Consider the following 142,446-nt stretch of genomic DNA (forward strand, 5'->3'; position numbering starts at 1 on the left):
GAGGTTTACACGTGTCCAGGCACTTGGCATTGAATGTGAAAGGGATGAAAGATAAATTACTAAAAGTATAGGTAATAAAAAATTACATCTTTTTACATGCAAGTGCAGCTTCACAAGCTCAAGCTCGTCCGATCAAACGGACAACGATAGCGCGTGTGGTGACAAGGTTATACTATCACCACCAACTTAGTTTGAAATCCCCTTTGAAGGTTTAAGTATCTATACCCACTTTCCACTTCAAAGATTAGCAATCTGGAAATATTAACTTAACTTTGCTATTTGGACCAAAATCTACGAGTCATTTCAAACATAAATTTCCAACAAAAATATAAAAAGATAAAAAAAAAACATTTAAATAGCTTCTTGTTTTCTAGAGTTATCAATCTAACAAGTAAATTAACATAACAATACTGAGAAACATGCATAGTTAGTCTTTATAGTTTATAGTCGATAATCACTAGTCTAGCTAGTAAATTCCAACATTGAATCGAAAATTTAAAGGCCGATCCAAACATAACCCAAATTCAATCCAAGTCTAACATCTAAAGTCAATAGTTGACCAAGCCAATCCAATCAATAATTAAGGTTCGTAGGACATGTGCCTTTGATTATTTGAGTTGGATCGACTCAACCCTAGCCCAATGATGAGGTTGGGACACTCTAGCTTCTAAAGTTAGTATCAAGTGGCTAGCTTATTTAGTAGCTAGAGAGAGTATCAAAGGTTGAACCACCATCGATTAATTTGACCATTTAATCATGATATTTGGCAAAATGTTTAAAATACTTTTAATTTCTTTTTATTGGGTCTTTTTTAATGAGCCCCTGAGAGTACATATATTTGTACAAAATTTTTAAAATATAATTTTCTACCTATAATTTATGATCTAAGAAATGCATTAAATTAAATTTAATACATTGATCATGGAAGTAATTTTAATAGATACTAAGCCTATTTTGAGAATGTTTCTCTTCGAATTTTTATAACTCTCTGAACACAAAAATTGAAATTTAATTTTATGATATTATACCAAGTAGGATGAAAAACATTTGATTATGTTGAAAGCTCTTGATTTAATTTCAAATTTGAGAACAAAGTATTTAAATTAAAGTCTCCCACGTAACTTCCTTAAATTTGAAATCAATAAGTTATCCAACTGCTCCATAATATATATATATATATATATATATATATATATATTTATGTTCAACCAATGTTGTTTTCAAAATATTACGTGCGTATATATCTTGATTATTAGCTATATATCTCATATTGCAAGTTTTCATTAATTTAATGATCTCAAGCTGTTAGTTTATAGAATGGTGTGGTTATATTAATATATTCTTGTGGTTGTGGCCAACTAAACAAAAAGTTGGTAATCTCATCTCCAATTATTTAATTATATACACCTGGATTAATATTCAACCTCCTATCACATCAAGAACGAACGAAGAAAATTACATGTCGGTTTATATATTGTTTAGTTTGAACATAAATCATCTTGGATTCCATTGTCTTGAATTTCTAGTGACAAGCGAGAAAAAAAAAAAATTTAACTTTGAAAACCTATTAATAGCTTAGTTTTGGTCATTTAAAAAGTACTTTTTCCTTTGTAAAATGGTTGAATAAACTACCATAATGGTTTGGTCGGTTTTGATCCACTTCTATTGGGTCACACACAGCTTATTACCCTTATATAATTTTCAATACAAGCATTGTTATTGCTTTGGTGTTGGCTATACATTGAAGTGTTTCATGGTAACTTTATTCTTCATCTTGTCTCACATATTATTGTTTAATAATTAGGGTTGGCACTTTCAAAAAAGAAAAAGAAAAAAAGAAGAATAATTGTGAAGCAAGAAGTATTCTAAATCTTGAATAATCATAATAATACTCTTTGATCATCTTGAAGCATTGCCTTATTCACGAGAAATGATTCTTAAGAAAATCTAAGTTTTACAAGTAAAGTGGTTTTTACATAAAACTAGAAAGATCAAGTCTGGAATCTAACATTCATTATGACTACGTTGCAATATGTCAGTCTTTTATTTAGATATAAATACAACCTTGTAATTACTTGATAATTAAAGTATTTGATGGTAATTAACGAGTGGGTTTATTAATTAATTGATAAAAGAAGTTTTTGTTTAGAAAGAATCAATTGAAAGCAGTACAATCTCTTCTTATCTCTCCAGCCTTCCCCGTCTTAACCCCCACTCTCCCAAGCTTCCTCATCGCCCCCACAAACGCCGCATTAAACTCCCCTCCCTTATTCGCAAATCCCACCACCGTCCCCTTCGATGCCGAGTTCGTGAACAGAACCTCATCTGATCTAAACAATCCTTTTCCCTCCACCAGATTTCGGTAATATGCATTGTCGAAACTGTCCGGAGTACTCGGATCCAGCTTCACCACCACCCCTGGATCTACATTCCGAGGGCACGCTTGCTTCAGCTCTTCTGCGTAAGCAGGGTTAAGCGACGGGTCTACACCGGAAGCAGAGAAGAGTCGATCCGAGAAGCGGTTGCAATGGGAGGCACCGATGGTGTGGGCGCCGGAGAGGGCGATCATGTCGGTTTGGGACAGCCCGTGTTTGGCGAACATGGAAGTCAGTGAGTTAAGGTCGAAATTTGGGGATGGTAAATTGCCGTCCACGCGTGAGGCTTTGGAGATTAAGCCGTCGCGACGTCCTAATTCGACGTTGAAATTTGGGCCTCCGGCCTGGGGAGATGGGAATTGATGAAGGATTAGGTTTAATTGAAATTGTGAGGATGAATATGATCGAGAGACTTACGAGGACGACGGCGTCTCTGGCGGCGAGAGCTAAAATGTCGGCGCAAGAGACTCGGCCGGGGCAAGCGGCTTCGACGGCTTGCTTAGCCTTGACGACGGTGTCGAAGCCATCTCCGGCGAGGGAAAGGTTATCTTGAGCGTCCTTCTCGGCGTCTCCGCTTGGCGATGAAATCATGACGGAAGCATCGCATCCCTGCCGCGACGAGGAAACCCAACCAATGCATAATATACATAAATTTAATAAATAACAATGTAATGGAAAATTAAGAACAACAAACGTTTACAACAATATATATATATATATATATATATATATATATAATAGATACATATATATATATACACATACGTGTATATATATACACATACCTATATATATACATACATATATATACATACATATATATATATATATATATTTGTGTGTTTACGTGATGTTTATATTATATATGTTTTTGTTTAAACATATATATATACTTATTTATCAAAAACAAAAGTGGGGAATATTTCTTTGCGGAGAATTCGATCACTACGAAATCTTTGTGGAAAACTCTCGCTTTGTTTTATGTGGAAAGATTCGTAAGGATGGAGAATGGAATAGGAGGGCGGGGATGGAGACGGAGAATGGCATCCTTGCTCCTCCCATTCCGTCTCGTGGATATCTTTAATAAGACTTCGTCAATACGAATAAAAGAGCATAACATATAACATAAAGCATAGTGAAAAAGAAATAAAATGGCAAGTTGGATGAAATTAAATATTAGGTGAAAATCGATTAAAAAAAATTATTTTATCTCAATATACTTCAACTTATTTTAAAGTAAGACCAAAATTAATTATTTCTAAAATATAGTAAAAATCCTTTTCCATTGAAGGAGAAAAATTGATCAAATTCTTTTCTTTTTTTTATACATAAAAATGACATTGATTCGTGATCTTTTTCAAAAAATATGGTATAGGATTATCACCTTCAAAAATTAAAATAGTTAAAATAATATTAATTCTATAAATATAATAAAATACCAAAATAATTATGGTCGAGGTAATTAATAAAATCAAAAAACTCATGAAATCGGTTATTTTTGAAATATTTCAAATTTATCATTTATTTCTGCAATTTTTCTTTTCCTTTTCAATCTTCTTTTTCTCTTCTCCAACAATTTTTCTTTTATATATTTTTTCTAAAATCATAATACTTGTTTTCAATCAATCATAAATCTTGTATTATTTTTTTTTAAAGCGTTACACGATCTTGAAAAAAAAATCGTTAGATATTAGTACATGATTGTTTGGGTGTTGATATACGGTATAAATATTTTATGGGTTTGTTATGTTTTTTAAAACCCACTCTAAATTTTTCATTGAAAATAATATAAGCTATATATAATATAATATAATATAAATAGAGTTTATTTAATATATAATGAAAAATATAAAAATAATTAATTGCATATACTATTATACTAAGAATGAACAAATTGGTTTGTTTTAATTAAAATTTTATCCTTGCCCACATATAACTTGACGCATTTGGATATCTTACACATTCCTCACAACAAATAAAGCAATATAACCTTAGCTTGGATTTCCAACCTAACAACCTCTGCCTAAAAGATCAAAACATTTCTTTTTTAAATTATTTATCATAAAGTTAAATATACCAAAATTGTTTTCTTATCTTTTAAAAACACATCAATTAACTTCTGATTAACCTAAAAAATGTTCAAAATACGTTATCACATTAAAATAAAAATTAAAAAAAAAAAGTGTAAAAAAAGGAAGAATATATGGATCATATATACTAGTAAAACAAAACTGGAATATTGACAGAACCATTTAGTAAACGAGGAAGAATGAGTTATACATAAATAAAACTTAGAGGAGATGGAAGATACTCATCCAACATTTTCTCAGTGTTAGGATGGTTAAACTATATTATATATATATATATACCTCAACAAAACAGTCGTGGAAGAAGAGACGGAGAGTAGCAGGAATGGTAATGATAGTTTGAGAGAACTTGTTTCGAACCGCTTGTCTCACTATTTGCTCCAGCTTTGGACAAGTGGATTTATAAAAGTTTTCCACCAACTGCCCTTCTCCTCTTTCCACAAAAATCCCCATTAAAACGATCGACACCAGAAACCAACGCATTCTTCTTCCTCCCAATTCATCCATATCTTCCCTCTCTATTATATTACTCATCTCTCTATTCTTTTCAGTTTCATACCCATCAATACCATTTTCACTCACTCACCCATTTATTCCAAAGTCCTAGTGGTCTCTTTTCAGCTTACGTGTCCCATTTCTTTCTTTTCTTTTTGTCATTTTAGTCCAATATATTCCACGTCATAATTTTATATAAATTAATAATGCCGCCACCTCTTAACACCTTCCTTTGGCTTACTGTTTTTATTTCAACCCTATCCACCTCTACTTCCCTTTCTTATACATAAAATCCAATCATTAACATCTCTAACAAAAAACAACACTACACAATCATACTCACATTCAATAATCCACCTCATAACCCTATTCACTTTTTTTGGAAAAATGACTCTCTTTCTACTTCAAATTTTGAGAAAAATATACGGGTTCCTTTAGTCCTTAAATTTAAAAAATGCATACTTGTTTATATCACATTTTAAATTAAAAAAAAAATAATTAAAAATTATATCCTTTCTAAAACTATTTTTTTCTAATTTTAAATATGAGTTTTTCTAAAAATAGAAAAAAATATACCACCTATTTACACTCAACAAAACCAATAAAAGATAAATTTATAAATGTAAATATTTTATCAAATTTTATATTTTTTATAATTTTTTTAATATAAAATATTTTTATAAATTACTCGAGGATTAAAATTGTGCATTTTGAAATTCATGCATTAAAAGTAAGTCCATTATTATAAACTAAGGACAAAAAGAAAAAAGATAAATTTCTAAAACTCAAGGAAAAAAAATACATATCTATTAGAATTAATGGACTAATTAAAGAGGTAATTAATTCTTTTTTTGTTGACTTTACGACAACTTCATCTATACATAATTTTATTTGGGACTCCAATTATGAAAGCAAGTAGTCTCTTAAAATATAATAATTGTTTGTTATTATTGAGATGGATATGATACAAACGACATATGTTTCTTTCATTCTCTTATAATTAACTTGTGAGATTGCTTTCTTCCTCCAATATTTTATCAAATACTCTGCTTAGTCTTCCCAATGATAAAAATATATAATTTGGTTAATCTCAATTATCTCTTTCTTACAATGTTTAATAAATTAAAAGCTTCTAAAGTTTTATCCAAAAATCAGAATAGTTTAAGATGAGATTTGAAAGTGGGGTGTTTAGTTAGTAGAACTTTTATATATATAGATATATATGTTTAGATCCATTCGTTGATATGAGTCCATTAAATTCTATCAATAATAAATTTTGTTGTTTAAAAATATTATTATATACTTAATTGTTATACTTAAAAATGCTACTTAATGCAATTAAGGTCATGTTTATTCCGATAGAAATGTAATAGATCAATGGAAATTAAAAAAAAAAAAAGTGAGTTCCATTTTATTATTTTTGGGATTGTTTTTTTGTGTTGTACTGACACAATGGATCCTCTACATCCAAATCTGTAATGAAATAACACAATCAAATTGATGAGTTGATGGTGCTTGACCCAAATACATCTAAGAATTACGTTCTATATATCATTACCATTATCAATATACGACTATCATTGATGTTAATTCTATACTCCTACAGGTGAAATTTTTTCATTTTGATATCTTTAATGGTTACCGTTGCAATACTAATAATACTACTTGACTCTTTAGAGATAGAGTTAACGATAATAACAATAGAAAATTTTATAAAATTAATAATTTTAATTAAGTAACGTTTGCAATTCAAATTCATTAATGTTGATCCATCAATAAAATTTTGTTACGATTAAATCAAGTTTATTATAGTTGGACAAAGGTGGGGTATATATATTTTTCCCCGCAAACGGACACATTCAAACCGCAATAGAATATAACTTTTTTCAAAACTACATTCTTTGTCACATTATTGTTATCATTCTAGCTGCCATGCTTATTTCAGTGAAATTAAAGTCTTCATTGCAAATAGTTTTCAATCGCTTTCATTTAACATTGAACTACAAACTAATTTCATATATCAAAATTTCAGTTTTCTACTTAATAAAGTTATATTTTAAATACCAAACGGAACATTATTTTGATGGACCTACAAATTGTGTCTTTCTACACCATAAGAGGCGTGAGAAATTTGAACTTTTTTGTTCGCGTATTAACTAAAAGAAAACGGTTTAATTACATTGTTAGACGTTATTTGTGAAAATTTAGTTAACACGATTTTTGTTATATGTTACTTGCATTATTAGCTAGGAATTATGGGATGCATGTAATCAATCAAACGTATTGTACATAGAATATTATTTTTAATAATAAATTAATGTCGAAGATATATTATTGTTTTAGGAAAACTTTTCACGAGATGTTTTTACTGTGTATCTTGTTGAAAAAAATGGATTTGATTTTAAAAGTCAACGTTAGAGCAATGTTGGAAGCTCCAAATTTGTTGTCATCGTTAGGGTTAGGGTTGTTTTTGGTTAACAACCTAAATTTTGCTTTTATGTCTTTTTAGATTCATCGAGATCAATAAATATGTAATATATCCCATGTTCACGATTTAGAATTCAGATATACGGTTGACCCCAAAAGTTGTTCTATCACAAACCAATACGGATTTTTTCATCATGTTTTGTTAATTTTCTTTCACATGTATCATAGGAAAGTTTTCCGAACGTCGTCCATCATAGAATTGTTCCATGCTGAGTACACTAAACTTTAGGGTGCGTTTGGGGGAAGGGTTGATTTAGGGAAGGGTTAGTGTTAAGATAAAACTAGTGTTAAGTTAAACCTAGTTTTATCATAACCCTTGTTTGGGGGAAGGGTTTAAAAAGGTAGTTTTATGATAATATGTGTTTGGGGGAAGGGTTAGGTGGGAAGAGTTAATGGGGATTTTATGATAAAATGTGTTTGGGGGAAGGGTTAGGTGGGTAGGTTTATGTGGATTTTGTGATAAATTTTATTTGGGAAAATTGTTAAATGGGTTGGGTTAATTAATTTTTTATGTGGTATAATATTTTTAAATTCAATTGTAAATATCATAAAAAAATTATTGCATATTTTTTTACGAAATCCTCGAATCCGTATTATTCTCCTATTTTATTTGTTGTATGTGTAATGTTATTAAATTAATATATACAGTTGGCCAAATTAAAATAAATTTCTGAACATATTGTGATAAATTTATTACAATTAATTTCTTATAAAGATAAAAAAATTATTCAATATTTCTAATGGGCGATAGCGAAGTCATCCAATTTTAAACCTATATAAATAGCCGTTATAACGCTTTTCGAAAATTGTGACTAGTTTCTTTCATTTAAAATAAACATTACGAATGAAGAAAAGAAGTTCTTGACAATACAAAATGCATAAATAGTGAACATGATACAGAAAAAAACGTAACGAAATAATAAGCAACACAGGTCACTACAAACAGAAACTATCTCTCTATGTCTCGTAGGAGGACTCTACAGAAGCCCTCCCTTTCATCCTCAGGCATGAGTACGAAACCCCGAAGGTCGTCCATACGAGACAAAAGATGCCTTTGCAATAACGCCCTATCCAAACTCGTAAGTTCTGGCATCTCACGCAATATGCGGAAAAATTCCGTGCGCACGTGGTTGTCATTTGCAAGGTTGCGTGCTGGCCACTCCGCAATCTGCCTGAGTTGCTCGTTTGTTTGGTCGAGCGCCAGATGTATCGCTTCAAGCTCGAAGTCTCGCTGACTTCCCCTCTTCCTCTTCGATCCACTTGATCCGGTCCTACCCTCTGAAGCGCGAGAAGGTCGGGATGCACGTACATCGTCCTGCGAGATGTCAACTCCCTGGCTGTACACGGGCGGGAAGTCCTCGTTTCCATCCCCCATATCAAATCTGTCATATCCGCCACTGGCTCGTTAGACCCCACGTCCGCGAATGTCTCAGCGAACCGACCGGTCGCCCTATCGCGACCAAATACATATGTAAGCTCGTCGTAATACGGGAATGGTTTGTTCAGGAGTCCTTTCGCTGCAGGATGCGACTGCGGGCAGAAAAAAAAATATGACGTATGAGTACTAATTGAAAAATTGTTTACTAAATGTAAATTGTGAACGTTGTGTGACGTTTAAATTATATTCCATACCCTAACCCAATTATCGAATAATTCCTTCTCCGCAACGATGCATTTCTCTTCATCGTTCCACCTAAAGCCACTGCACGCTGGGCCCCGCATTTCGGCAATGGCCTGGAACGTTCGCTTCAGTGTCTTGATCCTACAATCAATTACAGTTGTTGCTCGTACCTGCATCCAGGTAGTTTCTCTGCCATCATGCGTACCAACTGCGCAAGGTATCCTGGGCGGAATGTACCGTTATCTGATTTCCAGCCCCCCATTGACACTAGCTCCATTAAACATTCGACAAGAGTCCCCTCCTCCTCCCTCGTCCAAACATGTCTCGGTGCACGATTTGAGGTTGACATACTGAGAATCAGAAATTAGAAAAAATACATGCAGTACATAAGTAATTTCACCATTAAACTCCAAAGTAAAATAGACATGAGACAAATTATGGCACGCGTACAATACATATGCAACAGGCCATATTAGTTTTTACAGTACATGTTAGACACGATAGAATTGCGATGAAGTCATAAAAAACTTGTTATCTAAATTTGTCTTAGTTAAGCGTTACGGAACTGCCAATCGGTGAACATCGATGCGGCTAGGTTGTCGCGCCACTGAGACCACTCGTTTGTTGTCTCAATGTACTGAATGTCTTCTGAAGCGGTGGTCGTTGCGTACGTGGAGTCTCCCTCGTCCTCGTCCTCAACGTCGTCGCAATATGTCATTTCCCTGTTGATCAAATTGTGAAGCAAGGCACATGCTAGAATGGTGCGACACTGGACTTGCAGGGGATAATACGACTTTCCACGAAGAATGGCCCAACGACCCTTTAGAACACCGTACGCGCGCTCAATAACATTCCTTGCGGAGGAGTGCTTCATGTTGAAGTACTCCTTTGCATTTGTTGGCGCATTTGCAGCACCACGCCACTCTTGCAAATGGTACCGCTGGCCTCTGTACGGGGCGAGAAACCCCTCCGCGTTTGGATATCCAGCATCGCACAGATAATAATATCCTGTTATTAAATGGTTTGTTTATGAACTTTAAATAGGTAAGTAGGAAGCGACGGTGTTTTATTATAAACATGATATACCCTTTGGCACTTGTAGTCCATTTTCTCGTGAAATCGCATCACGTAGGATCCGCGAGTCTGCTGCAGATCCTTCCCAACCGGCGAGGACATAAACGAAATCCCCTTTCGTGTCACAGACCCCAAGAACGTTTGTGGCAATTTCCCCCTTACGCGTTCTGAAAGTAGGCCGATCTCCTGCGGGGACGTTCACCTTTATGTACGTCCCGTCTAACGCGCCAAGGTAGTTTTGCAGGTTGAAAGGAACACAATGAATTAACTGCGATGTACCTAAAGGTCAATTATAGTGAACTTCTAGGATGCCCACCTCGAAACACTTCCAACGTTGATCATTGCAGTTACTTGTTACCGGAACAGGTCTCTTTATCAACTCCTCGTACAGTCGAAGAACAGCCAACAATACGATGTTGAAATGTCGAGATACTGTCTCACCGGAGCGTACAAATTCTCGTTGTATGACGCGGTTTTTCACGTCATGAGCGAGGACGTGCAAGAACATTGCTACCATTTCCTCAACATCGACAATTTCAGTTGAAGAAAGACCAGCGACATTTCTAAGTAAATGACATAGAATTGCGAATGTTCGCCTATCCATCCGCGTGCTTTGCCGACACACAAGATCTGACTCGTGTATCATGCGAAAGTAAGCAAGCTCCCTAATTCTATGGCGTGTATCGGGCGGTGTATGTGGGAGACGCTTATTGTTGTTCATTAATAGCTCCAACGTTAGTAAAATCTGACGTTGGGCCAACGTGAATGCAGTTAGAACTCCAATAAGTGTTTGTTCATCCATTACAATGTATGTAAAGTTCCCTAAAAACATGTACTATTTACAATTAGTACAATATCGATATATTGTAAAAAGATATGTAAACTTAGTAATATCCCTATTTAGTAAAACTATAAACATAGAACAAAAAAATTAGATTATTTCAACAATTGAAAACCGAACAATAAAGAAGGTTATTTCAACAATTTTTACAATCTATTTTAGTTCTAAAATAAGTATTTTAAAAATAGAAATGAAATTTGTTGGAAAAATAAATTCAACAAAACATAAATAAGGTAAAAATAAAATAAAAAAGTATGTGGTGAAAACATATTAATAACTTTGTGGTTAAAATACAATTTCATACAAATGTGTGAGAATAAAATAACTTTATAAAAAGTTGAAGTTTCATTAGTTTTAAATTAAATATAAAAATTGGTATTAAATGAGGCTTAAGAACATTAGAATGGAGAATGGGAAAAAAGTTTGAAAATCACCAACATTTTTTTCTTTCTTTAACGTCACAATATGCTATATAACCAATTTTCTTTTTTCTTTTTAGGAAAAAACATATTTTCAATGTATATATTTTTTTTAACCTAATTATTTCACAATATGCTACATAACCTAATTATTTAGAATGTATATGAATTTTTTTATGACTTCTATATTCCTCATAATTACTAATCTCAACATTTGATCTTCAGATATAAATTAACAAAATACCAAATATTTGAAGTGAAATAAATAATATATCATTTATGTTTTTTTATGAAAGAAATAAATACATTTTCGTTGGAGAGTTTTTTTATCTCTATTTTCTCAACCTATGTCCATTTTATAGTTCTTACAACTTGCAAAACTTTTTATAAGGCCACGAACTCTCAATTCTATATACAATAGTTTTTATTACACTTTTTAATTATTTGTTGGTAGAAAAATAAAAGTTAGAATTTATGTTTAAAACGGTTTGGAATAAATTACGAAAAAAAAATGTGATTAAACTTTGGAACGTGTGTACTAAATTTTGAAAGGTTCAAACACATTTGTACAAACTTTATTACTATATAGAAAAAAAATTGTTAAAAAACAGAAAATTAAAAGGATACATTATGTAACAAATTAACCCGAATGTTCTATATACAAAATGTTTATTATAAAATTATACAAAACCGGAAATAAACGAAAAAAAATAAAATACATTATCAAAGCCTACAAACGGCTATTACAAGAGTACCTCTTCAAATAATTTCGAACTCCTTCGTCGCAACGTCCTACATAAGAGAAGAATATGATTATTATTTGTAATTAAAACACAATAAAAAACGTATGAAAAAAAAATTAAATATACATACCTTTTTAGGACGAAAAATTAAACTCCAAATGAAGATTGAATCGGGAAACCGTAAAAATAAGATTGATTTTAATTTAGTAGGCTCAGAGTTTTGATTCCATTCCAAAAAAATGAATGGAATTCCATCATAGTTATAGGAAAATAAATAAAGGACAGAAATGTATAGAAAACATATAGCAAAAACCATAGACTAAAAAGACATGGAAGAGACAACGTACATGGTAACGGTAATGAATACAAAAGATAAGTTACAAGCACATAGAGGGTACAAAAGACACATGGTAACAGTAAAGAAGAAGAGGACTTACAAAATATAACTTCAAACCACAGAGAGGATACAAAGAGGAAGAAGAATACAGTGAATCAAAAGAGGAAAGGTGTCAATATATAGGGGAAAGATGGGGCAACTTGATAGGACTTGGAGGGAGGTCAACAAAAATATAAAGACCAAAATAGCAAAGTACAGCCAACTATCAATAAAATACAGACCCTATCTCTCTGCAACTGACATAAAGCATAGCATAGTCAAAGCCTATATACTGAAACCTATAACAGAAGCATACCCTACAAAAACATGGAAGAGACAACACTGGACAGAAAGGAAGAAGAGACAACACTGGACAGAAAGGAAGAAGAGACAACACTGGGCAGAAAGAATACAGAGAAGAGTAAAATAAATTTTGTAACAGAACAATAAAACAGAACAATAAAACAGAATAGAAGAGTGAAATTAATTTTGTAAGGAACTGTGAAGTCAAATCCATACACTAAAAAGACATGGAAGAGACAACAGTAAAGCAATAAGACATGGCAAAATAATAGAAAGAATACATATACAGAACAATAGAAGAATTGAAAATTAATGTAACAAATTTGAAAATGAAACAATTGTACACAGAGAGGTAATAATAAAACAATTGTAAAAAAAAAACAACAATTGTAAGAGTATTACACAAATTTGAACTCATCATGGCCGGAATTGCATACATTCATTAAAAAATAACACATAGCTAAAAAATTGAGAACACAGAATACATAGGTAAACAATAGAGAACAGACAACACAAAGGTAAACAATAGAGAACAGACAACACAAAGGTAAACAATACAGAACAACACAGAAGACATAGGTAACAATACAGAACACATAACACATTGGTAAACAATAGAGAACAATTCAGCAGAAATTATAACTCATCATCGGCTTTAAAAAAAAGTGGATTGAGAACTCCAAACCTCCCTACCAAGCTCCAATGGCTACGTGAAGAATCTGTCCTATTGCCAATCGAAGGACCCGAGAGCATAAACGAACCACGGCGGCAAGAAGGTTTCAAGGAGCCAAAAGCCACGATTCCAAAAAGGAAATCGTGTTCGGAGTCAACGAATTCGTCGGCTTCAACGAACACAGAAGCCCTTTCGGAGTGAGAGAGACGGATGAGAGAGATTTAGAGAGAGATTCGACGTAACGAAATCCGGTTTCATCGCGAAAACGCAAGGGCAGAATGGATTAAAGGTTGAGGGAGAAGACGAAACCATCGAATGGATTAAAGGATGAAACGGAAAAAACCCTAATCGACCGGACAAAAGATTACGAACACAAACCATACAAAACTTGAGGGAGAAGACGAAACCATCGAATTGATTAAAGGATGAAACGGAAAAAACCCTAATCGACCGGACAAAAGATTACGAACACAAACCATACAAAACTTGAGGGAGAAGACGAAACGAACGAGTGTATTAGAGGATGAAAGGAAAAAAACCAAAATCGACCGGACATTGGATGAACGAACACAAACCCTAGAAAACATGAGGTAGAAGACGAAACGGTTTGTGGTTTCCATGCGGGAGATGACAGAAAGAAAGAAAAAGGAAAAAATATCGAGGAATAAGGGTTGAGAAGAAGATGAAATCGGTTTCAATTTCAAAATCGAAGACGGATTGCGCTGAAGGACGAAATGAAATCGGTTTGAAGGATAAATCGAAGACGGATTGCGCTGAAGGAGGAAACCGGATTCACGAACACGCGTATCGCCGTTCGAAGGAAGAGTGAAATCGTGTTAAGGAAACCCTAAAACTAGGGTTTCCTTAACATTGGGCCCAAACGGGGGTTAGGGTTGGGCTAACCCAACCCCACAGCCCAAACCCTAACCCCAAACACCCTCTTAGAGTTTCTATCATGTTGATATATATATTTAGTGACTTTCAAGTCTTTTAAATCTCTCTTAACCTTATTTTAATATCTTTGGAATATCTCTCATTTAGATGGAATATATATTCATTCACGTTCCCTCGAATTATGCATAAATATAAACTTCACTCAAACCTAAATTACATTTCTAAAGTTGTTTTTCGAGTTTTGTGAATTCAGCCGGTGTTATTTCTAAAACTACATTTTATTATTGTATCCAAAATTTTAATATATTAGATAAAAATAAAAGATACTTAGAAAATGTTATAAACTCAATCCATTTTTTAAAAATTAAAATATGTATTATCTAGTTTGTTATAAATTAATTATATAATATCAGTGTTTATTGTGTCTTAGCTAATATTACTACAAGTCTACAACTTAACGTCAATGAAGTATCAAATCTTATTTAAACAATTTAATATCTAAATTTTGTACATGATATTAAATACACATTCGAAAAAATTACTTCATATTTTCTTTTATTTGTTAAAACTTCCCCTTTCTTCTATGAAGAAAAGAATCAAAAGATAATCACGAAGGAAATTTATTTAATGGGAGAATTAGAGAGTGGCACCTTTAATTTAGCATAATTTTATAACTCGTTATCTTTTCGTAAAGATAACAGTCCACTAAAATATTTATTGAACACTTTTAAAAATAGAAAAAGCCCACATATATAAGAAATACAAAAAATGCTATCGTGATTGGTTGGTCACTCCTGCGTAATATATTTGGTACGATCTTATACCAAAATCGTTTAAATTTGGATACAAAGTCATTTAAATTTGACTACCCAAATCTTGGTAGAGGATCGTTTAGATATGACTATTCTTTGGTAACGATCGTACACAATAGTTTAAATTTCGACTATTATATTTGGTAATGATTGTTTATATTTGATCATTTAAATTTGGGTAGCCATAATCTAAATGATTTTTTTTTCAATATTCTTTGCTAAACAATCGTTTAGATTTGGCTACAAGATCCTTAATTTAGATATTTTTTTTAAAAAAAAAGGAAACAGCTAGATAGGACTTAGGAGAGAACCTAAGACCGCTCTAGACACATAATTTTATTAATGAGGGGCTAGAGAAAAGCCCAAGAGCTAATTACAGAAGTTGCTAAGGTTTAAAGCAATTGTAGCAGCCGAATAATTTTTAAAATAAGAGTCCCTACTGCACCAATTTCCTATAAGAATTTTACAATCCTCCCACATATTGGCAGTTGTTTTATGAGAGCTAGAGATTCCAAAAATTCTAAGATTCCTTTCACACCAAATTTCCCAAAATAATGCTATAATTCCACAAAAAACGACCTTGTGTTTCGGGATGGAGCACTTTAGAGAACGGTAGAAGGAGAACATGTCCTCCAGTTCGTCGGTACTGAGAGCGAAATTGAGAGAATTCTGGAGAAAGGACCATAAGGGTTTCACAACTTCGCATTGAAGAAAAAGGTGGGTTCCTGATTCACTATCTTTCTTACAAAGCACGCACCAGTTGGGTTGAAGGGGAATCTTGGGCATTCTTTGCTGAATAACCTCCATCGTATTTATTCTTCTTTGAATCAGGCACCACATGAAGAACTTGATCTTCATTGGAATGGTGGACTTCCATATAATCTCAAGAAGCTTTGCTCGAGGGTCCCCTGGAGATTGATCTAGTTGCCGAGAGATCAAGACTTTTGCGGATGCAATGGAGAAAGAATTATTGCTGTCAGGATTCCAGGTAGGCTTGCTTGATCCTCTATTAGATCTCGGAGTAGGGAGAATCTCTAAAATTTTTGCCCATTTGCTTCTTTCTCTATCGTTCAGCTCTCTTCTAAAAATTATGTTTCATCGGTTATCGAATGTGTTCCACGCATCTTTAACTGAGATTTCTTTGTCAAGAGTAAGAGCAAAAAGTCTAGGATAGGCAGTTGAGAGACGACCTTCTAGAGACCAATTAGAATACCAAAAGGAGATTTGATCTCCATTATTCAGTTCCCAACTTTGATTACTTTTGAACCAATCAATGTTGTCAATGATAGATCTCCACGGGGCTTTAGAAGTAATAGAGGAGATGTTTGATGGAATGTCTCCTGGATAGTTGCCTTTATATTTGCATTGAATCAGTCTCCTCCAAAGGGCATTAGGTTCCGAGAGATAACGCCAGAGCCACTTAGTTAAGAGGGCTTTATTTGTCACATGAAGCCTTGAGGTACCCAGCCCACCCTCCTCTTTAGATTTAGAGACTTTAGTCCAGTTGATTAGGTGGGATCCTACAGATCCGTTATTACCTTTCCAAAGGAACTTTCTCCAGGATTTTTCAATGTTTTTGCACGTCATGGAAGGAGCTTGGAAAACAGATAGTTGATAAATAGGAAGACTGCTAAGGGTAGACTTGATTAAAGTGAGTCTTCCACCTTTTGATATCTGAGCATATTTCCAATTATTGAGCTTTTTTTGGATCTTATCTTCAACGTTGCGCCAAAAAAGGTTGGATTTTGGATTGCCACCAAGAGGAACTCCCAAGTAGGAGAGGGGGAGAGAGTGGCAAGGAATACCCCAAATCGAAGCACATTCTTTAGCTCTATTCACGGACACATTCATTGGCACCAGAGCTGATTTCAATAAGTTTATTTTGAGACTCGAAGCTCTTTCGAACAGAGATAAAGCCATTCTAAGGTTATTCAGAAAATAATCATTATCTTCTATGAAAAGAAGAATATCATCAGCGAAAAGGATGTGAGAGATGTTGCAATTACTGTTGAGAGATACCCCTTTAATTGCACCAGAACTTTCCAGATGTGATAAGAGACGACTAAGGTAATCCATGGCAATAACAAATAGAAAAGGGGAAAGGGGATCACCTTGTCTAAGACCTCTGTTAGCTTTAATACGACCTTGAGGTCTTCCGTTGACAATAACAGAGTAAGTGACATTGCTTATACATCCTCTTATCCACTTTCTCCAAAGGATTGGAAAATTCTTTTTCTCCAGGACAAAATCGATGAAATCCCAATTTAACTTGTCAAAAGCCTTTTCAATGTCAAGCTTCAAAATAAAGCCCTTTATCTTCTTCACCTTCCAAAAATCCACAGCTTCATTTGCCATTAGGATAGCATCAGTAATTTGGCGATTCTTGACAAAAGCTAGCTGGTTTCCTGAGATGGTGTCAGGAAGGGTGGTTTTTAACCTGTTTGAAAGAGTTTTGGCAATGATCTTATAGATGGACGTTGTTAGGCTGATTGGTCTGAAGTCTTTGGGATGAGAATAATCCTTCTTTTTTGGGATCAAAGCAATGTAGGTGTTATTCATATTCTTGTTGATAACACCTTTGTCATAAAAATCCTTGAATATGTCCAAGATATCCTCTTTTAGAAGATACCAGTAAGTTTTAAAGAAGGAGATAGGGAAGCCGTCTAGACCAGGAGTCTTTTTTCCATCTAAAGAGTTTATAACCCCTTTAATCTCATCTTCCAAAAAAGGGGCACAAAGGTGCGACCACTCAGAATGCTCTATCGGATTCCAATCTAGATTATCTATAAAAAGAGGATCACTTTTTGTAGAGCTTCTATAAATCTTTGAAAAGAATTTTATAAAAGCAGTTGATATACTGATGTTTGTATTCTGAATCAAACCTTCTTCATCCTGGATTTCATGAATGAAACTTCTCTTTTGTCTTGATGAGCAAATTCTATGAAAGAAGGAGGAGTTTTCATCTCCCTCCCTAAGCCAAAGCTTTTTAGCCCTTTGGTACCAGAATTGGGACTCCTTGAGAGATAGCTCGCTGAGATCAGCTTTTAGGGCTAGACGACGATTACTTTCCTCTTGAGTCAAAGGAGTATCCAATTCCTTTTTGTCAATAGAGTCCACTTCCCTTAAAATGCTATCTTTAGCATGGGTGAGAGAGTGTAATTTCTCCTTTTGCCAAGGTTTGATAAAATTTGCTAAAGACTTTAGCCTTTGGATGAAGGAGAAACCTGGATGACCATCTTGGATCGAGTTTTCCCACCATCTTCCCATGTTTCTTTTGAATTCTGGGTCACTGAGAGCTATGGAGTTTAAACGGAATGGGACAGGACCCCAACTAAGCTTGGTGTTGGAGTTTTCACAGACCAGAGGAAAGTGATCTGAAGTAGATCTAGGAAGGGTCCTTGTTGTGTGGGGACTGAAGAGATTTTCCCAAGTTGAGTTGTAAAGGAATCTATCAATTCTGGAAAAAGTAGGAGGATTCCGTAAGTTTGACCAAGTGAATCTATTGTTTATGAGGGGAGGATCTATCAGAAGATTGTTGGTGATGAAATTGTTCAACATTCTGGAGCTGTGAGAAGAGCTAGAAACTGACGTTGATTCCTCTCTCATTCTGATGACATTAAGATCACCTCCTAAGATCCAAGGGAGGGAATTAAGATGTTGAAGATTATGAAGCTCTGTCCAAAAATGAATTCTTTCCCTCCTTTTGACTGGACCATAAAGACCTGTTAGCCACCAGGACAAATTGTTGTTGAACAAAAAATTTGCTGATAGGCTAAAAAGCCCTTCCTCGTGACATAAAAGGGAATGATTCTGGGCATCTCAAAGAATTAAGATCCCTCCAGAACTACCCGAAGCATTTTTAGCAACCCAATTAATGCTGTTAGAGGGCCAAAGGGACTTAATGATTCTCTTGTTTGTGATCTTAAGCCTAGTTTCAGTCAGAATCACAAAGTCAGGGGAGTATGAAATTATTGTATTTTTTATTCGGGCTCTTTTAGAAGGGGAGCCTAAACCTCTTGCATTCCAAATAAGCAATTTCATTTTACAATAGATGTCCCCAAAGCCCCTATCCCCTTTGAAGCTAACCCAGAATTCAATTGATTTATCAAAACATTTGTTGAAGTAGTTGCCCCTGAAGAGTCAGTGACCGTAGAGATTTTCAGACCATTTTCCTTCAACCAGGAAGCAAGTTGTTTTTTGAAGGCCTTTGAGTCCGGATCCTTCTCCTTTTCTTCTTTTTTCCTGTAGTAGTATTTTCTTTTATGAACATGTTTTGGTTTCCTGTAGTTGGCTTCAGAAGAAGAATTTGAATTCTCATTAACTTGCATTTTCATTTCAGGTGTCTCAGGAACCACTTCAGTGTTTGTTATATCAATAACTTCTGCATTATCAGAGCTGTGGTGGTCTTCAAATGATTTATTTGGATCCAAAACTGGCAGATCTCCCAGATCAACAGTGAGAGAGAGACCTTTTTTGGAAGCTTCCCGATCGTGCGCCACAATTTAAATTGGTTGAGTAATTGATACATCTTTCTTCTGATCGGCTTTTGAATTCGGCTGAGTGGAAGGCAATCTCTTCTTGATACTTCTCTCTCTACTTACTTTCTGTTTTTTTTCAGGGGAACTTAATGATGGAGAATGATTGGCTGGAGCAGAATCCGGATTGAAGATGTTGGTTTTATTACAGGGAGAGTTGAAGGAGACTTTCCTTTTGGATTTATCCAAATTTAATGCTGAATTGGGTTGAAGCTGAATGTCAACCTTCTGTTTTCCTTTGTCCAACACGCCATCATTTGATATCCCAGGTAATATCTCTGATTTGGATTTGTTAGCCGTTGCATGCAAATTACTATCATTAACTACCTCTTCATTTAAGAAGCTTGGCGACGTGGCAACTCTGTCAGATTTAATGATAACAGATTTTAATGCAGGTGGCTGATCCGGTGTGTTGCTTTTACGGCCGTCGGAGCTAGTGGAAAGGAAGTCCGGCGATATGGCCTCCATTCCTTCGAAGAAGAATTGCTCTGATTCAGGATTGAATTCATCAAAGGCGGCTGCAGCTTGTCTCTTGAAGGTGCCATGTAATCTGACATTCCTTTCTATTAACCATTTGCCTTCTGGGTGAGTAACTACTTGGATGGAAAATTTGTTTCCCTCATTATCAAAAATCCTTACATTTGCTGGTAAGAAGCCTGAGTAATTGTATCTAACCTTTATCCTTGCTTTTACCAGGTTTTTTGCTGATCTTGTTTCCTCAGCCACTTTAATCAAACCTCCGCAGGCTTTTCCAAGTTGTTGAAAAGTCGTCATATTCCACAAGTGTAGTGGAATTCCTCTGAAAGTTGTCCATCCTCCATAACTAGGAATAAGTTTTGGAGTGGCGTGATACGCAGAGGACCATTTTTCAAATTTTACCGAGTACTTTCCTACCGTGGTCCATCCTTTGTTCTGGCAGAGAAGGTTTGCAGGTATGTTTGAGCTAAAATGAACTAAAGCTTTTTCAGCATGGAAAGCATTATAAGTGAAAGATTCCTCTGTTTGTTTTCTCAGGTTTTGAAGGATTTTGTGCCAGTCATCATGAAAGAATCGTCTAACTATCACCACTGTATTTTCAAGAAGATCAGATGAGGGAGAGTCACAAAAACTATTACCTGATGAATGACTCGAATCGCTTGTATCATAAGAGTCACTTGAGTCACTTGTAGCTCTTCCTTCTGTGACAGCTCTTGCGTATGATCGCTTGTGGTAGTCAATGGGAGGAGAAAGACGACCGTCAGGACTGGACCTTGGCAAAAAAGTTGGTCTTGTTTTTGCTTTCACTTCTACTTTTGGGGTAATCATGGATAGGAAGGAGACCCAGCCACTTTTCTCAGGTCCTTCCGGAACTAGGATACATGATTTTCTGTTTTTTTGATCAACTCTAAAAATTTCTGCAGTACATCCTTTACTATTTCTTGTTTTCCTGATCCAGATGCATTGCTCAGAGTCACGGGTCTCAAGGAAGAATCGGTTTGTATTTGGGGTTGCGATCAAGGATTTCAGAGTACATCTTATCCAGTCCAAGTCTTTTGGGGAAACTTCAATGGAGAAAGCCTTATGAGCTCCAGTTTCTGTTAACCAATAATGAGTGTGCTTTGAATATTTGTCAAGGTGAAGGACAAATTCCTTTCTTTCAACCTTACATGATCTAGGAAGTGATTTGAAGTAGGCCATTGTTTGGGAGATTGTAGGAAAAAACCAAGGAAGGAAGGTGAAAAGCAGTGAAAAGAACTGGAGATGAAAGTGACCTTTTAACAGCAAGTAAAAGGCTGGATTTGTAGTTAATACAGTGGGTGAATTCAGGTGAATTTAGTATAATGAAAGGAGCCGCCATTTTGTGTAGCTGTTGCAAGTGACTCTGTAACTTCCGGCAAGAAGAATAACTGCTTGTTGGGGATATGGAGAGAGGAGAGAGGACAGAGCATTTTGCTCTAGTGGCGAATAAAATTGGCCAAACATTAGATAAAGTTAAAACTAATTTAGATTTGACCACACAATCGTTTAGATTTGGCTACATGATGGTAATTTTTTTTAAAGATTATTTGGTACATGATCGTTTAGATTTGGTTATACTTTGGTACACAATCGTGTGTATCAGTATCCAACGAGTTTTTTTTTCAAGATCTTTTAATATTTGTTAGATTTGATTGTAGTCAAATATAAATATGTACCAATATCCAACTATTTTTGTTCAAGATACCTTGTATAAAAATCTTTTATATTTGGTAAATGACTTTGAACAATCAAATAATAGTTTAAAAAATAAAAGAAAGATTATAAAAGGAGAGAAAAAGACCATGGAAAGGAAAAGAAAAATTGCAAAAAAGGGAAGAAAGAAAATGGAATAGAAGGACAAACCTGAAATATTTAAAAAAAATGGACGGCTTCTTTTTACTTTGTTATGCAAGCCATAAATATTTTGGTGATTTGTTATATTTATGAAAATTTTCCAATTTAATATCTAATTAGAGATGAAAAGGATGCACTAATAATAAATCAGAAGGATGCACTAATAAATCAGATGAAAACAATTGCTCTACATTATAAATATGGGAAGTGAGATAGAACCCAATAATCATGTGGTTGATAGTATAAATTTAGTCCAATTAAGTTAAAGTTCATATTGATAAGATCATTTATTTGATTGGTATTAGGACTAGAGTGAGATTTTGAACGTTTCACTATCTTTATGACTTTAATTACGATAAAATATTTATCTTTTTTTTACTAGAATCGAAAATACTCTCTAGAATGACATTGACCGTTAATCACCGATTTAGTTCTTTTAACTACATGTAATATATAGGTAGTTTGGAAACTTGAAAAGGGATATAATGATTTGTTCTTGTTCATGATAGAAATGTTCTTCATCAAAGCCGACTAAACCGAACAGAATGACAAAATCGAATAAAAAGAAATCAAATTCATCTTATTGAAGTTTTGGTTTTTAGTTCAATTTAAAACTATAGGAAAACTAGATTTTTTTTATAGTTTGAATCAAAAATCAAACCGAACCGCTTTCAACGGTTGTTTCAAAATTAACAAAATTATCAAACGTTAGATTAAACTTCTAGGTGTCAATATTTTCTTTTCTTGAACTAAATATTTATTTTTATTTCAGGACTCGAATACCTATTCCATCTCAAATTTAATTTACAATAACAAAAAAGTAACACATGTATCTTATATGCATTATAATGTCTCGTCTTTTTGCCATATGAGATTTCAACACCAATCTCATCGGCTTATTTCATTAACATTTTTTTTAAAAAAAAATCACTCATGTAATTTAAAATAAGCCTTGATATTATTTGGGGTTTGGATATAGAGAATTACAACCTCCAAGTAAATACACACATAATAGTCCAGAAATAAAAAAGATATGAACCTATGAAGCTTACATTAATTAAAGGTAGTACAATCTTTTCTAATCTCACCCACAACCCCAGTCTTAACCCCTACTCTCCCAAGTCGAACCATAGCTGCTACAAACGCTTTATTGAACCTATTACGATCATTCGCAAACCCACTCACAGTGGCTTGCGACAATGGGTCTGTATAAAGCACTTGATCCGACGTGAAAAGCCCTTTATGGTTCTGAAGATTTTGGTAATACACATTGTCCATTTTCTTTGGGCTTACAGGGTCCATGTCCACAGCGACTCTGGGGTCCACGTTTTGTGGGCATAAATCCATGAGCTTCTTGGCATAGTTTGGATCCAGAGAAGGGTCCACTTTGGAAGTGGCTGAGAAGTTGTAGAGACGGTTTGCGAAACGATTGCAGTGTGAGAACCCAACCGTGTGGGCTCCTGATAATGCGATCATGTCGGTTTGGGTTAAGTTGTTTTTGGCGAACATTGTGTTTAGTTGGCTTAGGTTGAAATTTGGTCCTGGTAAGTTTCCGGCTACCAATGAGGCTTTTGAGATTAGCCCATCTCGTCGTCCTAATTCCACTGCAAAATATGGTCCTCCTGCCTATATGGATCGGTCAAAATTACACGAGAAATTAGTACATATTCAAAAATAATTTGGAAAGGGTTAAAATACACCCTTTCTTTAACCACACTCTCAATTTCACATGCATGGGTAAAGCTTCCCAATCCAAACTAAAGTGGCCTAAAATCATCTTGAGCCCAACTAATGTGGCTATTACACTATTTATATTACTTATAGCAACTTTTACGCTTATTTAATTTGATGTTTACAGTTTTCTTTTAAAATATGGAGGAATTAAACTTCTACCTTCGTAGGTTTAATAATTCACAAAATATTAATTTTTGAAAGTGATTCAAGTATTTTGTGGTGTTTGGCACAAAGATTTGGGAGAGTACGTAGAAGTTGAGGCACTGTTTGAGAGTCTATGTACAGGTTCATAGGTGGAGGGATGTGAAGCAACAGATTTTTGGTCTTCTGGTGCATGCAAGTGTTAGTTGGCAAAAAGACATCACTTTTAAACCTTATTAATTCTTTACTTTGTTGGCCCTTTAAACAAAAAGATAAATCTAAGAGTTCACAATTACATTTTTTTTCACTAAACAATCTCCTTTCACATCACTCAAAACACATGCCATTATAATCAAACTAGTGACCACATTCAATTTTGGTATACTCTTTTGAATAATTTTGTGTAAATAGTTGAGTTTAGGAAAGCTAACCAAAACCACAACATCCCTTGCAGCAATGGTCAAAATATCTGCACACGATACTTTTCCAGGACATTGAGCTTCCACAGCTTGCTTCGCCTTAACCACAGTATCAAATCCATCTCCTGCCAACGACAAGTTGTCCTCCGAATCTTTTTCAGCATCACCACTGGGGGATGCTATCATAACCGAAGCATCACATCCCTACAACTTTACAACAACCCACAATTAGCCACCCAATTGCTATATGAAATTTTAATCTACTATATATTTATTTGATTACTGCCATTTTAGGGTTTAGGAATATATCAGTAGTTAATTAGATCCAGATTATCAGAAAACATATAAATAAATAAAATAAAAAGTTAGATCCAACTATCAAAGTCGGTCAATGAAAATCATATCACTAATAGGAATATATTAACGATAGAAATAGATTTTGTTATATTTAGACACTTCTTTAAAATGGTGCTATATATACACTTAATTATTAGTCATAATAGTGGTACCACGTTGTAATTATCCTAAATTTAATTTGATACACCCAATTCAAAATTCTAAAACAATATTGTACACTAGTATTGTATGTTAGTTAAATCATCAACACGTTCATTTCGTTGAAGGAACGCATACTATAAAAGTTAGATGGGCTAAGTTTATAAACTAACCTCATAATTGTTTGAATATAGAAAACACGTTCATTTCGTTGAAGGAATGCATACTATAAAAGTTAGATGGGCTAAGTTTATAAACTAACCTCATAATTGTTTGAATATAGAAAGCAAATCCTATAAGTTACCTGAACAAAGCAGTCATGGAAGAAAAGCCTAAGAGTTGCTGGAATGGTAACGAATGTTTGGCTGATCTTTAAGCTGACAGCCTGGCGAACAATTTGTTCAACATTTGGGCACGACGAATTGTAGAAGTTGAAGGAGAGCTGCGCCTGGGCGACAGCAATGAGCATGCAAACCAGAGCCAAAGACAACACCACTCGGATTGCCATGGCTCCCATTAATATAAAATGTGAAGCTTCCCCCAGTTTTTGTAGGTTTAAATAATAGGAGACAATGGAAGAGGAGAGCTAGAGACAGATAATTAAGAAACTTAGTGGGTTAGTTCCTCCCATGTTTAAATGATTGTCCCCATTAGTTTTTAAATTTAGTTGACTTCATTAAAGCCAGTGGTTTCAATTTTTTTAAAAAAAAATCATAATTGTGAATTTAATTGGGACAAAGTTTGTGCGTAAACTAAACAAAAAAATTTGCAATGGGAGGTGTGGACCATGAGTTCAGCGTCTCAAGAAATTAATGCACGATAGGGAGGTGATGGAACTAAAAAATACTCTTGAGAACTCGTAATTTCGAATTAAAGAACTTGAAGAAAGGAAAAGAAATATGTTTGAAAAACAAAGTGGAGGAACAAAGAAAAACATTCGAGATTCATGGCTAACAAATGAAAGAAATAAACAAAAAAATGATTGAAGAAATGACACGACTTAAGGTACGTATTTTACTATTGTATGGTAATTATGGTTATTCTGCAGTTATGGTAGCTTTAGTTAAACTAGCTTTTGAATTTTGATTATTGATTCTAGCTATCCTTAACCAATTAAACCTAGTTTTTGCATTCTGATGATTGATTATGTGTAAAGTTTGTATATTGAATTTTTATTGTTGTTACATTTGTAGAAAGAGCGAAAGTTGAGAGGTTGGGTTGTTATGGGGTGTAGTTTGATCATGCAGGGAGTTTTTTTTTTTTTTTTTGGGGGGGGGGGGGGGGGGGGGGGGGGGGGGGGGTTAGACATCACTTTCACTACAAGAAATATCAATTACGACAATATCAAAAAATGCTATCGTTAATTTTCAATAGCGTTTTCGAAATGCTATCGTAGCCGATGTTATTGAAAGTCCATGACTTTTCATAACGTTTTTACATCGATATGCAAAACGTTGTAATATGTCACCACCGATAGCAAAAATATGATGCTATAAATGGTTTTTATAACGTGAAAAAAAAACACTATAGAAACATTTTGATAGCTTTTTTTTATTGCGTTGAAAAATCGCTATAAAAATATTTCAATAGCGTTTTCAATAACATTGGAAAAATGCTATAAAAGACTTTATAGCGTTTTTTATTGTGTTTGAAAAGCATTATCAAAACGTTTCAATAGCTATTTTAATGACCTTGAAAAAATTGTTTCTGAAAATTGGATAGCGTTTTTTATTGCGTTAGAAAAGCGCTATCAAAATGTTTCAATAGCGTTTTTAATAACATTGGGCTTTGTACAATTGTTCTATTAGAATAGATAAATCGTAACAAAATGTTATTTGTTGTGTCTTGATGATGACATTCTTGGACTTCATACAATTGTTCTTTTGTCAACCTACAAAAAAAGAATTAAGAACAAAAACTTAATGAATAATTAAGTTTATACATCGGTAACTACCAATGTTTCTAAAAAAATCATAATAGACATCACTAACACATACCAACAGTTTTTGTTATTCTAACAAAACGACCATGAGTTAAGAGAAAAAGATCGGATCATAAATGGAACTATACAGACATATAGAAATTATAGACTTTTTTTTTCTTCTGATATACAAAACAAACAAAAGCATATACTGATGAACCTAATTTAAAAAAAAAAAAAAACAAATAATCCCCCCTACAAACATATATTATCTTTGAGAAGGAGACTTACCTTAGTTAAAACCACAAGCCAATTGTCACAGTGGGCTCATCAGGATTGACTCTAGCCATTCGCATATTGTCAAGATCTGCTAAAATAAAGATTGCAAGTAAATAATACTACTATCAAACTTGGAGATTGATTACTATTGCAGTCAAAAGTAAAAGCTTCTGCCTCTTAACCAAATTATAACTGCCTCTTAACCAAATTATAATGGGAAGGCTAGAGCGATACCTTCCTCAAGAATATATAAACAATTTTGGCAACTAAGTTCTTAAGTAGAAAGTCTATTGAAAAGAAGCTAGACTTTCAAAAACAAAGTCGAACATCCTCTAAGAATGAAGGGAGAAACCATAAAAGGATTTGACATTACCACACTAGTCTAGAATTAAATTCTCCCTTCCCTTCTCTTTCCTTCCCAGCCATGGAAAGAATTTTTTTGGGGAGAACAGTAGATATATGCAATGGCGATGAAATTTCAGCAACGAAAAGTATATTGAACAAAAAACAATGGCAATGCTAAAAGGAAAACAACTTATTCAAGAAAAAGAATTGCATTTCTCACATGTACAGCGTTTTCCACGTCATGAGATCCTCCACATACATCAAGCAAAATGGACCAACTAATGTGATTGGGCGTAAGTCTTAACACTTTTCATCTCCTCCATCAAAGCTTTAGCATGGTAGTAATCAGTACCACAATACTGCAATGCCTATAATAGAGAGGTGACAAGTATAGTAAATACCATATTGCATGACATGGGAACCATATGCATATTGGTCACTTAGCATCCTTTTTTTTCACCCGAAGAAACCAACAGTTTAAATCACATCAAACGAGCATAAAGGGAGCTTTTTTTATTTCGATAAGCATACAATAAAATGTCCTTTAAACTTGGTACAATTAGTTAAGACAAGACCATTTAATGCATAATTAATATGTTGAGTCATTATCAGAACTTCATGGATCATTCTACAAATTCATTATTACATTCATGATGTGGCGAGTAAACTTAATATGTCTCGATTTTAGCTATACACATGATAAAAATTCCTAATATAGAAATGTTTTGCTCCATGCACATGCACTACTACAAAAGTTGGATTACTTGACGTTGGATGTCTGAACAACCAACCGTCAGAGTTTCTAGAAGTTGGATGTTTGAAAACAAATTTCTAATATAAAATAATTGAATGGAAGAAGCAAAACAAGAGAAGTGTCTCTTTAATATGCATGTAAACTGGCAATACAATATAACAGAAGATTCATTAATTAAGCAGAAAAGGAAACTACCGTGATGTTTAACATCTTGCAAAGCTTTCTTTTAACACAGCAGACAATATCAATGTATATGCCATCAAATCATTTGTATGCTTCTGCTGGTGTTGATGATTAATTTAAATAGATTATTTCAGAAAAAGGCAGAAACAAAAAGTATAGTTGTGAATATAATTAAATTTGGGTAGGACATTTTGTTGTAATTCTAATTTGTTATGGAAATCTAAAGACTCAAAGCTAACTTACATGTATGCCTACTAGTTGCAACTGTAGCAATCCTTGATAAAGCCCCACAAGGATCGAAAAAAACCTCAAGACCTAGAAACATAAAACAAGTGGTATTAGAACTGAAACATTGCATAATACCAATTGAATAAGTATAAATTATGCCCAATGTATCAGTCCTAACTTACATCTTCTTCTTGATATCAACAAAAAAAATAGAGATGTAAGGTAAAGAAAAAGATTGACGTAAAAACTTTTGCTAATTCTATAACAAATTGATTGTACAAGCACACCTTGTTTGAGTTCATAACTTTTACAGTATAACTATAATCTTCAGATCGTTTTTTTCATTTTCTATATATAGCAATAAACAAATAATATGACACACGAACTAGAAGACAACAAAAATACTTATTATCTCTATCTCAAATACATGCATAAACCAATAGATACAGATAACAAGACAGACAATAATATAGAAAATTGTAAGCAATGTAGGAAAAAAATGTGAGAATGTCGATCAATAGGGAATTGTTGTGCCATGACGAACCACTGACCTGAAAGCAATTTCACCGACCGTGGTGCTAATAGTGATGTCGGTTGCTCCCCAAGGTTAACACAGCTTTCCAGTTCAAATGTGCACTCGTCGAAACATGGAATGGAAGCAAAACCATATGAAATGCTCAAAACTTTTAGGGAATATAGAGTGGAGAAAGGAGAAGAGAAAAGAGAGTTGAAATGAATGATTTCTATACGTTGAAACAAAAGGAATTGCCTCGAATTTATAGAGAACTGAGGATGGCAGGATGTGGCTGAGAGCGATCGTTGGAAAAGCAAGGCCGAGAATGATCGTCGAAACAACATGGCTGGGAGTGATCATCGCAACTATAAGATCGAGACAACGCACGTACGTTGAACGATAGAACCAAGTGGTAACGACTATGTAAGAGTGCTACACGTGTCCACACTTGGCATTGAATGAAAGGGATAAAAAGGTAAATTTACCAAAAGTATAGGCAATAAAAATTACATCCTTTTTCGAGCAAGTGCGGTTACCCGAGCCCGCCCGTCCGATCGGACGGATGGCGATGATAGCGCGTGTGGTGACAAGGTTATACTATCACCACCAGGATAGTTTGAAATCCCTTTGATTGCTTAGGTGTATATACCCATTTACCACTTCAAAAATTAGCAAAGTGGGACAATTTATCTTAACTTTGCTAGTTGGGCCAAAGCCCACATGTCATTTCTAACAATCCCCCATAAATGACTGTACCAGTAAAGTTACTAGGTAAGTGAAAGAGAATGAGATTTCACTAAATTTGTTCTAAGCATCGATGGGACATTAAGCTTAGACATCAATATCCAAAAATTTGAATTGATGCGTGGTGAAGTAAGGCAACAACCTTGTTAGAGAGAGTGAATTGTATACTTGAACTTCCTATAACACTGGTTGAGACCCTTACGACACGTTTTATCCCTAGTTAGATTTTGTTTTTGCAATATAGATTTGTGCCTTTAGGTTCATGACATAGAATGAACCTCGGGTCATCGTGAGAGCTCTAGAAAGGGACATTTAAACTCTTTCCACCTTCACTATCACGTTACATGCTCCATCAAGTTTGCCAAACTAAACCACTCTAAAAGAGCTATGGAGACTTCATTATTATCAATACCAACTTTGGACCACTCAAAGGTTTTTGTATCATCCATTAAGTCCATTTAAGGATTTTCCATACAACGGGCTATAGACCATCAAGTCTATCGCAACACCACCCAATAAGGGGCTATGGACCATCAAGTCTATCACAATAGACCACCTAATACCAAGTGTTATAGATCTTCAAAGGGCTTAAGGCCAATGTTCACTAAGGAATTTGGAACCACTTTCCTTGTTAGTCCTTTGGTTAAAGGATCAGCCAGGTTCTTCTTAAATCGAACAAACTCTAAGGAAATAGTTACTTCCTTTTGCAGTTGTTTCATAGCTGCATTCCTAAGACGTATATGTCTTCTTTTGCCATTATAGACATTGTTCTTAATAATATCGATGGCAACCTATGAATCATAGTGTGTAGACATAGGTACAGATTCCCCCCACAATGGTACATCTCCTAGTAGGCTTTTGATCCACTCAGCCTCTTATCCCGCCAACTCTAATGCTATAAACTCAGATTCTATAGTGGATCTAGCTATACAAGTTTGTTTTGCATACTTCCAAGAATTGCTCCACCCCCGAGCAAAAATATATACCCACTAGTAGAGTTAACTTTATCATTGTCTGTAACCTAATTTACATCACAATATCCTTCTAATACGGCAGGAAATTTGTTAAAGTTCAAACAGTAATTTATCATCCCTTTAAGATATCTCAATAGATGGCGTAAAGCATCTCAATGGTTTCAATCAGGATTGTGTGTATACCTACTCAATCTACCGACAGCATATGCAATATCAGGTTTAGTGTAGTTCATTAAATACATAACACTACTTATGATCTTTGCATATTCAGGTTGAGACATACTATCTTCTTTATTCTTCTTAAGATGTTTACTAGCATCATATGGAGTTCTTACTGAAAAAACATCAAAGGAATCAAATTTCTTTAGTATTTTCTCTACGTAGTGCGATTGACACGAGGACAAACCATTTTTATTTTTTCTTATTTTAACACCAAGAATTATGTTTGTTTCTCTTAGGTCTTTCATTTAAAGTGTGATGAAAGGAACAACTTGGTATATTTATCAACTCCATATTTGTTCCAAAGATTAACATGTCATCAACATATAAACATATTAATATGCAATCAGCTCCAAACAACTTTGAATAACACATGTATCTGAGAAATTTACTTTAAATCCATTGTTTATCAAAGTATTATTAATTTTTTTATACCACTGTTTAGGAGCTTACTTAAGACTATAGAGAGAGTTTTTAAGTTTACACACTTTATTTTCTTGGTCAGGAATTTTGAACCCTTCTGGTTGTGTCATATAAATTTCTTCTTCTAAATAACCATTTAAAAAGGCAGTTTTAAGGTCCATCTGTTAAATAAGAAGGCTATGTATGGCAGCTAGTGCAATCAAGGTCCTAATTGTGATTATCTTAATTACAGGGGAATATGTGTCAAAGTAGTCAATACATTGCTTTTGAGTATACCCTACCACCACTAATCTAGCCTTGTATCTTTCTATTGATCCATTTGATTTTGTTTTTCTTTTGAATATCCACTTACACTTAATTGGCTTATCCCATGAAAAGGTCTACTAAGTCCCATGTTTGATTCATGGTCAGTGAATCTAGTTCACTCTTAATAACCTTTTTTCACATACTTGACTCTACAGAGTTTAGGGCCTCTTGATAAGTTGTAGGTTCCCCAATTAAAAACAAATTCGTGAAGTTACAATCAATTTCATCACGTCTTTCTACTATAAAGGTGCTTAAGAAATCTGGACCAAAACTTTTCTCTGTTCTCTTTCCTTTACTTCTCTTAAGTTCTAATTCACATTCTACGTTCGAAGTATTAACAGTTTCAGAAACAGGTGTTTCAATAACAACTTAGGAGTTTTTAGGATCATGCATACTTCTAGATATAATAGCACAGGGGTTTTCAGGTTTACTTTGCAGTTTTTAAGTGTCAAGTATAATTATACTTAACAGGTAAAAAGTGTAAGTATATAAGATTTTTTAACATTTTTTATGCGTCAAGTAATTTGGTGTCAAGAATAACGGGGTTTGTGTACTCTTGACACGCTTTGCATTTTTTTTCAAATGAAAAATTATATATTTTAAAATATCCATATAATTTATCATGCACCTATTTTGAAGTCCAACAACATTAAAATACACATTAATTGAACAATTGAAATCAACTCAAACTTTCCATCAAAGAAATTACATATATCTATCAATGAATCACACATATATAAGTTGTCTTCCACCTATATCTAGTACTATCAACAAAATATAAACAAAACTAGTTCACCTATATCCAATATCAACAAAGCTTGTCTATCTAACCCTAAAGAACTTAGCTATTACCATAATCACATGTGGCCACCCAAAAAATCAGCAAGCTTCGTACACAGTTCATCCAACTCGAGTTGACTGTATGAGGTCCTTGTATTAATCTATTATATGAAACTCAAAATATTGAAGTTAATACAATCATTCCTAGCCAAGGGTGTCATCGAACAACATAACACATAAGAACCCAATAACAAAGTGAAGAACACGAAGGTCTAAAGAGGAAGTGACAATATGGTTGTGATGTTGATGTATTAAGTTTTGTTGAACTAAAATTGTCCAAAGCATGATTTAAACTTTAATGTAGCACCAAAAGTTGAATCACTAAGTTGTCATTAAATAACATAAAGATAGTCTTTTGACAGATGAAATATGGCCCTTCATCATAATTTCATATCAAAAGCTTAATATCAATTTAATTAACCTATGCAATACACTCTAAGAAAAAAAAATCAAACTTCAACATATATTAGAAGCACTTTCTTAGATCAAACAAAGACAATAAAGCAATGTTAAAATGAAAACTAGAACACACCCATTGAATTTTCTTTTTAAGAAATAAGGAAATGTAAAAAATAAGCTATGGAAACAAAGGAAACATAGAACTCACCAGGCGATATAGTCCACAACCTCTGCCAGTTGAAACGGTGTCTTCTCTACAAACAAGGAACTTAACACGAAAAATATGTAAGCTGCAGTGCTCATTGTCTTACCTAGCTTACGTGTCTTCTCTACAAGAACACCGAGATACCGAGTAACTCTATCTAGTTTTGCATTCGATTATTCTTGCAGTTCACTTGCTTCTTGTTTCAACTCCAAGTAATCTTCTTTAGCTAGCTGTTAAATAAATTAAACAACAAAGTTTTAAACGAGTAAATGAGATGGGCTAATACAGAGGCCCATATATCACCTGAAATGGCTCCAAAATCAAAAACAATATACGTAAAAAAACCACAGGAACAGGAAAGCTATGTCTAGAGACCCATATAAGGAATCAATAATAAATTCAAGATCTTGAGAAAGCTTTGAATCTACCACACGCTTATGAAATGGGTCCAACGCATAGAAAATTCAAGTTTTGTACAGACAACTTGAATACGAAGGGTGGAACTCCTCCTTGGCTTTTAGTAAAGAAATCATATAAAAAATATTTAACTCCTATGCTTTTTTTTATTTTTAGTAAAGAAATGATAAACCATATTGTTATGTGCAAGCATATATAACATCCTGGAGGTCAACATCTCATCCCGCTCATAATTTAAAGTGTTACATATATTACAGAAGTTTTTTTTTATGTGAAATCCAGAATTCTCAAGCAATTAAACAAAATCAAAATTGGAAATCATAAATAAATAAATAAAAATAGGTAATAAGTAATATATCATTGGTCACAGCCAAGAATGAAGAGATTAAAGAGAGGGAAAGAAAACGAATGGTTACCCAGAGCTTGAGATATGGTTTCAGTTTGATTAGTTACCCATTCCCCTATTTCATGAAGCTTTTTCATGAATGACCCAAATATTTTCCCGTAAAACTCATAAAAAAACATGTCAAATGCAGCCTTCTTATCTTCTTTCAAATCCCTAAGAATAAAAAATTTGCAATTATACACCATAGGTAATATACCCTCCCTTAAGTTAACATCAACATCTCTCCTAATTTCAGAACAAGAAAATCAAGTACCTTGATGTTGATCCATTGAAAACCTGGTCGGCCATCCAGAAATTGAGAAAGGAGTGCAGAACAAGGTGTAGTAATTGAGTTTTCTATGAATAGGAATCTCGATTGGTGCAGAAGTGTTTTGATGCTCTATGAGCAGGTTATACTATCACCACCAACATAGTTTGAAATCCCCTTTGATTGCTTAGGTGTATATACCCATTTACCACTTCAAGAATTAGCAATGTGGGACAATTTCTCTTAACTGTGCTAGTTGGGCCAAAGCCCACATGTCATTTCTAACAAGCAAAACCAAATACTTTATACCTATGCGTAACGGCAAACAACCTTCATCTGCACAAAAAGCTAATATCATGGATCCTCTTAGCTTGGTCTTTTTCTTCATTGGCAATCTAATTGAAAGCATAACCAATTCACCCCAGTTTCCTTCACTAAAAAATGTTAATATGAGCTACTTGGAAGATTTTATCGAATACCACCCAAAATAAATCACTCTACCATTCCTATTTTCAATACCAAGAGAAGAAATTCCCACATTATTTCACAATAATTTATAAAAACATAACACAATAAATTTCAAAACATCAAGCTACAAGTTTCTAGTAAAATTTACTTTATCAACCCTCAGATTCTATTTCCAACAACAATCTATTTCTAATTGCAATTACTAAAATAGATGGATCTATATGAAAACGAATAAAGCAACTTAGAAAGAAAAAAAATTGAGATAGATTGGGAGGGAAAAATTACAATTTCATAAAGGGATTCAACGGAATGAGATCCGACAAGATCGCTCTTCACGCCTTGAAGTTTAAATCGATGGAAGAATGGTGATGAATGGTGAGATTTTCATATGAAACTTTCGGTTCAAGCTAACGAGCGACGTACGAGTAGTGGACAAAGGCATTGAGAAGGAATTTTCTATTATAGAGAAAAGGAAGACACCCGCAGCTTCATGAAAATCAAAAAAGACATCAGGAAGGAAGAGAAAAAGAAGAAGAGAAAAAAAAGAAGAAAAGAAAGGTAAAGTTAGAAAAATAGAAGCTTAAAGAAGGTTACCCGTTTGGTGTGATGAACCGATGACTAGTTCGGCGAGCAAGGAGTGCAGCGAGTTGGTGGCGACGTTAGATGGTAGCGGCGTTCAGGGAGGTATCTGCGAGAATAAGGAAATTGAAGGAGGGGTCTGTGAGAAGAGGGAAATTGGTGGAAGTCTGAAAAAAATGAAAAAGAGGCATTTGGGGCTAGGAAGGGTAACACGCAAAAGTGAGTTTATGTGTAAGAAGTTTGTATATTGAGTTTTTATTGTTGGTTACATTTGTAAAAAAAGTGAGAGTTGAGAGGTTGGGTAGTTATGGGGTGTAGTTTGATAATGGAGTATAGTTTGAGGGGTGGCTTAAACGCACTTTGAATGTCTCAATGTCATTGTTACCTTGAGTGGGTCACCCCGAAGTTAGTGTTTGTGTAAGGAGTTTGTATTCTCCTGTTGTTACATTTGTACAAAGAGTCAAAGTTGTTACATTGGGTTCTTATGAGATAAGTTGACCTTGGAGTGAGTTTTATGAGTTATTATTTAATGGCAGGTTGATCATGGATAAGTTTGATTATTGTTAGTGAAAAGTTTTGGTTTTTTGCATCCATTTTGGTTTATTTGAATTTTAAACAATGTATTTTGCTTTCATGTGATTGTTGATGTGGACTTGTTTTCGAAGATGATGTCTGGCGATGAGAGATGATGTATTTTTCTCTTTTTTATGTATTTATTTCAAACGAACATTGTAAGACTCTTTTCAATTTTAAATGAAATATGTTCTAATTTTGTAAGTTAAACTTTGGTATTTCAATTTAGTTATTAATTTTGTAAGCATCTTGTTTGAAAATTTATTGAATTTAAATCAAATCGAAACTCAAAAAAGTACCACAAATTACAAAAGAAATTAAGATAATAGTTGAAAAAAAAACATCTCCAAACGCACAAAAAGTGTCGAGAGTTGTTACTCACGTCTGACGCATCTAGTAGGCGTTAGGATAGAATATTCCCAACACTTTTGAAGAGGCGTCCAGAGTTAGGCACTCCCGACGTTGTCCTCAAGCGCGTCGGGAGTTCTTTACTCCTGATGCACTTTATTAGTGCGTCGGAGTACCTAACTCCAGACTCTACTTCATGCTTGTGTCGAAAAATTCGCTCCTAGCACATTTGGTGGCTAACCCGTCTCCCGACAAGTCTTTATGTGTCAGGAGATCCTTTTCCAACATCGTTTAATGTATATCCCGACGATTTGATGCGTCGAGAGAGCCACAATTTTTTGTAGTGTCATCATCTAATTTCATAAACATTTTTCTAGAAAATCACTCATATAATTAAAATAAGCCTTCTTTGACATTATATGAGGGTTGGTTTGGATATAGAGAATTACAACCTCCAAGTAAATAGACATGTAATAATTCAGAAATTAAAAAAAAAAAACAGATATAAACATATGAAACATATATTAATTAAAGGTAGTACAATCTTTTCTAATCTCACCCACAGCCCCAGTCTTAACCCCCACTCTCCCAAGTCGAACCATAGCCTCTGCAAACGCTTTATTGAACCCACTACCATTATTCGCAAACCCACTCACAGTGGCTTGCGACAATGGGTCCATAAAAAGCACTTGATCTGACGTGAAAAGACCCTTATGGTTCACAAGATTTTGGTAATACACATTGTCCATTTTCCTTGGAGTTACTGGGTCCATGTTCACAGCGATTCTAGGGTCTACATTTTGTGGGCATGCATCCATGAGTTGCTTGGCATAGTTTGGATCCAGAGAAGGGTCCACTTTGGAAGTGGCTGAGAAGTTGTAGAGACGGTTCGCGAAACGGCTGCAGTGTGAGAACCCAACCGTGTGGGCTCCTGATAATGCAATCATGTCGGTTTGGGTTAGGTTGTTTTTGGCGAACATTGTGTTTAGTTGACTTAGGTTGAAGTTTGGTCCTGGTAAGTTTCCGACTACCAATGAGGCTTTTGAGATTAGCCCATCTCGTCGTCCTAATTCCACTGCAAAATTTGGCCCTCCCGCCTATAATATAAGTCGAATTACACAAGAAATTAGTACAAAGTGATTTGAAAATGGTCAAAGTAGACCTTTTTTTAATCACTCTCAATTTCACATGACTATAGCTTTCCAATCCAACCGAAGTGGCCCAAAATCATCTCGAGCCCAACTAATGTGGCTATTACGCTATTTTTTTGTGCTTTTAGCAAGTTTTATGCTTATTTATCAATTTCATGTTTACAATTTAAAAAAAAAACGTGAAATAGAGGAATTAAACTTCTAACTTTATAGGGTAAATAATACACCCAATATTAATTTGTTAAAGTGATTTCAAGAATTTTGTGAGAGTAAAAGTTGGGGCATTGTTTGAGAGTGTACGTATAGGTTTGTAGGGTGGAGGGATTTGAAGTAAGGATTTTTTGGTCGGGTGCATGCAAGTGCTAGTTGGCAAAAATACATCACTTTTAACCTTATTAATTCTTTACTTTGTTGGCCCTTTAAACAAAAAAAAATGATCGAAAGTTTACAACTACACTTTTTTGCCCTAAACAATCTCCTATCACAACATTCATAACACATGCCATTATAATCAAATTATCAAATTCTAGTAGACTCTTTTGAGTTTAGAAAAGCTAACCAAAACCACGACATCCCTTGCAGCAATGGCCAAAATATCTGCACACGATACTTTTCCAGGACATTGAGCTTCCACAGCCTGCTTCGCCTTAACCACAGTATCAAATCCATCTCCTGCCAACGACAAGTTGTCCTCTGAATCTTTTTCAGCGTCACCACTTGCGGACGCTATCATAACCGAAGCATCACATCCCTACAACTTTACAACAACCCACAATTAGCCATCCAATATGAGATTTTAATCTACTATATATTTATTTGATCACCTACCAGTTTGGGGTTTAGGAATATATTAGGTAGTTAGATCCAAATTATCAGTAAACACATAAAAAAAAAAAACAAAAAATAGATCCAACTATGGAAGTATAGAAATAGATTTTGTTATATTTATCACACTTCTGAGTGATATACACTCTATTATTAGTTTTATAAATTGGTACACAGTCTAATTAAATCCTAAAATTAAATGTTGATACATCCAATTACACAATATTTTAAAATTTAGAAACAATGCATACATTAAAAGTTATGAACATGTTCATTTCTCCCAAGCAACGCATACTTTAAATGGATTAAGTTTATAAATTAACCTCATAATTGTTTGCATACAGAAAGCAAATCCTATAAATTACCTGAACAAAGCAGTCATGGAAGAAAAGCCTAAGAGTTCCTGGAATGGTAACGAATGTTTGGTTAATCTTTAAGCTGACAGCTTGGCGAACGATTTGTTCGACATTTGGGCACGACGAATTGTAGAAGTTGAAGGAGAGCTGCGCCTGGGCGACACCAATGAGCATGCAAACGAGAGCCAAAGACAACACCACTCGCATTGCCATGGCTCCCATTAATATAAGATGTGAAGCTTCCCCCAGTTTTTGTTGGTTTAAATAGAGACAATGGAAGAGGAGAGCAAGAGAGACAGATAATTAAGAAACTTAGTGGGCTATTTCCTCCCATGTTAAATGATTGTCCCCATTAGTTTTTTTATTTAGTTGACTTCATTAAGCCAGTGATTTTAACTTTTTTTAAAACCATAATTGAGAATTTAATTGGGACAAAGTTTGTGCTTAATTCTTTTTTTTTTTTTTTATCGAAAAAAAGGTTTTGCATGGGTAGTGGACCATTGATGCTATATATATATTAAGAAAATGGCCTTTGATAGTTAAGTATATATGTTTGTATCTGGTCTTTGTTATACGTAATTAACACATGTGATATAAAGATAATATACCCTTTTAGTTTCAAATGTTGTGGGAGATGACCTTAAAAACACTTATAGAACTTGGTTTAGGGTTTTAAGTCATGTAATCAAGTCTATCTAAGCATTCAAGAAGATTGTTCTCCTGCTCAAGAGTCGCGATACATTTAAGTTAGGATATATGACTTGATACTCTTTATGTTTGGGATAATGATCCCCTCTAGATATCTTCATGATTTTGTATGAAAATAGATATATATATATATTATTGTTCTATTTTGAGTATAATTCTCTCTAGGTTTGCTAAATTTTGGCTTTACCTAAAAAGTGCCTAAATATTGTTGGAGATACTCATTAATCGTCCCTCTAATCAATATGAGTCTTTGATTGTATTTCCAACAATGACATACACATTGAAACATATAATAAATAAAGAAACATGCATCGTCTTATTATTGCTAATTAATAACATATAGATAACCTAACATATATACCAAATTCAAACTAATATAATGTAACTTAGATATAATTAATTTAGACATGTTTAAGTGCAAGGAAAACGCTACCCAATGATAATGAAACTAATAGGTACATATGAGAGGATCCAACTCGTTTAAACAATATTAAATAAACTCAATTCTTGACACATTCATGCATCAACATCTCGAATATTTTTGCAAATGAGCTGAGATTTATTTATTTGGGTTCAACATTTCATGCTTCAACATTTATTTATTGTTTTAGTTTCAAATATTTTCATATTACCAAATAGAGTTAATAGAAATCAAGGAAGAAACTATAAAATGATGAGGGTCCAAAATGATAGTTGGGATTAGATTGTTCACTTCTAAAAGTCTAGGCGTGAATTTAAAACAAGTCTTCAACCTCAAATGCTAGGAAGGTAATTTTTTCTACAACTTTAGAATAAAATAAGATAAAGAATCTTTTAAAAATAAGATTGTTTTTTTTCGTTTATTTTCATAATAAAGTCAATTTAAATACTTTTAATTTTTTCTTAATCAATTCAATTGGCAATATAATATAGGACTTAGATGTATCATCTTAATTATGCCAATAAATTAAAACAAAAAAATTAAGAAAGAAATTATCGAAATAAACATTAAAAAAAACTTTTAATTTGTTTGTCCCACTAAAACATAATAGAACTATTATTAATAGAATCTAAAATTTTATTATATTTTTATTTATTACGTTATCTTTGGAAATGTCTCTATTATAAATTATATAATTAATCTATCTTATTCAAAAGTCCTTGCATATGTTCATCAGATGAAAAAAGAGTTGGCCTAAATAATAAAATCATCGATTTCATTAACTGATAAAATTAATTCCATTTGAGATATTGATTGTATTCTTATTTAGATTTCCATAAATTACTTAAATCCAGACACACTCCTACTTTTCTTTACCCATATGATCTATTAATTACCAAATGTTTTAGAAAAAGATATCATGTTAGATTCATGTTTATATGAAAAAACAAGGTGAGATAATCAAATAACCTTCAGTTAATCTACATGTTAATAACTAATGTAATAGCTAGAGGGACAACAAAAGAGAATAACACAAGAAACTTTGGTAACACAATTCGGCCAATGATACTTACGTTTAAGGAGCTACGCACAATCGTGATGAATAAATTTATTAAGATTCACTTTTAGTCAAAATACATATATAGAAACAGCATATGAACTTTGTTCTACTATATAGATATATTTAACATGCTCAATAGCTTTGACTTCATGCTCCCCTTCAATGCGCATGAGTAATCATTCTCGATGGTGTCTGACTTCAGGCTCCCCCTAAGTGCATGAGTGAATCTTTCAGACGATATCTTACTGAAGTTTCTGCTGTGATCACTCAAATCGCTTCTTTGTCCTTTTTATTACTCATCATATAAATCAACTTAGATCAACATCCAAAACCTTTAGTCATAAGATTGCACTACCTTTTCGTACGTGCAGCTTCTACGATTGATTCGTACCTACAGCTTCGGCAATCAGACAATCGTTATTTCGTCGACCTTCAACAATGTATCCTTTTTACGTTTTTTCGTCAGTCACCCTTTTTTTATAACCGTCTTTATATATATATACGACTTATATATTTATTTCCTATTTTGACAAAAATATCTTGCAAGATTCCTAAAATAAAATAGAATCTTTTTATTTTTTGATTATCTTATATTTAGAAAAAAAAATCTCATATTTTCTTTTAAACAAAATCTTCAACATTTTCATAATATAGAATTTTGTGCATATAATCGTAATGAAATTTCATCAGTGTAGTGGGCCTTCCAAATGAGGCAGTTTTTTTTTTATTATTATTATGTTCCTTGGACACTTTGGCGTCAATGTCTTCTTCTTACTACCTAGGTCCATTAGTAGTAGTAATAATAATAAAATTGTGATAGATTCATAATTAAATTGCTATAACAATATCTACGGTGATAACAATATCAACCCACGAATTCCATGTAATTTCAAAATGCAATTGGATTGATCACATTTTGGTGCGCAATCAAACTAGATTTGTTAGAAACATATTCTGTTGTAGGCACACATTCCATCACCATTATAAAACACAAATAAACAAAAAAAAACATAATAAAATCATGAAATTCACCTTTTAGATTTCTATGAATATATTATGTTTTTGTGAGATAAAGACGGTCATAAATTAGAAAACATCCTTACTAAATAGGGGTAATTATAACGGATATCAATTTTAGAGATTACAATTAAATGTATAATAACATTTTTGAAAAATTGTAAATATAACAAAGTCTATTAAAATCTATTAATGACAGACCAATATGTTCTAATAAATTTTATCATTTATATTAATATTTTGAATATAATTATTATATTTGAAAAATTCTCTTAATATAAATTATAAAATATAAATCGAAAAATCGGGTCGGAGCTTCTGGTTGGTGGAATTGAACCGGAAACCACGGAATGGAGCTCCGATTAAGCGATTTCGTCGATTGTTGGCCTTCAAATTTCAAACCAAATTGAAAAAATAACAATAACATTAAATTCTTCCATCTGCAACGGTCCATTGCCCTTCCATGGAAGTTGAATCACAATCAGAGTTCCCGTGCTGGAAGCCCTTCCAACGGAGGTTCGATCCCGATTCTCCCTTTTTTGCCTCTGGAAATGTCGAGCGCGAAATCTTAGCCAAACAGGTTTTCCTCTCTCTTTTGTTTACCCATATTATTGTTGCTCTTCTTCTAAATCCCTCTGTTTATTGCTAAATGGATCCAGTATTCATGAAATCAGTTGTTGTCAAAACAAGATTATCAGTTTGTTTGTTTGATTCTGGAGCTTTCTCGGTTTTCGTTTTTCTGTTTGTTCATTTCTGGAATTTTCATTCTAATCCCTAATGTTGACGCTCATGATATTCCATTTTTATTTATTTTGTCCAATTTTGAAGGTTGCCTTGGATTTAACCGAAGATGAAAAGCTACAGCTGCATAATATGGCAGTTGATGCTAGCAGGTAAAGATTCTTAGCGAAGTTTGAACTAGTTAGTTATGATATTTATTGACTGTTTCTTTCTTTAGTTTCAATAATTTTTCCTTTTCGAAATTGTTATCTGTATAGTGAAATCTTTTGCCCAATTGTTGGTTGCGGTGCACACTTGAAATCTCTGGATGACTTTGAAGATCATTACAATTCAAGGCATGCTGCCTCTTGTTCAGTTTGCCCTAGAGTTTACCCGACATCACGCCTACTTAGTTTACATGTCTCTGAGGCGCACGACTCGTTCTTTCAAGCAAAAGTCGCACGTGGCTATGACATGGTATGTATCTTGAACTTGTTGTCCATATATTTCTGTGCTGCAGTCGTAATAGTTCTTACTCTGCCGATCTATATATACAAAGAATTAGTTATGCTTCACATTGTACTTCTTTCCAAGTCGGGGCTTTGAGGCCTACTTCAAAATTTTGAATAGTTCATATGTTTTTTTTGGATAAGATTCAATAGTTCATATGTTATTATTGCTCTGTATGATTGTGATAGCAGCCATGAGCATGAAGCTTTTAAGTATGGTTAGCGGGGAGGGATCAAAGCTTTAGATTTTTTAGACTAAGCTGCTAGTATGTAACTAGATTTATTTTCCAAATTCTTGGTGGAGAGTAACACTGAACTGGAATAAAAAGCAGCATTGTTTTGATTGGATGACTGAATAAGGAATATGATCCATCTCTTTTGTAGGTAATATTATCACATCACTTGAAATAGGCTACTGGTTAATGTAACTTGAAACATTAGTCTGCTCTTGTTAAATGGATACCAGTTACCACTTTGGTTCATTGTCTTTTTGTCTGATATAAATGTATACCGTGTGGCTCAGTATGAATGCCTGGTGGAAGGTTGTGGTTTGAAGTTCAAAAGCTATAAAAGCAGACACCAGCATCTAGTGGACAAGCATAAATTTTCTGCTTCATTTGAATTCTTTAAGAAAGCCCATCCATCTAAGAAACAAAGACAGAAAATGTATCGTAAACAAGCCATTCAAGGAAGGGAAGAAACCTCCAGAATGGAAGTCGAGAATGAAATTATGGATGGCCTCATTTCAGGAGTATCTAAACTAAGTACTTCGGACTCAACTCCTTCGTCAATCAGCTTTGGCCGGAGGCACACTCGAGGGTTAACATTTGTTCCTCGAGCAGTTCAGCGAGAGAAAGTGTCAGACTCCTCAACAGCTGGAACAAAGAGATGAAAGTAGTGTATCTAAACCAAGTATGTCTGTCATTTCCAACATACCTACTTCCAATTTTTGATGCATAGTTTTTACTGTTGGTTCTTCTCATTTTCATCTAATATTTGATCATTGACCTCATCAGTGATTGATTGATATTCATTTTGTAGTTGGGATGTAATTTCTGATGATATAGGAAATGGTAAGGGAGATATCGAGTTTCAAGACGGCAGAACTGGTTCCTATTTGTCTCAGTGGAAGAATCAATGTCGGTTGAAATGGATTGATGGCACAATGTTGATATTCAAGTTAGCAATGTATTTAGATGGATTAGTTGTTTTGTTACGTACTTCAAATAGACTGAATATTGATGAAAACATTGTTTGAAATGTTGAGTCATAAAGTCTTGGGTAGTTTGTCTTCAACAAATCGCTGGGGATAGTTTGACTCTTAACATTGCTTGTGGAGATTTGATGAGGATTGGGAAGGAATCTATTTAGCTTGTCTATTCAATTTAAGACGTAGAATACCAAGAAATAGAACTTCACTAAGTTGGAAAAGTTTCCATTGAGGGAACCTTGATTAGAAGTTTCAATATTACCTTTTCAAGTCTTTTAACATTTCATCAACATTTTTAAACTATTATTTGATTGGAAAAGTTTTAGAATTTCTTTAGAGATTTGGGATATGCAATGACTCAAAACAAAAATTGTGATAGTCACCTCGTTTTATATTATTTTCATTCAAATTCTCAAAGATTAATTTTTCAACGGTGGTTTTGAAACATTTTATCAAATATCAAAAGTAATGTGACAACCTTTACATAATATGGTGGGTACTTCCCGTAAAAAAAAAATGACAAAGGGTAGGTTTTTACTTTCTAATTCGTATTTTTTTTCCTAAAAAAGCTGTTAGTCCTTTTTTTTCAATTATTCCTTTACGTATCACGATTTAGATGAAAATTTTATAATTAACTTTGTCAATGATGCATCCATAAATAAAAGTATATATTTAGTATTGAGAAGAATATTTTATTAATATTTTTTATTGATATTTTACATGAGAAATGTGAGAAAATAAATACACAAGTTAATGCTAGTAAATAAAGAAAAGAATGTAATTATTCCTAATGGTTGAAATTACTCCTAGTTATTGTATAACATACATTTACGCACTCCCTCAAACTCAATGTGGTAAAGTAGCTCTGATAACTTGAGTTTGGTAAGTAACTGACAAAAACGATAAGATGGTAAGGCTTTGGTGAAGATATTTGTTGGTTGCTTAGTAATGAAAACATAGCGTAAAATGAGAATGTGGCTCAAGAGATGATGACGAACAAAGTGCTACTCATTTTCTATATGCTTCGTACGTTCATGAAAGACATCGTTGTGAGTAATTTGGATGTCACTGTGATTGTAACAATGAAGAAGGGTGGGACCCTATTGAGGGACACCCATATCAACAAGGAGTCAACAGAGCCATAGGAGTTTTGTGATAGCATTAGCAAGAGCTTGATATTCTGATTTAGTACTAAAACGAGAGACAACACTTTCTTTCTTACTCCACCAAGAAATGAGAAAATCTCCTAAGTAGAAACAGTAACCTATTGTAGATCGTTGATCAGTAGGATCCTCAACCCAATCTGCATTAGAGTAGTCAGATAACACGAGAAGTCCATGCCTCAAAGTTTCCTCGATATATCGAAAGTTGCGCAAAACAACAGTAAAATGGATGATTTGAGGAGCAGCCATAAACTGACTAACAATATAAACGACTTATGCAATGTCGGGATGAGTCACAGTTAAATAAATGAGATTGCCAACAAGTTTCCAATACAAACTCACGTCTTCAAGAGGAACACTGTCAAAAGGGGTCAGGTGAGCATTGGGACCTAATGATGTCGAAGCGGTGTTAGAGTCAATGATTCCTAAGCGAACTAAAAGATTAGAGGCATATTTTGCTTGTGACAACAAATACCCTTCTGAGCTACAAGAGACTTTAAGGCCAAGAAAGTAGTTGAGAGATTTAAGGTCTTTCATCTCAAAATGTTGACGTCGGAGGTCAAATATAGCTTTATAAATCATTACCAGTAATAATCATATCATCAACATATAGAAGAAGAAGAACAATACCATGAGGTGTCTAGCGTGTAAAAAGTGTAGTGTCACGATGGTTGGAGGCAAATCCAAATTGAGTAATGGTAGACGTGGTAAACCAAGCTCGTGAGGCTTGTTTCATATCATATAACACTACAAGAAATCAGGATTTTTTCGACGCCGAAAAACGTCGGGAGAAGTGAAAAACACGTCAGGAAAGGATCTCCCAACGCAGTTCTCGGCGTCGGGACAAACGTCGGGGGAAATGAGTCGGGAGAAGCTTTCCCGACTTTTCCGACGTGTGTTGGTCACGCGTCGGGAAAGCTTCTCCTGACGTCGTCTTTCTTGATGCAATCCACGGCATCGAGAAAGCCTCGTCTGCTTTTTCGAAGCTATGTACTGCGTCGGAAAAGCCTCCCCGTGTAACTTTGTTAAGGAACCGTTTTGCCGACACTATACTGAAAGCTCGAGAAAAGGCACTTGAAAAGGTTCGTGAAACTTGAGATTTTTCTTGTTTGTCCAATGTTAGGCTAACCTTGTGATGCACAGACGCACACATATTCATTCAATGAAAGTTGTTTCAAAAAACAAAAATATTCATTTAAGATATATCTGTTTCGAAAGTCATCGACTGACTTAGCTACAGAGTGACAAATGGGATCCTGAAAAAGTGAGAATGGAGAGAGAAGAACTTGAAAGACAGCAAAGAGAAGGTTGGAGTCTTTACATTGATGACAGCACAATCATAGTAGAGAAAGTAGAGCGATCAAAACTATTTCAGGAAGTTACTAATTCCTTTTTCAATACAGAAAAAGCATTGTTGCAAGCAGAGGCAAAAGCTTCAGAGGATGCTCGGAGGAAGGCTGAAGTTGAAGTTGCAGCCGCGACGAGGGACGGCAACGAGGGACGACAACACGATGGAACAGACGACGGCGAGCTACGGACGGCGACGAATGTTTCTCTCTTCTTCGAACCCTTTCCCTTTCGTTTTTAAGTTCTTTGTAAAACAGAAACGAAAAAAATATTCAGGGGATCTCCTGACGCACTACTTACGGCGTCGGAAAAACCTAGGCCTTGGAAATACCCCTTATTTTCCACATGAGGCTTTTCCCAACGCACTACTTACGACGTCGGGAATACCTAGACCTTTCCCGACGTCGACCTAACTTGTCGGAAATACCCTTTATTTCTCGACGGCCTTTTCCGACGCGTTAGGTCGGTGTCGGGAATATCCCTTATTTTCCGACATATTGTACCCGACACGTGAATTGTGCGTGGGGAAAACCTCTTATTCCCGAGTCTTACTTTATGCGTTGAGAATAGCTTTCTCTCTCGATGTCTTACTTTATGCGTCGGGAGAACCTCTTATTCTCGACGTCTTTTATGCCGACAACTTTTTCGGCGTCGGAAAAAGTTTGATTTCTTGTAGTATAATGCTCGACGAAGGAGTTACACCTTGTGAGGAGAAGGAGAAGTACTAGAAGGTGGCTTCATATAGACTTTTTCAAATAGAGTCTGATTGAGGAAAGCATTTTTGGCATCCATCTAAAGGAAAGGACACTGCTTGACAGCATCAACTGCTAACAGACTTCGAACATATGTCATTTGAGCCACTTGAGCAAATGTTTCTTCATAGCCGTACCATGTTCTTGGCAGTACCTTTTCACAACAAGATAAGCCTTATAACATTTAATAGTGCAATCAGAGTGAGTCTTTATTTTGTAAATCCACTTGCATCCAATGGATCTTTTATCGTAAGGTAAATCAACATAGTACCAAGTGTGCATCTTTTCAAGAGACTGCAATTCATCATTCATTGCTTTCTACCATAAAGGGTCAACATTGGCCTCTTGATAAAAGGTAGGTTCAACAAGAAAAACAATAATGGAAAAATAGTGATAATCTTGGAGACGAATGGGAGGTTCCCGAGAGGTTCCCTTACTCAAGTAGAATGATAAAGAGAAGTATTTGGAGTAGTCTCCAGAACATCATTGGAGACAAATGGCTGGTTTGGGTTTGCAAGAGCAGGAGCAGATTAAGCAAGCTCAGTATCAAAAGTGAACTCAGGGAGAGGAAAGAGTTCAACAAATGTATTAATGAAGAAAAGATGAGGACTTGAGAAGGAAGTGTGGAATTAGGACAAACAAGAGAACATAGTATGCTCCCAAAAGGTGACATGATGAGAAATACGAAGTCTGTTGGAAAGAGGACCCAACAACGAACTTTTATGTTTTGTGTCATAACCAAGAAAGCAACAGAGGTGGACATGTGGTTCAAGTTTAGTATGGTCATGAGGTTGAAGAAGAACAAAGCATGCACAATCAAAAACTTTAAGGTTAGAGTAGTTGGGAGAAGTACAATATAGTCTTTCGAATTGAGAGATGTTCTGAAGAATAGAAGAAGGAACACGATTGATAATATAAATAGATGTAAGAGCAGCCTCACCCTAAAATTTTTCAGGGCAGTAGGTAGAAAGAAGTAAGACACGACCTGAGTCAATAATGTGCGATGTTTATGCTTAGCAAGCCTATTTTGTTGAGAGGTGTGGGGACAGGAGCGTTAAATGAGAATGCCCTACTAAGACAGAACATAAAGAAGAATGGAGTCTTTATACTCTAAGGCATTATCAGTGCGAAGGGTTTTAACAAGACAAGAGAATTGAGTATGGATCATATTAGCAAACTCAATATAAGTGCGAGATAATTCAAAGTGATGTTTAAGAAAATAAATCCATGTAAATCGAGAGTAATCATCAATGAACAGATATATAATGGTGATAGCCATGAATAGTAGTAGTAAAGGCAGGACCCCAAATGCAGAATGAATTAAATCAAGGGGTTTATTACATATATAAGTGGAGTGAGAAAAAGACAAAGCGGTTTATTTAGTGAATTTACAATTTAAGCAATTAAAAGGAACCAACTTAGTAACATGATTCAAATTGTTAATGAAAATTAAATGACAAAGTTTTTCAGAAGAAGCATGACCAAGATAAAGATGCCACTGATATGTATCTGAGTCAATGACACAAGTAGAGATAGATAAAGGAGAAGGAAGTTGGAGTGATATTAGCTCAAACAATCTTTCTACTTTGTGACTCGTGCCAACCTGATAACCATTAGGAGAAAAAGGAACAGTTAAGACAAGATCACACAATTGACCAACGATCACAAGATTAAAGATTAAGTTCAAGACACAGTAAGTATGGGGAAGACTCAGATTGGGAGTATCGATGAGACCAATATTAGAAATGTTCATACAATTGCCATCAGCAGCATAAATTGAAGGTAAAGATTTTGTAGGACTAGAAGTGGCCATAAGAGAAAACTCAAATGTCATATGGTTACAATAGACAAAGTCAAAAAGCCATCGATTACTTGGTGAGACGAAAAGAGTAGAGAAAGATGATGAAATTAATGGACTTAATAAGCTCTAAAGATCACTTATCTAAAGATTGGAGGAGGAGGAATCATCTGAGACAGTAGTAGGAACAACAGAGGAGGTACCAAGTTTATTAAAGTTTCTTGCTTTTGTAGGATAACCTGGAGGCCGAGGTGGTCTTGTGCGAAAATTATCCAAAATATATTTTAGGGCAATCAATAAACTTATGACTAGAGAGCTCACAATTTTTATAAAATATGGTTGTCGCTCCATTTGGTGGATAAGTGCTTGCAAGAACATCTAATTGTTTGAAGGAAATGATGCCACAACGTTTTTTCTTAAATAAAATTTCTTGAATAGTTGCATTCAATGAGGTCAAGGGACTATGATGTAGTAAGGCAGCCCTAACAGATTCATATTCTGGACGTAATCCCATAATAACCTTAATAAGGCAAAGATGTTCTTTACTGATTTTGGCTTGATCAAGATGAATCCATATAGGTTGAAGAACTGCCAGATATTCATTAACAAACTGACCAACATCTTGATTGAGATTGACAAGGGTACCATGCAATTAATAATAATGAGATAATCTGATAAATTTAAAGCGTATAAACAAAAAATCTCATAACTTTTTAGCATCCTCAAAGGCATCAAATTGTGCATGAATAACAAGGATAGATGTGTTATCAAGCTAGGCGATACTCTGGTCATTTTTAATATCCCATTCTTCAAGGTGATCGATAAATTTACTATCATCCTCCTTGTCTTGTTTGGTTGGTTAGATACTATCGTCGGTGACAATACGTTATAGTTTTCGTCTAGAAAGATTTTCATTTGATTTTCCCAAGTGAGATAATTGGTCAAGATTGTACTAGTGGGACGAACAATATGGTCTTTCTCCATTAAAGCTAGATTTTGAGGAAACCATGGAGCGACTGAGTAGAAAACTTATTTGCGGAGAGGGAGTCAGAGTGGAGTGGATCTGAGCACGAAGCCACGAGCGGGACTATGTGGAGACGGAGAAGCAACACTAAATCTGAGCAGAGCAACGCAGATGAAACAAGATGGACAGATAGACTGGAGTGGAGCAAGATCTGAGCAAAGTGGCACAGTTGGAACCAAGTGGATCTGAGTTGGAAATGGATAGGCTAAAGCGAAATCAAGCGGTGCAGCAGGGTAGCTCGAATGGAGGAGAAACCAACGCGCACGAGAGAGGTCGACATTGTCTAAATGGAAGGGTGACCCACAAACTCGACTTGTTCGACGACAAGAGGCAGACGGAGAGCTTCAGCTCTCAACTGCTAGAAGAGATGGAAAATGAAACAATTTAGCAAAGACGGAAAGGGTCGATGCACGACGACTTATGCGAGGAAGTGAGGATCGAATTTGTTTAATAAGGATTGATGGTCGACGAGCTTCACGACAAAAGACAACAGAGGAGAAGATAAAGCGGCAACGACAAGAAAAAAAAGAAACTGAGGTAAGGTAACCTAATGGGGCTCTGATACCACGAGAAGAATATTTTATTAATATTTTACATGAGAAGTATGAGAAGATAAATACACAAGCCAATACAAGTAAATAAGGAAAATAATGTAATTACTAGTTGAAAGGAAATTAAATAAAAGGTAAGTTCTCTTTATCTCTTCTCTCCTCTCTCTTTCCCATTTCTACCCGTCGGCCACTCTCTTGAATTTTTCAACTAGACACTAGATTGAGGATGGAAGTTGTTAGCTACAAGATAAATCAGTTGCACTATTGCATTTGAAAAGAAGAAGGTGGTTGTCACATTGAAGATGTGGAAGCCAAAAGAATAATATTTATCTCTGACAACCAACTTTGTTGGACTTTATCTGCTTTTACGGAACTATTAAGATCACCAATGGATAGCTATTTTAACAATTTGACGTCACAAACAGAGGATGTATTCTTAGTTGTGATCATTGGTCGCTCGTTGGGGGTCATTTCAATCTACAGGTTTGCTCATGAGAAAGGAAACAAGGTTGGTTATCATTTTGTAATATGATAGGTAAGTTCATTGAAAGAATGGACTACATCAAATGGTTTGTAGGTAATTCACACAAGAGCCCATTTTCGAGGAAGCTTGAAAAGCAAAGTTATGCAAAAAAGGTTAAGCTCAGCCATTCCAATGATTTAAAGGAAAAGTCGGAGCTTATGAAAGTTAATCAAGTTCAAAGACATTAGGAAAGTTCTCGAGAGACAGAAGTATAGAAGCATTGGGTTATAAAAAATTTGGAGGTAGTTTCTACTAACTTCGAGCAGTTGAGGATAGTGACTAAGCTTTTTGCTTTCGATGACTAGAGAAGCATTCGCAAAATGCTGAAGACAGAACTATAAGTTAAGGTTATGCTGAGTCCTTTGTTTGATGAAAATATTCTAATTAGTCTAGATCAAGGCTCAATCAACGGTTACATAAGGGGAGAAGGGATTTGGCAATCCATGGGCTCTTTCTATTTTAAGTTTGAAAAATGGGATAAAATTAAACACAATAGACCAATTGTCACAAAAGGATTTGGAGGTTGGCTAAAAATTAATAGTCTTCCTTTAGATTATTAGAGTAGAAGAACTTTTGAGGTCATAGGAGATCACTCTAGGGGGCTTGAATCCATTGCCTCAAAGACTACCAACCTCCTAAATTGTAGAGAAGCAAAATTTATAGCCAAAAGATATCTACGTGGCTCCATTCCTTCAACAATAGAAATCAATGACACAAGAAGAGGTAATATTTTTCTTCATTTTGGGGATATTCAACATTTGAATCGCCAAAGTTCATAAAAAAAATATATTAGTGGTTGAGGATTTTAAAAATCTCATTAATCTTTGGAAAATTGTATTAGGTAGCACTATAAGAATATGTTTTAGCAATTATAATACATACATTTTAAATTTTGCAAATATGTCAAATTTTAATCTTTTAAAATGTTTTGGAGATATTTTCTACTTTAAAATTTTATTATTCCCAAATCTCCCTCATACATTCTTCTCTCTTTATTGATCATCTCCTTTTGATGTTACATCTTCCACTTTCTTTTCTTCTTTTTTTAAACCTATATATCATATTTGTATTCATAATAAAAAATTAATTTAATAATAAAATATGTTTGTTTTTCTCAAACACTATTTTTCAATTGGTTTGCTCTAGATTCTCTAAAAAATTAAAAAAAAACAATAAAAAAAACTTTTTCTTTTTTTTTTCACCATTTTTTATACATATTTTTTATCATTATTTTTTTGTTAAATCTAAGTTCTTCCTTCAAACTTCTTTCAAATGGTTGCTTTCAAACACGACGACATTATCACTTTTTAAAATACATTCCATCTAAAATATTTTATTATTCTCAAACTACCATTCAATAACTTATTTTTTTCTCCGGTTTTTAATGTCCTAATCATCTCATATTTCTTCTCCCACTGTTTAATGCCCCAATCATTATTTTTCTCCCACTTTGTATCAGTTTTGTATATTAGTGTTGTGATGTACTTATATTATATGTATTAGTTGGTTGATATACTTACTACATGATTTTCTTTTCTTTTTTTTCAAATTTTATGCAATTCAATGTAGTATTATTAAGTATATGAATGATGTAACTTAGTGTAGCAAACATATAATATGTATCACAATGTACTAGTGAAGTACATTAAGTGTATCATTAGAATTTTAAGTGTATCAGGTGTATTTTAATTAATTGAGCGTATCGGTAAATATAGAAAATATACCAACAGTACATCAAGGGTATCAAAATCTATTGAGTGTATTGGTGAAAGTATAAAATGTTTATCAGTAGTGTATTAAGTGTATCAAACTTATTAAGTGTATTAAACATAATCAAGTGTATCGATAATGTAATGTATCATGCTTAGTGCATGATGTGTCCTTAATTGATTAAGTGTATTTTCAAAGTTTAACAAATGTATCAACAACATATCAAACCAATGATGTGTATCAAGTGTTATTTAATTCATCGAATGTATCAGCAAAGCATAACAAGTATATCAACAACACATCAAGTGTATCAACCACACATCAAGTGTATCAACAACAGATCAAGTGATGCGTGAAAATGTTGATAATTCTAGTGGGTATATTTGTAATTTTTCATTTTTCAAATGTGGTTGGGCTTGAATTTTGCCATTTTTGCAAATTCAAAAGTGGTGTGCTATGGACCTAATTTATCAAACTAATTTTGCTAAATTTGCAAGAGCCCTTTAATCTTTTATGCATTAGAATAGGATTGTTTGATAGAAAGGAGGATCTCAGAGGATTTCCACCAGTCCAAGAGGTTGCAAAATCCACCTTTGAAGCACTATTTTTAGCAAGAAACTCATTTGAAGCCTTGCATATTTTCTCCAAAGTTCAACCAGTTTTAGATAATATTAGGTCTGTCTCTCCTTGTCTCGTTTCTATTTGTTTTAATTACTCAAGCTTCACCGATTCTAACACTAAAGTCACTTTCTTATGAGGTCTCCTTGTCATTATGTTGAGCCAGTGAAGAAGCTATCAAATACTAAAATTATCTCCCCTTATAGTGTCAGCAATGAAGACTCTTCGGGTTTTACTCACATTCAAGAAGAAAATGCAAATGTTGAAATTGAAGCAATAGACCTGATTTCCCTTTTCGAAGTGGAGATTTTAGTAATTTTCCTTGCTCCTACCCAATCAAATCAGCAGAAATTCCAAAGGAATTATAGCCAATTATTAAAGACAGTGAAATGATGTTGGTTTAAGTAAGTCTGTGTTTTTCATATGCTCAAAATTTTCACCCATGAAGATCATCTCTTGGAACATAAGAGGCCTAAAAGTTCCAAATAAGTGTTCTGCTCTTAAGAAGTTTTATAAAAAATCATCACCCGGGTGTAGTACTGGTCCAAGAATCAAAAATGGAAATTCTGGAAGTAAATTTCATTAAAACAAATTGATGCTCTATGAATATAGGTTGGGAATTAGTGAATTCATTTGGAGCATTCGGAGGCATTATTACTTTATGGGATAAAAGCAAAATCACAGTAATGGAAACCATAAGAGGGCGTTATTCCCTCTCAATAAAATGTGTAGCTTTGTGCAAAAAGTGTTGTTACCAATGTTTATGGCTCGTGTGGTTATAGAGAGAGGAAACTTGTTTGGCCAGAATTAATAACTATTATAGAATGCGGAGAAGAGGCTTGGTGTTTGGGAGGAGACTTTAACATCACTAGATGGGTTTATGAGAGGTTTTCAATTGGCAGAAGCTCGAGAGGGATGAGACAGTTTAACACCTTTATAGATTATGCCAATCTAATTGAAATTCAAAATGGCATTTAACGCCTTCATAGACAGTTTAACGCCTTCAAAATGACAAATTTACTTAGTCAAGAGAGGGTGGCACTACTGCAAGATCTTTGTTGGACATATTTTTTATTTACAGTAAATGGGATGATGAATTTGAAAACTCAATAGTAACCCATAAAGCAAGAATCTTCTCCAATCACTTCCCTTTATTATTAAAGGCAAGTGCAGTTTTATGGGTGAAAGGATGAAAGCCCTAGCCAGCGAAAAATTAACAAACCATAACTCAATTTAATTTAGGAACCTAAAACTACCAATACATTGGCAACAAAATAATTTATTTATGCTAAGCATGCAAAAAGATACATACAGAGAATTACAGAGAATAGGCAGAATACTTACTTCTTTGATGAATCTAGATCTACAAGACTCCAAATTTGGAACCACCACTTGAAAACCTTTCTATTCTTTGGTTTGAGATTTGGTTTGTCGGAACCAATTGAAAGGGAACTTTTTAGAGAGAAAATTTCTTTGAGTAAGAATACTACACAAAAGCAGAAGTTACAGAACCCTCTTGTCTTCTATTTGCCTTCCATATACCTAGTGAAGAAGAGGGAAGTTAGAGAGAATCCGGGAATGTTTATCCACGTTCCCTATTAATTTATTTTTATTAAATTAATAATAATTAATTAACTAAATTAATAATTAATTCAATCATATTTAATTAATATTTTATTTAAATCATATTTAAATAAATATCTCTCACATAACTTTTAGTTTTAATTTAATTAAATAAAATTTAATTAATTTAATTATATCAAATTAAATTAAATTAAACTAAACTATTAATTAGTTCTCTAATTAATTAATTGCTAAATTAAATATCTTATATTTAATTTAATCCAAATTTGAATCATATTTAAATATAAATTTCTCTCATAACCTATAGTTTTAATGTGTATCATATACATATTAAATTTTAACCTATAGTTTTAATAAGAATATAATTCACGTTAAATTAATATTTGAACTCATTCAAATATTTTATTCTCTCATAAATTAATTTTGAATCATATCCAAAATTAAATTTATATAATAAAGTTTAATTAAAATATAAACCATACATTATATTAATTCCCAAAGTAGATTTGAACATTTCAAACTACAACCAATATAAATAAATCTCATTATCCTTTACGAGCTAAGAAGGGGACTTAATGGACCTATAGATCAAAGGTTACAACGGTATGAGATTAATTGGCTAAACTCATTAACCGCATTAATCAATATTCGTTAACTGTGTACACTTCACTAAAGACTCGAAATTGAACTCTCTCTACTGTAGATATATTTATGTATCCATGAATATAGACCAATACTAGTAAGTTATTCCTTCACAAGTGTTCATAACACCAGTTGGGTCAAATTACCATTTTACCTCTAGGTTACTTCTAGTTCTTAAATATCGATGCTCCTCTAATGAACAACCTGTTTATGGTCCAACCACTGAACAAAAACCTCTCTCGTGCCATAGAGAGGGTAGGGCCCTTTGTTCAAGTCCTGAAGATACCATTTAAGGGAACACTTATGTACTTACCCTAAAGTCGAGAATGAGTGAATTTCATCTTGTGTGATTATGTTTCCAACTCCCCACTCGATTTTGTCTCCAAAATGATAAGCATATTGAGTCGACAATCTAGCCACTCTCCCCCGTACAAATCAAAGGACAATCCCTCGCGAACAGAAGCTCATAATACACTTAGGATTAAGACTAAGCCACCTAAGTCATCCTAATGAAATAGAAACACAACTAGTTAACGGAGTTACATCTAGTGGTTACTATTTCGCGGTCCGGTCCTCACTCGCATGTCACCTACACAAACGCGTTGGATCATTACATTTTTATCAAATACAAAGTGAGTTATATCCCATAGTGTTACCAGGATAAAGTACCCAGCCTTATCTTTATGCTATAGACCTTTTAAGTTGATCATCTCGAACATGGATCCATGTATGTCTCTACATATTGTTCAAGACTCATCAAACAACTAAGGATGTTAGTTTATTTGATTTGGGTTATTAAGACAAAACTAATAATAAAATAAATTACACTTATTGAAATTATTATAATAACACTTTATTAATAACAATCAATGAATTATATTTACTATCTATGAGTTTTATGTCATAAAACCTAACAATGGGGGCCATCACCATTCAGATTTTGCAATATTTGGTTGTTGATAAAAGAGTGCAACAAAGTCATTGAGGAAGTTTTGAAATGTCCCAGGCATTAGATGGATTGGTTTCGTTCTTCAGGAGCAGCTTCTTATAGTTAAACTTGCTGTTAAAAATTGGCATGCTACTCATTTGATTGATTTAAAGCAGAAAGAGGAAAGGCTTTTGAGAGACTTAGAAATCAGTGATGGGCTTATAGAAGTGTTGGTCTGAATGAAGTGGAATTGGCTCACAAATGAGCCATCCAAACAGAATTGCTTTGTATTTACAGAACTGAAGAAAGAAACTTTATATAGAAAAGTAAAGTAAATTAGCTTGTTGTAGGAGATGAAAATAATGTCTTCTCAAAAGATTCCTTAATGCAAAAAAGAGGAAAAACCTAATTACAGAATTGGTGGATGAGCAAGGGGTGATAATGAAGTCTTTTCGTGACATTGAAAGAGTTATATTGGAGTTCTATGAAAGCCTTTATAAAAGAATTCAAGACTTTCACATAAATGGTAAGCTTAATGCTTGCATTCAAGAAAACTTTATTTGCTTAATTTAGAAGAAAGAAGATGTGATTCATGTTAGAGACTTCAGACCCATTAGTCTCACAACCATCACTTACAAGGTGGTAGCCAAGGTGCTAACATATAGGCTCAAAGGGGTTACGGATCCAATAACAAACCTCTTTCAAAGTGCATTCATTGACAGTAGACATATTTTAGACCCCACAATCATAGCTAACAAAGCAGTAGAAGATTATCGTGCCAAAAAGGAAAAAGGATGAGCTTTACAATTTAAAAAGGGGTTATGGTTTAAAAAGGTTTTTCACTACCAGAAGTTTACCCCAAAATAGATTTCTTGGATTATGGGCTGAATTAAAAATACCAAGTTCTCCATATTCATCAACGATAAACCGAGAGAAAGGATAGTGGCTTCAAGGAAAATTCGTCAAGGGGATCCTCTTTCCCCTTTCCTCTTTCTACTAGTAATTGAAGTTCTAGTAGGTTTAATAAATAAGTTGCATTTGAACAATCATTTTGAGGGTTTTATGTAAGAAAAATCAGCATTAAGTGAATAAATTTGGGGGATGATGAGCTTTCGCGCATGACTGGAAAAATGGGTTGTAAAATGGAAAATTTTCCATTTTTGTACCTAGGTCTTTCATTGGAAGAATATCCTAAGCAAAAACTATTTTGGCAACCAGTTGTAAATAGAGTTTACAAAAAAATTGGATAGATGGAAAATGTTCAATATTTCAAGAGGTGGAAGACAAATACTTTGCAACTCACTTTTGGCCAGCCTCCCTATTTACTACCTATCCATTTTTGTCATTCCAGAAAAGGTAATCTTTGATTTTGAGAAGTTAATTTGAATTTTATTTTAAGGGAATTCAGGCAGCAAGATTAATCATCTGGCTTCCTGGAAAAAGGTCAAGTTTTCTCAATCAGAAGGGGGGCTAGGTTTGGGCAGTTTAAAAAATAAAAACAAGGCCCTCTTTACTAAATGGTGTTGGAGGTTTTTGAAAGAAGACTCCACATTGTGGGGTAAGTAATCAAAAGTATCCATGGCTTCAAAAAAATTTAATTGGCAGACTCTAAACAAACTAGAAAACAGCCTTAGAAGTTCGTGGATCATGGGAAAGTTGAGTTGGCAACTTTCAAAACAGAGAACGAAAGGAGAGTAACTTTCTGGACAGATTCGTGGATTAGTGATCTCCCTCTTAAATATCCATTTCCAAATATATTCAGATTAGCTCAACAACCCAATGATTCAATTACTGCGCACTGGGATTATGTCACTAATTCTTGGTCATTAGTATTTTGAAGATTGCTAAAAGATGAAGAAATTCAAGATTTCCAAAGGCTTTTAACACTCAAATCCTAGAAAGTAATAGACTTGGATGATAGAAGAGTTTGGTCATTAAAAACCTCAGGCCATTTTTCAGTTAAGTCCCTTTCGAAGCACCTCTCTCCTTCTTCACCTTTGGAAAAAGATTACTTTAAAGCACCTTGGAAAACCAGGAGTCCAAGAAGAATAAATGTTCTGGTTTGGATTATAGCAGTGGGTTCTCTAAACTGTTATGAGACTATATAAAGGAAGCTTCCTAATATGTGTTTACTACCTTTAGTGTGCTCCATTTGCTTGAAAAACAGTGAGCTCCTAATACACTTATTCATTTTTTGTCCCTTCTCATCTACTTGTTGGTTTAGCATATTTTCTATGCTCAAAACAACTTGGGTCTTTGATGGTTCATTAAACACCAACGTGTTCCAATTTTTTAGGGGGCCTTATTTATATATATATAAAAAAACTTTTCTAATTTGGGTTAATTTGATAAAAGCACTCCTAGCTGAGATTTGGTTTGAATGTAACCAATGCATCTTCCATGATAAAAGAGAGAGAGAGAGATTGGGTTGACATTGTAGACAATTCTAAAAGAAACGTGGTAGCTTGGTGTTCTTCAAATGCAGAATTCAAATGCAGGATATCTACTTATTGGACTACCTTCATATGAAGAGATTCAATGCAGTTTCCCCCTATTGCTAGTTTAGAATTTGTGCTTTTGTAGTTTTAATGGGCTGTAATATGTATTTCTACCTTTAAGTTTTTACTTTTCAGTCTTGCTTCTGTCTACCATAGGTAGCTTATATTGTTATTTTGGGTATTTACTTTTGTCTTTTCATGACCTTAGTATTGTTCTTGTATTTTGGATATAATGAGGGTGCTATCGGGGTATCAACCTAGTTGAGATGTTCGAGTGCACCTACTGATCCCCTTATTTGTAGGCTTCTCTATTATTCTCAATGTATAACTCTCTTGTACTTTGAGTTTATCAATAATAAAGAAGCTTGTCTCATTCTAAAAAAAAATAAAAGGAAAAGGAAGATAATTGCTCCTAATCGTTGAAATTACTACTAATTACTCTTAATTACTCCAAATGATCGTATAACATACATTTATAATTTTTAACTTTCTTTTCCTTTTTAATTACCAACATTAAATTTTAAATACATCCATTAATTTGAAATTATTTTTCAAATTCCCAAATCGAAAGATTTAAAGTCCTTTGAATCCAAAGGGAGAATGAGCCCATCCAAGCAAGTTTTTGTGTCGTAGTTGCATATTTTATAGTCGTTTCATATTAGCCTCGAGTTTGGCTTAGTGACTTGGTGGTTTCTGGTGCAGGCTTGTGGCGACTGGCGAGCGTGGTTCTAAAGATAAGGTTTGCATTCGCTCCTTCTCCCTCCCTTTCACTACTTCATATCCATTTCCTTTCTCAATTTCTCGTCTTCCCTTCTGAATTCCCCATTCCAGCCATGACTTTAAACCTAGTTGCTTCATTCAGAGGTCTCTCTCTCGCCTCTTCTTCCTCTTTCTTCAAAGGCGATTTCGGCTCTATTCATACCCCTCCTAACCTCTCCCTCTCCTTCCCAAACACATTTCCTTTAACCATTGAAAACGCCCACAAGAAAGGAGCTGGTAGCACCAAGAACGGTCGTGATTCCAAGGGCCAGAGGCTCGGCGTTAAAATCTTCGGGGATCAAGTTGCTAAACCTGGTTCCATTATTGTTCGTCAGCGTGGAACTAAGGTAATTTCTCACTTCAATTTCTACCCCTTCCCCCCATTCTTTAGGGCATTCTTCAGCAGACATCCAACTTCTTTTTTTTTTTTTTTTTTTTTTCCTTTTTCTTTGTCTTTGTCTTTTGTAATTAACCCTCTCACGCCTCCATTATGAATCATTCCCATTAATAAAACTATTCTCTCTTGCCCTTGACGTAGTTAGCACATTTTTGTTGAACTACATAAATATGTGTTGTTTCAGTATTGTTTTGTATATTGTTACTGAATCACCTAGATCATATAGAGTCAAATTCCTTTCCGGTTCCCCCATTGTTTAGGGCACTCTTGAGCATATATCTTGCTCTGAATCATTCTCCTTCTCTCTGCCGGTGACTTAGCTAACACATAGTTGGTGAATTACTTAAATCTAGGTTGATTCTGTATTAATACACTGTTATAAATCTGTGTATTTTGTATTGTTTTACTTTTTTTTTTTTTTTTTAATTTCTCGATTCTATAACAGTTTCTGTTTCTGTTCCAATCATTACAGTTCCATGCCGGAAACAATGTAGGGCTTGGCAAGGACCATACAATTTTCTCATTGATTGATGGACTTGTAAAGTTCGAGAAGTATGGACCTGACAAGAAGAAGGTTTTCACTTAGAATCTGAATCTCAATATGAACCATTCTTACAAAACGGAGATATTTATTTACTTCATTACATTGTAGGTGAGTGTTTACCCAAGAGAAGTGCAGCCTGAGAATCCAAACAGCTATAGAGCAAGGAAGAGGGAGTATTTCAGGTTGCAAAGAGAGCGCAAGAAAGCAAGAAAGGAAGGCATTATTGCTCAACCCCAATTAATATTAGCTTCCACTGATGATGTTGAAACCAATCCAGTTTGCTGATTTCACTTCAATCTCTGCTTGTTTTAAAGCCCTGATGATCTTGAAGATTGAAGGTCTGCTTCTATAGCTTCTCCTTTCTTTTTCTTTTTTTTTTCTTTCCTTTTTTTTTTTTTTTTTTTTTAGTTTATGCACATATAATTTGTCAGATTCTTCACAGGAGTGTGTTTCATTATCATTCTCAATTAGCAATGTTCTACTTTTTGCCCCTACGTTTTCTCTATTGTTCATTTCACTGCTGATTACTTTTTGTTGATTTTGATGTCAAAATTCCATTCATCAGACCAAATAATATGGGGGTGAGTTTTAATTTATTTTGTGGTAAATGACTAGCCAAGAAATTAAATGAGATATGGTTGCTCTGTCCTGAAATTTGATATGAATCATGTAGCATTGCCACGAGTTTTATTGTTGAAATGACACTAAAATTTGATATGAATCATGTAGCTTTGCCATGAGTTTATTGTTGAAATGACACCAAGTTTTGGGATTGTGATGTCCTAGTTGCCGGATAGGATGGCATATAACATAAGAAAGTTTAAGTTCAAATTTAATTCAACTTTTCTTTTTTTTTATTACATATGATTTTTAATTTTGAAGAGGTAGGTGGCATTAGAAGAAAAAGAACTACTTTTTTTTCAATACTTATGAATGCGTTTTATGAAATTTTATGAACACCTTTTCTTGCTAGAATGACATAACAAGTTATATGAAATTGTGCGATATGGTAGCGGATTATATAAAATATATGTATGTACCATATGCATATGGATGTGTGCTGCATGACAATCTCATACAAAATCTTCATCCATAACTCATGAATCCTTCCAAGGTCATGGTTACCTATGTTTGACGTAATCCATCCATGGAAATGTTAAAAAATGAGCCCCAGTTGATTAAGTTTGTTGTTTACATGCTTTTCGTAACTGTCATGTGCTAATAAAACACACCTTCTATTCTGTAATTAAATCGCTCAATTTAGTTGAAGAACAATTGGTGTTTATTCTAATTATGCTTGAAAATTACAGGGGCTTACTAGATTTATCGTTACTGTTTTAGATATTGTTAGTATAATCGCATGAAAGTTATGAAACTGTCACATTTATTATTTACCTTTACCTTTATTGCTATTACTATTCTCTGACCATAAATCATGTTATCGTTATCGCTTAGAATCAAAGTAGCAGTAATGACAAATGAGTTAGATTCACAACTTTAAGTAAAAGCGAATGAAATCAATCCAATTACATTTGCAATTTAAGTTCACTACGATTGATTCGTCCATGGGTTTTCGTCATAATTACATCAATATCCATTATGGTTTGGTAAACATGGCATAAGTTTGATATCGCTAATGCCTCCCGGTACTTTTTCCACCTACGACTAATTTCGAGTTTCATCAACTCAAGATTGTAATTAGGGAGAACTACCCAAATCAAATATATGATGGTTGGGTTGGGATAACTATAATCAGGGAAAACTACCTAACCCAAATACATGCTTGAGCATGGTAATTAGGTATATATCAACATTTTTAAAAAATTGCAAATATAGTCTATAGACTTTAACCTATTTTTCTATATTTGTAATTTATTTAAAATATCGTTATATATGTTACGATTTTGAATCTAATTGCTATATTATCTATTATCCTCTCAAATTTTAAGTTGAGTTAAGTTAAATTTTTTGTACTATTTTTTTGGTTGGGTTCGGTCTCAGGTTACACTCTAAAAATTGTTGGTTGACTCAACCTAACCCAATGAGAAGTTTTAATATTATATAGGGGAATTATAATAGGTAGCAATTTTTAGAATAATTATTAAGTATGTAGCAATATTTTAAAAAAATTGCAAATATAGCAAAATCTATCAGTGATACACTTCTATCGTTGATAGACTCTTATGGTTTATCATTGATAGACCAACATTTGCTACATAGTCTATCGGTGATAGACTCCTATCATCGATAGATTTTGACAGATTTTGCTATATTTGCAATTTTTTTAAAATGTTGCTATATACTTAATTTTTAAAATGTTCATTTAAAATATTGATTTTTTAATTTAATCATTTTTTTTAAAAAAAAAAAAGATTGTACGATGACTATTTTCAGAATAAACTAAAATACTTACAAAATATAGTTAGATAATTTATTGTCCATAAGGGAGATATTTTGCTATAAATATTTAAATATGTTTTGTTATTTAGAAATAATTTTCCTAATATAAATAGGATATCCCAATAAGGTAAAATAAGAAATTTATAAAGCAAAGGAGTTTTAGATAGATATTATAGATAAAATATAAAACATAGAGAAACCCCATCGTTTTTATTTACTCTTCATATGTTGCGATTAGCGAGTCTCTAGAGGGTAACCCCCTCCTCCAAACCCCTTCCAGTTCCCACCTTTCTACGAGCCTCACCCAACCCACCCTAAACGCATACGAACAAACAACACCTCCTCGCCTTTCCTCCTCCCACCGCCGCCCGCTTCTGCTCACCCCTGCATCTGACGTTTGCCACCCCTTGCCGGTAAGGCTCTCCATTCCTAATTCTCTCTCTCTCTCTCTCTCTCTCTCTCTCTCATTCTGTTCGCAGCACCTTTTAGCAGCTCAGCCACTACCAATATTCTCCGCCTCCGTATGATTTCAAATTTTTATTTGATATTGCTTAGGTATAAAAACAAACCACAATTTATTTTTAGGTAATTTTTTCTCCATTGCATTCAAACACATTGATGGTTTGGAATCCTAAAGAAATCAGGGGTTACCTAAAAGCTTTATTTGGTATTGCTGAGCCGCTTACAAATTCTATTTATTTTTCAGAGGCATCTCTAAGGAACATGGAAAAAGCTACAATTGACTCCGCCTCTAATGCCGAGGAAGAATATGTATTGCTTGACCTTGGTGATGTATCGCTGCTTGACATTCCACCCAATGCTCCATACGTTCTATCTGTATGTTTCTGACCTACTCTAATTATCAAGTAATGAAATTTTTTCTACGAGCTAATTCTTGATCTTTAATTACTTGCTTTCGAGTTACCGTTGTTAAATTAAAATGAGTTGTTTATTAATTTCCCCTATAAGTAGTTAAGAATAACATATTTGAATATTTAAGAATTAGACTTTAACAAGCATCAGGGGTTATTAAATTTTTATTTATGAAAGTGACGAATGCATCTACTGTAAGTTTGAAAATAAACTTTGCACTGTTATATGCTTATATGTAATCTTTGGATTAACGTTGTGTAAATTTTGACACGAGACTTAGTAGAAACTAATGTAATCTTAGGATTGTAGACCATTGTGTACTCCTTGTGAACCTAGTGTAAAGTAGTTCAACACTAGTGATAGTGTTAACCAATCTCTGTATGCAAGCATTATTGCAGACATGCTGCTGACTGCAGTAGGCCATATATAGTGTAGGATTACTGTGTAGGTTTACAAGCAAACCTAGGGTAGAGCATTGGGTTGTCATAGAAAGTATTATGACATACTTGAAGAAAACCTAGAACCTAGGATTGTATTAGCATGATATTCTGAACTGTATGAAAAAGGTTGAACTTAGTTCTTAATGAGGTGTTTAACTTTATTTTGATGCCCAAACGTTCACACCCAAACCTTATGCATAAATTCATGAATTCTATGGTGCTTAACTTGTTGTTTTGATGTTTTTAAACGGAATATTTCACAATATGTTCATGTACACGAAAAAGATTTAATTTTATAATAAAAAAATAATGTCTCCTCAATGTGTCGTACCCTACTTTTTCGAAAATTGGCATGTTGTGTCGGTGTCCATGTTTCCTAGCATATAGACGTTCGTAACTTGGTTTGATTTGAGAGAAGAGAAAATTACATTACTTGTGATGACATCTATTCAAAATAAGGTTATACTTTAACCCTGTATGCCTATATAAAAGAGAAGTAGTTAACTAGTAAATAACCTTATTACAAATTTTTTCCAACCAGGAGTAACCCCCTCCACTAGGTTTTCATGGTAGACCGATACACAAGTTGTGTATTCCTAGAGTATCGTGTGAGGGTTTGGTTCGTTTATGATTACTACGTGCAACAAGCTTTAATGAAAAAGAATATATTGTGTAATTGGGCAAGCCTTCTGTTAATTTGTATGCTTTATGTGAATGTTGATTCATTTCTTTTCCAGGGTTTGGACACCATGAATCCAGTGTTGACTATCTGCGACAAATTTAAGATGGTAAGTTGTTAATAAGATACAAGCTTTTACCTAGTGTACTTCAGCAGAACCATAATGTGTAGTCTCTTGGCATTATTGTGTTTACCATTGTTGTTAAGAGTACCTAAATTTTTACCATTTAAGGATAAGCTTCAAATGTATAGAAATTTATGTTAATACACAATGTAAATGATATTGATCTTACTCTCTTATCTTTTGGTTTGATTCAAGGCTGTTGTAGTCTATATTTTGTGATTAACAGGCATTTCTATCAAACTTCCATATAAAAATATTTGTTTGAAATCTCTTTTGTAGATTGGAGAATATGAAGAAACCATAGGCACATGTCTTACCTTTGCGGAAGGTGAGCAAATTTAAAGAAAACGTAGCCGTTTGATTTTAAAGCAAGGTTTCAAATTGTTCTTTAAGACTTTGCATAGATATTGGAAAACCAATGTCTTACACTGAATTCATGTCGTCTAATGTAGAGGAAGTCCCTGTGGTTGAAGAAGAAGCTCAGCCATCTGAAACAAATGGTTGCTCGAGAGAAGCAGCTGAACCAAAACAAGCTACCAGAAAGGAGTTAAAGGCCACTGCCTGTGTACATAAGATCCTTAAATTTAAGTTACTTGATTCTGATGTTCCAAGCCCAATATCTTAGTGCACTAAAGAGAATAATGTTATTTCATATTTGTATATATTAAGGTGTAAGTTTTATGTATAGTTTAGATGCAATGGGACTGATAAGGTAAGAATTTAGATGAGTTGTGAGTACTCATCCAAGTAAAGAGCACAGTGAAAGAGCTATCCTCGTTGTTCAACTCATCAACCTCCAACCTCACTGTCTTCTATAGAATAAACCGGAGTGTTATCATGGAAGCTAAGAGTATTTTCTTACCAAATATTTAAAATATTCTCCTTTTCCTCCTCAAGTTTTAAAATTATAGAGTATGTATAAAAGGGTTTTCAAAGATAGAAAATTACTTCAAACTATTTATAAGTTATAGAGTAAAAATTTCTTCATCTTTTGTAACTATTAATATTACAATTGATAACAATTTTAGGAATAAAATTTTGGAGAAATGTAAAAAATAACAAATTTGATAAAATATTTATAAAATATAGTAAAATTTTAGATTTCATTAACGATGGATATTGATATGTTTCTATCATTTATTTTGATAGATAGTAATAGAAGTTTAAGTATTTATCTTCGATAGAATCTAAAATTCTGCTCTAAGTTATAAATATTTTGATTTATTTTATTATATTTAAAATATTTATAAAATAACGTATACAATAATAATTTTAAAAATTGTAGATATAGTAAAGTTTATCAATTTTATCGAACAAATTTTGTATAATTTGTAATTTTTTAAAAATATTGTTATCTAATATTTTGAATTTAATTACAAAATTTGCAACTATTCCTTAATTTTTAAATATATAAATGTTTTTAGATTTAATAAATTTCAACTAATATCTTTACTATAGAATTTTATGCCCATCTTAACTTATCCAATATAAATTATTGTCGTTAATTTGAATGGGGTCTTTTCAAAAATGTAAAAAGCGGCAAAATATTTATATTGTATAACGATCCATAAACGAAAAAACCTACAACCCACAATAAAAAAATATCACGCCGTCAACAAAGCTATTGTTTATATTTGACTATTGTTTGTTACGCGATCGTATAGATTTTGCGACATGGTCGCCCAAATCTAAACGATTTTTTTTTTAAATTTTGAATCTAAACGAATTTTTTCAAGATTTTTTTTGTACATGATCGTTTAGGTTTTGCTAAACATTTTTTTTAATTTCTTTTGTTACACGATTGTTTATTTTTTTACACAATCATTTAGATTTTGCTACTTTAATCTAAACGATTTTTTCCAAGGTTCATTATATACATTATACACGATCTTTTAGATTTGGTTATCATAATCTAAACGACATAAAAGAAAAGAGGAGAAAAAGAAGAAATAAAAGAAATCGCAGCGAAACAAAAAAAAAAAAAGGAAAATAAGAAAGAATCATATTTGGTTACCCAATCTAAACGACATTAAAAAATAGTAGAGAAAATGAAGAAAAACGATGGAAAGAAATCATAGCGAAAAAAAAAAAAACAGTGAAAAGGAAAAGAAAGACGGTGGCTAACTTTACGAGCTTTGTTATGGGCCGTAAATATTTGAGTAGTTTGTTATATCTATAAAAAAGTTTCTTATCAATATTCTAATTAATTTAATTATTTTTAGCAATAAATTAATTAATGTTAAATTTAATTGACTCTCTTATATTTAAGTAATTATTTAATTTTAGTTTATATACAAACTATTAAATTGAAGTAATTCATATTGTAATTACGTTGGATATCCAAATACAAACATTCAAATTTTTGATATTTCCACTAAACAATATATACAATCCAAGTGAAGTGTTTTTTTTTTTTTTTTTTTTTTTTTTTTTTTTTTTTTTTTTTTGCTATTTCTAAAATTAGTTTGATATTTTTGTAAAAAAAAATCTCTTTTTTCAAAAATCTGTTTAACTTCAACGTATCGATTAAAAAATAGTCTAATTTGATTATCTTAATATGGTTTAAATATTTTATTGATAAAATATTCTATGTAAATTACATCAAGGAACAAGGGGATAAATACAAGGGTCTGTATGATAAATAAGAAAACAAATAATATATTCTTAATTACAAAAGATTTTATTACATTAATACCCTCCCTCAAAACTTAAGGTGGTAGAGTATTTGTTAGCTTGAGTTTGGTAAGTAATTGATTGAAGCGGGTAGATGGTAAAGCTTTGGTGAAGATATCTGTTGGTTGCTCAATGGTGGAGATAGGTTGTAAGAGAATAGTATTGCTCAAGAGATGATGACGAATGAAGTGACAGTCATTTTCGATGTGCTTTATACGTTCATGAAAACATCATTGTGGGAAATTTGGATGGCACTACAATTATCACAATGGAGAAGAGTGGTCCTTGCTGGGGAACACCCATGTCAGCAAGAAGCCAGCGAAGCCATAGGAGTTCAGCAGTAGCATCAGCAAGGGCACGATATTTTGATTCAGTGTTGGAACGAGAGACAACACTTTGTTTCTTACTACACCAAGAAATGAGAGAATCGCCTAAGTAAAAACAGTAACCTATTGTAGAGCGCCAATCGGTGGGATCCCTAGCCCAATCTGCATCAGAGTAGCCAAATAATATGAGAGATGATTGAGAGGAAAACTGAAGCCCATGTCCCAAGGTTCCCTTAATGTAATGAAGAATACGTAACACAGTAGTAAAATGAATGGTTCTAGGAGCAACCATAAATTGACTGACAATATGAACAGCATATGCAATGTCTGGACGACTCACTATTAGATAGATGAGACTACAAACAAGTTGTCGATATAGACTCACATCTTCAAGAGGAAGACCATCATAAGGGGTCAGATGAACATTGGGATCTAATGGTGTCGAAGTTGTGTTGGAGTCAGTAATTCCTGAGCGGACTAAGAGACCCGAGGCATATTTGGCTTGAGATAAGAAATACTCATCTGAGCGTCGAGAGACTTCAAGACCAAGAAAGTAGTTGAGAGACCCAAGGTCTTTCATCTCAAAATGTTGACCAAGATAATGCTGGAGATCAGATATGGCCTGTGAATCATTACCAGTGATAATCATGTCATCAACATAAAGGAGAATAAGAACAATACCCTGGGTGTGTGACGAGTAAAAAGTGCAGTATCATGAGTACAAGAAGAAAATCCAAATTGAGTGATGGTAGAGCTAAATGTGCCAAACCAAGCCCGTGGAGCCTGTTTCAGACCATATAATGCTCGACGCAGGAGGCACACCTTGTGAGGAGGAGAAGAAGTATCAGGAGGAGGCTGCATATAGACTTCTTCAAAAAGATTCCCATTAAGGAAAATATTTTTGACATCCATCTGAAGGAGAGGTCATTGCTTGGCAGCAACAACAGCTAACAAACTTCGAACAGATGTCATCCGAGCCACAGGAGAAAATGTTTCTTCATAGTCAATACCATATTCTTGCGAATATCCTTTTGCAACAAGACGAGCTTTATAACGCTCAATAGTGCCATCAGAGTGAGTCTTGATCTTGTAGATCCACTTGCAGCCAATGGGTCTTTTGCCGGGAGGTAAGTCAACATAGTCCCAAGTGTGTGTCTTGTCAAGAGCCTGTAATTCATCATTCATCGCTTTCTGCCATAAAAGGCCAGTAATAGCCTCTTGATAAGAGGTAGGTTCAACAAGGGAAACAATAGTGGAAAAACAGTGATAATCTTGGAGATGGATGAGAGGTTCCCTTACCTAGTAGAACAACAAAGAGGGGTGTCTGGAGTAGGTTCAGAACCATCATCAGAGACGAACGATTGGTTTAAGTTTGCAGAAGTAGGTGCAGATTGAGCAAGCTCAGTATCAAGAGTGGATTCAGAGAGAGGAAAAAGTTCAACAGAGGTATCGGTGAAGAAAGGTTGAGGACTAGAGAAGGAGGACAAGCGAGAGAACGTAGTGTGCTCCCAAAATGTGGCATGGCGAGATTTACGAAGTCTATTGGAAATAGGATCCCAACAACGAAAATCTTTATGTTCGGTGCCATAGCCAAGCAAACAACAGAGACGGGCACGTGGTTCAAGTTTAGTGTGTTCATGAGGATGTAGGAGAACAAAGCACGCACAACCAAAGACTTTAAGGTTAGAGTAGTTGGGAGGAGTACCATATAATCTTTCGAATGGAGAGATGTTCTGAAGAACAGAAGAAGGAAGACGGTTGATGGTATAGACTGATGTAAGAGCTGCTTCACTCCAAAATTTGTCAGGGCATGAGGCAGAAAGAAGGAGGGTACGTACTGAGTCAAGAATGTGGCGATGTTTGCACTCAGCACGCCCATTTTGTTAAGAAGTGTGGGGGCAGGAGTGCTGAACAAGAGTGTCATGTTGGGAGAGAAAAGATAGAATAGTGGAGTCTTTATACTCCAAGGCATTGTCAGTGAGAAGGGTTTTGATAGGACAAGAGAATTGGGTGTGAATCATGTTAGCAAACTCAATATAGGTGCGAGATAGTTTAGAGCGGTGTTTGAGAAAATAGATCCATGTAAATCGAGAGAAATCATCAATAAATAAGAAATAATAGCGATAACCATGGACAGTAGTAGTAGGGGCAGGACCCCAAATGTCTGAATGGATTAAGTCAAAAGGTTTATCACATATAGAAGTGGATGGAGAAAAAGACAAAGCAGGTTGCTTAGCAAGTTTACAATTTAAACAATTAAAAGGGACAAACTTGGTAACATTATTTAAATTGTTGACAGAAATTAAATGACGTAGTTTTTCAGGAGAAGCATGACCAAGGCGGAGATGCCACTGATATGTATCAGAATCAGTGACAGGAGCAAAGATGGATGAAGGAGAAGGAACCTAAAGTGATAGGAACTCAAACAATCTTTCCACTTTGCGATCTGTCCCAATCGTTTATCCCGTCTGCGGATCCTGGACCTGACAACCATTGGGAGAAAAAGAGACAGTTAAGCCAATATCACACAGTTGACCAACAGACACTAGATTAAAGGTTAAGTTTGGGACACAGTAAATATGAGGAAGATTTAAATTAGGGGTATTAATGGTACCAATGTGAGTGATGTTCATACAATTGCCATCAACAACATAAATGGGTGGTAAAGATTTAGCAAGATTATGATTGCAACAGACAAAGTCAAGAAGCCATCGATTACCAAGTGAGACGACAAGTACAGAGGAAGATGATGAAATTAACTGATTTAGTAGACTTTGAAGATCACTTATCTGAAAATGGGGGGTGGTGGAATTATCTGAAGCAACAGCAGCAACAGAGGAGGTACCAGGTTTAGCAAAGTTTGTAGGATAACTTCGAGGTCGAGGCAGTTTTATGGGACAGTTATCCAAAATATGTCCTAGCTTATGGCAGTACCTGCATTCTATTTTAGGACCATCAATAAATGTGTAACCAATGAGCTTACAGTTCTTACAAAGTGTGCTTGATGCTCTAGATGATGAATAAGTGCCTGCAAGAACAACATCAGAATGTTTGGAGAGATTGATGCCAAGACGTTTTTCTTCAAATAATATCTCTTGGATAGTTGCATCCAATGAGGACAAAGGACTGCGGTGTAGTAAGGCGGCCCTAACAGGTTCATATTCTGGACGAAGTCCCATAAGGACTTTAATAAGACGAAGATTTTCTTTACTGATTTTAGCTTGATCGATTTGAGTCTAGATGGGTTGAAGTGCTGCTAGATATTCATTCACCAATTGCCCAACTTCTTGATTAAGATTAACAAGGCTATTTTGCAACTGATAGTAATGAGCTAATCCGACGGACTTAAACCGTGTAGATAGAATAACCCATAATTCCTTAGCATTTTTAAAAGCATCAAATTGTGTATGGATAGTAGGGATCGATGTGTTGCTAAGCTAGGTAATAATCTGATGATTTTTGCTGTCCCATTCTTCAAGACGTTCGATAAATTTGTTATCATCTTCCTTGTCTTGTTTGGTCGGTTTGGTAATATCGCCGATGACAATACTCCATAATTTCCGTCCAATTAAAAAGCTTTTCATTTGATTTGTCCATGTAATGTAATTAGAACCATCAAGAATCGTGATGATTGGGCGAGCAATTTTACTTTTCTCCATCTACTCACAATAAAGAAATAAGTCAGCAAAACACAATATTGGTCAATAGATCTTAATAGTAGTTTTGCACAAGATATAAAATTCAGAGAGCGGCAATGAACAGCGGGATCGAACAGAAAACTATAACGGTGATGAGCAATGGCTCGAATGAAGCAAAGGATAGCCCCGGAGAGTGTAGAGATTGAAGGTCGGCTTTGGCTGGGTTTCACGGAGACCGGAGAACAGAGAGCTAGGATCGAAAGTCGGAGATCGCGGTGTGCTGCGGACGGCAGCGTGCGAGTCGTGCTACAGACAACGACGTGCGAGGCGTGTTGTGGACGGACAGAAACGTGTGAAACGCGAACGGGCTAGTGTACAGAAACGCGGGCGGGCGTGCTGGGTCACTTGTTGCAGACAGAGATTGGACGTCGGAGAGATAGACGCCGTAGAGACGCGAACGGATGGGCGTACAGAAACGCAGACGAGCGTGCTGGGTCACTTGCTACGGATAGAGATCGGACGTCGGAGAGATGTGTATTGTTACCGGGGAAAGGCGGACAGAGATCGGGCGTGCTGGGTCACTTGCTACAGACAAAAGAGACTGTGACGGAGATCGGTCGACGGAAAACCGCGTGCGAACAGAACACTGCAAGATAGGCGGCGGCGGCGGCTGAATAGTAACCTAGGTTAAAGCTCTGATACCATGTGGTTTAAATATTTTATTAATAAAATATTCTGTGTAAATTATATCAAGGAACAAGGGGATAAATACAAGGGTCTGAATGATAAATAAGGAAACAAATAATGTATTTTAATTACAAAAGATTTTATTACATTAATATTTAATAAATAAGAATAGATTATGGAACCAACTCTTTTATAAAAGAAGCCCAGCAGCCATAAATGAAAAGTTAGATTTCACAAATAGGGTTCTAAAGAGTATGAAAATGATGATTCAACTCAAGTAGTTGAATTACTTGAAACAAAGTTTTTTTTATCAAACAATTTGAAGTTGTTTGATTCAGCGTAAAGAAAAAGAAGAATATGAAACAATGGGCATTGGCAGTTGGCGTCAACGTTAATATCCCCCAAAACCCACAGATTTTGGACAAAGCGACAAGTCAGAAGGAAAGCAGCCACGTCAGTTTTCTACGTAGCCTTTCACCATTTTGTCATTTCTCACTCTGGCTGTGACCATTTTAAGAATCAAAGACATTACTCCCTCTCCCTCCCTCAGCTGTGACAACAAATCAAATATGCCTGGATTAACTGCGCCTTCAGATTACTCCCAAGAACCGCTTCGTCACCCATCTCTCATTATCAATGCCAAGGCAACCATCTTTTCCCTTTCCTTTATTCAAATTTTTTACTTGTTTATGATCAGTTCATACTTCAAAAGCATGTTTCCAATGATTCTAAAAAGGTCAAAATTACTTTTGTTACGTAATTTCAGTTTTGAGATTTTATACTTATGTAAGCACTCCACCATCATCTGGATGACGTACATGATCGCAAAGATGTCTCACCCATCATGAAATAGTCATAGTCTTTTAACCCAACTTTTATTTTCAATCACTGCTTGATCGACTGTAATTTAAATACGATGTTCGAGATAACGATATGTGACATTAACAAAATGGTCGTTAAAGATTTCTTTAGGACTAAGTCATTCTGCATTAACGTTTCAAAAACTGGATCTTCCATACAAAAACTTATTAAATCTTTTGATGATGTTAAAGTATAGAATTAAATACAAAAAGAATTTTGAAGGATGAAAGATCACAAAAGTGATTTTAATAATTTCAAAGTCAGTTTGTCTCAAACGTGGCTTTATGGATATTTATGTTGATGTTTTTCCCATGACATCTCTCCCTCAGGAGCCCTTCAATGCAGAGCCACCACGTTCAGCACTGATTTCCTCTTATATAACTCCTGTACATTTCTTTTACAAGAGAAATCATGGCCCTATTCCTTTGGTGGATGATATTGAAAGGTTTTCTTCTTCCTCCTTTTTCTTCTTTTTTATCTTTTCGATTCCAATTATTACAAAGTACAAACCTTTTCTTTTACATTATAGATATTGTGTTTCTATAAATGGCCTTACAGAAAACCCAAAAGAGCTGTTCATGAATGATATCAGGTGAGCTGTGTGGAGTGTTTTGGATTTAAAAGAACCTACTCAAACTTTGTATATTAACTTTTATCGTGCTTCAAAAATCACCTAAGATTTTTTTGATGTAACAGGATGCTTCCAAAGTACAATGTCACTGCCACTTTACAGGTATTCTCATTAATATGCATTAGTCGTTGGAGGCACCAGACTCGAAAGTAGTCTAGGAGTTGTTTCTATTAGATAATATAGAATTTAATCTCAAAACCAATTAGTAATGAGAGAAGTAGCACATCTATCTTATAGAAAGTGTGAGATCCGTTGATTTCTTTAACGTGGGATCCCCTAAAATACCATCTACCGGATCCCCCAAGATGACATTTGAGATGGTGCTTATTCTGGTTTTACCATTCTTAGACTGAATATCTGTTTAGACTTTATAAGCTCTGATATCATATCAGATAACATAAGTTTCATCTCAAAACCAGTCAGCAATGAGAAGAGAGGCAAGCAATGTGTTTTCAATATAGGAATCTCAACATTTGGATGACTGCTTATATCATTTGATACCATTTGGCTTGCATGGACATAGTGTGCAGGTAACCGAAGGACAGCGATGAGTAAAGTCAGAAAAGTGAAGGGAGTTGGCTGGGATATTTCTACTCTAGGAAATGGTATGTGACATGAACGGCTAATGTTTTAGATCTGTTAACTTTTAAAGTTGGATCTTTTTTAACCTTACAGCTGTCTGGGGTGGTGCCAAACTGGCTGATGTTCTTGAACTTGTTGGAGTATCTAAGTTCAGCTATTGTACACAAAAAGGTGGAAAACATGTTGAGTTTGTGAGCGTCGATAAGTGTGAGGTACAACATTGGCCAATTAGATATGAGAAAAAGAGGACATGAGACATGTCATTAATGATAATATGAACTATGTTAATGAAAGTTTTCCCTTTTGTTCCAAGGAATTATGTGTAAGATAGAAAGGAATGATATTGGTTGCTATGATTATAAAGTACAGGAAGAAAAGGGAGGCCCATACAAGGCATCAATTCCACTTATCCAAGCTTCAAATCCTGAAGCAGATGTTCTACTTGCTTATGAAATGAATGGAGAAGTAAGTCATAGTTCTTTATAACAGTTTGAAGTGCATGTCTACATATTGAAGTACTTATCACATTAAACTTCTAGTCTCTACTACTTAATAGACTATATACTGATTGTTCGATTACACAACAATGAATGAACTTGATTTTATTGAATGGGCCTGCCTTTAATTTTCTTCTTCACTTGAAGATGAAAAGGAATGACGTTATTCAAACTTGATTTGTAGTTTGAACAATTATGTACTTGAGTTTATTGATAGATGAAAAGGAAGAAAATTGTTCGGGGTTAAAAACTCCCAAAAAGAGAGGAAATGTTCTTGTTTGTAATTGTAATTTTTATTAATGCTTGCCAGGTTCTTTCCTGCATGTATTCCTTGCCTTCTGATGTTGAGTAATTACTTTCAGAATGATTAGACCCCAACTTTAAATGAATAGAGTGAACTTAGATCACTCCTCCACGTTTGTGGCTTCAATCATAATAATTAGTGTTTTCAACTATTATAACCTTCAATTAACTATACTATTACTATTTCAAATCCCTCCTTGTTATTGTGTTTATTATTTTCTATACATAATAAATAGTTTGCACCCCAAACGAACAATTATAACCTACAAACTATTATAGCTCAACAACTATAATAACCAACTCAACGTCCTAAACACCCATTCACTATTATAATAATTCTAGTAGAAGGGATAGGAGAACTTCCCAACATTATGCTATTACGTTGATTATCGTGCTACTCTACTATAATTAATATTCTTTACTTTTTCTGGAAAAAAAAAAAGCCTCTTAACAGGGATCATGGGTACCCGCTGCGTGTAATCGTCCCCGGTGTTATTGGTGCTCGATCTGTTAAATGGCTTGATTCTATTAGCATAAATGCAGAGGAATGCCAGGTAGGAATTGAAGTATAAAATTCAAATTATTCTTCTCTCAAGAATTAGCCATTCCTTACAATGGAGTTCCATGGTATTGGCTTGTAGGGTTTCTTTATGCAGAAAGACTACAAAATGTTTCCTCCTTCTGTAGATTGGAGTAATATTGATTGGTCAGCAAGGCGGCCTCAAATGGATTTCCCTATTCAGGTTTTTACTAAAGACTACTGCTTTTTTCCTTTATTAGGTTTTTTACTTCCTTTTTTTGTTGATGATGAAAGAAAATTAGAAGACAGTTCTTTATCATTTACTTTAGATGTACACTTTTCACTTGACTAATGAAGTTGAACTTGCTGAATTTCAGTGTGCCATCTGTTCCTTGGAGGATGTAGACCATATAAAGCCTGGAAAGGTTAGTTCTTTTGTGTAACTTCAATGTTTGAAGAAAGATATAAAATGATCCATGCAAAGGATTTGCTTATCATACAGATGTAAGAGTCTCCAATCTTCTGGCTTTGTTCATCCAGATTAATTTGTAAGTTTGGGACATGTACATTAGCAAAACCTAGAGAATGTTGCTCTTGTTATTTGAATAATATCACATCAAATTAAAAAATAAAAAATAAAGAACTCTTGTATATAGGAGAGAATTTGAGCTCAATGAATTCACGTTGTTTTCTTAAGAAAATTTTGCTCACTCTGTTGCCGAGTTTCAACAATAATTATCTTCCATAGAATAAGTTATCTTTCTTATGGAAGGAACACCTTATCCACAAAATCTAAATAAATAGAACTTCAACAATTTTTTTGAAACGGAAAATGTTTTATGAGAGAAAAGTGCTTAAGAAAAATGTGAAACCCCAATTTGAAGAAGAGACATACTTATAGATCTATTGGTGGCTATTCGTGCAGTCATATCTCTTCATCAAGTTGCTTAAATTTTGAAAAGACGGACATTCATGAAACAGTACAACTCATGGAATCGAAAGAATGCAACCCTACTCATATAGTCACAACCATTTATTCCAACAGTTCTACATGCATATTTATAATCTAGATTTCATCTCTGACCTAATTTCTTTCCTAGCATATAATGGTGATAGTCTCAATAGTTTTTTCCGAATTCTAGCATATAGTCTCTTGGTCGAGAGCATGTATCTTAAATAATTATGATCTTCAAATGTATGTCAGGTTACCGTTAGTGGTTATGCTGTGGCGGGAGGTGGGCGGGGAATAGAGAGAGTGGACATATCAGTTGATGGTGGCAAAAACTGGATTGAAGCCACAAGATATCAGAAGATTGGTGTCCCATATGTTGCTGATAGTCTGAGCAGTTATAAGTGGGCATGGGTGTTTTTCGAGATCACAGTTGACATCCTACGAAACACGGAAATTGTAGCTAAAGCTGTAAGTATCTTTTGAATGAAAAAATGGTGAATGTGTAGGCTGTATATAAGTTGGTTTAGGAGTGTGAAAAGCTTTGAATTGAATTTGTAAAATGTAGGTTGATTCAGCAGCAAATGTGCAACCAGAAAAAGTGGAAGAGATATGGAATGTAAGGGGTATACTCAACAACTCATGGCATAGAGTTCAAGTTGGAGTTGGTCGTTCCAGTATATAGAATAAAGAAGAAAGGGATCTCATAAATAAATGATGTGTAGCATGAACTCTTTTTTTATACCAAATTCCACTGTGCTAGGATTTAGATTTTCCATTGGAAATGAGAATAAGAATATGGGACCTGCTTACAACGATGAATAATGTAGTTGTTTCAAGAGTGCTTTTAAATCTTTTAAGAATTTTTAATCACGTTTTTCTTTTAGTTTCATCTCAAAACTAATTAACAAGAAATGGAGTAGCCTTTAAATTTTTCAATACGGAATTTTCTAGGCTCCACCAATCTTGAACTGGATCATGCCTTTTTTACTTCCTATTTAGACGCCACAAGCTTTAATTACCATACACTAAGTTTCATGAAGACGAACCAACAAAGAATTACCAGTAAACAAAACTTTGAAAACTAATCCCCATAGTGTGACAAATGCATGACAAACAAAAAGCTCAAAAGTAAGAACTACAAAGGCATTTAAGTACGTTACATCTCAAACCTCCTCCTCCTACCATAAAGAACTTCACAAAATAACAAACCAATTTGTCATTCAAAGGAGAATCGCAAGATAAACTTCATCATCGGGCAAGCTGCATGGCAGTTAAATTTTTCAAACCCTTTTGGGGCCTTGCCCAGATATATTGAGATATAAAAGATAACAATAATACAAGAAAAACCAAGTGTCGGAGGTACTTCGACCCTCTCAATCTTGAAACTCTCGATTCTCTAGCTAATTACTCACATACCCCTAAAGATTACTCTAATACCAATACTATCATAAACATTCCCCATAATCATCAACTGCAAGGTTCATAGGAAGACCGGATAAAAAGGAGATTACACAAACTACAACCAGATATGCAGAAACTTAAAACAAGGCTTAAAGTACTTTAGGAAGAAATACTCCTAAAGCACTTGAACTCGGGATTGATTATTTGCCTAAGGTTCTGTACATACCTGAATATTCCAAATAAAGAAGATAAATGCTGTAAGGTGCGCTGTTTCAGATCTCAAAATGGAAGACAGTGAGTAATCGGTTTAAATATCATTTATAGTTTAGTCCAACCTTGGCCCGCCAGCATACCATCTATGTTAAGTAAAAAGATTCAAAGTGATAAGCTCCCAAATTGCTTGTTCCATTCGTTATATGTGCCAAGTTCGCTCAAAGAAACAGAGGGCCTCACCTCTTGCATTGCGCTCTCAAAGTCCTACAAAAATAAGCCAGAAAGAAATAAAGGATGATAACCCTGAGAAAAGAAACATATCTATATTCAACTATTAAAATCCTACTTTAAGGTTTACAGGCCGCATATCCTCTTTTTTAAGCAACGTGATATCTGTGCCTTGTTGCAGAGCCTCCCTTAATGGGCCCATTGAAGCGTCCTTCACAAGGTTTTTCATGTCTGAACCCGAATAACCTAAAAATGCACATTTTCCAGAAAGAATTCATATAGAAAATCAAAGATCGATAATGTGCATTCAGTCCTAGACTCCTAGGTAACTAGTGAAGGTGAGAATTTAGTCCTAAACTTCGTAATGTAGCTATTACCTTCAGTCAAAGTGCATATCGTATCAATTTCGTCTTTAGAAAGCTTAAATAGTCCATCCTTCTCCAAGAGATTACGCACAATCCATGCTCTTGCTTCTATATTGTCAATAAAACAAGTTAGCCATGAGATAAGAGCGTCAGGTGCATTTAGTTACCACAGATAAAATCATGACTTGTACCTGAAGAAGGGAGCGGAATGTAAAGTCGCTTGGTAAGCCGTCTCCTTGCAGCTTCATCAAGTTCTTGTGGTCGATTAGTTGCTCCTGTATAGGTTGAATATCTTTTAGGATGTGCGCATTTGCTTTTAAAATTGTGTGATAAAAACCATAGCAGGCTTGAAGAGTTTGAAGATGAACGTTATTAATACTAGAAGGTTAATCTTAAGAGAGAGAGCGTCATAAAAAATATGACTTCAGAAAGAAATTGATTCAGAACATCTCTTTTGAGATAGTATCAAAAATTGAACAAGTCATGACCTTTATTGTCAAATTAAACTTTTTTTAATGTAAGGTCACATTACAATCAAACATTTGCATGAACTTACTCATTGTACAGCATTTACAGAATTTTCAAGAAAAAACACAATAAAAACTAGGTGTAGAGCATTTTTCGTGTTGCAATTTGCAAACGATTGCTGATTCAGTCAGGAGGGAAAAAAACAGAGGGAGAGAGACAATTCCACCAGTCAAATGGATACATGGGAACCCCGAGCAATATTTTAAAAATGGGAAAACATTACCTATGAGAAGAATCTGCTCGCTGCCATTGTCAAAGCCTTCCATTTCTATAAGGAACTGTGTTTTGAGTCGTCTACTTGATTCATGTTCACCTTCCGACTTTCGCTGCAAATGGAAGAAAATTTTGAAGTGATACTAAAAGATAAATATATGAAATAATCTTAAACCAACATGAGTGATCTTTGTTTAACAAACTTGCTTAATGAACAGCACTATTAAACGAACTGAGAACTAATTCAAGCATGAGGAAACAAGAAGTCTCTACCTGAGACAAAAGGGAATCAATTTCATCAACAAAGATGACAGCTGGCTGACGACAGCTGGCAACCCCAAAGAGAGCCCTCACTAGCTTTTCGCCCTCACCAATCTACATGTACCACTTGAAAAGTTACTACTTAGCACAACATTAAACATATTTTCAGACAAACTAAGAGGCTGGTTGGAAGTTGTTTTGAAATTTTCACTTATTTTTCAAACAAAAAACCCAGTAAAGGAGTTTCTTGTTTTTCTTATAGTTTGTTTTACTAGTAATTTGGTCTCAATAATAGTCCCTAAATAGTAGTTTTTCTTGGTTTGGGGGAATTATTTTCAAAATGTTTGTTTTTCTTGTAGTTTGATCTGAATAATAGTCTCCTAAATAGTAGTTTAAAATGCACAGTAACCTCAATTTTTGCGACAATGCAAAACAATTTTTGAAAAAAAACAAAGAAATTACCGATTCACAAACAACCTATAAAATATTGGGGAAGTATTATCATAAGATTTTTCTTTATCGAAAATAAGTGATGAAACAATCAAGTAAGCAGTGAAGTAAAAATATTCTATATTCAAAAAACAAGTAGTTTAAAATGGCAAAGAGAAGTCTAGTTTCAATTAAAATCTAATGATTGTGTCAACAAGGTATCTAAAAACCATCTTTGAAACATCAAGATCAAACAATATTTTCCCCCAAGTCCAAACGAAGTATATTCATGACTATTACGTAAATAATTCCAATCACATCAGCACTTACCCACTTGCTAGTTAATGAGCTGGCAGATATATAAAAGAAAGTTGCTTTTGCCTCTCCAGCAATTGCTTTTCCGATCATTGTTTTACCTGTTCCCTGTAAGAAAATTATAGCTTATACCACAAAACTTCTTGTGTAAGATATTTATGAAGCTTTAAACTCACCGGTGGACCAAAAAGAAGGAGACCTCTTCCAGGAGAACGACAACCTTTGAAAATGTCAGGACGTAATAAAGGCCATATAACCATTTCAGTTACACACTTTTTTGCATGTTCAAGGCCAGCTACAAATATCCATGCAAAGAATTCAAATCAGCACAATTTTGTAACCAACGCACCGTATTGAACAATCAAACGAAATGTCTTCTTGTTATACCGATATCATCCCACCGAACATTAGGATCCCTGTCCATAATCTCGTTGCTAACATGTTCAATAAGTCTAGGCTCCAAGTTCCTTAATTTTTCAGGAAGCTCATCATCAGGTCCGCACAACATGTCCAAACTAGAATACAACATGAAGCGTATCAAAATCTGAATAGTCGCAAGAAGCAGCTTATATTGTTGACGCAGCTAAAGGATTTCAAGCAAGCATACTGCAAACCGTTGGAAAGTTTAGTAACAGAAACTGTAGTAACTATCTTACATCGTGTAGAAGAATTAACAATTCCAGAACAGGCCAACTACTAAAATATTGACATAGAAAACAAAAAAATAGTCGAAGCATCACACACAACAAATGACAAGCCTTTGAGCATTGTAAATGTGCACAGAAGAGCAGCAGAGCCAGTAGCTACAGGGAAATACAGCATTCGAACCGGAAGAGGAACCTACTACCCTCTAGTTTGTCTAGATACTGAGAATATATTCGATCACTTAGAGATGGAGATGGTTTGAGGAATAATAAGATATAAAGTGAAGTCAGGAACTTTCATTAGCCAACTTTAGATCTTGCGGTCAAAATATTTACCATCTCTTTGTTGAGTCATCCAAAGTATCTTCACCTTTTCCACCAATTCGTGAATTTACCATGTTTCCAGCAGTGCCCCCAGTAGACCTAACAGGAGGGACAAAATTACCACGCACTCCACGGCGTGAAGAACCATATGATCGCATCCCATATCCTTTATATGAAACATTATCATTGCATTGAGGGGAGACTGAAGTATTTGGTGATCCCGCAAGTCCTCGTTTTTGCTTTGCATCCATTTCCTAATAGTGAAGAACCAAACAAGTTCTTCAAAAGTTGTTGATAAAAATAAACAAATGAAACAGGCTAGGGGAAGAGCAGAATCCCCTGGCTCAGGCTAGGAGAGAAATGCAAGAATCACTTAGCTAAAATACAAATATCTTACCATAGAGAAAATATTAGCATTAAGTTGCTTTACAGTCAGAATATTGGCTGGCCCTAAATCTTCTCAAAATGAGTTCACTTCATCTGACTTTGAAATAGCTTTTATAAAACTATGCAACTGCATTAAATGTGGAAGAAAATACCAGTTTTGTTCTTGCTGTGACAAATGCATTCCCAGAGAAGTCAGCATTAGCATCTTCAGTACCCGAAGGTGAGTTGGTATTGTCTACCTTAGGGCTGGTTATTTCCATCCGAACATGCCTTGTCGGTGACGAAAACATGTTTCTGTGAGCCCGCCCTTCCTCCTCAGGTTTTGTGAAAGATACACCTTGAGTTTTTTTATGATCATATAATGAAGGATCCTTTTCAACAATAATACAATCGTCAAAGCGATTACTTGAGTTCAAAGAGTACAGACTAGGACTTGTCCTGCCATGATCTTTTTTATACAGGGGGAATGTAACCTTAGCTTCTGCAGTGATTTCCAGTGCCTTGGTACTCAACTTGTCCACTCTCGCCAGCTGATCCTGAGAAGATGTCATATGATGAGCACACATGACAAGACATTCTGTACGGAAATTTTCAAACGTCCTAGGAAATAAAATGAATAAACTTCTTCAATGGATGTGAGTTACCAATTCATTTATAATCCTTCCATTAGAGTGTTGAAGTGCCTGAAAGTACTTTGACTGCGTAATCTTGCTAAAATCCACATCCTTGCTCATGCTAAATACACATCCTGGGGCGGTCTTTGCTTGTTCGAACACTTGTCTGAGAGCATACAGATGGTTTAAAAACCAAATTGGAATTAATAAAGGGTGGTACTTCACCGTTAGATCTTTTAGTCTCAAAGATCAAAATATTAGAATATTTAAGGAGATATAACTAAAATCAAAGTAATAAAGGATAATGTAACGTTTAAACTCTCCAAAGATCACTTATCAGTACATTTAATGAGACGCCTTACAGTAATTGCAAATGCTAATATCTAGCGCTAGCTACCCAATGAACTCAATGTGTAAACTACACACGTACATTTTGCACTTGAAATTGTTTATGTTTATTGTCCACCATATGAAAATTCAAAACTATCATCCGTCATCCAATTCATCAAGACATCAACCGTCCCCTAGTGTTTACGATAGTTTCAACAGCTCTTTTCCAACCTCGAATCCTGCTATTCACTCCCATTATCTACACACACAGCCTGAGCTAAGGACCGGAAAATTCATCTATGTTTTCCTTAACAGTGGGTGATTTTTGCTTCTGATTGTCTCACATAACTCTACTCCAACTAAAACCACAATTTTCACAGTTAACTGGCTACTCAGCTAATTACCAAATCAACTACACTTTTAAGTTCTCAGAAGTACTGAAAAATGACTATCCGATGCTAAAGCGACAGTTCACACTCATTTCCTAGCGCTCAATAGCATTTCTGCAAGTAGAAGGTAAAAGAAGAAATAATGTATGTGCTCTTAAAATTCATACCGATCGGATTCCGGCATGAGAGACCGGCGAGCGACATGAATTTTCTCAACAGCCTCGCGCCTAATAGGATGAATAAAAGCTTGATCAACGTCGGTATGAGTATGAGAGTCGAGAAATCCAAGAAGACGGAGACCGAGAAGTTGAGCAGCAGAGTAATCGGCTTTCTCGAGGGCACAATCGGCACCGAAGAGAAGCGATTGAAGCCTCTTCAGATTCTGGTCCACTTGCTTTCTCCAGCATATGTCCTCCTCCGGTTGGGAATCACCGATTTGTTGTTTGGATGGAGAAGAGGAACGCAAAGATGAGAGCATTGAGGTCTGCTTGGACAAGAACTCCTCTTTTCCCGCCATTTTCAGGCGTTAGCGCTATGGCGGTAATGGCTACACACTTTATTTGAGTCTCTATGACTGTTGATGTTGTGGATGAAGCGCAATTAGATATGGGCTTTTCTTTTATCAAAGCCCAAACAAAATTTCAAAATGGATTTTTTTTTTTATAACTGAGTAAATATAGCGATTAGATTTTAGAAACATTTTTAAAATTTGCCTGTATATGAAAATATGATAAATATATTATAGTCTATAACTGGTAAACCATGTTGAAAATATTAGTCTATTATTGATAGACGCTTAGAAGAGTCTATCAGTTATAAACATCTATCGCATCGCTTTTAAATTTTGCTAAACAATCTTTTAAAAATGTTGCTATATACTTAACTGTTACTCGTAAAATCGCTAACTATTTTTAATTACCTTATCTTCCCACTACTAACTATTATCCATCAAAAATTGGAAAGTATTAAGAAATTGTCAAAATTGACAAAATGTTAACACTTTATGGGGTTATAGGATAACCCTCCCAAAACTTTAATAGAATCGTATTTAACTATTTCATTATCTAGGACTTATTTACGATCATGACCTAGGGTTTAAGGGATCGTACTGTTTAAACTCTTTAAACTAAGGAACATCGCTATTATATATTTTGTAACACTCTCTCTAATGAAATTGTCATACCTCTGCTTCATGGATGTAGCTAACACATTATTTATAAGAAAATGTCGAAAGGCTTGTAGTCATTTATTCAAGAGAATAATTGTTAAGAATTCGACCAAAATCTCACATCGGTTAAATAAGTTGATAGTTATGAGTTTATAAGAAATAACTACTATTTTCATTCCTAGAAGATCTTTTTGAAATAAAACCAAAAGAAAAATAATGTCATTGTCGAGATATTAAATCTTATTTGAAAATGGTTGTTTCTAAAACAATAGCAGGGTCATTGAAGTTGATTTGCCAACTTTACAAAAACAATTCATTCTTGTGTTTTGTTTTTTTTCTTTCTGTAGTTTTTTTGTCACTTTTTTTTTTTTTTGTGATAAAATTTAGGTGAAATATCTAGAGTAGGTGATAAATAATTGTACCATGTTCTCTCTAATTTACTTTATTGTGAAGGGTAAGATATAATTATAAAGTAGTAAATTAAGAGTCATTATAGAAGTCATTACTTGAAGAGTAATTAAATGGTGGTAATTATTAAAACAAATAGATAGTTTATAACATATATGCACAATAATAATTGTTTTTGGAAATTGGAGAAAGCAACCATATAAATGCTATATGCTTCTGGAGACCTATTATTTTCTTACTATTGATTCTTTTTTTAAAAAAAACTGAATATTTTATCACTCACATAGCAGTAATAATAATTAATTGTTTAAATATGACCATAATTTTCAACTTTTTTTTTTTTAACGTTGGTTTAATTTTAATTTTTGTTTTCTTTAAGATTAAACTCATAGATATTACTAATTTTATCTCGATTATCTACATATCAATTATTTAAAAATCAAGTCAAATTTTGAAAACTTAAAAAAAAGAATAGCTTTCAAAAAGTTATTTTGTTTTTCAAATTTAGCTAATAATTCAACATTTGTATTTTGAGAAATATGCAAATATTGTAAGACATAAAGATAAAATATACTTAATGTTTAGAAAACAAGACGACAAGCGAAATGGTGCCTAAATTATTTTAAATGATAAAACTATTAAAAGCATTTACAAATATATCAAAATTTCACCAAATAAAATTTTACTATATTTATGAATATTTTTTTTTTAAAGTTATATATATCATATCACTGGTAGAGTTTAAATAAAAATAAGTAAGAATTCATCCATTACAACAATCTTTTTCTTTATACATTATGAAATATCATTACATATCATTTTATTTCTTTTAATTTAGTTGGGAAGAAAATAATAAATAAATAAATTTAAAATTAGAAAGAAAGAAAGAAAAAAAAAAAGGATCCTCCCAGGTAAACGGAGAAGTGGCTTCTCGAGAACGCACCGTTTTCCCTTTTACACTTTTTTCTCCCTCAACGTGAATTCCGTGTTTGTTTGTTCAAAAAGAGAAAATAAATTCAATTCAATTAGTTAGGAAATAATTAAAACTAAAGGTGTCCAATAATTTTAGTCAAATTAATTTCTTTTTCCCTTAATTATATATATTTTTCTTCCTTCCCCCTACTAATTTTATGGTTTTTTTTTTAAATAAATAATTTATGGGTAAACTATTTTAGATACTCCATTGACTGTGGAAATCCGTTCAAAGATATAGATTTTTTTTTTTTATTATTATTGTTCAAATATTGAGGATGATAAGATGGGATGGGCCATCTTTTGTTTATGTTTATTAGTTTTATTGAGTATGTCATGGACAAAATTAATTACTATAATTTACTTAAAAAATAAACTATTTAATTTCCTCAAAATATATTAAAAAAGAAAAACTATTTAATATACAAATATTAGGAAGCACGTTTGACTTTATCAAATAAAATAATAATAATAATAATAATAATAATAATAATAATAATAATAATAATAAGCATATTTGAAAACATAGATAAATGCAAATGAAATGTCATTTCACACTTTCATTTGTAAAGAAAAAGTTAGTTCTTCTCTACTAAAACAAAGGTAAACACCTTTTCCATAAATCTTATGAAAATCTTATATTTAGATTCATCCCTAACTTTAATCCATCTTAGTAAAAAAATTAATTTTGGTGGATTAAATTTAAAATGTATCGAAAATATGTAAATTAATATTGAACAATCGAAAATATATAGATTAAAATTGATCAAACTACAAAATATGTATATATAAAAACAAAAATAAAGTTAAAAATATTATTTGGATTTTGTACTTTGAACTTGTTCAATTTTTGTTTTTATATTTTTAACGATTTAATTTTAGTCTATCAAATTAGTTAATTCGTTTCAAGATTAATTACCTAATAATACTTTTCTGACAAGAAATTACACTAACTAAATATATATATATATTTCTAAAATTTATTAAGAAAATATAAATAAGTTCTTTTCTTTTTCCAAATAACAAATTAGCAATAGAAATTAAATTTAAAAAATATTAAAAATTTGAAGATTAAAAAAGTTGAACAACAAGTTAATGAAAAATATATTAATTGATACTACAATTTAAATTCATTAGAACAAGTATTATGAAATTTCATATTCTATCGAAAATAAATTTTAATAGAGATAATAATATTATTAATAGAATTTAATTATATTAAACATTTATCTATAATAAATATTTTATTTTTTACAATTTCCAATATTTTAAAGCAATTTTGATCGTTTACATTAATATTTCAAACAAATATAGATATTGTTCTTTAATATTTAAAATAAATAATATTATGCATATAATATATTTAATGGGGTTTAATATGCTGTGAAAACCAAACGTCGAAAGCATCCAATTCCAAACTTTCCTTTTTTTTTTTCTTCTCTTGTTCTTCAAAATTCCAATTCCAATCCCTATAATTCAATAATAATTGAGATCTATCCATTACATATTTCTGACCTTTCATGGGGTCTCATACCCACTCACCACTCACCACATTTCTTTCCCTCCTACGTGGATCTAACCTATAAATACTCCCCACCTGTCACTAAATTATACTCACCTTTTCTTTTCTTTTCTTTTCTTAAAAAAAAAAAAAAAAAACTTGTCCCTCAATTATTTTCAATTTTTTTCATAACCTTATAAATTATAATCTTTTTAAAACACAATACTTAATACATATTTGTACATCAAAATATTTTCTTTTTCGTTTTTCTAATTATGATGTTTCCTTTTGTTTGTTTACTGTTGTTTTTAAGTAGTTTATGATATCTAGTTTGGGTCTAAATAAACAATAATTAAAATTTTCAAAACTCTTATTTTCTTTTTTTTCTTTTCCTTTTAGTTTGGTTGAGCTATAATAAATAAAATGGAAGAAGTAGTTTTCAGGCCAAACAAGTAATTTGATATAAAAAAAATTATCATTATTATCATATTTAAAATGTTTAAATGACACCAAAAAAGTAATTATTTCTCGTTTTGAATGCATGTTCCTCTACGTTTCTATATTAAAAAATAATAATAATAATAATTACCGATAAACTCCAAGAATGAAAAATAAAGCAATTATATTATTTTAATTTTATTAAAACAAAACAAAGCTATGAAATGGTTGGCAGAAGTTATTGAAATCACATTACAATTTTTATTACCAAACTTAGATCAGCTTACCTCTTCCATCACCCAAGAGCCATTTATGATCCACCATCCATTCTTCTTCATCCATCCGTCTACAACACACCACGTGTTCCACCTTAATTGGATCCTCCATTTTTCCTCAATCCCTATCTCATGGATCCAACTAGCCGTGAGGAATCACCAATTACATTTTCAAAAAAATAAAATGATTGATACCAATTTTGTTAATTTAATTTCCATTGCCTCATATTAATTAACAATAAATAAAAAAAAAAACATACATCAAATTGACATTTAATCATAATGTTCAACGGATAAACTCTTGAACTATTTTCATCTTACATCTTTCTTTTTTTAAGTCGAAAAGTATCACATCATGTTGAGATAAGATGTAATTTGTATAGTGTATTTTTAATATTAAAAAATTATTTATGAATATTGTTAGAATAGCACATGGCACATGTGAGTGTGCATGTTAAGACTAGTGGACCATTTTTGTGTGTGGATAGAGTGGAATTTTTCAACAGATTAAACTTATTAAACCATGATTCATGTTTTCGTATTATAAAATTATGAATGACCTTGTATTTCACTTTCTAGTTTATAATGTTCACTCTTGTTTTTTTTTTTTTTTTAATGTGATGGAGTAATCAATCAATTGTTTTAGCAATATTCAATCTTTTATTTATTTTGTTCCTATCTTCATATTTATAATATTGTATTATTTTAATAAAAGCCAAGAATCAAAATGAAGTTTCTACATAAAATGTATAGGTTATCTATCATCAAATATCTAAAATGGGATGAAACTTCCCTCTTTTCAAATGGATTATCACAAATATCTTTTATCATCTATTGAAATGAAACAAACCAAGCAACCTGACTCTAGTGACAAACACTTTTTTAATTAAAAAAAACAATAAAGTTGTAAATAAAGACAGAAAATATATGTAAATGCAATATTTGGTGGAAGAAATGTGTCACAATTGTAAATTAATGATCCAAATGGACTCAAACTAAATGAGTGTTAACAGTTGTTTTTTAATAAAACACGACTATAAGGAGTAGGGATTGAATGTCGGACCTCTAGAAACGGAATACATGTCAATACCAAGATAAGCTCATTTTCCTAGTTGAAAACAAATAGACATTATTATTTTCAACCAAAAAAAATAATTATGGACAAACTATGGAATGGGAAGTGAGGGAGAAATTTACATTGGTAGAATTGGCGGAGAGGGAAGGAAAGATCGAAGAGTTTGTAGTGACGAAAGAGGAAATGGAGATGTACGTTGATCTTCATCCATTGACGAACACTACGTCGTATACAGTAATGGAAAGTATGTCGGTGGCAAAAGCTCTGGTTCTTTTTCGGCAAGTAGGGCTCCGTCATTTATTGATCGTCCCCAAATATGAAGCAGCCAGAGTAAGCTCATCATCATCATCTTCTTCTTCTTCTTTTACTCACTCCATCAAAATTATTTTAGTTCATGGTTGTTTGTGCAGGTTCTGTTGGTGATTGGGATTTTGACGTGGCAAGATTTAAGGTCATACAATATTTTGAGTGCAATCCTGATTTAGAAAGGACCAAAGGCAATGAGAAACATAATTGAACTATGATTTTTTCTCAAACTCATTCATCATTATATTCAACACAAAATATACACAGCAATCTCTCACATATTCCATTGTTTTCTACTGCAATTTGTTTCTTCTTCATATCATTGCTTCTACTATTTCTTTTCTTCTTCACCAATTTTAGGGTCTTCTTTTAATTCAACTCCTCATAAAATTGTGAAGAACCAAGTTTGTATTGTCAAAGACCGAAAAGAAATCATGTGAGAAGAAGAAGAAGAAGAAAAAGAAGAACATGAAGAGGGGAAGACGAAATAAGAGAAGAAGAATTGGAAGAACGTTTTTGGTGTGTTGAAACTAAATGAGATCCCTCCAATTTATAGAGAAGTAAAGGAGGTAGAGGAGAGTGGACGTCAGAAAAGAGAGGAGGAGAGTGACGATCGTAATGTTAAGGCAGGGAGTGAACACTGGATGTGCGTTGAATAAAACGAACGTCTGCACGTTGAACAAAAAAGTTGGGCCGGTCATGACTGTGTAAATGATGTATAGGTGTCCATGTAAATTACCAAAGTATAGGTAATAAAAAAATACATTCCTTTTTCATGGTTACCCGAGCCAGCCCATCTGATCGAACGGACAACGGCGCACGTGTGGTGACAAGGTTATACAATCACCACCAACTTAGTTTGAAATCTCCTTTGAAGGTTTAAGAATATATACCCACTTTCCGCATCAAAGATTATCAATGTGAGATAAAATAGTCAACTTTGCTATTTGGGCCAAAGCCCATAAGTCATTTCTAACAATCCCCCACAAATGACTATAGCAGCAAAGTTACCGGGTAGGCGAAGAAGAATGAGATTTTATTGGAATTTGTTCTGAGCATAGAAGAGATATTAAGCTTAGACACCAATATCCGAAAGATTTGAATTGATGCGTAGTGAAGTAGGGCAACAACCTTGTTAGAGAGAGTGAATTGTATCTTAAACTCCCTGTAACATTAGTTGAGACCCTTACGACATGCTCTATTCCTAGTTACAATTTTTGTTTCTACAATGTAGATTTGTGCCTTTATGAACCTCGGGTCGATGTGAGAGCTCTAGAAAGAGACCTTTAACTCTTTCATAGAAAGCGGCCTCACCTTCACTGTCACCTTATATGCTCCATCAAGTTTACCAAATCAAAACACTTAAAAAGAGATATGAAGGCTTCAACATTATCCATACCAACTATGGACCCAACAAAGGTTTTTGTATCATCCATCAAGTTCATTTAAGGACTGTCCACACAATGGGCAGTGGATCATCAAGTCTATCGCAACAGACCACCTAATAAGGGGCTATGGACCATCAAGTCTATCGCAATAGACCACCCAATTACCAAGTGTTATGGATCTTCGAAGGGCTTGAGGCCCATACTCACTGAGGAATCTAGAACTACTTGAAGGGATGAAAACCCTTTACAGCGGAAAATATACAGAAACTCAATTTTAATTAGAACCTTAAAAATACCAATACATTGGAAAAAAAATATTGGTTAAACATGCTTTAAAAAATTACAGAGAAGAAAACTTACGCTCGATGACGACTCTGCCAATCACCAAATTTTGGGGCACCACCACTTGAAAACCTTTCTATTCTCTGATTGAGATGGTTTGTGGGAACCAAAATTGGAATAAGGGAATGGAGAGAATTTTTTTTAGAGAGAATGGATAGACTTCTTCGCAGAACTCTCTTCCGTTCAAAAAATATTGTTACGCATAAAATTCCCTCTTCTTCAGTCGGAAGAAGAGGGAAGTTAGAGAGAATAATTGGGAACGTGGGAAAACCACCCACGTTCCTTATTAATTTAATAAATTAATATTAAATTAATATAAATTTAATTAATTAATTAATTAATTATATTAATTAAATAAATAATTAAATAATTAAATCATATTTAATTAATATTTCATTTAAATCATATTTAAATGAATATCTCTCACATAACCTATAGTTTTAATTTAATTAATTTAACTAAATCAAATTTAATTAAATCAAATTAAACAAAACTATTAATTAATTCTCCAATTAATTAATTTCTAAATTAAATATCTTATATTTAATTTAATCCATAATTTGAATCATATTCAAATATAAATTTCTCTCCTAACTTATAGTTTTAATATGTATCATATACACATTAAATTTTAACTTATAGTTTTAATATGAATCTAATTCACATTAAACTAATATTTGAACTTATTCAAATATTTTATTCTCTCATAATTTAATTTTGAATCATATCCAAAGTTAAATTTATATAATAAAATCTAATTAAAATATAAACTTTATATTATAATGTATCAATATACATTATATTAATTCCTAAAGTAAATTTGAACATTTCAAATTACAACCAATATAAATAAATCTCATTACTCTTTATGAGCTAGGAAGGGGATTTAATAGACCTACAGATCAGAAGCTACAACGATATGAGATTAATTGGCTAAACTCATTAACCACATTAATCAATATTCGTTAACTGTGTGTACACTCCACTAAAGACTCACAGCTGAACTCTTCTCACTGTAGATATATTTCTGTGTCCACGGATATAGACCAATACTAGTAAGTTAGTCCTTCACAAGTGTTCGTAACTCCAGCTGGGTCAAATTACCGTTTTGCCCCTGGGTTACCTCTAGTCCTTAAATACCAGTGCTCCTCTAATGAACAACCTGTTTATGGTCCAACCACTAAACAGAAATCCCTCTCGTGTCATTGAGAGGGTAGGGCCCTTTGTTCAAGTCTCGGAGACACCATTTAAGGGAACACTTATCTACTTACCCTAAAGGTGGGAAGGAGTGAATTCCATCTTGTGTGATTATGTTCCCAGCTCTCCACTCGGTATTGTCCCCAAAATGATAAGAATATTAAGTCGGCAATCTGGCCACTCTCACTCGTATAAATCAAAGGACAATCCCTCGCAAACAGGAGTTCATAATACACTCAGGATTAAGACTAAGTTACCTAGGTCATCCTAGGGAAATAGCAATCCAACTAGTTAACGGAGTTACATCTAGTGATTACTATTTCGTGGTCCAGTCTTATGCAAACTCATTGCATAGGATACCCTTACTCGCATGTCACATACATGAACGCATTTGATCAATGTGTCTGTATCAAATACAAAGTGAGCCGTATCCATAGTGTTAACAGGATAAGGTACCCAACCTTAACCCTATACTATAGACTCTTTAAGCTGATCTTGAACATTAATCCCTGTATGTCTCTACATACTGTTCAAGACTCATCAAACAGCTTAGGATGTTAGTTTATTGGATTTGGGTTATTAAGACAAAACTAATAAAATAATCAATAACACTTATTGAAATTAAATAATAAAATACTTTATTAATGACGGTCAATTGATTATATTTACTATCTACGAGTTTCAGGATATAAAACCCAACACTACTTTCCTTGTTAGTTCTTTGGTTAAAGGATCAGCCTGGTTCTTCTCAGATCGAACAACTTCTAAGGAAATAGTTCATTCCTTCAGCAATTGTTTTACCACTGCATGCCTAAGACGTATATGTCTACTTTTACCATTATAAACACTGTTCTTGGCAATACATATGGCAGCCTATGAATCACACTGTTTGGACACAGGCACAAATACCCCCCACAATGGTACATCTTCTAGGAGGCTTTTCATCCACTCAGCCTCTTGTCCTGCGAACTTTAAAGCTATAAACTCAGATTCTAGAGTGGATCTAGCTATACAAGTCTATTTTGCAGACTTCCAAGATATTGCTCCACCCCCGAGCAAAAATACATACCCACTAGTAGAGTTAACCTCATCATTGTTTGTGACTCAGTTTGCATCACAATATCCTTCTAGTATGGTAGGAAATTTGTTAAAGTGCAAACAGTGATTTAACGTCCCTTTAAGAATATCTTAATAGATGGCGTAAAGCATCCCAGTGGTATCTATCAGGATTATGTGTATATCTACTCAATCTACTAATAACATATCCAATATCAAATCTAGTATAATTCATTAAATACATAACACTACCTATGATCTTTGCATATTTATGTTGAGACACACTATCTCCTTTATTCTTCTTAAGATGTTTACTAGCATCATAGGGAGTTCTTACTGGAGAAACATCAAAGGAATCAAATTTCTTTGTATTTTTTTCACGTAGTGAGATAGACACAGGGACAGTCCGGTTTTGGTTTTTTTCTTCTGATTTTAACACCAAAAATTACGTCTACTTCTCCTAGGTCTTTCATTTCAAAGTGTGACGAAAGGAACAACTTAGTATCATTTATCAACTCCATGTTTGTTCCAAAAATTAACATGTCATCAAAATATAGACATATTAATATGCAATCAATTCCAAACAACTTTGAATAAACACATTATCTGAGGAATTTACTTTAAATCCACTGTTTATCAAAGTATTATTAAACTTTTCATACCACTGTTTAGGAGCTTGCTTGAGACCATATAGAGATTTTCTAAGTTTACACACTTTGTTTTCTTGGCCATGAATTTTAAACCCTTTTGATTGTGTCATATAAATTTCTTCTTCTAAGTCACCATTTAGAAAGACAGTTTTTACGTCCATTTGGTGAATAAGAAGACCATTTATGGTAGCTAATGCAATTAAGACCCAAATTGTGGTTATCTTAATTACAGGGGAATATGCATCAAAGTAGTCAATACCTTGCTTTTAAGTATACCCTACCACCACTAATCTAGCCTTGTATCTTTCTATTGATCCATTTGGTTTTGTTTTTCTTTTAAAGATCCACTTACACCTAATTGGCTTGCTTCTTTTTGAAAGGTCCACTAAGTCTCATGTTTGATTCATGACCAGTGAATCCACTTCACTTTTAATGGCCTCTTTCCACATACTTGACTCCACAGAGTTCAGGGCTTCTTGGTAAGTTTTAAGATCCTCATCTATTAAAAACAAGTTTGTGAAATTACAGCCAATTTCATCGCGCCTTTCCACTATAAAGGTGCTTAAGAAGTCTGGACCAAAACTTTTCTCGGTTCTCTGTCTTTTACTTCTTCTAGGTTCTAATTCACGTCCTAAGTTTGAAGTATTAGCACTTTTAGAAACAGGTGTTTCACTAACAATTAAGGGGTTTTGAAGATCATGCATACTTCTAGATAGGTAGGGAACAGACAGAGATTGCTTTAACGAAAACACATGCTCAAAGAATTTTTCATCCCTAGATTCATTTATAGTTTTATCATTTAAACACATAAACTTATATGCAACACTATTTTGAGCATAGCCAATAAAAGCACAGTCAAAGGTTTTAGACCCTACCGTAGATTTCTTCAATGTAGAAAATAGTATCTTAGTCAAGCATCCTCAGACCTTCAAATAGGAGAGATTTGGGGCATATGTCCTTTCCAGAGTTCGTAGGGAGTTGTCTAGCCTTTTGTGAGGAATCCTATTAAGAACAAAGCACGCAGACAACACAGCATCCCCCATATATTATCAAATAGACCAGAGCTTAACAATATGACATTCATCATTTCTTTAAGAGTTTTATTTTTCCTTTCTACTATGCCATTTTGTTGTAGTGAGTAAGGAGCAGTAAATTCATGAACAATATCATTTGACTCACAAAAATCTTTAAGAGTTTTATCAGAAACTCACCACCTCTATCTGATCTTAATCTTCCTAGCTGATTTTCAGATTCTGCTTTAAATTTTAAAAATATACTACCAGCTTCATCTTTTGTTTTTATTAAATAGATCTTAGTAAATCTAGAGAAATATCAACAAAGATACATAGTAATTTTTACCACCTCTACTAATAGTGTTTTTAAAATCGGCCAGATCAGAGTGAATTAATTCTAATAGATCAGTACTTCTAGATTTGACTGGTTTGAAAGGTTTCTTATAGAACTTACTTTCTACACAAACAGGGCATTTACCAGTTTCATGCGATTCAGAAGTATTAATAAGTCTTAAGTCTTCAAGCTTCCAAATTGATGCAAAGTTCACATGTCCTAGTCTACCATGCCATAGATTAACAGATTCAACTATGTAGGCAGAACTAGAAGCATTTGTATTCATGGAAATAGTGTTAAGTATAAACAAACCATTGGACAGATACCCCTTATCGACAAATTCTCCGTTTTTGGTGATGACAACCTTGTCACCTTCCAGTACAATCTTAAGTCCTACCCAATTAAACAGACTCCTAGGCACCAGGTTCCTACGTAGGGAAGGGACATATAGAACATTACTAAGAGATAGAGCTTTTTTAGAAGTTAACTTTAAAATAACCTTCCATTTCCCAATTACTCCTGTAGTGGCTGAGTTTCCCATGAATATGCATTCTCCATCTGTAGTATCTTTGTAGTCATGAAGAAGTTCTTGATTGGTGCAAAAGTATCTCGAGGCTCCAATATCGAGAATCCAGTCAGTCTTTTTTTCTATCAGGTTGACCTCTATAACAGCTGCTATGACCTCATCGTCTTGTTCTACTAGATTGGCTTAAGGTGTTGGTTTCTGATTTGGTCTCCCTTTCCTTTGGTTACATTGGTATGATTTGTGTCATTCTTTTTCACATACATTGGCATGATTTGTGTCCTTTATTTTGCTTGGTCTTGTCTCTGTTTACAACAGAAGATTCAACTAAGTTAGCATTAACTGAATTTAAATTTTTGGAGTCTAACTTATCTTTCAGTCTGTTGGCTTCTTCTGTGCGCATGTGACTGATTAGTTTCTAGAGTTTCAAATCCTTCTTCTTGTGCTTAAGGTGATTGTGGTAGCTATTCCATGATGAAGGAAACTTTTCTAGTAGGACATTTGCTTGAAGTACTTCACACATCTTCATGCCTTCAGATAGAACGTTCACAACCAGGTTCTCGTACTCATGTATTTGTTCCACAACTGGCTTGTCGTCTGTCATCTGGAACTGCAACCACTTTCCAACAACATATTTTTCCGTCCAGCATTATCTCCTTCATACCGAGATTCCAGGGTACTCCAAATGTCCTTGGCAGATTTTTGAGCTACGAACAAGTGAACATCAAGTCTGACATGTGGTTCAACAGATGTCCATGAATAGTCTTGTTGTCTTTTGCATAGTTATCAAGATCGATCACTTGGTCCTTCTTCACTTGGTCAGCGGCGGTAGCAGAAGGTCTTGTGGATGATTCTGGATTTGAAGGTGTTGGAGTGGGAGTTAGAGGATCAGACGACACATCGGTGGTAAGGACGTAGTCGACTTCTAACTGCTAAAAAAAATATCAACAATTTTTTGGACCAACGACGATAATTTATTTCGTCAAGTGGCTTTAGCTTGGATAGATCAGGTAGAATTTTGTTGGAGGTCTTTATTGATATATTTGCTTTCAAATTATTGAAAATTTGAGACTATCGATCAAGATAATTGTTGTGTCGTGACGAATCACTGCTCTAAAAGCAAGTTCGGCTGACTGTGGTGCTAATCGTGTTGTCCGTTGCTCCCCAATGTTAACATAGCTTTTCAGTACTGACATGAAGGAGTTAGAGAGTGGAGAAGAGTGAACGTCGAGAAAGAGAAGAGGAGAGTGATGATCATAATGTTAAGGTAGGGAGCGAACGTCGGATGTGCGTTGAACAAAACAAAAAAAAGTTGGGCCGATCATGACTGTACAAACGACGGACGACGCGGCGACGCGCGCGTGTTGACAGGGTTATACTATTACCACAACTTAGTTTGAAATCCCCTTTGAAGGTTTAAGAATATATACCCAGTTTCTACTTCAAAGATTATTAATGTGAGACAAAATACACAACTTTGCTATTTGGGCCAAAACGCATAAGTCATTTCTAACAATTGTTCCACAAGTGAAGTATCGAGTTTCGGATTTGGTCAATTTAATCGCGTCATTTCTGCTACTCTTTGATTGATTGAATTTTCAATGTCGCAGTTCTTGTATGAACTTTCATCTGAAAGCTCTACCACACTGTGCAAGCTCGAATCGTACTTGAAAAATATTCGAATTTTACAAAATATTAGAAGTGCAGTTGTTTCATGTAAAAAAAAAGTTGAAAAGATTGTTTCAACATACAAACAAAGTCTAGGATTTGGTTTCATATTATGTTATTAAAAAAATTTAAAGCTTAAGTGCGATAATTTAGTTAAGTTCATTTTTATATACTCTAGTTTGAGTGTGGAAAAGAGTGTAAGTAGTGCTTGAAAGAATGTTTTATTTGTAACTTTGGTCAACGATTGTAATAGTGTTTGGTACACGATCGTTTAAATTTGGCTATTGTTTGGTATACGATCATTTAGATTTTGTCGTTTAGATTTGGATTTATTTTTTAAATTCTCTATACACGGTCGTTCAATTTGGTTACACAATCGTTTATATTTAATTACACACTTGTTTATATTTGATTGTTTAGATTTGGGTAGCCAAATCTAAATGATTTTTTTTTTCAAAATTTTGGTACATGATCGTTTATATTTGGCTTAACGAATTTTTTTCAAGATTCTTTTGGTACACGATCGTTTAGATTTGTTTATACGATCGTTTACTTTTTCAAGATTCTTTAGTACACGATTGTTTAGATTTGGCTAAATGATTTTTTATAATTCTTTTGGTACATGATCGTTTATTTTTTTTACACGATCGTTTACATTTAGCTACTCCAATCTAAACGATTTTTTTCAAGATTCTTTTATACATGATCTTTTAGATTCGACTATTTTTTGTACACGATCGTTTAGATTTTGTTACCCAAATTTAAACGACATAAAAAAAAAGAAAAGAAAACGAAGAAAGACAATGAAAAGAAGTCGCAGCAGAAAAAAAAAAGATGATGGAGAAGAAAGACGGAAGGGCAAACCTGAAATATTTAAAAAATGACTAGCTTCACATGCTTTGTTACACGGACCATAAATATTTTAGTGGTTTGTTATATTTATGAAAATTTTTCTAAAATAAATTTAAAATATATTAAAAAATTGCAGATTTAAAAGTTCAACTAAAATTAATGGAAAATGTATCAATCGACACTATAATGTAAAACAATTAAAAAGTCTTTTAAGGATAGAAAAAATTGTCATAATAGTAAAAAGTTAAAAATATTTACAAAATATAGTAAATTTATGGTATGTTAGATTTTATTTGATAAATATTTTAAGCAATTTTGGCCTTAAATATATATATTATTCATTAATATTTAAATGAATATTTAAGTATATAATAAATCTAATACTATATTTTGGTTTAATACGCATTGAAGATATAAAGATGTGGAAACCAAACACCGAAAGCTTCTAATTCCAAAGTTTCCTTTCTTTTTATATTTTCTCTCGTTCTTTTGAAATTCCAAATCCAAACCCTATAATTTGATAAAAATTGAGATTTATCCATTACATATTTCTGACATTTCATGGGGTCTCATACCCACTCACCGCTCACCACATTTCTTTCCCTCCTACGTGGATCTAACCTATAAATACTCCCCACCTGTCATTAAATCATACTCACCTTTTCTTTTCTTTTAAAAAAAAAAATGTCCCTCAATTAATTTTGGACCTTTCGTCGTACAATTATTTTCAATTTTTTTCGTAACCTTATAAATTATAATCTTTTTCAAACATAATACTTAATACATATTTGTACATCAAAATATTTTCTTTTTCGTTTTTCTAATTATGGTGCTTCCTTTTGTTTGTTTACTGTTTTTAGTAGCTTATGATATTTAGTTTGGATTTAAATAAACAATAATTAAATTTCTCAAAACTCTTTATTTATTTTGAGGAGTAGTTTTTAGGCCAATTAAGTAATTTGATATAAAAAAAAATTATCAATATTATCATAATTAAAATGTCTAAATGACACCAAAAAAGTAATTATTCCTCGTTTTGAATACATGTTCCTTTACATTTCTATATTAAAAAATATATATAATAATTACCGATAAGCTCCAAGACTGACAAATAAAGCAATTATATTATTTTAATTTTATTAAAACAAAACAAAGCTATGAAATGGTTGGCAGAAGTTATTGAAATCACATTACAATTTTTATTACCAAACTTAGATCAGCTTACCTCTTCCATCACCCAAGAGCCATTTATGATCCACCATCCATTCTTCTTCATCCATCCGTCTACAACACACCACGTGTTCCACCTTAATTGGATCCTCCATTTTTTCTCAATCCCTATCTCATGGATCCAACTAGCCGTGAGGAATCACCGATTACATTTTCAAAAAAATAAAATGATTGATACCAATTTTGTTAATTTAATTTCCATTGCCTCATATTAATTAACAATAAAAAAAAAAACATACATCAAATTGACATTTAATCATAATGTTCAAACGGATAAACTCTTGAACTATTTTCATCTTACATCTTTTTTTTTTAAGTCGAAGAGTATCACATCATGTTGAGATAAGATGTAATTTGTATAGTGTATTTTTAATATTAAAAAATTATTTATGAATATTGTTAGAATAGCACATGGCACATGTGGGGTGTGCATGTTAAGACTAATAGACCTCTTGTTTGTGTTAGAGTGGAATTTTTCAACCGATTAAACTTACTAAACCATGATTAATGTTTTGTTTTCGTATTATAAAATTATGAATGACCTTATATTTCACTTTCTAATTTATAATGTTTACTCTTTTTTTTTTTTTTTTAATGTAATGGGGTAACCAATCAATTTTTTTAGCAATATTCAGTCTTTTGTTTATTTTGTTCCTATCTTTATATTTATAATATTGTATGATTTTAATAAAAGTCAAGAATCAAAATGAAGTTTCTGCATTTTCAAGTGGATTATCACAAATATCCTATATCATCTATTGAAATGAAACAAACCAAGCATCCTGCCTCCAATGACAAACTTGTTTTTTAATTTTTTTAAAATAAAAACAACAAAGTTGTAGATAAAGACAGAGAATATATGTAATTTTTTTATGTATATAAAAATGTCATATTTGGTAGAAGAAAGGTGTCACAATTGTAAATTAAAGATCCAAATGGACTCGAACTAAATGAGTGTTAAAAATTGTTTTTTAGTAAAATGCGACTATAAGGAGTAGAGATTGAATGTCGGACCTCTAGAAATGGAATACATGTCAATACCAAGATAAGCTCATTTGCGTTGTTGCAAACAAATAGACATTATTATTTTCAAACAAAAAAAAACTATGGACAAACCAAATATGAAAAGGGGAAAAAGGGTAAAGAATATGGAAGAAAAAAAATGAACAACTGGCCATTAAAATGACCACATGGGAGAAAGTGACAAGACAAGTGCATGATTGAGATAACATTATTGCATAAAAATCCTAGAATAGAGGAGAAACTTTACTCTTTCTCCCAATCCATAAACTAACCCCAACCCCAAAACTTGACCATCTTCTATTCTCCTCTCTCTGTGTTCATCTCACTCCACCAATGGAGGAGAATCCAAGCTTTGTCACAGAATCAACTCTCACAAACTCCATGGAAGCAGAACCTCAAGAAGAAGAAAGAGACCCAGAAAGCAATCCTTTAAATCAACCCCTTCTCAAGAGAAGCAGAACTCTCTCTTCTAGTCCTCTTGCCATTGTTGGGGCAAAAGTTTCTCTCATTGAAAGCTTGGATTACGAGTAAGAACAGTACTACATAAAAGCAAAAACATACTTTTTTTTTTTAGTGCATTTCTTGATTTGGCAAGGATCAAAAGCAATCAGAAACGGAATTGAACTATGAATTTTTTCTCAAACTCATTCATCATTATATTCGACACAAAATATACACAACAATATCCCACATATTCTATTGTTTTCTGCTGCAATTTGTTTCTTCTTCATATCATTATTTCTATTATTTCTTTTCTTCTTCACCAATTTTGGGGTCTTCTATTAATTCAATTTTACAAATAAACAAGATGGATTCTCCATTCAATTTTACAAATAATATTTTCAAAAATAAAATGACAGATACAAATTTTGTTATTTAATTTCCATCGCCTCATATTAATTAACATTAAAAAAAATTGACATTTAATGATAATGTCCAAATAGATAAACTCTTAGACTATTTTCATCATACATCTTTTTTTTTTTTAAGTTGTAGAGTATCACATCAGGTCGGGATAAGATGTAATTTGTACAGTGTAGTTTTAATATTACGAAATTATTTATAAATATTGTTCAAATAGTACATGACACATGTGGGTGTGCATGTAAGACTAGTGGTCCTTTTTGTGTGCGTGGATAGAGTGGAATTTTTCAACAGATTAAACTTACTAAACCATGATTAATGTTTTCGTATTATAAAATTATGAATGACCTTATATTTCTAGTTTAGTTTACTCTTTTGTTTTTTTTTTTTTTTTAATGTGATGGGTTAACCAATCAATTATTTTAGCAATATTCAATCTTTTATTTATTTTGTTTCTATCTTTATATTTATAATATTGTATTATTTTAATAAAAGCCAAGAATCAAAATGAAGTTTCTACATAAAATGTATATGTTATCATCAAATATCTAAAATGGGATGAAACCTTCCTCTCTTCAAGTAAGTGGATTATCACAAATATCTTTTATCATCGATTGAAATGAAACAAACCAAGCAACTGCATGAAAGCAAAAACATACTTCTTTTCTCCATTTCTCGCTAAACTCTCCAATTTGTTAAATTGGATTTGGTTTGAATTCAGGATCAATGAGAACGATCTGTTTAAGCATGATTGGAGAAGCAGATCCAAAGTTCAAGTGTTGCAGTACATATTCTCTAAATGGACTTTGGCTTGTCTTGTTGGACTTCTTACGGGGATCATTGCCACTCTCATCAATCTTGCCATTGAAAATATTGCTGGCTACAAGCTTTTAAAAGTGGTTGATTACATAAAGCAAGAAAGGTAAGAACATTCGTATCAATTAGACTTGGTTTTGTTCGCCTGCAACAACAGAAACTTAATGAATTAAAAATGTTATGGTTTCTAAATGATTTGGATTTAGGTACTTAATGGGGTTCGCATACTTTACCACTGCCAACTTCCTTCTGACTTTTGTTGCTGCTTCTCTCTGTGTATGCTTTGCTCCCACCGCAGCTGGACCTGGCATACCAGAAATTAAAGCCTATCTCAATGGCATAGACACTCCTAATATGTTTGGCGCCACGACGTTGATCGTTAAGGTCCGTATGCCACATACTTTCTTGTTGAATCTTAGCACAAGGAACACGGTCGATCAAGTCATCTTTGGATTGTCATTATCACTATATATTGTCATATCCGCATTTGCTTCTGATTGATTGAATAGGTTTAAGATTTATAAAGGTTATGTAATGCCATGAATGTCAATGTATTTCATTGATCAATCTACAAAATGAATAAGACTCCTTTGATCTTTGATATCTATAAAGTTTGATTCTTGTAGATTGTTGGGAGCATTGGAGCAGTGGCAGCTGGGCTAGATCTTGGAAAAGAAGGGCCTCTAGTACACATTGGTAGCTGCATTGCTTCTTTACTTGGACAGGGTGGACCAGATAACTATCGACTCAAATGGACATGGCTACGCTATTTCAACAATGATCGTGATCGTCGGGATCTTATCACATGCGGGGCATCATCAGGGGTTTGTGCAGCTTTTCGGGCTCCAGTTGGGGGTGTCCTATTTGCTCTAGAAGAGGTGGCTACTTGGTGGAGGAGTGCCCTGCTATGGAGGACCTTCTTCAGCACAGCCATTGTTGTGGTAGTGCTAAGAACTTTCATTGAAATATGCAAAGCAGGTGAATGTGGGCTGTTTGGAGAAGGAGGTCTCATCATGTTTGATGTCAGTGGTGTTTCTGTAAGTTACCATATCATGGACATCGTTCCAGTTGCTATCATTGGCCTTCTTGGTGGATTCCTTGGAAGCCTTTACAATCATCTTCTCCACAAAGTCCTCAGAGTTTACAACCTCATCAATCAGTAAGCAAATTCACCCAAAAGGAAACTAGATTAAAATTTTTGTCATGATTAGGCTAACTTGCAAAATGATTTGATGAGACTTACAATGGTGAAAATGGTATTTGCAGGAAAGGAAGAATGCACAAACTATTACTAGCCTTAGGAGTATCACTTTTCACTTCAATTTGTCAATACAGTTTGCCATACCTTGTTCAGTGCACTCCCTGCAACCTTTCTCTTCCAGATTCAGCTTGCCCTACCAATGGCCGCTCCGGCAACTTCAAGCAATTCAACTGTCCTAAAGGCCATTACAATGATCTCGCTACCCTTCTTCTTACCACCAACGACGACGCCGTTCGAAACATCTTCTCCATCAACACTCCAGCCGAGTATCAGCCTCTTTCCCTTGTCATATTCTTCCTCCTTTACTGTATATTAGGATTAATCACCTTCGGTATCGCCGTTCCTTCCGGTCTTTTCCTTCCGATCATCTTGATGGGCTCTGGTTATGGCCGCCTTATCGGCCTCCTTATGCGATCCTACACCAATCTCGATCAAGGACTCTTAGCTGTTCTTGGTGCTGCTTCCTTAATGGCCGGCTCCATGCGAATGACCGTTTCTCTTTGTGTCATATTCCTCGAACTCACCAACAATCTCCTTCTCCTTCCGATCACCATGATTGTTCTTCTAATTGCAAAAACCGTCGGAGACAGTTTTAATCCTAGCATTTACGATATCATTCTCCACCTGAAAGGACTTCCATTTCTCGACGCAAATCCGGAGCCATGGATGAGAAACATAACCGTCGGTGAGCTCGCCGACGCGAAACCAGCGGTGGTGATACTTCGGGGATTAGAGAAAGTATCACGCATTGTGGAGGTTCTTAGGAACACAACACATAATGGATTCCCTGTTGTGGACGCCGATTCGGTGGTGCCACCGGTGGGAATGGCAGTGGGAGCGACGGAGCTGCACGGACTAGTACTGAGAGCACATCTACTACAAGTGTTGAAGAAGAAATGGTTCTTAAGAGAGAGAAGGAGGACAGAGGAATGGGAAGTGAGGGAGAAATTTACATGGGTGGAATTGGCGGGGAGGGAAGGAAAGATCGAAGAGCTTGTAGTGACGAAAGAGGAAATGGAGATGTACGTTGATCTTCATCCATTGACGAACACTACGCCGTATACAGTAATGGAAAGCATGTCGGTAGCAAAAGCTCTGGTTCTTTTCCGACAAGTAGGGCTCCGCCATTTGTTGATCGTCCCCAAATATGAAGCAGCCGGAGTAAGCTCATCATCATCTTCTTTTTCTTCTTCTTTTACTCACTCCATCTAAATTACTTTATTTCATGGTTGTTTGTGCAGGTCCCGCCGGTGATTGGGATTTTGACGAGACAAGATTTAAGGCCATATAATATTTTAAGTGCATTTCCTGATTTGGCAAGGACCAAAGGCAACGAGAAACGGAATTGAACTAAGAATTTTTCTCAAACTCATTCATCATTATATTCAACACAAAAGTATACACAACGATCTCCCACATATTCCATTGTCTTCGGCTGCAATTTGTTTCTTCTTCATATCATTGTTTCTATTATTTCTTTTCTTCTTTACCAATTTTGGGGCCTTCTATTAAATCAATTTTACAAATAAACAAAATGGATTCTCCATTCAATTTTGATTATGTTTGAATATATATTATAGTTGTCCTTAATAAAATTTACCATCATTTTTACCTCCATTTTTTCTTTCTCTTCTTGAGCTTTTAGCAACTTGTGTGCCAAAGTCTTCCAGGAAGAATGTTTTGTTTTGTTTCCCAATATATTATTGTCAATCTTTAAAATGATATATAATCTATGTTGATTTTTAAGATAATAACGGATGTTTTACTCACTATTATGCAACGATTGATTTTGGAATCGAGAGTCCATGATCAAGAAGATCTTATCATAAAATAGTAGGACCGAAATTTATATTGTCAAAGATCGAAAATAAATCATGTGATATTTGTTTCACTAATAGTCATAATTATACTTAAACAACCTACGTAGCCTTATAAACCTATTAAGGCACTTTCCCACTTCCTTAACCAAGAGATCATATTTCAAACTCAATTTCACAATTTGCGTTGGAATTCAAAATAAAACTATATTTTCTATTGTATAATCTATATAGATAAAACATAATTGTTCCTTTAAAAAGGACCAATACATAGTATTTATAAATGAATTGATAATATCACATAACATTATCTTATTCTCACTCATATTAGTAATACATCAACATGGACCTAGATTAATTGTAATTGACATATGCTTGTTTTTCTCACTATCTCATATCACTTAACTATAATAAATCCAAAAAAAGGGAAACACAAATAACAAAAACATGAATTAAACCAAAAAAAAAAACTCATATCTAAAACAAATTAACACAAAAAGAATACAACTGAAAAGCATTAATTAGCTAGTAATTAATTAACATTTCACATGAATCTCAAGGCATAGAAAGGTAGCAGCATAAGGAAGAAACCCATAAGAGAATAATGTGAAGAAGAAGAAGAAGAGGAAGAAGAAGAAGGTGAAGATGGAGTAGAGGAAGCAGTGCCAGTGGCTATCTTGATCTTGACCTTCATTCCTTGGCTGCAATGCCCAATCGTTCCACAAGCGAAGTATCGAGTCCCAGATTTGGTCAATTTAATCGCGTCATTTCCGCTACTCTTCGATTCAATTGAATTTCCAATGTCGCAGTTTTTGTACGAACTTTCATCCGGAAGCTCTACCACACTATGTAGGCTCGAATCATACTTGAAAACTGTTCAAATTTTGCAAAATATTAAAATCGCAATTGTTTCATATAAAAAAAAAAGTTGAAAAGACTGTTTCAACTTCCCAAAGTAGGTTTTGGTTTCAAATTATGTTATTAAAAAGGTTGTAAGGCTCAAGTGTGATAATTTAGTTAAATTCATTTTTATATACTCTAGTTTGAGTGTAGAAAAGAGTGCAAGTAGTGCTTGATTTCAATGTTTTGTTTGTAACTTTGGTAAACGGTTGTAATAGTGCAGTTTTTTTAGTGTGTGATTTTTGGTACCATTTTCCAACATTTCTCCAACAAAAACTGTACTTCAAAATCAAATCAAAAGTAACATAAAGTTTCTTATTAATACACTCACCAATTTGATCACCAACTTTGAAGGTCTGAGAAGAAGCCCAAGAATCAAAATCAACAGATTCTTGCCAACCTTGGCTTCCACCAACCATATGTCTTTGATCTGCCAAACCCATTTCCGCCATTAAAGCTGCACCCACAATCATCATAACAAACACACCTCTCTTCATCATCATCATCATCAACCACTCCATTTCTATAAATTCTTACGCTTTGATATGTGTCTAGCAGCTTCTTCTAATCCTCTATTTATACACTTCCCCTTTTCTCTTCTAACTTCAAAAAAACAAAACTAAGAGTACTTTTTCTTTTTAATGTAATGATGTTGAAATGTGTGGATTTACAGCAAAGTTAAATGTGGTTGGTTTAAACAGCTAAAAGAAAGCTTGGAGTTGAAACAAAGCTATGTATATATGCAAAACATGATTTGTCATTTGTTGGATTGAATTGAGAACTCAAATCACTCTAAAAACGACAAGTTGAACACTACAACACATTGAAATATTATTGTTGTTTTCAAATAGCCTTCTTTCTCTACTAACAACAATGTTTTTTTTTTTTTTTTTGTGCAAAAACATGCTAAACTTGTATTACCAAACCATTGTTAACAGCCATTTGTATATTTCTGTTTAAGCAACCAAATTACGTGTACTTTATATCAACATGAACAAAGCTCTTACACATATGTTATATTAAGAAAAACATTATTACAATGTATTATAGATTTGTTTGGATGACAGAATATTGAGGGTAACATCTATGCATTTACAGAAATAAAATAAAATGATGAGAACATATAAAATCAAATTGTTGAAGTAGCATGGTGCTATAACTAGAATCATAGATATTAAGGTTTGATATGGATTTTTGTTATCCATCATATTTGCTAAATGAAATTGACGCAGATGTCGAGCAATAGCAATAACAAAATAAATGTATGGTAGACTCGAGCCAAGAAAATGTGATTGAAAAAAAACTCAATCCATCATTCAGTTGGATGACTAATGTTGAGATCTAACTTCATCAAAATTTTATATCAACTTTTCATACATCTAATGCAGATATTGACATTCACATACACATTCTTGACAGTAGTACATTGTCACATATTTCAACTAGAAAAATTATCCATGGTGCAAAAATTCTAGGCATTGCCTAACATTGAAGAAAATGAAAAAAGAAAATGCGCCGCTTGTAGTCTTCTCTCCAAATTTTCTCAATCGATGACAAACACTGACCATTGAAAGCTTCCGTCCTCCAATGGCCCTCAAAATCGCCATCCACCTCCAACGCTCAGCTCAACTTTTGTTGGAACCAACCCATGAAGAGCAAAAACCATGGGAATGGCATCATTTTACCTATTTCTTTCGTCAAGTTCTTGCAAATGATATGTACCATCTCTGCCTACTCCTTTCTATCGTGAAGTTTTTCTCTTCTTGGCCTTATTTGCAGGCGAACGGTTCTTCTTCTTTGATCCTTGTGATCGTGCTTTCGGCTTCCGAGTCTGCTTTCTAACAGGTTCCATGTCCTCATTGCCATCACTTTCAGCTGAACTGTCACTTAAAGGTTCTTCATCCTCATCCGAACTGAGCACCAAGTCCTCCACAACATCCTCATCTCTAGGAGCTGCCTTATCCTGTTGCTCCATCTTTCTTTTCTTTTTCTTACTTTTCTTTTCTTCTGGATGCTTCTCCCTAACAATTATAAAGCTTAACCATGGTTCATTTTGTGTGCTAAAAAACAAGTGTAATGTTGACTACTTATTTAACTTACTTGGAATTGCTTCCTGGTAACCAGGTGGAACTAAAGGCAGAGGTCCCTTCTCTTCCCTCAGTGTCCTCGTCCTCGCTGTCTGACCCACTTTTCCCAAATACCGATGAATGTTCACCATAAAGAACACTGCAACATACAAGGAAGTTAAATAGGAAACATAGGAAATCATACACAACAATTACCAATGCAGGTTTTTTGACATTATCTTCAAAACCTTTGCTTCAATTATCAAAATTATGACGTTGATACTTTTTTGTCTCGTAAGTATCTAGGTCAGCTTATGTACACCTTGACCACTCCCATGATATAACTCGTTTGACCCTACAACGTTTAAGTGCCAAAAAAACTTGATGTAATAAGATAGCAGGTATAGCAGTTAGACTGTTAATAGTTTAAACTAATCAGCTGTAAACCGATTAGTTATCCTAACCCCAACTACCTAACCATTTGTAACAAACTCTCACATAATTGATTGTAACTACCCGTCATAATCCATCAATAAATACCCATTCTCTAGCCACAAAAAGGCAGAGAATTCATTTTGAGGAAATTACCCAACTTTGGATTACATCAAAGTGGTATCAAAGCAACCTCGGTTGTGGGAACTGAATGGCTGGACAGAGAGGAGCTATCCCAGCCGCGTGGGACAACCGTGAGCAACAAGAAGCGGAAGAGATCACAGTTCTCTCTCCAAGGACATCAACAGTACGCTTGCTGGCCGTTGAAGACTCCTTGGGAGATTTGCACGATAAGTTCGACAAGATGGACAGTCTAGAGACATTAAATCAGAGAATGGACGGACTACTAGCACCGGCAAGGATCGAAGCCAACGTAGTCAACGATATGAACGATGGAAACAAAGGAGGCCGGCAAGCACGAAGGAACCACAGAAACTTGCCCAATCAAAAAAATGACCGGATAAGGAGACCTAATGAAGTTCCGCAGTGATACGCCGACGATGATACTCAAGAAGAATATGAAGTTTGGCAAAATGGGCAAGAATATGACTCCTCAAGCGGCGATGAACAAGGAAACATCTGGAATGACAATGGTGATTTTCGAATGAGACAAGCGTACAAAGGGCAAGAAGCACGAAGGGAAGTTCATCATGATATCAAGATGAAAATTGATCTCCCAGTCCACAATGGTAAGCGTGATATCACATCTTTCTTGGATTGGATTAAAAGCACAGAAAACTTCTTCAATTACATGGACACCCCTGATCGAAAAAAAGGTGCGTTTGGTGGCTCTGAAGTTGCGAGGAGGAGCTTCGACGTGGTGGCACCAATTGGAAATTAACAGACAAAAGTGTGGCAAGCCACCCATTCATTCGTGGGAGAAAATGAAGAAGCTTTTAAAGGCACGTTTCTTACCTCCAAACTACGAGTAAACATTATACAACCAATACCAAAATTGCCGCCAAGGAAGTCGATCAGTAGCCGAGTACATTGAAGAATTTCATAGACTGAGCGCAAGAACCAATCTGAGTGAGAATGAACGGCACTAGATAGCAAGATTCATTGGTGGTCTCCAGTTTGATATAAAGGAGAAGGTACAACTACAACCATTTCGTTTCTTGTCTAAAGTCATTTCCCTTGCAGAGACGGTAGAAGAGATGATGGTTGCACACATAAAAAGTTCAAATAGAAAAACTACATGGGAAGCAAACTCCACCAAAAAGTAAACTTACAGTAGTAGAATGAATGAACAACCATCAACGTTAGCTGCAGAGAAGAGTAAAGATGTTGATACTCAGGATGCAGCCAAGAAAAAGGACACTACAAGCAGAGGGAAGAGCCAGAATACCTAGACTCGCCCATCTTTGGAGAAGTGTTTTCAATGTGGCCAAACTAGCCACTTATCCAACAATTGTCCTCAAAGGAAGACCATAGCATTAGCTGATGAAGAGAGCAATTCTATAAGTGAGGATGATAAAGAAGAAGAAGAGGATGCAGAATTTATAGAAGCCAATGATGGGGATCAAATTTCTTTTGTTATACAAAGAGTCCTCATTGCTCTAAAGAAGAAACAAATCCTCAACACCACAGCCTATTGAAGACAAGATGTACTATCAATGGGAGAGTTTGCGATGTAAGAATTGATAGTGGAAGCAGTGAGAACTTCGTGGCAAGGAAGCTTGTAACCATCCTAAATTTAAAAACCAATCCCCACCCAAATCCATATAAGATAGGATGGGTAAAGAAAGGAGGAGAGGCTTCAATCAATGATATCTGCACAGTTCCCCTCTCCATTGGAAGTGGATATAAAAACCAAATTGTGTGCGATGTAATCGAAATGGATGTATGCCATTTACTATTGGGAAGGTCCTGGAAGCATGATACTCGAACCCTACATAGGGGGAGAGAAAACACGTACAAATTCCAATAGATGGGAAAGAAAGTAATCCTACTCCCATTAACAAAGAAAAATACACAAGGCATAAGGCAGCAAAAGAATAAAGGGCAGCTTTTCATCACTGTAAGTGGGAAGAAATTATTGAGAGAAAGGGAGCAAGACCTTTTAGAATTAGTAATTGCTGATAAATCCCAAGAGAAGGAACATGAAATCATAGAGCCAAAATTAAAGAAGTTATTTGCAGAATTCCCACATCTAAAGAAGGAGCCACAAGGACTACCCCCACCCCGTGGCATTCAGCACCAAATTGATCTTATCCCAGGAGCATCATTGCCTAATCTAGCTTATTATAGGATGAGTCCAAAAGAATACCAAGTCTTGCATGACCATATTGAAGACTTACTAAAGAAAGGTCACGTCAAGCCAAGCCTAAGTCCATGTGTTGTACCTGCATTGCTCACACCAAAGAAGGGTGGAAGTTGGAGGATGTGCGTGGACAGCAGAGCTATTAATCGAATTACTATGAAATATCAGTTTCCTATTCCTCGGATTGAAGACCTTTTGGACCAGCTAGGCAAGGCTACTATCTTCTCAAAAATTGACCTAAAGAGCAGCTACCATCAAATAAGGATCAGACCAGGAGACGAGTGGAAGACAGCCTTCAAGACAAATGAGGGATTGCTCGAGTGGTTGGTAATGCCTTTGGGCCTATCCAATCCACCAACTACTTTATGAGATTGATGAACCAAGTGTTGCACCCCTTCTTAAACCAGTTTATAATGGTTTACTTCGATGATATTCTCGTATACAGCAACAACAATGAAAAACATATTCAGTAGAAAGCTGTTTCAAGTCTTGACAAAAACAGAGCTATATATTAATCCAAAAAAATGCACATTCCTGAAAAAGGAGATTGTCTTTCTTAGGTTCTTGATTAAAGAAGGAAAGATAGGCATGGAACCAAAAAAGGTAGAAGCCATACACACTTGGCGAGTACCAACCTCCATCAAGGAAGTTCAAGCTTTTCTTGGCTTGGCATCTTTTTACAGAAGATTCACCATAAACTTCAGCTCAATAGTGGCCCCTTTAACTGAATGTTTAGAGAAAGGAAACTTCAAACGGGATCAAATACAACAAGAGAGTTTTGAAGAAATAAAAAGAAGGCTAACTTCCAGTCCTATCCTACAATTGCCAAATTTCGCATCACCATTTGAAGTGGCTGTTGATGCATGCAGAACTAGAATTGGAGCTGTATTATCCCAACAAGGTCACCCAATTGAGTATTTCGGTGAGAAGCTGAGTTCTTCGAGGCAGTCTTGGAGCACATACGAACAAGAACTTTATGCCCTTGTTCAAGCACTCAAACAGTAGGAACACTACCTCCTATGTAAAGAATTTGTACTCCTAACCGATCACTTCTCCTAAAGTATCTCCAATCACAAAAGAACATCAATTGAATGCACGCACGATGGATCTCCTTCCTACAGAGATTTGATTTTGTCATCAAGCATCGAAGTGGAAAAGAGAATAAAGTGGCAGATGCTCTATCCAGAAAGAGTTCCTTACTCACTCTCCTATCCACAGAAATTGAAGCATTCAAGCACCTCCCTAGACTTATATGAAGAAGATGTTGATTTTTTCGAGATATGTTTTAAATGCAGCAACTATATCAGGGCCGAAGACTTTCATATAATGGAAGGTTTTTTGTTCAAAGGAGATCAATTGTGTATCCCACACACATCACTACGAGAAGCTCTATTCAAAGAAGCTCATTCTGGAGGGTTGGCTGGATACTTCGGGCAAGATAAGACTTTTGAAATAATTTCCAAGAGGTACTATTGGCCTCAACTAAGAAGAGACTCCAACAACTTTGTTAAGAGATGCCCTATTTGTCAAAGAGCTAAAAGCTCAAGTACAAATGCAGACCTATACTCTCCACTACCCATCCCAACTTCCACTTGGGAAGACTTGTCAATTGACTTCGTGCTTGGACTGCCCAAAACTCAAAGACAATACGACTCAATCATGGTCGTGGTAGACAGATTTAGCAAGATGACACACTTTGTAGCCTGCAAAAAGACAAATGACGCCATCTATATAGCTAATCTATTCTTCAGAGAGATAGTTCAATTCATGGAGTACCAAAAACCATTGTTTTTTATCAGGATGTCAAATTCTTAAGCCACTTTTGGAGGACACTATGGAAGAAGCTTGACACAACCTTAAAATGCAGCACAACAGCACATCTCCAAACAGATGGCCAAACAGAAGTCACAAACAGAACACTAGGCAACTTGATACGTTGTCTTAGTAGATCTAAACCGAAACAATGGGATCTAGCTCTTGCTCAAGCAAAATTCGCTTTCAATAACATGAAAAACAGATCTACCGACAAATGTCCATTTGAGGTTGTATATACTAAGCAACCATGGCTTACTTTTGACCTATCATCACTCCCTACAACCGTGGACACCAACACAGAAGCAGAAAAAATGATAGAGAAAATTGAAAGCCTACATAAAGAAGTCCACAATCACTTGAAAGAAACAACTCAATCCTACAAAAGATCAGCAAACAAGAAGAAGAGACAAGCTGCCTTTGCCGAAGGAGATTTAGTAATGATTCATCTCAAAAAAAATTGATTTCCAGCCGAAACATACAGCAAACTCAAGGATAGACAATTCGGCCCATTCCGAGTCCTAAAGAAGTTTGGAGATAACGCCTACAAAATAGAACTACCAGCTGACTTGCATATTCATCCAGTATTCAATGTGGCTGACCTAAAGCATTACTATGCACCGGATGACTTCAAACTAGCCAGCTGATTCACTCTGGTCGAGTTCTATCTTAGGGGGGTGGAATGATGTAATAAGATAGCAGTTATAGCAGTTAGACTGTTAATAGTTTAAACTAATCAGCTGTAAACTGATTAGTTATCCTAACTCCAACTACCTAACCATTTGTAACAAACTCTCACACAACTGATTGTAACTACCCGTCATAATTCATCAATAAATACCCATTCTCTAGCCACAAAAAGGCAGAGAATTCATTTTGAGGAAATTACCCAACTTTGAATTACATCAAAACCTGTAAGATACTACACGTAAAAGGAAATCCTGACCTTTTGACCTTTACGTTATGGCCCCTTTGAATGCCAATCTCTGTTTCTAATAATTAAAAAATACATATCCCAATTTTCATCGTGGGGAGATCTCATAACCATCTCTGCTTGCACCATAACGGTTTAAGAAATTGTTGGGGCATGTTTTCATACTTAATTTAGTTTCTGCCTTCTGCTAACTTATAAATGACCTTGCACGTCAATGACCTATTTATCTCCTAGATGGTGGAGCTTATGTAAAAAAGACGTCATGAGAATCCCTTCTCTTGTAGTCTACGGATTTGTATGATCAGCCTCTTTGGTTATGAAGGACAGCAGTCTGGAAAAGTGTTACTAGATTATCAGAATACTCGATAGTTTTTAACTGTAGCCGTGCCAAATATATTAGACAGCTTGCCTAGATTTCTTCTCAGCTAGATTATCAGATATGTTTGATAGTATTGCTTCTCAACTAGCCAGAAGAAAAAGTCTTCAGAATCCTAGAAGTCCATATTTTTGCAATTGGAAGTCTCTATTTTAATCACCTTTAGGTGTTTTGGGGTTGCTCCTTATTTCATTAATTCAATGAAATGTTTCTCATTAAAAAAATAATAAAAATAAAAATCTCGCCATATCGTGTTAAATCTATTACATATGGTGTTTTTATGACTTTTTCTTGGTCATTGCAGATGTTAAGACTTAAGTCCCACGAAGATATCTTGCATAATCTTCTCTGGTTTCTTACTGAGAGAGATTATCTTCTGTTTCTCTTCCTCCAACTATCTATATATGTTTTTTTTCAATGGTAATATACGTTTTTTTTTTCTTTCTTTCTCTTTTTCTTTTTTTTTTTTTTTTTTTTTTTTTTTTTTTTTTTTTTTTGCAATGAACACAACATCTTTAAAAAGAAAAAAGAAAAGGACGAAGAAATATCCCCATCCATACAGAGAAATATATACCTAGATTCAGATAGAGCATCTGTTTGTTGTCGAGCTCTTTGACGTAGTGTTGAGACATACTTGGACAGTGGGCTGGCCCCCAACTTCTTTTCTTCCTAAAACACAAAAGAAACGACACTTCCTTTTTATAAGAAACAGAAAGAATGGTACTAAAACCCATTAAATTGCACGATTATACTTTAAAAATATAATCCGAATTTTAATAAAATAAAAAGATAACTAAAAAGAAAAGCCTAGCTCAATAGTCCTAATGCAAGACCAAAATTAACTACGGAACAAAAGAAAACCAAAAAAGGGCATGCGCAACTTCCAAAAGAAAATTAAAAGCAACGGAATGGTGGTGCAGAAAATTAAACTAAAGACCACCAAAATGCCAGTAAAAAGACTCTAACCCATACCATGCATTATCAACTCTATCCTCGAGGGTATATTAACTTTATCCTAATCTTTTGCTCGCCGTCCATGTTCCACAAAGAAACCATCAAACCTAAAAAGTTAGAAGGATAATTTCCTCTCATACTCCGGAAAGATTCCCTGAACAAATTACTCTGGAATGTTTACATTGGCATTCCCCCATTCAGAAAACTTACGTCACAAGAAAGAAGCAAAGGAACACAACATGCAAATTAACACGGACTTAGGCCTAGGTTGGTGGGTGAAGCATCCCTGGAAATTGGTGGGTTGAGCTATGAGCCTAAGGTAAAAAGTGAGCCTCTGACAAGTAGTTATATATATGCACAAACTCAACATTGCGCATCTCTGCATATACTAAAGCAACAATCATTATTGCGTACATACTGAAATAAGAAGACAAACAATCAAATACAAAAAAGAACAAATAAATATTAAAAAAAAACAAATCAACAGAATCACAATGATGCGAGAATTTATGCAATCATTGCCAACATGCTTCTTTTGAGGTAGCACCAACATCAACAATGACAGACCTAGAGCACAAATAAACGTCCACAAAGCATAAGAAAAGCACAACTGGCAGCAGAAGAAGAGAGAATACAAAGGGCGGACTATCCAGGGGGAATTAGCACAAGCATTTAAAATTAGTGAATTCATACAATCACTGCCTAAAAACAAATTCAGGTAACAAGTAACATTGACATTAATAAAAACAAATTCAGGTAACAAGTAACATTGACATTAACAATGGTTGATCTAGAGCAGAAATAAATATCAATGGAACTGGAAGCATAAAGAAACGCAAAAGGGCAAAAGAAAAAATCCAAACCTCAAGAAAGGATGATACAACAGGATCATTTGGCAAAAAGGAAACTGAATTACGCCTTTCATTTGTAAACTCTGCGTTGGCCTCAACCTAAATAAGGAAGATAGAAAAATTATATGCACAATAACTTGGCAGTATACAAAATACTTGAACAAAAGAAATCTTTTAGTTAAAATAAACCCTACTATAATCTATTCTTAGAGTTTCTCTAATATGGTATAAACGCCACACTCCCTAACAATTATAATCTTAATGTTCTTTTGGCCAATTGGAAGACCTTTCTTTTATGATATTCCAGGCCAAGAAGAATTAGCTTTCCTCCCTTCCCAGTACATGTGAGATATTAGTCTCCCGTCCCAAAAACATGTACAAGAAAGAGGCACTTTCTAAGGATAAAGGATGCATTGTCTCAACCTTTGTAGTGGCATACCGTTGAAAAATAAAGGATCTATCATGTGGCCCAAACAGGTCAAGAAATAAAGCACTTTGTTGAAATATATTATTTCTAAAAGCATGTCAGAACAGTCTCCTTCATTCCTGAGAATATTTTTGTTAGGAACCTTCACCTGCACTCAGAAAAACCCAACAAACTACAAGAAACAGAGGCAGCACTCTGTGGATTCTTTATTTATATAAAGGGAGAATGAGTTCACAAGAAAGCTTAGACAACTCAAACAAAGAGCGAGCTAACGGAAAGAAAATAACAACAAAATAAACAGTAGCAGAATTCCAGCAATTAGAGATGCTGGTGTCTCCCTTCAGCCTCCACAGCAGCCGTCTCTCAAAATAAAACCTGCCTTCAGCAATCCCTAAACATTCCTTAAATATTCCCCTCTTTGTTGTTAGTGGGTCCCACCCCTTCTCTCAGCCTATTCGTTATTCATTCTTGTCTTGGGCCGGGCTGTCGATATGGATATTGGATTTCCTTCCTCTACGTCTATACGTATTTATGATAGGGGGTCTTACAATTTTACATGAAATGGTGATTGCTCATCAAATGCAAACAATTTGTGTTTTCTTCTTTCTCAAGTTTAATTTAATTCTACAATCCTACTAGGAATTTTCCTTATTCTCTTGCTGTGTTTTCTTTATCCTCTTGCTTCTCCTAATTCTTCCCCATTATCTTATCCTGTAAGTAGTTTTAGATCCCAGAAAGTAAACATATGCAATAGAAATTTGATAAGACGTAGGGATATACCTGACGAATAAGCTGCTTTATTTCTTTTTGAAACCTCTGAACTTTGGTTGATTTAGAAAAACTACGTAGGCGTACAACGGGGATAAAAGATAACTCAAAGAAAGAGACAGAATAACTCCACTGAGATAAATGGACAGCAAGCTCTTCAATAACTGAAAAAACACATGCCTCCTGAAAAGCTCGTGTTTTTAGGGTGGGCTTGCTTACCTGAAGAAAGGAATGACTAAATAAGATTTAAAAATAAAAGCTGCCGTACACAACAAAGTAACCCTCAAGGGTTGAAAATACCTTCAATATAGTCCGCAAATCAACTGCTTTGCCAATACCTCCTGTTGGCGGTCTGTTTAATTCTTTCATTTCTAGCATGTCTAAAAGAAGCATGGAGACAGGTATAAAAGTTCCAATTGAAGCAGCTACTCGATTTAGCATCTTAATACACCTTAACCTCAAAGGGAAATATCTAGCAGTTGGTACAAGACGAGCTACTCCAGAAATGATCTGAGCCAAGGGATATGCAAGGGGCTTTAAATCAACTTCTGAGCCATAAGCACACACAGCACCAGTCCAAAGCTCCAGGCAGTTTATGTACTTCCATTCATAAACCTTTCTAAATGCTTCCTGTAAAAAACATCAAGTTCAAACAATCAACTCAAACATATACTATCAATTAGAAATAAAGTGATCGAATATATCCCATGTGGGATATGGGGAAAAATGAACAAAGGAAAACATTATAGCGTTTGAAACAGAGACTAAGCTGATCATAACATAACCATTGGGAAATGCTCTTACAACCCCCCCACCCCCCACCCCAACCATGTTAATTTTATCATATCTCCAGTGTTTTTAAATGCCCAAGAAGCACTAAGGCGAAATGGCCCTTTGCAGCCTAGGCGCAAGGCACACAAAAAGGCACGGGCTTTTATTTTGTGAGGCGCACTACATATAAAAATATTACATTAAAAAGAGAAAGCATAGTTGAAAAGGAAATATGAAAAATTAAGACCCAGACACAAGAAATTTTGCATTTAGGCTTAGTAAATTTGATATTTTAGTTAATAAATAAGGAAAACTCTTAATCATTACAATTTATTAAAAATAATGAAAAGGCTCCAAGGCACAGGTTTGAGCCTTGGGGCTTCACAAAAGGCATGCGCCTGAGAAGCACCCTATTTTGTGAGTCTCGCCTTTCAAAGGCAAGGCACCAGACCTACCTGTAAGCATGCACCCGAGAGGGCATTGCCAATGAGACTAATACCCTAAGATAGTAGAGACCACAGGAAGAATTTCTCCAGCCATCCACTGGAGAAATAATTTAAATATGTCAATGGAACACGATAAATAAGAATGGTTTGAAGATACTTACCTTAGTTCTTGTGTTTAATGCCTCCCTGAGGATCATCGCTAATTGACGGATGAAAAGAAATGCATGTTGATATGCTACCGAAAGATCAACACGAAAAAGTTCAATGACACAATTTCCAAGAAATTGAATGTGTTGTAACTTGGTTGCATTTACAAATTGGCAGTTCAAAACATAAGCTTTATACATCCCTTTGTAGCATTCATCTAGACAATCTGATCCAAGTCGAATACACAAATCTCTCAAAAAAAGAAACGAGGTTACAGGGAGGGCACCACTGCCAGTACCCCAAAAGTGAAGGGCAACCTGAAAATTTCAAATAATAAAATCATGACCTTCATAAAATTGATAATGACGAAATAATAAAGTGTGAATTGAATAGATAACAATAAGTGAAATTCCACCTATCCTTTGCCATTCCATTGGGTTATGTAGGCACCATTAGAATCACATCATAAGAATCTTAAAAATTACACATTACAGAATTTGAAAGTTAGGAATACCTTTATGTACTTTCGTTGAAGGCTAGGAAATGCAACCAAAAAAATAGAAGAATATTTGAGGCGTCTTAATGTGAACGATATCATCTCGGTGTCCGTCATTTGGTTGAGAATGTGAAGGGCATTCCCAAGATATGATTTCACAACATGGTTGAATGATTTCCACTTTTTGGTGGTCATCAGCTCTTGTATGATCTCTTTCTTTCCACCAGTGCTAGGAAGCTTTAGAAACTTTCTAAGTATTCCATCCATTTTGCTTAATACAAATAGCATAATTTTATTGAAAACAGTACTAGACATGGTACTAAATTTTGTTGAAATGTCATCTCCATTGTCATCACCATAATGGCAGGCAGTCCTGAAAGCTTTCATAAGAGAACGAAGAGCAACCAATTTTCCATTTTCTTCTATTGAATGACACCAAGAATCAACCATTTCTGTAGTTATAGCTTTCTTAGATGGTGTTTCTTCCTTCTCAGAAACAACAGGTTTGTAGCTCTGATAATTTTCATGTAAATCAGCATCCTCCACATCACCATCAGCATCTTCAGCGTCATCATCAGCATCCTCCTGCACCAAATAGTTACAGAATTGAGAAACATTCTGTACCACACAGATGAAGCATTGGCAGCTTGCAGCTCAAATAAATGAGTGTACTTACATCAATATCCTCATCGTTAAATTCGAGAAGCTCCTTGTCATGCTCTTTCAAAAACTCAAAAAACTCTGGATCCTATAAACATGACAAACAATGTCAATCAAAACAAGGAGAAAGTACATAGGCAGGGGAAAAAACCCACAAAACATATTTAAACTGTTCATTAGCCCCATTTTCAATTATATAAACAACAAAATTCCAAAAAAGAGTTGTAAAGAAAATTTTCACCAACCAGAGGATGGATGGAAGAATGGGAGGATAAGACATTCTCCCAATAACTCATTGCATTAAAAGAGAACTTACCAAGTGGCTTGAATATTAAAAGGAATTGCATATCTATTTCTTTTATGTCAACTTGACCATACTTGTAGCAGAAAAACTGAACTCCACAAGATTTTAGATTTTTCTTTTTTTATTTATTTATTTGAATAATTTAAAAAATAAAATAAGGGTAACCGAAAGTCCTCATGCTGAGCTCTTTTTTCTTTATTTTATTTTAGAGGAGAAATATTACATTGAATAAATGAAATAAGGGAGATCCCAAGCACCTATAGGTGTTTACAAAAGAAATTTCCAATAAGAGATTAAACAGGAAAGAGCAAAAAGCTTAAAGGGGTCCTCAAGGTTAGCTCTTAACAGACCTTGAGAGGAAATGCCATTTATATTACCACCATGATATCTTCAACAAGGATGTATAGCATTATTTGTTTCTTCTTAGAATCTAACTAATAACTAGAGCTGCTTAAGTCCATTATGTTTCCTCAAAGAAATTGTCAGACATGAGATCTGATAGTCTTTTCTTCCTCTCTAGACAATTTTATACAAAATAACAAGCAAGAACAAAGAATAAATTAGCAAATGTTTTAGTATTTGTGTGGCGTAGTAAGAAAAAAAGGACAACCAAATGTTACTACTGAAAATATCATTAACACCGACGTTTTCAAGGGGAGCCTACGCAACCACCAATGGCTGTTTTTGTGTGGCGTAGTAAGACAAAGAAATAAAAGGCCAATCAAATGTTAGTATTCAAAATATCATTAACACCGATGTTTACAAGGGGAGCCCACACAACCACCTATGGTGGCAGGCAAGATGAGTCATGTGCTTGTGGTTGTCTACTGCAACCATCTTCACTCATGCAACAATCCTTTTCAATTGACCTTCTATCACCTTCTAAACTTGGGTAAAGCAAGGCAATTTTCAGTACTCCTAAAAACTTCATAACTAAAAAGTCGTATTTCGTTCACCCTCTCTTGAGAATACAAGGAATCAAAGTGAAGTAACTTTGTTAGAACCAACTATATTCCAAGAAAATATTTCACTTCCAATGCTATTTTGTATTCCTACTTTCTGTTAACAATATATGATTATAGTATTAGTTATTATACAATTTTTGGTTTCATTGTGCACCTCAATTCACCAATGCAATGAAATTCATGCACTTTTGCCTTCCAGTAAGCAAAAAGTTCGTCGTCTTAGCACACTTGAAGCCTCTAAGGGAGGAGTTTTTCTTTCTTTTTTTCTCTCGATAGAATCAACAACTATCATGGCAGGCAAGCATGAACTTTGTTGTCTTCTTTCCATTAAACTTGATTGCTAGTTACCATCATAAAGGTCGATAGTTCAATCACCGACCAAGAGCTAATTACCATCAAAAGAGCTAAAATTGCATCTTTCTATTTCATAACTCTTTTAGACTTTTTACTCTCACTCTCGAACAAATATCTTTTTGGTAAAAAAGAATATTAAGCCTTGGAGTACATTGGTTTAGATCTTTCCAGTACTATCACTGACAGAAAGTTTCATAAATGATTTAAACAACCCAAACCAACCCAATCAGTCAATATATTAGATAATTGGATAACATTGGATGGGTGTTTTAAAAAGACCTCTCGGGCATGTGCCTTAGTGTGCCTTGGGCATTTAAAAACACTTCATTGGATTAATTTCTTGACCTAGGTTTATTTATTTAAGTTGGACAAACGTCTAAACCAAACAATTTGATAGGATTCAAAAAGTAACTCACTAACATGACTTCATCTTAAGAAGCCACAACTGGGAGTACATTACAATAATAACCCTAACCTGCAACTACAAATTATAACAATGAAATACATAATGATGGGTCCAATAAGTTGCTCGACCCAACCCATAAACCCACTTACTCTACAAAAATGACATCAATATCGATCACGAACTAAAACTAGACCATAACCCAAATCTTTGCTTTAGCCTTGGAAATATTTTAGTTACAAGAACAAATAGCTAGCATAACAATTTCTCATTGAAATCGTTTTCCCCGGCAACTTGTATACAAGATGAAAAATACCTTAGTTTGGAGTCTCTGCAATTGCTCAATATGCTCTTTGGCTTGACCCCCTGTTTTTGGAAGTGCATTCTTCCCAGTTTCTTCTTCTTCCCCCTCGTGGTTTAGTTTGAGGTCCCGTTTTTTAGCTGATTTGAAAGCAGCAAAGTTTGATTACTCAAAAGCACAGACAAATGCCATGAGCAGAAGAAATTGTAAAAAGAAAAAAGTATATGCAGTAGTACCTTTGACACCCATGTTTGATAAGTATGAGAGTAGTCCTACTTCAGAGGAGCTTTGGAATGGTATCTGATAAAGAAGATTTAGAGCTAATCGCAAGCTTTTTCGATTCTTTCTGGGACTTCACCAAAATGCAAAGAAGAAAAAGAAAACGGAGAAGGAAGACGGCGGGGCGAAGGAGAGTAAGGAAATGGGTTAGAAGGGCAGGGGTGTCCACACTCCGGTCCGGTCTGTTTGATTAAACCGGTGACCCGAACCGAACAGATTGGTCTTGGGAATCTTTGCAAAAAAGTTCAAAACATCAGAAAAATCAGACCGAAACTAAACGGTTAGGTTCATTTATTCGGATTATGCTCATGTCAGTCATACTTTGATGGTTCAAATTGAGGTAGTGAATGCTTTTCTCTTATAATATTTTATACTCCATTTCATCACATTTGCTTTTCCACTTCTTAGGATGATACTAAAGTCTATTCCATTTAAAATTATAGTTTTTTTCAACTTTAAATATATTTATAAAAAATAAATATAGTGCAAGTAGCGAGAAAGAGAGAATTAGTGTAGATTAAATCTCTGGCAAATGATGCTATGGACATGTAATAAGTTGTTTTAGTTCAACATAACAAAGAGAGGTTGAAGTACTGAAATCTCCAACCATAGTAAATGACCGCGAGCTATGATTGCCCTAAAATAATCATTTCTTGATTTTAGATTAAATTATACATACAATGAGAAAAATGATACTAAAGTTTCGAAATCTCTAACCATAATACTTCAACTTACTATTAGATATATAATCATTTCAAGCTTTCCATTATGTATCATTGATTCTATATCATTATAAAATGCCAATATTCAATGAAAATACAGGTGACAAGAAAAATGATCGGGTTAAAATCAACTTTATTAGTTAATGGAAGTCTCTTTTTTTGTTTTTGGTATAGAATATGGAGTGATCTTATCTTCTTTTTTCATTTTCCTTTAAATCATAAAAGTTCATAGTTTTATCAAGTAGAAAATATCTTAGAAACTCCAAAAACATAAAAAGGTAGTCCCAAAGCATCTCTAGTTTATTTAATTCACAATAATCGATTTTGGATTAACTCTCACATCTTGATATTTATAGTACAAATTTACGTCCATTGAACCATATTTTGTCGTTTTTCAAATAATAATTATCATCTTATCTATTAATTTATTTTAAAATTTACTAATGATAAATAAAAAGCATTAGGAAGGCTTTTGACTCCAAGTTGGGTTGGTGGATAAAAAAACTCACCTCTGTCTGTTTCACCAATAATTAAAAGGTTTTATTACTCGTTATTCACGTTAACTCACATTTCTCATTTCATCATTCGCGTAAACTCAACTCGACTTTACACGTCAAATGCACTCGCAAATATACTATTTTTTAGCATACATTTAATAACATTTTTATTCAAAGTAAGCTAGGAATTAATAAAAAGAAAGCATCCTTTTCAATCAATATCGCGTTGATCTTTAAAATCATCTTACCATTCAAAAAACAATACTTACATACATTTAGACTCTACCTATTTTCTACTACTGAACTCAACAACACATAGGAAAGGAACACACCAAACCACCTATTATCCTTGAGAATTTAAATCTAACTCAACAAATAAAGCACCTATTTCAACTAAGAACATAAATGAATATTTTTAAAGTATAGAAGCATGAGCTAATTTATTTATATATATAATAACAAATTTACTCGATTGTAATAATAAAGTTTTGCTATATTAATAAATATAGTGAAACAATTTCTTTTCGAAAAAAAAAAACTATAGTATTATTTTTAAACACAGTATTATTTACTAGTCTACCTATATATACAACAGTCTGTTTCAAATATAAAATATGATATTTTATTATAATTATAAATAATTTTAAAAATGTTGTCGTTTAAAATAATTTTCTATTATAAAAGTACAAACCTCTTCGTTTGTTATTACATGTCATGTTAGCGTGCTTTTAAAAAAGTGGATAGTATTGAAAAAAAATTTATAAACATAATTAACAGCATTATTATCTTTTATGGATTATTACTATTTTTTAGAAACAACATTATTGATAACATTATTTCCATGTTATAGTCTGTCTTGGAATTTTCTTTATAGAAAAATAGCAATAATTCAAACTCGCAATTATTGGGTTGATTTATGGTTTCTTTTTTAACCTTTGTTGTGTCATACCATTTTGTTTTAAAATTTTATTATTTAAAAATGTATATATTTTAACTACATTAATCGTCAACATAAACACACTTTTAAGTGTAAGTATTTGTGGATCAAATCGAGTTAGCCAATTAGTTATAGTATCAATTTTGTTATAATCCATTACTTTGAAAAAGAATAATTATTATCTTCTTATTTGAGTTAGACGATTGAATCCTCCAAAGTATTACAATTTGGCTTCTATTATAATAATAAATATTCACATTATCAATTGGGGCTCAGGATACGCCATTAATAAGCTTCAAATCCTCCTTCCTCTCACGCGATACCAGCGCCGGAAGGCAACACATCTTCGAATTCAATTCCATTGGATTTTCGTCAACTAATTGATCCATTCCCTCGCCTGCCGTCCTTTCGCTGTTGCAGACCGAATCTGTTACTGAGACACGAGCTTCATCTGCTTTCCGATTTTCTTCGTCGTTCAGGAAAGCAAAACTCGCCTCATTCCCGAGGCTCTCTCGGAACAGATCAGCTAGTTTCTTTCTCCTTTTCGGCGGTAATGGCGGCAAGCTGAAATTCGATAGTTCGTTGTCGGTGCTGGCGGCACTGACTTTGCTAGTACGGGGAGTTTCCGCCGGGAATCGGTGGTGAAGCGGAGTGTTGCCGCAGGAAGGGGTGAAATCTGTATAGAAATAGAAACTTAGGTTTAAATTTGAGTCTGCTCATTGTTTCCGGAATTTGTGGTTAGCTAATTAGGAGTGAAGATGGTAGATTGGTTAATTTGATTGGATTGAACCGAACAAAGTTGATGGGTTGGAGAATAAGAGGTGTTAGTTGAAGACAAGTTGATTGGACAGAGAATGATAGTGGAATGAGAAGTGTGTTGGTTTGAGAAAATTTTATATTAAGAAATTAAAATAACGAATTCACCTAATATTATTATTTACTGAACCGATTTCCATGACTATTTCGTCCAAAAATGACTTCAATTCACCCCTAGTTATGATTATAAGCTATCAAAATGTAGTCCTAAATTCTTAGCCTACCCATCCCTTTCTTTGTTCATTCTCATCCTTAATTCTTTTAATAAAAAACTTATTTTCTTTCTCATTTCTTCACCGCACAAAAATAAAAGTAAAAAATCTTTACATCTCCCCATATTTTTCTTAGTTGAAATCTTAGATGAATGTATTGACTATTCGAGATAAGAGGCATCTTTTTGAAGTAGAAGAAGTATGTTACATTAGTTGAAATGAATGTATAAAAAGAATAATCAGTTAGATACAAAATTTAGAGAAAAAACAAAAATGATTTAATTTAATGAATTTGAGTTTAAAAAAATCATAACAAAATTATTGCATTATATTAGAATATTAACATATTAATTCAATCATATATTAAAATAAAAATCATTACGTTATCTAACTTTTAATTTCATTCAGTGGTGATATTCAGAAATTATTACAAAAAAAAAAAAAAAAAAGACTAATTGAAACCAGAAGATTACGCACATACTAATCTTTTTTTTAAAAAAAGTAACTTTCAATCTTGTTAAAAAGTACCGACTCACTATCCATTAAAATGTAAACTTTAATTTAAAATTAAGATAAAAACATAACAATCATTTTAGCAATTATCATACATATACATTGAACATTAGTGTATTAAAAATTACTAAATCATCAAAATAGATATTTTAGAAAAATAGAGACAAATACACATTATGAAAGTTGTTTATAACAATTACATTTTTATATTGTTTTAGCTTTTACTTAATACGTGAAATTGAATTGCACATCACATCTTAATTCCAAAGTTTATATTTTAGTGATGTTTATACTTTTCGATTTTCAAAATATCTATAGTTTAGTTAATATAAATTTTCAAATAAGCATTTGTGGTATATCCAATACGAATATTGACACAAATTAGATGGATTGAAAATAAAATAAACAAGCAAACATTAAATGAAAAGGTTAATTCTCACAATCCTCAAAATAATTTTTCAAAACGTTTTCAGCTAATAAATTTAATAAACACATAAAAATAAAATTTAAATATCAAATAAATAAAATATTTTATTATTATCAATCTTCTCTCTAAGTCAATTAATTAATTAGTTAAAGGGGGATTTTAATTTTTAATTATTTTTAAAGCCAGAAGAGTCATATGATAATGGTCAAGCCAGAAGGCTAAGAAAAACAGGGGATTGGAGGAATAATATTTGTGCTCACCTCCTTTGACACTGAAGAAATCTTCACAATCAGAATCCAACCACGCTCGAGAATCAAAGAAAGCTTCTTCTTTACTTCCTGAGAAAAAATCGTAACCCCCACTTCAAATTTTCAGATATTCGTCATTCGAATAACAGAATGGAGAAAACAGAGGAGTCAAAGAATGCCAGGGCGAGAAGAACGAAACCGAGCAATCGAAAAAATGCCATGGCGGAAAGAACGAAACAGAGAACAAAACAAAACCCATAAAGAATAAAGAAAGAAGAATCAAACCAGAAGGAGTCTTGTGATGATTGGGTATTACAGAGATGTCTTTAATGGCGGAATCGGTATTGTTTTGGAGCTTAAAGTGTTTGATAGGTGAAGGTGGAATCTCAAACTGGTCTGTCATAGTTTCCGGCGGCGCCGGTGGCTTAACGGCGGAGCATTCCGATCTGTTGTAAAGGGAAGCACATGTACCCATTTCTCTTAGCTTTAAAGCAATGGAAGAAGAAAGAAATAAGACAGAGATTGAGAGAGAGAGAGAGAGAGAGAATGAAGGAAGAAACTAGAAATGAAAGAGAGACATGAAAATGGGAGATGGGTTGTTGGGAAATTGGAACAATTTTAAAAAAATAATAATTTAAGAGAGAATTGATTAGTGTGATTGAAATGGAGTTATTATGGGGAAGTGGGTACCAAGTAAACAGAGATGGAAAGTGATTTTTAGACTGATATTTGTGAAAGTGATTTTACACAAAAGCTGTGGAGGTGTTGTTGCCCATCTTGGGACATGAGACTCAATTATTTTACATGTGCTCAAGTTTTGACATTACAAATAAAGCTTTTAAAATCCCGTAACTTTTTTCTTCTCAAACAACCAAATGAATTGAAATTAGAAAACATGTTATGCCATTTTTTTTTTATTTTTTATTTTAGTAAAAAGAACCCTAAACAAAACCAAAAAACATTCAATGTTAGCACACAATGATGGTGGAGACTAGAGAAAAATGATCTTTGAGCAAAATTTGGGGCAAATATGAATAAGAACAGTATGCAAAACAGTGTTAGAGATACTTAAAACATGATGGAAGTCTTCGATCAACTATTATTTTTATGTGGCAATTATTTTCATAGTTACATAAAGTCTCACAAATAGAAAAATGCAACCTTAATTCAAATAAAACTAACACTTTAGTTTATAGTCTCGACAATGAACATTATGTCACTTTTGAGATTTTACACATCTCACTCAATCGTCAATCTTCGTTGCATTTAAATTGAATTTACAAGAGTCGAATGAAAGAGAATGTCAATTTAAGAAATCGTTTAATCAATTATGGACTATCTTTTCATCGTATATTTGGATTCATTTTAAATTTTCGTATCTTAATTCAATTTAGTCCTACTTTTATCGAGGTGCAGTACAATTTTATTAAATAAATATTAATATGTAAAACACCAAAGTGATTATGTAATAATTTGTTGGTAGATAATTAACAAAGTAAGTTTGAAGTGTTGAAAAGAGAACGAATTGGAGAAATATATGAATCAAAGTGCAATTTATTTTGGGAAATAGGGATTAGGAAAATTGAAGGGACGTCCCAAAAGAAGGCCTGAAGGGAAGGAAAGTACAAATAAAGAATGTCGAGTGACGTGTCCGTTAATTGACCGGTCAAACTTACAGCCTTTGACTTCAGGTAAGGTTGACGTGGAGGTTCCGGAAGTGAACCGTTTGAGGGTATTGTTTTTATATTTATTTATTTACTTAAATACTTAAATTTAATCTTTTTTAAATACAATTAAAAGTAAAAAAATTTGAATCATCTTTCTAACTCCATTAATTATATTTGAACTATTGGAATTGAAAATGTTAAATATTAATTCAAATCTCAAATTTATAAGTGAACTTACTAAATATTCATATATTTAAACACTAAACGTAGTTTTTTCTTTTAATATAATCACGATTAAATTTCAAGTGAGAATTAAATATTTGAATTTGAATTTTAAACTTTACATCATAAAAAAAAAACCTACATAATTTTAAATATTATTTTACGCTCGAAATTGAATATTTGTGTTATTTTATTTCTAAAGAAAACTTCAAGAAACATTTGTTATATTAACGTTGTTTTTGTTAAAATAAATATTTATGAATTTTTCATCAATCCTATTAATGAAAAGATTCTACGATGAATAAATGTTAAATATTACAAACTATATTAATTTTTATCGCGTAATTGTGACCAAATATATAAATAAAGATCTAAGCACATTCATAACTAAATATATATGACATGTTTTAAAGTATAGTTATGAAAGCAAATATTGAAACTTTATATCAAATTATGTAAATAAGAAAAAGGAAAATGAGATTACGTGACAACAAAAGAAAGACACATTCTCCCATGTTCTGAGTGCATAATTAATTTAATTTAATTTAATTTAATTTAATTTAATTTAATTTAGTTTTTGTTGTGAAGAAACAAAAACAAAAAGAAAAAGGAAAAGGAATTGCCACCTCAACAGGGTGGTGGTATTGCCTCTTTCTATGTTAGGTTCACGTGGTAGCCTGCCTGCCTACGGCGCCCTAATTATTCCAATCAACCATTCTCTTTCATCCCTCATTTCTTATTTCTTTACATTTTCTCTCCCTCCTGATCACTATTAGATAATAATTTTAAAATTAATGAATAAAAATGTGGAGTAATATTTCTAAAAAAACTTATAAATATAGTAAACTCTACTATGATGTCATGTCATTCAAGGTAATTTTATTTATGTAATTAACAAGATGATTCAATTATCAATTCAAAGGATGTAATCAAAATAGTATAAAGTATTTATGAGCCAATCAGAATTTGGCTTAATTGATATTAGGTACCTCACCAACTAACAAGTCCTTCGTTTCAACCATTTACTCTAACTTATAAAATATATATATATTTTTTAAAAAAAAAAAATTGTTAAAAAAGACAATTGTGATAAAATATTTCACAAATATAGTAAAGTATCAAATTCTATCAATGATAAATATTGATAAACACTGATATACTAGAATCCAAAATTTTTTTATATGTCGTAAATATTTTTGTTTATTTTACTATACTTAAAAATATCTTTATTTTTAAATATAAAAATGAATTAAAATATTTATAATAATAAACAATTTCGTAGTTTGTCTTTTTGGTCTTTCATAGATTACGATATTTTTCTATATTTGCAAATAGTTTTAAGAAACCTTCTCATTTAACCATAATTTTTTGGATATTTAGGTGTCGGTTTAAAGTGGATTTTTGAATGAACTTTTATTTTAAAATAATTTTATTATTTAAATTTGAGGATTTTGGTCCTCAACTCGTTCTAACCCTAATACCATGATTTGAAACACTAGGACAAAATTGAATAACAATCTAATTTATTATTATGAGTCATCCTACAGTCTTCATCTTTGGATTGTTACATCTATTTTTGTCCAATCTGGTAAATTGAAGAATAAATTAAAATGATAACGAAGGAAAAAACTATATTAAGAGCAATATAATCCTGATTTTTGGAGGAGTAATAGTGAAAGTTTAAAAGAATAAATGTGATGTGTTAGCACTTTTTGGAATTGCGAGGTTTATTTGGATTTGGTGTCGGCCATGACAAAACTCCACCTTCAATCCAAAACCTTTGCTATTTGGTGGCTCAAACTTCATTGTCATTTTTAATTTTGAAATACCACATTCTTTTTCAATAAACAAAAACTTATTATTACATCAAAGAATCATCATATCAATTATTAATGAAAAAAAATGTAACAATCAATATTTCGGAATGAAATTGAACAAGTATTTAGACAAACGACCTAGCCTACCGAGGAACAACAATTGAATTAAATGAGATTAGTGTCCTAGTTGTTCTATAAAAAAAAGTGAACTACTATTTACATTATATTTTTGGAAACGTAATAATGTAAATAAAAAGTTTTTTTTTTTTTTAAAAAAAAGAATAATTATCTAAAACTGAGCACGATTTATTTTATTAGCTATCAATCCTGAAGTCAAGTATTCGATAATTCTCTCATTTTTCACAAAAATTGTGAAAGCTATTTCCATTTGATGTAGTTTAGCATTGGTATTGTTGCTCCTAGCTCTCTCCTTTGAGACTAGTCCCTTTATTGTTCATGTCTTGAGTATGGTTTGTTCATGGGAGGGGCTAGACCATCTGTTGATCATTCTCCAAAGATGTGGCTTGGTCTTATGGGCGAGAACGTGGTCCGGTGGATTGTTCATGATCATGAAGATGGAAAGCTTTTTGAAGGTTCTAAGTTCAAAAAAAAAAAAAGGCTTGGACATTGGACGAGTGACATTGTTGGAGGGTCTGAAAGCCATCAAACTAGAGTGCTAGAGGTCAATCTTTCCCTTGAGGTGAAGTTAAATGCACGGGAAGTGATGTGTTGTTTTTGTTAAGATCGAGGTTCTAATTGAAGATGTTCTTTTTGTTGAGAATGTCGTTAATGTAGGCTCCTTTTGTCCTATCAATAATAAAGTTACCCCATACTTCGGTGGCCTTTGACATATCAAAGATTCTTGGATTCGAAGGATATATTTTTCCTAACGATATTAATCATCTAATTCACTTTGATGGGTGTGATCGGGTTATTTGTTGTGGTGCTATATATATTCTTGTCTTGGAAAAAAAGGTATTAGCAATTAGGGTGTTAAGAACACAATGAGTTGCGTGAGGAGTCGATGGTAGAACAAAAATGAGACTATGAAACTTGAAAATAGTAGAAAGAGTTTCTCTCTTCTTCGTCATCTCTTTTTTCATCTTCTTGTTTCACTACATGATCATGTACCAAAATCTAAAATATTAGTCGTCTCGTCTATCCCAGATTGACAAAGATAGATCATTATCACTATCTATCTAGGATAAATAAGTGATAAATCTAAACAATCATTTACCGAGATCTAAACGAGCATTTACCAATATCTAAACGATCTTAGTACAACAGTGTGTACTAAGATGAATTAGATTTTGTATAAGATCGTTTAGATTTGATACAATATCATATATCAAGATCGTTAATGTATCAATATCTAAACGATCGGTCGTTTATTCCAAAATAGACAAAGATAGACCACTATCTCTGTTTATCCCAAATAGATAAGTAATATATCCAAACGATCATTTATCAAAATCTAAACGATCGTGTACTGATATCTAAACGATCTTTTAGACTACATTATACGATTGTTTAAATTAGAAGTTTTTTTGCACACATGTGTGGTTGATTAATCACGGAATATTTTTGTTATTTCACGTTGTGGGCTCGTGTGATTTTTTCTTTTTCAAAATTGTTTTTGCATTTTTTTTTCTATTTTTGGAAGTAAAAAAATTATTTGCTATAATTGAATTTGGAAAATAGAACTTTTTAATAAATTTCATTTTTTTGTTTGATGAAAATAGGGTAGCTCAACTAGAGGTCCAATTGGGTAATTTTCATCATAATCCAATAGTTAGAGAATTTGTAGAGATGATAATAAGCATAACCAACCGATGTATAAAATTTCCAACAATATATTTCACAATTGTATATATGAGTTTTATGCATCTTTTTTAAGTACAACTATAAAAAGTAGAAGGATCGAACTATAGACTTTGTCATTAATTATGAACATACTCAAATATCAATTAAATTGAGTTCTTATTGTCACAAATTTTATGTATTTCATATAACCCTATTACTAATCTAATATATTTGCAGTCAAGTAATACAAGTTACATTATTATTTCACACTTTTATTAAAATAATCAAAAGAAAAAAATTATATAAAAAAAAGAAAAAATTTGTTAGATGATAAATTATGATTGCGTAATTAGATGTAGTGATGAATTTAAATATTATTCATGATAAATGTCACAAAATTTTTTAAGTCAATTTGTCGTAGGTCCATATTTTTTCATACTAAAACGTCACCATCAAAAGTTTAAGATTAAATTATACTATTTTTTAATATTCGATATGAATTGACTTAGTAAGGATTTATTTGATAACTATTTTGTTTATTTTTTCATTTGAAAATTAAGTTTATAGATACTATTTTCACCTTTATATTTATTTATTTGTTATTGACATTTTATCAATATTTTAGAAAACAAAGATAAATCTTAAAAATTATAGAAATTATTTTTAAAAATTTGTTTATAATTTTAGAATTTGACTAAAAGTTAAATCATTGTAATTAAAAAAGGAAGAAGAAGACTAAATTGGTTAACAAAAAGAGCCCAGTTGTTTATTTATTGAGAAACAATTATTTAAATTCGAATAACTTAAATTTAGATGTAATTAGATTTGAGAAAGAAAATTAATGCAAAAGTTTAAGTATACTAAAAATTGATTGATGGTAATTTTAAAGCGGTAAAGTATTTACACTTCATAAACAATTTCGAAAACGAAAAAAGTCCACAGACCCACGTAGAAAATACAAAAAATATCCCGTCAACCACACCACGTAATATATTTGGTTCAGTTTGGTACACAATTGTTTAGATTTTGTTGTTTAGATATGACTACAATTTATTTTTTCAATTCTATCGTTTAATTTTGTTACATGATCGTTTAATTTGATTATGTTTAAATTTAGTTATACAATCGTTTAGATTTGGCTAAACGATTTTTTTTAATTCTTTTACTACACGATTGTTTAGATTTGTTTATACGATCATTTATATTTTTTATACAATCGTTTAGATTTGTTTATACGATTGTTTATTTAGATTTGGCTAAACGATTTTTTAAATTCTTTTGGTACGCGATCATTTATATTTATCTACGATGGTTTATTTTTTTTTACATGATCGTTTACATTTGTCTATTCCAATCTAAATGATTTTTTTCAAGATTCTTTAAGCATGATCTTTTAGATTTTGCTATTTTTGTATACGGTTGTTTAGATTTGGTTTCTCAAATTTAACCAAATTTAAATGACATAAATAAAGAAGAGGAAAAGAAGAAAGATGATAGAAAGAAATCGCAATAGAAAAAAAGAAAAAGAGGAGGAAAAAGAGGAAAGACAATGGAAAGAAAGAAATCGTAGAGAGAGGAATAGAAGAAAGATATAAAAGCAAACCTGAAATATTTAAAAAATGACTAATTTTACGGGTTTCGCTACCCAGATCGTTAATAGTTTGGCGTCTTGTTATATTTATAAAAATTACCCTTAAAAATATGTTTTAGAATACTCTTAAAAAGTCACAAGTGAATTTAATACCTCAAATAACTCATTATAAAAAATAATTGTCCAAAACACTTATTTTTTTGGTCTAAAATGACGAATGACATAGTTTTTTTTTTTAAATCGTGAAATATTTACTCATGTCATGATTGCGTAAAGTTAAGATATTGCCTTTTTTTTTTATTGGAAACACGAAAAATTAAGTAGAAAACTCTCTACTTGAAGAAAAACCATAGACAAAAAAAGAAAAAAAGAAAAAATGAAAAAATGAAAAAAGAAAAGAAAAAAAATCACTATGTGAAAAAATTACAATTACAAAAAATAATTTTCTCTCTCATAACCCAAATTACAAAGCCTTTCAAAGCTTTTGACTAGTCACATCTTTTTTTCAATCTCCAACCAGCTAGACAAAGACGAAAGAAATTTAATTAGAGTTAGCATACTAAAGTTTAAAGTAATTCTAATTGATACAATTGAAAACCAAAGGCATATACTTTCTTAAACCGTCTTAATGCAGAAAAATCCATTTTTTATGTTGGACAATTACACTTTAATATTTTGCCAAAAAACCCAATAAGTTACACATTGGCAAGATATTTGAAGAATCCTAGCCTCTCCAACATCCATTGTCTTCACCAATAATCATAGTTCTCATCTCATAGAATTCTAATGTAATGCACAAAAAATAAGGTAATTTTATTTTTAATTAGCTTAGTTTAATTTTATTTATGTTGGATTTATTGAGATGTTAATTTAAAATAATTTGAGAATTTGTTGTTTTGTAGAAATTAAAATTAATTAAATATTTATTTGAAAGAATATTTAATTAGTTTAAAGATTTGGAATTTTATGTTATTAAATTTTTGTTATTGGTTAATTGGTGCGGTGAGATTTGAGGATTCGGAGTAATTATATTTTTATATAATTAAAGTATAAAGAAGGGTAAAATAATTATATTAAGGATAATATAATTATATTTTGAGAAGAAGATTGATTTGATAGGAATTTAACAAGGAGAGAGAATAAGGTTTTTGATTTTATTTTGGAAAAAGAAAAAGGATGACTTGATTGGTATTAGAAAGAGAAGATTTGGTTTTTTTTTTTTAAATGGAAAGGAAAGTAAATATTAGTAATAATATTATTAGGATTTATTTAAATAGAACTCTCGTCAAACATGTCACTATTCATCTTCTTCCTTACAACTCACAAACAAACCTTAGTCGTCGCTTGTGAATTCCCTCCATCGTAGATCCGGCCGCCGCACTCCTCAACATTGTCTCTATCTTCCTCCGTTCTTATTCGTTCACGATCCAAGCGTTCGTCTTTGTCTCCATCACGCGTAAGGTTCTCCGATCGTTCCACTCCGTCTTCCTTCGTCAATGTCGCGTCATGCCATCCCCGTTCGCATTCTACTTACGTCGTCGGTCATCGAGTCCCACGATCGTTCGTGAGTCAAGCCGTGAATGCAAGCCGTTCGAGCCATTCTCTATTTTTGGGAGTCGCGTCTTAGCCGAGTTCCCCAACTGGGACGATCTTATCCTCTTTCAATCGAGACGCACGCGTATGCCTTCTTCCTTAGTGAGCCACACAACCACATCCAAGCCATATCCCAGGTCTGAGCCTATTGCTCGGGTCACATGAGCCTATCCCTTCTTCCTAGCTGAGCCATCGAGCCGTTGTCCCTTGCTTATAGCCTTTGAGCAATTTTTTTTGTAGCTTTGGTGAGTTTTATGGGATTTTAGCATGCCCATCAAGTAATATTTTTAAACCTACATTACCCTTATCCAAAGAATTTAAGTTTTGGATTTAAGTTGGGTTATTTTACATGAACGTTTGGCTAGAGTTTATTGGAGGACTTGTGCTGTAGAATTCTCCCAATCAAGGTTGAATTGAAAATCAACCTCAATTTTTAGGTAAATTTTAGTTATTTTTCTCCCTTACTGTTTAGGGTCTATTTTTTTTTTGGAAGCTTTGACTATTGTTGTTAGGAATAATTATTTGTTATCTAATCTCAAGGTAATAGATTCTTCTACTAGACTTTCGAACTGAAGTTAAGAGCTTGCACGTAGTTTCTCCATTATGCATTAATGTAGTTAAGATGCATAATGTATTGATAACATATGTTGATGACTAATTTATGTTGACGATGATGACAAATTTACGTTAATGATGATTCATAAAATATTAATCACATAATTAAGGACGTTATGATTAATATTCATGCCATGTTTATGATGTGTTACATGCTATGGATGAGTGTTATGTTAACTTTATCTATTAGGGTCGTACCCATATGGGTGTCCCTAGAGATCACCGCCTTTTTATGACTATGTGCTTTCAGGAGATCACTAGTCTGTCATGACATGTTATGTATATGAGTGGTCCGACAGGGTCACTTACAGCTCGATTGTCTTAAGTGTTCATTTGGGTTTACTGAAGACCAATTTGTCTTAGGTGTTCCTTTGAGTTTACCAAATACGAGTTTTGTCCTAAATGTTCCTTTGTGTTCACTGAAGACCAGAGTATATGTTTATACTCACTGAAGATTAGAGTATACATAAAATATTATACCTTTAGATTGCGTGTGTTCGAGAGCGCGCCAATTTAGGGGTATTTTTTTACAAAACCTTAATGGGAAGTTAACAGACACCTAGCGAGCGAGATTAGCAGTAGGTCTCTTACCGAGTATATGTTTATACTCACTCCTTCTATGTTTAATTTTTCAGGCAGAGGTAGAGGTAGAGGTAGAGGGAAGTTGACGAATAACAAGAAGTGACTGCGATTTGCCATAGGGAAAGTTTTTGTTGCTTTCACTTTACTCTACAATTTTGATTTTTAGTATTTTTGTATCGTTGCATTTATCAAACTTATTTCTATGATTATTTTTCTTTGAAAATTAGATAGGACTCGAATTAGGATTTTATTTTCTAGATTTTATTTTCACATATTTTTATTATGATTTATAAATGGGTCGTTACATATAATCTACTTCGCCATAAAAATAGACTAATTGAAATATCACCTCCCAAGATTTTTCCTTTTTTATCACACGTCGATAAACCTTGCTATATTTATGCTACAACTTTCATTGATGCAATTGAAAACCAAAGACATAGATTCCTTTTATAGCTCATGACTTTTCTAAACTGTTTCGATGTAGGAAAAAATCATGACTTTCTAAACCCTTTCGGCTTTCAATGTGGACAAACTCATTGACTTTCCTAAACTTTTCTTAATAGTGAACAAGTACACTTTTAATATTTTGTCAAAAAAAAAAAAAAACCCAACAATTTCCACTTTGGCAAAGATATTTGAAGAATCTATAATTTCTGCAACATCCATTGTCGCTATTAATTATCGCAATTCTCATCTCATAGAATTATAAGCTACTTCACCATAAAAATAGATCACGTGGAATATCACCTCCCAAGATTTTTCTTTTTTGTCACATGGCGATAAGACTTGCTATATTCATGGTGCAACTTCCACCTACTTGGCTCACCTAAAGTCCTTCAACCATCGATATAACTTCTACCACACACCTTGCACAACCGCAAGGTCAATGTTTGTGTGCAAACTTGTGGAATCGCTAACATCACATTCTCTAGCAAGTAAACATACCACAACGAGGAATATTGTCTTGTTTTAATAGAAGTCATCTTTCATGACGACAGAGACAATATTAGCATCCGACTCAAAGCCTGTTGATGAACATGCTTTATTAGAACAATCTTTTTTCATGTGTCCAAACTGTCCATATTCCCAGAAAACCCGTTTCTGTACGAACTATTTCTTCTACTTCCACTTGCTAGCTACTATTACTGAATCTTCTTGTCAAGTATGCCCCTCACTTTTAAGTCTTCTTTCATTTGCCAAACGTTTACTAGTAACCTCAACAAAAACTAAAGCGTCCTTTCATATATCGAGATTGGTTTCACGTATCTATTAAGAAGGATGAAGTGACCAAATAAGTTGGAGTGCCTTATCTTCACTTCTATCACCTTCAGCTCATAAAATAATGTCATTAAGAATAACCAAATGATATGATATTTTTATACCTTCCACCATTCACAGTAGGAAAATTTTTTTATTCAGTACAACCAATTTAACATGTTTTTTGTTTGATATATGGGTTCAAGTTTTTTCCAAAGGTCTTTGGCTGTTGAAATTCTATGCACATTCGCTAGAACGTTTTTAGCCAAATTTAGTATAATCACACTTGTAGCTCTCAAATCCATTTCCTCCCTTTCTTCATCTCTCATGATGAATATCATAGAACCTTTACTCGAATCATCATTGGGCTCTCCTGGACTAGCATCATCCCTCAAATCTTTAGAAGCACTAGTGTCTTGTCTTCGATAAAACTAGTGTTATGATATGTGTTTGGGGGAAGAGTTTAAAAAAATAGTTTTATGATAAGATGTGTTTAAGGGAAGAGTTTAAAAATGTAGTTCTACGAGGAGTTGAAAAGATAGGGTTATGGAGAATTGAAAAAGGTTTAAGAAGAAGGAGAGAGAGGGAAGGGGGTTATGATAACCCTTCCTCCAAACAAGAGTTGGGTTACCATAACCCAATCCAATAGTTATAACCCTTGGGCCAAACGACCTCTTAAAGTTTTTGGCTACTCATACCTTTTTCTCACTCTCCAAATAAAAAATATAAAATAAATTTAATTAGAGTCGGTACACTAAATAAAGTGTTTCTAATATAGACAATTGAAAACTAATGACATAGACTTCTTGTATAGTCCATTACTTTTCTAAAACATTTTAGGGTGCGTTTGAGGGAAGGGTTGATTTAGGGAATGGTTAGTGTTAAGATAAAACTAGTGTTAAGTTAAACCTAGTTTTATCATAACCCTTGTTTGAGGGAAGGATTTAAAAATGTAGTTTTATGATAATATGTGTTTGGGGGAAGGGTTAGGTGGGAAGAGTTAATGGGGATTTTTATGATAAAATGTGTTTGAGGGAAGGGTTAGATGGGTAGGTTTATGTGGATTTTATGATAAATTTTATTTGGGAAAATTGTTAAATGGGTTGGGTTAATAACTTTTTTTATGTGGTATAATATTTTTTAAATTAGATTGTAAATATGATAAAAAAAATTATTGCATACTAAAATTAATTACAGTTGTCAAAATTAAAATTAATATCTTAACATATTGTGAGAAATTTATTACAATTCATTTTTTAGGAAGACAAAAAAATTATTGAATATTTCTAATGGGCGATAGCGATGTCCTCCTATTTTAAACCTACATAAATAGCCATTATAACGCTTTTGGGAAATTGTGACTATTATCCTTAATTTAAAATAAACATTAGCAAGCACGAAAATAAGTTCTTTACAATAGGAAATGCATAAATAGTGAACATCATAGACAAAAAAACGTAAGGAAATAATAAGCAACCCAGGTCCGTAGAAACATAAACTATCTCTCTATGTCTCGAAGGAGGACTCTACAAAATCTCTCCCTCTCATGGTTTCATTTGCAAGGTTGCGGAAGAATTCCGTGCGCACATGGTTTCATTTGCAAGGTTGCGTGCAGGCCACTCCGCAATCTGCCTGAGTTGCTCGTTTGTTTGGTCGAGCGCCAGATGTATCGCTTCAACATCGAAGTCTCGCTGACTTCCTCTCTTCCTCTTCGATCCACTCGATCCGATCCTACCCTCTAAAGCGCGAGAAGGTCGGGATGCATGTACATCGTCCTGCGAGAGGTCAATCCCCTAGCTGTACACGGGCGGGAACTCCTCGTTTCCATCCCCCAAATCAAATCTATCATATCCGCCACCAGGCTCGTTAGACCCACGTCCGCGAATGTCTCAGCGAATCGACCGGTCGCCCTATCGCGACCGAAGACATATGTAAGTTCGTCGTAATACGGGAATGGTTTGTTCAGGAGTCCCTTCGCTGCAGGATGCGACTGCGGGGAAAAAAAATATCACGTATGAGTAGTGATTGAAAAATTGTTAAGTAAATGTACATTGTGAATGTTGTGTGATGTTTAAATTATTTTCCTTACCCTAATCCAATTATCAAATAATTCCTTCTCCGTAATGATACATTTCTCTTCATCGTTCCACCCAAAGCCACTGCATGCTGGGCCCCGTATTTCGGCAATGGCCTGGAATGTTCGCTTCAGTGTCTTAATTCTACAATCAATTACAGTTGTTGCTCGGACCTGACATCCAGGTAGTTTCTCCGCCATCATGCGTACCAACTGCGCAAGGTATCTTGGGCGGAACGTACCATTATCTGATTTCCATCCTCCCATTGACACAAACTCCATTAAACATTCCACAAGAGTGCCCTCCTCCTCCTTCGTCCAGACATGTCTCGGGGCACGATTTGAGGTTGACATACTGAGAATGAAAAATTAGAAAAAATACATGGAGTACGTAAGTAATTTCATAATTTAACAGTAAGAAAATGCATGATACAAATTCATGGCACGTGTACATTTCATATGCAACACCCCATATTACTTTTTACAATACATTTTAGACATAATAGAATTTCAACCCAACAATCGAAAACTTGTAATGTAAAATTGTCTTAGCTAAGCGTTACGCAACTGCCAACCGGTGAACATCGATTCGGCTAGGTCGTCGTGCCACTGAGACCACTCGTTTGTTGTTTCAATGTACTGAATGTCTTCTGAAGCGGTGGTCGTCGCGTACGTGGAGTCCCCCTCGTCCTCGCAATATGTCATTTTCCTGTTGATCAAATTGTGAAGCAAGGCACATGCTAGTATGGTACGACACTGGACTTGCAGAGGATAGTACGACTTCCCACGAAGAATGGCCCAACGACCTTTGAGAACACCGAACGCGCGCTCAATAACATTCTTTGCCGAGGAGTGCTTCATACTGAAGTACTCCTTTGCATTTGTTGGCGCATTTGCAGCACCACGCCACTCTTGCAAATGGTACCGCTGGCCTCTGTACGGGGCGAGAAACCCCTCCGCGTTTGGATATCCCGCATCGCATAGATAATAATATCCTGTTATTAAATGGTTCGTTTATGACCTTTAAGTAGGTAAGTAGGAAGCGACGATATTTTATTATAAAGAAGATATACCCTTTGGCATTTGTAGTCCATTTTCTCGTGAAAGGGCATCACGTAGGATCCGCGAGTCTGCTGCGGATCCTTCCCAACCGGCGAGGACATAAACGAAATCCCCTTTCGTGTCACACACCCCTAGAACGTTTGTGGCAATTTCCCCCTTACGCGTTTTGAACGTAGGCCGATCTCCTGCGGGGACGTTCATCTTTATGTACGTCCCGTCTAACGCGCCAAGACAATTCTGCAGGTTCAAATAAAGATGCTGAAATGAGTGCTCGTACGTAAAGTTCAAATACAGTGAACTTCTATCATGCCCACCTCGAAACACTTCCAACGTTGATCATTGCAGTTGTTTATTACTAGAGCAGGTTTCTTGATCAACTCCTCGTATAATCGAACCACAGACAACAATACGATGTTAAAATATTGAGATACTGTCTCACCAGACCGTACAAATTCCCGTTGGATGACGCGGTTCTTCACGTCATGAGCAAGGACGTGTAAGAACATTGCAACAATTTCCTCGATATCGACAATCTCTGTCGACGAAAGACCAGATACAGTCCTAAGTAAGTGGCATAGAATTGCGAATGTTCGCCTGTCCATTCGCGTGCTTTCGCGACACACAATATCATACTCGTGTATCATTCGAAAGTATGCAAGCTGCCTAATTCTATGCCTTGTATCGTACGGTGTCTGTGGGAGACGCTTATTGTCGTTCATTAGTGCCTCCAACGTTAGGAGCATTTGACGTTG

The 142,446-nt window shown here is 33.9% G+C and overlaps 13 protein-coding genes and 1 long non-coding RNA gene across 27 annotated transcripts; 5 read left to right on the forward strand and 9 right to left on the reverse strand.

The window, feature by feature from the left end:
* Positions 1-2,090: 2,090 nt before the first annotated feature.
* On the reverse strand, positions 2,091-5,017 carry LOC103485477 (peroxidase 55-like). The gene is made up of 3 exons (XM_008443108.3): positions 4,745-5,017; positions 2,793-2,984; positions 2,091-2,719 (listed from the first exon to the last, which is right to left on the reverse strand). Exons 1-3 carry the CDS (start codon positions 4,994-4,996, stop codon positions 2,156-2,158), a joined length of 1,008 nt encoding a protein of 335 aa, XP_008441330.1. The 5' UTR covers positions 4,997-5,017; the 3' UTR covers positions 2,091-2,155.
* A 17,980-nt stretch (positions 5,018-22,997) lies between these two features.
* Positions 22,998-25,393, reverse strand: LOC103485478 (peroxidase 51-like). The gene is made up of 3 exons (XM_008443110.3): positions 25,181-25,393; positions 24,394-24,585; positions 22,998-23,713 (listed from the first exon to the last, which is right to left on the reverse strand). Exons 1-3 carry the CDS (start codon positions 25,391-25,393, stop codon positions 23,141-23,143), a joined length of 978 nt encoding a protein of 325 aa, XP_008441332.1. The 3' UTR covers positions 22,998-23,140.
* Positions 25,394-26,255: 862 nt separating this feature from the next.
* LOC103485479 (uncharacterized) lies at positions 26,256-34,351 on the reverse strand. 5 transcript variants are annotated; one of them, XR_536855.3, is made up of 8 exons: positions 34,287-34,351; positions 34,044-34,186; positions 33,214-33,440; positions 32,619-32,707; positions 28,602-28,673; positions 27,642-27,789; positions 27,089-27,164; positions 26,287-26,767 (listed from the first exon to the last, which is right to left on the reverse strand). It is a non-coding gene; the product is annotated as an uncharacterized LOC103485479 (long non-coding RNA). The 5 variants fall into 5 exon arrangements; XR_536853.3 differs by lacking the exon at positions 32,619-32,707 and having other exon boundaries at positions 26,256-26,767; XR_007819693.1 differs by lacking the exon at positions 34,044-34,186 and having other exon boundaries at positions 26,573-26,767.
* A 2,264-nt stretch (positions 34,352-36,615) lies between these two features.
* On the reverse strand, positions 36,616-38,802 carry LOC103485480 (peroxidase 51-like). Its single transcript, XM_008443111.3, has 3 exons — positions 38,590-38,802; positions 37,959-38,150; positions 36,616-37,345 (listed from the first exon to the last, which is right to left on the reverse strand). Exons 1-3 carry the CDS (start codon positions 38,800-38,802, stop codon positions 36,773-36,775), a joined length of 978 nt encoding a protein of 325 aa, XP_008441333.1. The 3' UTR covers positions 36,616-36,772.
* A 3,319-nt stretch (positions 38,803-42,121) lies between these two features.
* LOC103485481 (uncharacterized) lies at positions 42,122-44,481 on the forward strand. Of its 2 annotated transcripts, none has more exons than XM_008443112.3 (5): positions 42,122-42,366; positions 42,615-42,679; positions 42,785-42,983; positions 43,539-43,927; positions 44,057-44,481. In XM_008443112.3, the coding sequence occupies exons 1-4, from the start codon at positions 42,250-42,252 to the stop codon at positions 43,905-43,907; spliced, it is 750 nt and encodes a 249-aa protein (XP_008441334.1). In that variant the 5' UTR covers positions 42,122-42,249; the 3' UTR covers positions 43,908-43,927; positions 44,057-44,481. The 2 variants fall into 2 exon arrangements, with proteins under 2 accessions (XP_008441334.1, XP_008441335.1); XM_008443113.3 differs by having other exon boundaries at positions 44,083-44,481.
* A 15,483-nt stretch (positions 44,482-59,964) lies between these two features.
* Positions 59,965-61,557, forward strand: LOC103485482 (50S ribosomal protein L27, chloroplastic). The gene is made up of 3 exons (XM_008443115.2): positions 59,965-60,469; positions 60,992-61,093; positions 61,172-61,557. Exons 1-3 carry the CDS (start codon positions 60,197-60,199, stop codon positions 61,346-61,348), a joined length of 552 nt encoding a protein of 183 aa, XP_008441337.2. The 5' UTR covers positions 59,965-60,196; the 3' UTR covers positions 61,349-61,557.
* A 2,095-nt stretch (positions 61,558-63,652) lies between these two features.
* LOC103485483 (uncharacterized) lies at positions 63,653-66,422 on the forward strand. The gene is made up of 5 exons (XM_051082988.1): positions 63,653-63,876; positions 64,170-64,300; positions 65,514-65,564; positions 65,859-65,907; positions 66,032-66,422. The coding sequence occupies exons 2-5, from the start codon at positions 64,187-64,189 to the stop codon at positions 66,202-66,204; spliced, it is 387 nt and encodes a 128-aa protein (XP_050938945.1). The 5' UTR covers positions 63,653-63,876; positions 64,170-64,186; the 3' UTR covers positions 66,205-66,422.
* A 2,049-nt stretch (positions 66,423-68,471) lies between these two features.
* LOC107990498 (uncharacterized mitochondrial protein AtMg00810-like) lies at positions 68,472-69,490 on the reverse strand. The gene is made up of 2 exons (XM_051082675.1): positions 69,260-69,490; positions 68,472-69,200 (listed from the first exon to the last, which is right to left on the reverse strand). The coding sequence occupies exons 1-2, from the start codon at positions 69,488-69,490 to the stop codon at positions 68,472-68,474; spliced, it is 960 nt and encodes a 319-aa protein (XP_050938632.1).
* Positions 69,491-73,151: 3,661 nt separating this feature from the next.
* LOC103485484 (sulfite oxidase) lies at positions 73,152-78,181 on the forward strand. Of its 5 annotated transcripts, none has more exons than XM_008443119.3 (12): positions 73,152-73,547; positions 74,094-74,209; positions 74,294-74,356; positions 74,461-74,497; positions 74,919-75,000; positions 75,071-75,189; positions 75,347-75,442; positions 76,221-76,331; positions 76,419-76,520; positions 76,675-76,722; positions 77,502-77,717; positions 77,815-78,181. In XM_008443119.3, exons 1-12 carry the CDS (start codon positions 73,473-73,475, stop codon positions 77,929-77,931), a joined length of 1,182 nt encoding a protein of 393 aa, XP_008441341.1. In that variant the 5' UTR covers positions 73,152-73,472; the 3' UTR covers positions 77,932-78,181. The 5 variants fall into 5 exon arrangements, with proteins under 5 accessions (XP_008441341.1, XP_050938531.1, XP_050938530.1 ...); XM_051082574.1 differs by having other exon boundaries at positions 74,323-74,356; XM_051082573.1 differs by lacking the exon at positions 74,294-74,356.
* A 307-nt stretch (positions 78,182-78,488) lies between these two features.
* Positions 78,489-84,453, reverse strand: LOC103485485 (ATPase family AAA domain-containing protein FIGL1). 4 transcript variants are annotated; one of them, XM_051082572.1, is made up of 14 exons: positions 84,058-84,453; positions 83,202-83,337; positions 83,031-83,087; positions 82,710-82,928; positions 82,183-82,424; positions 81,590-81,717; positions 81,379-81,497; positions 81,218-81,310; positions 80,471-80,572; positions 80,208-80,310; positions 79,648-79,731; positions 79,469-79,564; positions 79,210-79,337; positions 78,489-79,127 (listed from the first exon to the last, which is right to left on the reverse strand). In XM_051082572.1, the coding sequence occupies exons 1-14, from the start codon at positions 84,405-84,407 to the stop codon at positions 79,026-79,028; spliced, it is 1,959 nt and encodes a 652-aa protein (XP_050938529.1). In that variant the 5' UTR covers positions 84,408-84,453; the 3' UTR covers positions 78,489-79,025. The 4 variants fall into 4 exon arrangements, with proteins under 4 accessions (XP_050938529.1, XP_050938528.1, XP_050938526.1 ...); XM_051082571.1 differs by having other exon boundaries at positions 83,031-83,093; XM_051082569.1 differs by having other exon boundaries at positions 82,710-83,087.
* A 17,087-nt stretch (positions 84,454-101,540) lies between these two features.
* LOC103485488 (chloride channel protein CLC-b) lies at positions 101,541-105,867 on the forward strand. The gene is made up of 6 exons (XM_008443125.3): positions 101,541-101,836; positions 102,895-103,095; positions 103,196-103,373; positions 103,616-104,148; positions 104,256-105,411; positions 105,492-105,867. Exons 1-6 carry the CDS (start codon positions 101,643-101,645, stop codon positions 105,597-105,599), a joined length of 2,370 nt encoding a protein of 789 aa, XP_008441347.2. The 5' UTR covers positions 101,541-101,642; the 3' UTR covers positions 105,600-105,867.
* A 629-nt stretch (positions 105,868-106,496) lies between these two features.
* On the reverse strand, positions 106,497-107,995 carry LOC103485487 (mavicyanin). The gene is made up of 2 exons (XM_008443124.3): positions 107,299-107,995; positions 106,497-106,940 (listed from the first exon to the last, which is right to left on the reverse strand). Exons 1-2 carry the CDS (start codon positions 107,486-107,488, stop codon positions 106,612-106,614), a joined length of 519 nt encoding a protein of 172 aa, XP_008441346.2. The 5' UTR covers positions 107,489-107,995; the 3' UTR covers positions 106,497-106,611.
* Positions 107,996-108,301: 306 nt separating this feature from the next.
* Positions 108,302-123,356, reverse strand: LOC103485489 (nucleolar complex-associated protein 2). 2 transcript variants are annotated; one of them, XM_008443127.3, is made up of 11 exons: positions 122,994-123,356; positions 122,773-122,897; positions 120,447-120,518; positions 119,789-120,355; positions 119,289-119,591; positions 118,211-118,540; positions 117,923-118,129; positions 116,728-116,814; positions 115,485-115,579; positions 109,068-109,193; positions 108,302-108,988 (listed from the first exon to the last, which is right to left on the reverse strand). In XM_008443127.3, the coding sequence occupies exons 1-11, from the start codon at positions 123,004-123,006 to the stop codon at positions 108,709-108,711; spliced, it is 2,205 nt and encodes a 734-aa protein (XP_008441349.2). In that variant the 5' UTR covers positions 123,007-123,356; the 3' UTR covers positions 108,302-108,708. The 2 variants fall into 2 exon arrangements, with proteins under 2 accessions (XP_008441349.2, XP_050938657.1); XM_051082700.1 differs by lacking the exons at positions 108,302-108,988; positions 109,068-109,193; positions 115,485-115,579 and adding an exon at positions 115,627-116,582 and having other exon boundaries at positions 116,621-116,814; positions 122,994-123,305.
* Positions 123,357-125,352: 1,996 nt separating this feature from the next.
* LOC103485490 (uncharacterized) lies at positions 125,353-128,019 on the reverse strand. The gene is made up of 3 exons (XM_008443128.2): positions 127,694-128,019; positions 127,421-127,498; positions 125,353-125,868 (listed from the first exon to the last, which is right to left on the reverse strand). The coding sequence occupies exons 1-3, from the start codon at positions 127,881-127,883 to the stop codon at positions 125,465-125,467; spliced, it is 672 nt and encodes a 223-aa protein (XP_008441350.2). The 5' UTR covers positions 127,884-128,019; the 3' UTR covers positions 125,353-125,464.
* Between the last annotated feature and the right edge of the window lie 14,427 nt (positions 128,020-142,446).

Source organism: Cucumis melo, chromosome 3 (assembly GCF_025177605.1).
Source record: "Cucumis melo cultivar AY chromosome 3, USDA_Cmelo_AY_1.0, whole genome shotgun sequence".
Taxonomy (NCBI): Eukaryota; Viridiplantae; Streptophyta; class Magnoliopsida; order Cucurbitales; family Cucurbitaceae; genus Cucumis; species Cucumis melo.

What these genes read in the sequence shown, in the direction of transcription:
- LOC103485477 (XM_008443108.3), bottom strand. Translation starts at nt 4,996, where the DNA reads ATGAGTAATATAATAGAGAGGGAAGATATGGATGAATTGGGAGGAAGA. An exon ending in TCCACGACTGTTTTGTTGAG is followed by an intron (nt 2,985 to 4,744) that starts GTATATATATAT and finishes TCGTCGCGGCAG; the next exon opens with GGATGCGATGCTTCCGTCAT. An exon ending in CCAGAGACGCCGTCGTCCTC is followed by an intron (nt 2,720 to 2,792) that starts GTAAGTCTCTCG and finishes CCATCTCCCCAG; the next exon opens with GCCGGAGGCCCAAATTTCAA.
- LOC103485478 (XM_008443110.3), bottom strand. Translation starts at nt 25,393, where the DNA reads ATGGGAGCCATGGCAATCCGAGTGGTGTTGTCTTTGGCTCTGGTTTGC. An exon ending in TCCATGACTGCTTTGTTCAG is followed by an intron (nt 24,586 to 25,180) that starts GTAACTTATAGG and finishes GTAAAGTTGTAG; the next exon opens with GGATGTGATGCTTCGGTTAT. An exon ending in CAAGGGATGTTGTGGTTTTG is followed by an intron (nt 23,714 to 24,393) that starts GTTAGCTTTCCT and finishes CGATCCATATAG; the next exon opens with GCAGGAGGACCATATTTTGC.
- LOC103485480 (XM_008443111.3), bottom strand. Translation starts at nt 38,802, where the DNA reads ATGGGAGCCATGGCAATGCGAGTGGTGTTGTCTTTGGCTCTCGTTTGC. An exon ending in TCCATGACTGCTTTGTTCAG is followed by an intron (nt 38,151 to 38,589) that starts GTAATTTATAGG and finishes GTAAAGTTGTAG; the next exon opens with GGATGTGATGCTTCGGTTAT. An exon ending in CAAGGGATGTCGTGGTTTTG is followed by an intron (nt 37,346 to 37,958) that starts GTTAGCTTTTCT and finishes CTTATATTATAG; the next exon opens with GCGGGAGGGCCAAATTTTGC.
- LOC103485481 (XM_008443112.3), top strand. Translation starts at nt 42,250, where the DNA reads ATGGAAGTTGAATCACAATCAGAGTTCCCGTGCTGGAAGCCCTTCCAA. An exon ending in GCGAAATCTTAGCCAAACAG is followed by an intron (nt 42,367 to 42,614) that starts GTTTTCCTCTCT and finishes CCAATTTTGAAG; the next exon opens with GTTGCCTTGGATTTAACCGA. An exon ending in TCGCACGTGGCTATGACATG is followed by an intron (nt 42,984 to 43,538) that starts GTATGTATCTTG and finishes CGTGTGGCTCAG; the next exon opens with TATGAATGCCTGGTGGAAGG.
- LOC103485482 (XM_008443115.2), top strand. Translation starts at nt 60,197, where the DNA reads ATGACTTTAAACCTAGTTGCTTCATTCAGAGGTCTCTCTCTCGCCTCT. An exon ending in TTCGTCAGCGTGGAACTAAG is followed by an intron (nt 60,470 to 60,991) that starts GTAATTTCTCAC and finishes CAATCATTACAG; the next exon opens with TTCCATGCCGGAAACAATGT. An exon ending in ATGGACCTGACAAGAAGAAG is followed by an intron (nt 61,094 to 61,171) that starts GTTTTCACTTAG and finishes ATTACATTGTAG; the next exon opens with GTGAGTGTTTACCCAAGAGA.
- LOC103485483 (XM_051082988.1), top strand. Translation starts at nt 64,187, where the DNA reads ATGGAAAAAGCTACAATTGACTCCGCCTCTAATGCCGAGGAAGAATAT. An exon ending in ATGCTCCATACGTTCTATCT is followed by an intron (nt 64,301 to 65,513) that starts GTATGTTTCTGA and finishes TTTCTTTTCCAG; the next exon opens with GGTTTGGACACCATGAATCC. An exon ending in TCTGCGACAAATTTAAGATG is followed by an intron (nt 65,565 to 65,858) that starts GTAAGTTGTTAA and finishes TCTCTTTTGTAG; the next exon opens with ATTGGAGAATATGAAGAAAC.
- LOC107990498 (XM_051082675.1), bottom strand. Translation starts at nt 69,490, where the DNA reads ATGGATGTCAAAAATATTTTCCTTAATGGGAATCTTTTTGAAGAAGTC. An exon ending in TTACTCGTCACACACCCAGG is followed by an intron (nt 69,201 to 69,259) that starts GTATTGTTCTTA and finishes AATGATTCACAG; the next exon opens with GCCATATCTGATCTCCAGCA.
- LOC103485484 (XM_008443119.3), top strand. Translation starts at nt 73,473, where the DNA reads ATGCCTGGATTAACTGCGCCTTCAGATTACTCCCAAGAACCGCTTCGT. An exon ending in TTGGTGGATGATATTGAAAG is followed by an intron (nt 74,210 to 74,293) that starts GTTTTCTTCTTC and finishes TTTACATTATAG; the next exon opens with ATATTGTGTTTCTATAAATG. An exon ending in CGGAAATTGTAGCTAAAGCT is followed by an intron (nt 77,718 to 77,814) that starts GTAAGTATCTTT and finishes TGTAAAATGTAG; the next exon opens with GTTGATTCAGCAGCAAATGT.
- LOC103485485 (XM_008443122.3), bottom strand. Translation starts at nt 84,407, where the DNA reads ATGGCGGGAAAAGAGGAGTTCTTGTCCAAGCAGACCTCAATGCTCTCA. An exon ending in TGTTCGGTGGGATGATATCG is followed by an intron (nt 81,498 to 81,589) that starts GTATAACAAGAA and finishes GGATATTTGTAG; the next exon opens with CTGGCCTTGAACATGCAAAA. An exon ending in TCCTTCTTTTTGGTCCACCG is followed by an intron (nt 81,311 to 81,378) that starts GTGAGTTTAAAG and finishes ATTTTCTTACAG; the next exon opens with GGAACAGGTAAAACAATGAT.
- LOC103485488 (XM_008443125.3), top strand. Translation starts at nt 101,643, where the DNA reads ATGGAGGAGAATCCAAGCTTTGTCACAGAATCAACTCTCACAAACTCC. An exon ending in ATTGAAAGCTTGGATTACGA is followed by an intron (nt 101,837 to 102,894) that starts GTAAGAACAGTA and finishes GTTTGAATTCAG; the next exon opens with GATCAATGAGAACGATCTGT. An exon ending in CCACGACGTTGATCGTTAAG is followed by an intron (nt 103,374 to 103,615) that starts GTCCGTATGCCA and finishes TGATTCTTGTAG; the next exon opens with ATTGTTGGGAGCATTGGAGC.
- LOC103485487 (XM_008443124.3), bottom strand. Translation starts at nt 107,488, where the DNA reads ATGGAGTGGTTGATGATGATGATGATGAAGAGAGGTGTGTTTGTTATG. An exon ending in CAAAGTTGGTGATCAAATTG is followed by an intron (nt 106,941 to 107,298) that starts GTGAGTGTATTA and finishes AAATTTGAACAG; the next exon opens with TTTTCAAGTATGATTCGAGC.
- LOC103485489 (XM_008443127.3), bottom strand. An exon ending in ATTTGCGGACTATATTGAAG is followed by an intron (nt 118,130 to 118,210) that starts GTATTTTCAACC and finishes TCCTTTCTTCAG; the next exon opens with GTAAGCAAGCCCACCCTAAA. An exon ending in TTACCAGGAAGCAATTCCAA is followed by an intron (nt 108,989 to 109,067) that starts GTAAGTTAAATA and finishes TATAATTGTTAG; the next exon opens with GGAGAAGCATCCAGAAGAAA.
- LOC103485490 (XM_008443128.2), bottom strand. Translation starts at nt 127,883, where the DNA reads ATGGGTACATGTGCTTCCCTTTACAACAGATCGGAATGCTCCGCCGTT. An exon ending in TCATCACAAGACTCCTTCTG is followed by an intron (nt 127,499 to 127,693) that starts GTTTGATTCTTC and finishes ATTTTTTCTCAG; the next exon opens with GAAGTAAAGAAGAAGCTTTC. An exon ending in TTTCTTCAGTGTCAAAGGAG is followed by an intron (nt 125,869 to 127,420) that starts GTGAGCACAAAT and finishes ATTTCTATACAG; the next exon opens with ATTTCACCCCTTCCTGCGGC.